The 120,337-nt window shown below is 36.2% G+C and overlaps 1 protein-coding gene across 1 annotated transcript; it reads right to left on the reverse strand.

The window, feature by feature from the left end:
• Positions 1–26,779: 26,779 nt before the first annotated feature.
• Positions 26,780–110,009, reverse strand: LOC148946026 (uncharacterized). Its single transcript, XM_089097793.1, has 6 exons — positions 109,821–110,009; positions 98,077–98,326; positions 91,759–91,905; positions 90,155–90,323; positions 36,731–37,541; positions 26,780–26,982 (listed from the first exon to the last, which is right to left on the reverse strand). The coding sequence occupies exons 1-6, from the start codon at positions 109,893–109,895 to the stop codon at positions 26,869–26,871; spliced, it is 1,566 nt and encodes a 521-aa protein (XP_088953919.1). The 5' UTR covers positions 109,896–110,009; the 3' UTR covers positions 26,780–26,868.
• Between the last annotated feature and the right edge of the window lie 10,328 nt (positions 110,010–120,337).

A 120,337-nucleotide genomic window follows, 5' to 3' on the forward strand; every position in this document is an offset into this window, starting at 1 on the left:
TATCAATGATCAACTTTGCACATTTTGAATCTGTTCCATAAAATAGTTCACCATGATCTCTCTTGATATTATAGCTATTGTCTTCTCTTAGTTTATAATCAATAAAATGATCATTATTCCATTTTGAGTCATACACAACTTTTACTGGCGTGTCATCGACAGGCTCAATATGCTTTTTGTCTTTGGTATTATTTTGTTCATTGACTGTTTGATCAATGGCAGTAACGTTTGCTGGTACTTTGTTTTTCATCGATTCATCTTTCTATTCTATAGTATTATTTTCTGCCATTGCCCTTTTTATTTTTCTGGCAATTTCACTGGCTAAATCACATTATTTTTACACATGTAACAGTTTCGGCGAGCAGAAAAGATAAAGTTTATGATATATGTAGAATAGTTGGCCTTTCTTTTTTTGATCTTCCGTTGAATGCTAATACCCAAAAGCTGACGATAGGATGTATCAGTAGGTAATCTGTTACCTGCAACAGTAGCAAGGAGTTGTCCTCTATCATCAACGATTATTTTTATGTTGGCATTCTCTTCGAGTGCAATCATCTCTGGAGATCTCAATGTTGCATATCCACCAACGTAAGCGATGAATTTTTTCGGTACTCCAAATAAATTTCCTTCCTTACTGTCATGACAATGCATGCAAACATTTCCAATAGTGCTACCACTTGTACTTGTTTCATAGTTTAAATACTTCTCCTTGTCGGCATTCAATACTACAATAATATTGTCATGTAAATACACTTTATTAAAATGCTCCATCATCACTTTTTTTTAAGATATGACTTTTTTTAAGATATGTGTTTATAGTTCCACTGCATAAAAAATACTGATTTAATTCATGCAATAAACAAGATAGTGTCAATAACCCGCTAAATAGTATCAATGGGAAAGTCGCATCATGTATCTTATCAAGCATAGAGTACAATTGGTCGGGCAGTAAGCATATTTTATGTCATTTTAGGTTACGTAAAAACAAAGTTTACTAATTTCGAAGTAAAAAAAAAAATGAGTCCAATGAAAAAAAAGTGCTACTACAAACATTATTTTTCTAATAGTAAAGGTCATGACTAACATGTCTATACCATTCTCACTTTTGAGTTTGGAAAATATTAAATGTGATTTTTTTTTGTTTTAAGTATGTTTCATCTCATTCGAAGACATGTAAAAAAAAAGTTAAAAAAATATATCATGTTAAAAAAAATAATAAAAAAAAAGTTAAAAAAAAATTCAAAAAAATGGGGGGGGGGGGCCAAAAAGTTGAATGGGAGAGGGCGCCCTTCGAGTTTGGGGATAGAGGACCTTGGGGGGGTTGAGATCTCTGGTGGTTAGGGTCGTTGGTGCTTATGATCCTTGATAGTTCGTAATCACATGCACCTTACTACTTGATTTGCAAGGATTTCAAAGGTTTGTTCTGAATTTCATTATTTAAATTCTTTTCTTGCCATCTACATCTCTCTTAGTATCAACTTTTTAGTATACTATAACATTAAACTCTATATAAAATTGACAATACTGTTCAAACACCACTTGTGTATTATACAGAACACATAGAAGAAGTAAATCTAGTTCAAGTCATAAGACCATTTTATCATCGTTAACCATTTCCATAGATTGATATTGTTCCAAATTTATAATAAATAAGCTATGAGTTAACATGCTCTTCGAGGTTACCTTAACTGCTAAACGGTTTAACCCTTTTTTTCTCCACCTTCATATGATCCAATTCGCAAATGTTATCTAGCTCTGTTTTTCCCTATTATTCAAATAAGATCGTTCGTACAGTCCAATTCGCGAATCCCTTATCCCTTTTTGCAAATTTCAATCAAACAATTCTGATTGTAGCATCCGATTTTTTAATTAGCAACGACGCATTAATAACAAACTACTCTCGAGTTAAGGCAATTGTCGAAAAAATCAGAAAAACCAGTCTGTTAGCACATACTTCAAAGAAATGGAACAAGTATGAGAGGATATTCACTCTCTTTGAAAAGGTGTAGAGCATTAAGCAAATAGTATGGGAATTCCTATACGTCCCGTAGAAATGGAAGGCCATGTGAGAGGATACTCACTCTCTTTGAAAAGGTGTATAGCTTATAGCAAATAGCATGGGGATTCCTATTGCTTCTAGCAAAATGGTACTTAGTACTCTACTTCTTTTGATTTTATGTAACACCCTTTTCAACATTCCCTAGAAGTTTCAACATAATAGCCTTAGCGGTTCATGAGATATTGCATCTACGCCCTTTGGACAACATGAATACACACAATGTTTTTGACTTAGTTCAACACCTCAGCAACATTCTCTGTAAGTTTTAACTAAGGCCCTAAGTCGTTCCTGAGATATTGCAGATACGACACTTTGAAAACCAGGATGACTCTAGTGTCCTTGGATTTAGTTAACCATCCACCTCAAAAATCCCTGAAAGTTTCAATATGCATTCGAAAAACAAATACACTAAGCGGTCTCTTTTTCTCTAAGTATTGCTGTGCAAAAGTCAAATTATGATTTAAAGAGTAAGTTTTGAGGGGTGGCAGCCCTCCTCAAATTTAGCGTGACCCCGAGTATGCTATGAAAAACGAATATAAGTGAAATGAACCGCAATAAGACATTAGCGTAAAGAGCGGGGGTTTAAGAGGGAGAAGCCCGCCTCACATACGAAATAATTTCTGCTCGTTTAAAAATTAATGTCACTCTTTTAATTTCATTTGAGATAACTTGTTTTATCCAATATTAACACAAATCAAGCATGTAATAAGCTTATCTTAAATTACCTCAAAATAAAAATAAGATTCGAAAAACAGGGACAACTAATACTTTTTATTAAATATATACGGCAGGTTAGTATATACGAGATTTTCGCTGTCGCTTGTCTTCTAACCACAGATTAACGCAAACTTCTTTCCAGCTTTTCCCCAGTAATTACTTTGGCTGTAATTACGTTGTTGAATAATTCGATGTTCCTTGCACATACCCTCTGAAATATCTAAATTACTGCGGACATCGAAATGTTCTCTTTCCCTCCCTCCTTCATAATAGCTGCTGCGCACTCATACATCAATGTATATAATTTTATTGTCAAATGAAGCTTTAATATATATACCAGAAACATTTTCCTGCAAAAAGGAGGGAGCTATAGCCCCGTAGCACCCTTATTAAGTCTCAGTCTAAAGGAAGGGAGATGAAAGATTAATTTCTTCTGCCCCCCCCCCCCCAAAGCCCAATTTCTATATTTCTCTTTAGGTTCACGAAGAGTTGGACAATTTCGGCATTAAAATGCACTTTCTAAGGAATCCCCCTCCTCCACCTGCTCAATGACCCACCGCCCCTCCTTCGTGAAAGCTGAGGCGCAATTATGCATCACTGGGCGTAACTCTACAAAAAATGAAGTGAATCAACTTAGTTAAATAAAGCATTAAAATAAATGTTTATATTACCCGTTTATCTTGCATTGACTACATGACTTTTCATGAAGAATGTGACACCGTACGGTATTACTTCCTCTATAACATGGGAGCTCAATATATAAATTTTTGACATTTTTAAATGAATTGACTATCTCAGAATTTTCAATCAATAGCAAGTTGCTCCTCTTTGGGCAAAATCTTAGTTTAGGCCACAAAATGGCAGAAAACACCACTTTCCGTGGCACAATGTTTTTGGCCACTTGACAAGGACACTAGAACTTTTAATTTCTAATTGAAATAGGCCCCTCCCAATCTTCTAGGGCCATTTGTTTGATAAGATCAACCCTGAAAAGAAAAGCACCCGTGACCATTACTTCTGAAAAAAGAAAGCAAAATTCCATGTTTTAGTAGAAAGGAGTTTGAAAGGTCTACAGTAGGGTTTTTTGATATGCTGAATTTGACAGTGCAATTTTTGTCGAGATTGCTGGAAATCTCGAGAATTTTCGCCCCTTTTTGTGAAATAAGGCAAATTTTCTCAGGGTTGTATCTTTTGATGGGTAACTTTAAACTTAATGAATTTTATATATTTGAAATCAATATAGAAATTTGATGTATTAATTCTTTTGATTCATCAATTGTTATCAAAACTCCTTTTTTAGAGGTTTGGTTACTCTAAGTCAGAGTCGTTCCGTACTTCTATTTCGCTACCACGAACCGTTTGATGACGATTTTTCAGTAGCAGTAATTAGTTTTGATTAGAAAATTAGGTTTTAATGATTGTATTTTAAGCTGAAAAAATTAAAAAAAAGGCCATAAGCATATGATGATCAATATTAGACTTCACGGCTGAAGGGTCATGAAACGAGCATCAGCAGCGTCAGTTTGTACCATGAAGTCTAGTGTCATCAACTTTACCTTTACCTACCTACTCAGTTTTATTGAAGAAAAAACATCAGAAAAAACTGCCCATGTGAACAAAGTCATGAAAAACGTATCGAGTGAAATAAATTAAAACAATATTTTTGGAGTCCCTTCTTTTAATATACCTTGACGCATCAAATATGCAAGACCAAGACAATAGCCATGGATTTGTAAATGTTCTTAGGCAATTTTATCCTTTTATTCCTTAGAAAAATGGGAGGTGGGGTGCATTATAAAATATTCAGAGCAATACAATAGCCTTAATTTCATGCATTATTGAAGTCAAACATACACGGATACAAAGTATAGTATAAAAACATGATTCAAATTAGCAGTTTTACTAAGGATTTCTGAAAGGCTCCAGAAACACTCACATGGAAGTCAAGTCTATATTTGCATTGACAATCACGTTGGTTCACTATTTTGATTGTTCTGTTATAAAAAAGGTATGTTTTTAACAATTATTAATTTTTTTAACTTTTTCCAAACAAAACGTTTTTCAAAGAATAGCAAAGAGCATATTAAAACCGATAACAGGCAGAAATATAGTCTTACAACAAGTCAAACTTAACAGGAATTAAAAAGGATAGTTCTGTTTATTTGTCTTATTGTTCTATTTTATTTGTATATTTGTCTTTTTATTCTATTTTATTTGTATATTTGTAAACCATCTAACCATCTTTATTTGATTGCACAATATATTTTTGTGGATGTGCGAGAAAACGATCAGAATTAATAATTTTATCATAAATAGGACTTAGAAAAGGATCTCCAGTGTCTCTATTGAGAGCTACCTTTCGGTGAATGTGCGTTTTTATCTCAACTGCCTCCCTGAAAACTTGCATGAGACCTTTAACGGGGGCAATAATGGAGGTGTTGTCAAATAAAATGAAATGGTGTGGATTTTCGTACACATTTTGAGCCAAGGTGGAATAAAAAATCTCAGGCCTTTAGCGTAGCCCCACGGCCTTGTCGATTGAGGACCTATGTTCCGATAACCTATCCCCTAATTGTTGTTGGGTTCTTCCAACATAAAAACAGCCACAAGAACAGGGAATTCTATAAACACAACTACCCAGAATGGGGCTGATTTTATCTTTGCTGCAGTTAAAAAAGCTCTGTATCGTATTTGAATTTTTAAAGATGACAATAAGGTTATGTTTTTTAAGGATTCTTCTCAGTTTGTCACTCAATTTTGGAATATAGAGTAGAACAGTGAACAGTTCCTTATCATCCACCAAGGGGACGATATATGTTGGGGTTTGTGGAGTTGATGCATTCTTTTCTGCCTTTTTTCGTCTTTTGTCGATAATGGTTTCAAGTAATTTTTTGGGGTACTTGCTTAGACTTAGTTCCTCCCACGCCGTCTGGCGCATAAGGCGACAACGATGCCTCTCCACGACGACCTCTGAAGAGTTTGATACCACAGATCTTTCAATGATGTACTCGTCAAAGTAACCTCTTTCTCTAGGGATCGGCCAAGGGTCGTTCTCTGTCGTCCACGTCTTCTAATGCCAGGGGGGACCCAACACCAAATCTCATAGGGGAGCCTGCCATCGCTCCTACGGACCATATGACCCCAATATCACCATCTAATACTTATGATGTTTTTTTAACTATAAGCGGTTGTTCCGTCCTTTCACGTATGGTCGCGTTCGTAATTCTTTCGGACCAGTGGATCCCCAGGATGCGCCGAAGACAGTTATTTTCGAAACATTGTATATGTTTCTCAAGCTGTTTCGTCAGTGCCCATGTCTCGCATCAATATGTTAGTACAGAGAGGACATTGCTATTTAGGAGTCGGAGCTTGAGCTTCAGAGAGTACGCAGCGTTTTTCCAAACTATTCTTAATTTGGTAAAAGCATTGCCTACACAGGTAATGAGTGTAGTAATTTCACGCTCGAGACTTCCGTCAGATTTGATGAGGCTTCCAAGATACTTAAATTCTGTAACCTCATCCAGCTCATCTGAACCAACATTCAGTTGCCAGGCCGGGGTTGTATTTACGTTGTTACGTGTAACCTTCGTCTTGTGAGTGCTAATTGACAATTCAACTCGCCCAGCTTTGTTCGAGAGCTCGGTGATGTTTTGTTGCAAGTCTTCTCTTAAATGAGAGAGGAGCGCAATGTCATCAGGAAAATCACCTTCAAAGACAGTACGCCTCTCATTCAACTGTATCCCTCGAACAAATGACAGGACCGAAGTACATAGTCAATGAGTATCGTGAAGAGCACAAGAGAGAGGATACAAACTTGCCGTACACCAGAATGGACCTGGAACCATTCCATCAGGTCTCCACCGTCGGTTCGCACTGCAGCTAGCTGGTCATTGTATAAAGCAACAATAATACTAATAATCTTGTCTGGGAGTTCATAATATCGTAGTATTCTCAATATTGATTCCCTATGTATTGAATCGAACGCCTTTAAGAAATCAATAAACCCTATTAATATTTCAGTTTGTCACTCGTTCGATTCTTCAGTTGGAATTCTTAGTCTGAATATCAGATCAGCACAAGATCTACCTGACCGAAAACCGTGTTGCTCTTCTCTCATAATCTCGTCAATTCTCGACTGAATACGATTCAGGAGTATTTGACAGAGAACCTTACTTCTTATGGACTGTAGGGAGGCATCTCGCCAATTGTTGCAATCCGCAGTTCGACCTTTCTTAAAAAGTTTTATAATGACTCCTTTCTTCCCATCAGTCGGGACACTCTCGGTTTCCCAAATCTGATTCCAAATCTGATTGGGACTTCGTCAAGGCCGAAGTGTCATATTTTAATAACTCAGGTTGTACGCCATCAATTCCAGCAGCTTTGCCGTTTTTCAGGTTGCGTAGTACGGTTTTCACTTCCTGTAGGCTAATGGGTTCAATGTTGATTCCAAGATCGAAGAGTGGAACACCGGGCGGGGGCTCCATTGGGTTTGACAGGAGGTTGAAAGTTTAGTACTCCTTTGAAGTATTCTCTCCATCTGTTAACAATATCTTCTTTCCTCATAAGTAGTTCGCCAGTCTTACTTTCAAGAGGGCATGACGGCTTTCGGAAGTCACTAGTGATCTCTTTAGTTATTGGATAGTTCTACTGTCGCCTTTACTGGCAGCCGCCTCAGCTTCGGCTGCTTTTGTCTCCAAAAGCAACGTCTGTAATTTCTTGTCGACAGCTTTACAGCTTTGTGGATTTGTTTGTATTGGGCCTTAAGTTGGTCTTTGTAGTGAGGCGTGACGTAGCTATCACAGCTGTCTAGCTGGATCTTTATTTCTTTTCTCTCTTGCATGAGTTTCCACGAGCCATCGCTTGTCCACTGTTCACTCTTCTGTTTCACGTGACCAACCGACTCCTCAGCGGTTCCCCTTACACACTCCACAATTGAATTTCACCTCCCATCCACTGGGACACCGCTTTCATCGCATGTCAGGTTTGCAAAGTTGTTAGAAAGGGCAATACAATATACTTTCCTCACTTGTCTATCCTGGAGCTTCTGAATATCAAGCACTTTCATAGTCTCTTTGCGCTTAGTAATAGCCTTTAATTTTAGTTTCAAACTAACGATCACTAGTTGGTGGTCTGAGTATGGCTCGGCCCCCCGAAAAGTACGAACATCTTCCAGACAACGGCTGTGACGTTTTCTAATAAGAGCGTGGTCAATTTGGCTCCGTGTAGTCCCATCAGGTTAAGTCCATGTATATTTGCAAACATCACAACGAGGGAACCATGATCCTCCAACAATTATGCCATGGCTAGCGCAAAAGTCTATTAATCGCACTGCTTGCCAATCACTTCAGGGGCATAGCTGCGGTCATTACCAAATTTAGCATTGAAATCACCACACAAAACAAGAATATCCTGTTCAGGTACTAAGTTGACTAGATCATTTAATTCAGAATCAAACGCATTATTCAAAGAATCATGAGCCTTATTCGTCGGGGCATAAGCAGACATAATTGTCATTTTTGACTGAGAACTAATAAAACGAGCGTCTAGCATCATATGATTTTTTGGCATAAATTCGAGCATCAATTTCTTAGCTGCTTTGCTCACAGCTAAGGCAACTCGCATGGAACCCATCAACTTGCATGGAACCAGAGCCTATTAGTCTAGCTTCTGATAGAGCTGCTATCTCGACAATATAGGACTGAAGGGTTTTAATTATACCCTCAATGCAGCCAGGCTGGTTATCTGGATTGAACGTCCTGACGTTCCAAAACTACTACTACTACAACTACTGACAACTCACCGCAACACCAGGCCACCTGAGGCAAAAACAGCTATGCACGCTCCTCCTCCATCCCAATCAATTCAAAGCCTCCCTTTATACACCCTCCCACGAAGTTCCATTTCCTTTAAATCTTTCTTTATGACGTCCTCCCACCCCAGACAAGGACGACCTACCTTCCGTTTAGTCCTAGATGGTTGGCCGAAAAGAACAATCTCCGGCAATCTGTCATCATTCATCCGCACAACATGCCCTAGCCACCTCTACCTTTCTTTCATTATAGCCCTAGAGAACGGTATTGAACCACATTTTCCGTACGGCCTATTGTTTGAAATACGGTCAGTCAGTCGGGTACCCAGAACAATCCTTAAGCAATTTCTCTGGAAAACGTCTAGAAATCTTCATCCGCTTTTCGGAGTGCCCATGCTTCAGAGCCATATTTGACCACTCTCATGAATGTAGCTTCTAATATTCTAATCTTGGTTTGCAGACTTATCTTCCTATTCTTCCAAACTTTTTTAACTGTGGAAAGACACCTTGAGCCTTGGCTATTCTACTTTTAACATCTTCACTGCTCCCACCATCTTTACTAATAACACTAACAAGGTAAGTGAAGCTACCCACCTGATAAATCTTTTCATCACCCAACGTCACCTTTTCATCTTCACTTATTCCTAGCCTTAGTGACTTAGTCTACTTAACATTAATTTTCAAACCTATTCTAGCACACTAACCTCACAAAACCTCTAGAAGTTCATTCATTTTTATTGTACTTTTATCTAGGATGCTTAAATCATCAGCATAATCTAAGTCCAGGAGACTTTTTCCTCCCCATTTGATTTCGTGGTCTCCCATTGCCTTTTCTGTGTTCCTTAAGACAAAGTTCATCAAAATAATAAAGGGGGATAGAACACAACCCTGCTTAACTCCTGATAATAGGCAGCGCAGTCGCGCTGCCTAAGTAAAGAACGATGTTAGGGACAATGTATTATTTATTTTATTTTTATTTTCTTTAGACTAGGGCACTTCGTATCGAAGGAGTTGTCGTAGAAACTTCGAAAAAGGCTCTCTTGATTGGAAATTGGAGTGGCTTGTGCCCTTTTAAATAGTCGAAAGGGATCGGAAGGCAACTAATACCCCTTCCACGCCCACCACTTCACCGAACACATCCAATCAAAATTTTGAGATAGCCTTTTTGTTCCGCGTAGTTGATTTCCAGATAGAAAATATGTTTTTGAGGAGGACACTCTCCCACAATTCTCAGGGCAAGGGTTGTAAGTTATGCTTTGGAGGCATATAGGATTTTTATAGATAGTGTTATCGCAGAAACTTCAAAAAGAGTTCATTCGATTGGAAATTCAAAGGGCAAGTGCCCTATTTAATAGTCGAAACTGATTGGAGGGCAACTAACCCCCCTCTGACGCTCACATTTTCCCTAAATACATCCAGTCAAAATCCTGACACAACCATTTTTTTCAACTTAGTGGAAAGCTCTAGAAATTAGATCCTTGAAGGGGAAAACCACCCCCCCACATACTCCTCAGGGCTAAGGTTGTAAGTTATGCCCTGGGGAGCTATAAGATTATTATAGAAAGCGATGCCGTAGAAACTTCAAAAAGTGCTCATTCGATTAGATATTGAAAGAGCTAATGCCCTTTTTAATAGCCGAAAGTTATTGAACGGCAAGTAACCCCCCTTCCACGCCCACCATTCACCGAATACATCTAATCAAAATTTTGAGATAGCCATTTTGTTCAAGGTAGTTGAAAGTTTTGTAAATTATATCTTCGAGCAGGAAACTTTCCCCACAGTCTTCAGGGCAAGGGTTATAAATTATGCCCTGGAGGCATATAAGGTTTATATTCAAAACTATGTCGTAGAAACGTCAAAAAGGGCTCATTTGATTGGAAATTCAAAGGGCTAGTTCTCGTTTTTATAGTCGAAAGTGATTAGAGGGCAACTAACCCCCCTCTCACGCCCACCTTTTCCCCAAACACATCCACTCAAAACTTTTAGATAACCCTTTTGTTCACCGCAGTTGAAAGCTTTGGACATTAGGTATTTAAGGGTGACAACCCCCCCCCCACAGCCCTCAGGGCAAGGGTTGTAAGTTATACCCTGGGGTTATATAAGGTTTGTATAGAAAGCGTTGTCGTAGAAACTTCAAAAAGGGCTTATTCGATTGGAAATTGAAATGGCTAGTGCCCTTTTAAATAGTCGAAAGTAATTGGAGGGCAACTAACTCCCCTCTTGCCCCCCAGAGCCCCCAGGGTAGAGGTTGTAAGTTATGCACTGGGGGCATATAAGGTTTTTATAGATAGCATTGTCGTTGAAACTTCAAAAGGGGCTCATTTAATTGCAAATTGAGAGGGCTAGTGCCCTTTTTAAGTCAAAAGTTATTGTAGGGTAACTAGCCCCCCTCTCACGCTCATCATTTCCACAAACACTTCCCATCAGCATTTTCAGATAGCCATTTTGTTCAACGTAGTTGAAAGTTCTGGAAATTAGGTCTTTGAGGATGACACTCCCCCCCCCAGAGCCCTCAGAGCTAAGGTTGTAAGTTATGCCCTAGGGGCATAACTTACTTATTGAAAACTTTTTTATTGAAAACTTTTATTGAGAACTTTGTCATAGAAACTTGAAAACGGGCTCATAGATTGAGAATTCAAAGGCCCAGTGCCCTTTTAAATTGTTGAAAGTGATTGGAGGAAAGCTATCCTCCCTCTCACGGCCACCATTTCCCCAAACATATCGAATCAAAATTTCGAGATAGCTATTTTTTTCAACGTGTTGAAAGTTTTGGAAATTAGGTCTTTGAAGATTACAACCTCCCACAGCCCTCAGGGTAAGGATTGTAAGTTATGCCTTGGGTGCATATAAGGTTCTTATAAAAAGTGTTGTTGTAAAAACTGCAAAAGGGCTCATTCGGTTGGATATTGATAGGGGTAGCACCGTTTTTGATAGTCGAAAATTATTGAAGTGCAACTAAACCCCCTCTCACATCCACCATTCCATGAAACACATGGAATCAAAATTTTAAGATCACCATTTTGTTTAACATAGTTTCGATTTCCGGACAATGGATCTCTGAGGTTGAGACCCCCCCCCCCCACAACCCTCAGGGCAAGGGTTGTAAGTTATTTCCTGGGGGCATATAAGGTTTTTATTATTGGGAATTGAGAGGGCTAGTGCCCTTATTAATAGTCAAAAGTGATCGGAAGGCGAATGCCCCCCCTCCACACCCATCATTTCCCCAAACACTTCCGATCAATATTTTGATTTAGCAATTTTTTTGAACGTAGCTGAAGGGTCCGGAAATTATGTTTTTGAGCATGACAACCCCCCGCAGACCTCAGGGCTAAGGTTGTAAGTTATGTCCTGGGGGTATATAATGTCATATAGAAAGTGTCGTCATAAAAACTCAGAGTGTTTGTTCGGATCTTATCCAGTGAACTCTAAAAGGTTAGATTCTTGTTGTTGTTTTTTTGTTTTTTTTAGCACTGAGGACGACTTGGCGGAGGTCCTTGTCGAAATATTTGCTGGTTTTTCGTCTTCATATTTTAACACTTGCTTACAAAATCCTCGTTTTGTCACCCTTTTTTGGTTTTATTTATCATTTATTATTTCCTTTCCTCTCTTAGCTTCATACGTCATGTATAGCCAGTGTGGTCTTAGAAAGTCTTTACGTCAAAAGTAATCAGAAGGAAAATCCCCCCCCCACGCCCATCATTTTCCCAGACATTTCCAATCAACATTTTGATATGGCCATTTTGTTGAACGTAGTTGAAAGGTCTGGAACTTATGTCTTTGTGGATGACAACCCTCCCCCCATAGCCCTCAGGACAAGGGTAAAGTTATGCCCTTGGGTTATTTAAGGTTTTTATAGAAATTTTTGTCGTAGAAGCTTCAAAAAGGGCTAATTCGATTGGAAATTGAGAGGACTAGTGCCTTTTTTATTAGTCGAAAGTAATCAGTGGGCAAATTTCTCCCTCAACGTCTATCATTTCCCCAAAAACTTTCAATCAAAATTTCGATCCAGCCACTTTGTTAAGCCTATCAGAAATGTCTGGAAATTATGTCTTTGGGGATAAAAAATCCCCCCAACCCTCAGGGCAAGGGTTGTAAGTTTTGTCCTGGGGACATACAGGGTTTTTATAGAAAGTGTGGTGAAATAAACTTCAAAAGGGGGCTCATTGGATTGGTAATCAGACGTTCTAGGCCCTTTTTAAGAGTCAAAGTGATCAGAGGGCAGCTACCCCCCCCCCCTAAACACACGTCATATTGTCCCGAAATGCGTCTAATAGAAATTTTGAGATAGCCAGTCTATTCAAAATAGTCTAAATATCATATAACAAGGCTTTTGGGGTTGAAACAAACCCCAGAGACTAGGGGCAAGGGTTGTAAGTTATGCCCGGGGGGTATTAAAGGTTTTTAAATAAGGGATGGTTGTTTAACTTCAGAAGAGGCTCAGTCTTTTTCCCTGAAAAAGACTATGTCAATATAAAACGAACAGAAATTAATCAAAAAACTTTTGAACAAAACAAGTTTTTCAAACAAACGTAAAGAACCCTATTAAACCAAAAATGAACAGAAAAAGAATCATACGATCCACCATACTTGCAAATATCACACATCAGTATTAATAAATAATTGGAACCCAAAGACAAAAGAAATTAAAGGAATATACACTTAAAACGATCAGAAATTAATACGGGCAGGGTTCTAAACCATATGCTTTCTAAAAGCCAGAATATAATTTGTACTCTACTGAAAAAAAATCTTTTAAATGATAGATAGATAGATAGATAGATCATTTATTTCAAAAGCCCAAGAGCCATATACACACAAAAATTTATGAAAAATAAAGAAATCACAACAGAACAAATTACGAAACACAGATTAACATGATACATAGCGGACAATACCTTCTGGCAATTTATCAAGAAAATAAGTTTAATTCCATATAATTAATAATAATTAATTGTAAAAACTTTTCCTTCTTTTCAATCCCTTCTCTACGTACGCACCAATACGAAATATTGTGGTTGGATTACTACTTTGTAAAATTTTAGGAAGCAGCAAAACAATCCCATGTAAGTAGTTTTCCCTTAAATCAGAGAGCACCGGGCACTTTCGGAGAAAATGGTCCAAATCTTCGTCCCCATCCCTACAAAGAGGACACACATACCGACCATCAGGATGTACTATCCCCCTGTCGAACACCTTTTACCTCCTCTGGATTGGAAGGCAATTCGCCCTAAGCTGAATCCATCGACATAAAATCATAGCCGGTAAATTGAATTTAAAATAAACTTCCTCTCCAAAACTGGGTTTAGCCTGATTATAATGTTTTAATGTGGCAGAATCTAAAACCAGCCCTTGCCAATACTGAATTTCTTGACCCTCTAAGATAAATCGTACCTGGCTTACTAAATTTGTTGGTAGATCACGGTAGCCAAGACCGTCATTCCATAAGTAAGGCATTCCCACTCTTTCTAGTAATGACCTAATTTGGGATGGCCACGACGTTTTCGACCCATAACTCAACAACTGATAATAAGAAGCTCTTGCTAGTCCATCTTCATTACACCTAATGAGCTTCAACCAAAATCTAAGCATCAAAATAGACCTACGTAGTTTTAACGAAAACAGGCCCATATCACCTTTCAGAATCTGTGAATGAGTTGTCTGATGTAATCCAAACAGTCTTTTATAATACTGGAGCTGGAGGGACTCCAACTTCTGTGCCGCTTCTCCACCCCAAATATCTGCTCCATATTCTATTACTGGTAAAATTTTTGTATTAAATATTCTTTTATGCATTTTTAGGTTTTTGATTCCCATTATCGTCGGATTTCTAAAACTTGCAGACATGGCCACTTTGCCTCTATTAATTATTTCATCAACATGACTCTTGAAACTTCCATTTTCCGATAAAACAAATCCTAAATATCTATTCTTTTACTTACTTTCAGTTCCTTATTATTAAATTTAAATCTATAATTATCTTCGCCACTTGTTTTCCTTTTTTAAAAAATAACAACTTCACTCTTTTCAACATTCAGCCTTAATTTTTTCATCTGCAAATATTCTTCTATAAGACTCAGAAGCGTCAGCAGATCTTGCGTTGTACTAGCCATCAAAGCAATATCATCTGCAAATAATAGTAGTGATAATTCATGGGTCCCTAGACTAAAGTTCGAAGCCTGTCTATTCTCTAGTAAATCAGCAAAATCATTTATAAAAATATTAAACAATTTAGGAGAAACAGTGCCGCCCCGTTGTGCTTCCAGCTTAGTATTGAAAAGCCTAAAAATCATGTTATCAAATATCATGATTCCACTCACACAAATTTACATACTCACTATCAACCTCACAAACAAATGAGGGAGGCCAATTCTAAACAGGGCATCCTTCAATAGCTCTCTGTCGACACTATCGAACGCCTTTTGGAGGTCCAGAAATCCCACATAAAGACAAGTTTTTCCCTTTCCATATTTATCAATTAATGCCTTTAAAATAAATATTTCATTTACCGTCCCGTAATCTGTCCTAAGATCTTCAAGATTTTTACTTACTATGTTATTATTCTGATACTGTTTATAAAGCCATGTATCTAATATTTTGTCTGTTGCGTTACTTAAAACAAGGACCCGTGCTATTAAATGGTAACTCATGCGCAATTTGGTATTTCCTCTCTTAAAAAGTAGAATAAACACTTGCCTTTTTCACATAATTCGCTATTGTCCTGAGTTTAACACCTTCTTACAAAGAAAAACAATGTTTTCACTTTTATACCTTTAAGAAACCAAAATTAATTAAGATTTTAAGGAATAAATATCAGCATTATGTATATTAAACTGACAATGAACATTTGTTTCAGTAAATTCATTTGAATGTGTTTCAGTAAAGTACAAATTATATTCTGGCTTTTAGAAAGCATAGGACTTATAACCCTACTCAAATTAATTTCTGCTCGTTTTGAGTTTGACTTATTTTAATTTCTGTTTGTTTTCGGTTTCATTTATTTATTAATACTGATTTGTGATAGTTGTATGCTTGGTAGATTATTTGATTCTATTTTTTTAATTTTTGGTTTAATGGAGTTCTTTACTTTTTTTTGAAAAACTTATTTTGTGCAAAAAGTTTTTTGATTAATTTAATACAAAACCAGCTGCTAACCTCATTTCCTACCTTAACCGCAGCAGTGATATTCTCGTACATAGCACTAATCACTTTAATGTATTTGTCTGGTATACCATACAAGGATAAAACCTTTGCTAAAGCTCTTCTATCAACAGAATCGAAGGCTTGCTCATAGTTTATAAAACTAAGGACCAAAGGTGTTTAATAAATCAGGCACTTCTCAATTATTAACCTAAGAGTAAAAATTTGGTCGACACATACTGTACCTTTTCTAAAACCGCACTGTTCTTCTCTTAAAACTTTGTCTACAGCATCTCTCAGTCTAAATAGTATCATATTACTAAGTAATTTGCTAAATACATAAACCAGACTAATGCTTCAATAATTATCACACTTCCTTTTATCACCTTTCTTACAAAGTGGGTCAATTAAGGTTTTCCTAAAATCGTTAGGTACTTCCCCTTTTTCAAAAATCATATTCATAATCTTCAGTAACTAATTTCTAACCTAAGAGCCACCATATTTAAGAAACTCATTTACCACCCTATCGGCACCTGGAGCCTCATTATTTTTTAATCCTTTTAGTACTGTCACTTGCTAATTCTTCCTCACAAAAAAATCTTCCTTCCTATCCAAGGTATTACAAACTTTTTAAGTTTTGTGATAAATCAAGCTTCTGATTTGACTATTCCTGCAACTCTACCTCGGTTATGCAAATTCTCAAAATGTTCTGCCCATCTCTCTTTAACTCTTTCCTTATCGATAATTGTGGCACCGTTTTTATCTTTAACTGGGCCAAGTCCGGATTGACTCCTCCCTCTCAATTTATTAACATGCCAGTACAATATTTTACTATCATGCCGTCTAGCTACATCTTCTATATCCTCGACAATTTTATTCATGGCCTCCTCTTCACACCTCCCTAGTTCATACTTTAATGCTTTCTCCGATCTCTTTACATTCCTTTTGTTTTCATATGATCTATCACTCAGATATTTCTTGTACAAGTCCTTTCTACTTTCTTATGGTCCGAAACGCAAGGCGAAAAGATTGCTTCGTTGTTAGAAAACGTGTCCGGAGGCAGTCCGTGGTCGTCTTTTGTGAAGTCAAATCAGATCCGAGCCAATTCGTTGTCGATTCGAAAATCATCGTTTTTGATTTGATCATTTTGAAAAAAACGATCTAGATAGGTCAGATGCTTGAAAAAATTCGTTAAGAGTTTTAACTTCGTAAAAATTATATTTATGTCAGTGATGTCATTTTTAAATACATCGGTATCGCAATGACATTGTCACACTTATGCAAAAAAATTGAAGATTTTTGGTGCACGGAAAAGTTTACATTAAATTTCTTAAAGAGCCAAAAACTGGTAATTGCAAAAATATTTTTACATATTTTGGCGAGGAATTACAACAATTCAATCAAAAACCTTTAAAATGAAAACCAAAAGTTTGAAGCTTAGTAGAAATCGTCGTTAGAAATTGAACTTGATTCAATAATCAAATATCTTTGAAAAGCTCAGTATGAAAAGAGATTAAATTGCGTAAAAAGCAAAAAAGTGGTGATTGCAAAAATATTTGTATATATTTTAACAAAGGGTTACAAAAACTCAACAACCTTAAAAAAGAAAACCAAAAGTTTGAAGCTTAGTAGAATCGTTGTTAGTAATTGCACTTGCTTGAATAATTAAATATCCTTGGATATTCTGGCCTAAAAAAACGGTCAAGATAGGTCAAAACTTCGAGGAAATTCGTTGAGAGCCTCGATTTTGGAAAAGAGATTCATGTGAGTGACGTCATATTTATGAACACATTTGAAAAGCATATATGGCATATTTGACTGAGTAGTGGTTGTATCGTTTTTAGTGTCTAAATTACACAAGAAACCAATGATTGATAGAAAGATCATTTGATTGACGTCATATTTATGAGCACATTTCAAGATAATAAACTATATCATTCCAACCCGCCCCCATACGAGTGAACGTATAGTTTTTATGGTTCTAGGCAAATACGCCTGGAAAATACCCCCCCCCCCCCCGTGGAAAATAAGGCTTTCCAAATTTGAGAATTTTATTTTTTTTTTAATTTCCGTAGGGGGAAGGAATTTTGGTACTTGTGTATTATGCGTCACTCACTCAAGTTTACGCTGTGTAAAACTCGAGAACACACCCGTTTTTTTTATTAGTTTCTTCGTTACTTTAGAAAATAATTTCTGAGACCACACTGGCTAATCATGATAAACAAAAAATCGCGAAGAAAGGAAACGAGGACAATTAACAGCCAGTGAAAAAATTGAAAAATTATGCAAATATTTCGGTCAAGACCTCCGCTTGACCGTCCTCAGTGCAGAATAAAACTGATAAAAATTTAAAAACCAAACCTTAAAATAAAAACACCAAACTAAAATTGGACGACCCTTTCCTAGTAACGGTGAAAGGGTAACTGAATAAAAAACACAAGTCTAAATGGCATTTCAGAATTTCATTTTGCGTAAAGCACTTTTAAAGGCTGATCACTTTCCAGTTTGATTGTTATCGGAGACTCTATTCGATTGCACAATATAACTTTGTGGATGTATGTAAAAACGATCAGAATTAATAATTTTGTCATAAATGGGACTTAGAAAAATTTCTCCAGTGTCTCTATTGAGAGCTACCTTTTGGTGAATGTGCTTTTTTATTTCAACTGCCTCCCTGAAAACTTGCGTGAGACCTTTAACGGGGGCAACGATAGAGGCCTCGTCAAACAAAATGAAATGATGTGGATTCTCGTACACATGTTGCGCCAAGGCGGAATCAAAAGCCTCAGGCCTTTGGCGTAACGTCATTGCCTTGTCGATTGAAGGACTTGTGCTCAAATAACCTCTCCACCAATTGATGTTGGGTTCTACCAACATAAAAACAGCCACAAGAACAAGGAATTCTATAAACACCACTGCCCAGAATGGGGCTGGTTTTATCTTTGCCGTTGTTAAAAAAGTTCTGTGTAATATTTGAATTTTTAAAGGCGACGCTAAGTTTATGTTTTTTAAGGATTCTTTTCAATTTGTCACTCAATTTTGGAATGTAGGGTAGAACAGTGAAAAGTTTATTATCATCTACCAACGGGACGGTATCTGTTGGGGCTTGTGGACCTGATGCACTCCCCTCTGCCTTTTTTCGTCTTCTGTCTATAATGGTCTCAAGTAATTTTATAGGGTAACCATTGCAAAATAAAATGTCCTTAATATAGTTCAATTCTGAGTCTATGTGAGGCTCTGAGCATATTCTTATTACTCGGTCAACCAAAGAAATAACAACTCCTCTTTTTATGCAGGGAGAGTGGTTGGAGGAAAAATGCAAATACCTATCGTTATGCGTAGGTTTTCTATAAATAGAAAATTCAAGGCCAGGAGACTTATTGAAAATTAAAACATCTAGGAAAGGAAGTTTGTGGTTATGTTCTAGTTCTAAAGTGACCTGAAGGTTAGAGTCCAAAGAGTTTAGATGAGTTAAAAAGGAGTTAAGTGACTCTCTTCCATGCTCCCACAGAGAAATAACATCATCGACAAACCTACCCCAGAAACGGTGTTTCATCGGAAAATTTTCCAGAGCAGAGATTTCTATGAATTCCATATAAAAAGTTGCCAAAAATGGTGAAAGACTTGTACCCATGGGTAAACCCCTAATTTGGGTGAAAAATTTATTATTATATCGGAAATATGAGGAGGAACTATTGCAAAGACAGACGAGACGCATAATAGTTTCTATATCCAGTGTTTTGTAGTCTATTTGATCAATATTATCTTCTAATTTCCTTTGAAGAGCTAGTTCACATTTTTTAATGTCGCAAGACGTATACATAGAAATGGCATCGAAACTGACCAAAATTGTATCTTTTTTAATTTCAATGTCTTTTAATGTTTCAACAAGGTGAACTGAGTTTCTTATGTATGAAGTTTGTGTATGCATAAGGGGGCGAAAAAGGGTTGACAACCATTTCCCCAATCTGGCAGTCGGAGAGCTATAAGAAGCCACAATTGGGCGTAGAGGGACTCCATTTTTGTGGATTTTTGGGAGCCCGTAAAATTTAGAAGCTGAACAACTTTTAGGGTTAAATCATTTATACATTTGTGGAGTAATAAGTCTTTCAGTTTACTAAGTTTCTAGCTCCTTGCGTACTAAGTGGTTGAACTTATTGGTGGCGTCTGAATCTAAGGGCTTGTAATTATGGGCGTCGGATAAAATATCTGTAACTTTTGTATTATATGAAGTTTTATCAAGGATAACTATTTTATTTCCTTTATCAGCCCTGGTGATAATGATGTGTGGGTCTTTTTTTAATTTTTTGAGAGTTTGTGTTTCCTGATTTTTTAACCTTTCACCGTTACTAGGAAAGGGTCGTCCAATTTTAGTTTGGTGTTTTTATTTTAAGGTTTGGTTTTTAAATTTTTATCAGTTTTATTCTGCACTGAGGACGGTCAAGCGGAGGTCTTGACCGAAATATTTGCATAATTTTTCAATTTTTTAACTTGCTGTTAATTTTCCTCGTTTCCTTTCTTCGCGATTTTTTGTTTATGTTACTTTAGAAATAAATTTGCGCTATATATTTGCACATTAGGGGGGGGGAGGGGGTAAGCATAGCGGATCTGCATGCAAAATTTGTTTTTGGTACAATTATGCTGCATATTAGATAGATAGACAAATAAGTGTATTTTAAAGCAAAATATACGGTCATAAACGCAGTAAAATAACATAAATGAAAGGCACGCATGACATCGACTTCCATTAGCGATCAAACAGTTCGTGGTAACGAACTGTAAGTAATGAGTGACCTGGTTCAATAGTAACCAAAACTCTAAAAAACGGATTTTGGATTCCAGTAGATACATCAAAAGGATAGGATCTTTATGCTGATTTCAGATATATAAGTTTCATGAAGTTTCGTCTTACCTATCAAAAGTTACGAGCCTGAAAAAGTTTGCCTTATTTCCGAAATAAAGGGAAAACACCCTCTAAAAGTGATAGAATCTTAATGAAAATCAAACCACAAAATCAAGCGCAACAGAAACCCCTACTGTAGATGTTTCAAGCTCCTATCTGCCATATTTTTTAGCTTAATTTTGATGATTGTTCGCTTACATTTTTTTCTTCTTAATTTTTTTTTAATTTGGCACCCGCTACTGCCAAAAAATGCAGAAGTTCACATGGAAGTCTTTTCAACACAAATGGATTTGTGTTTTAAAACACCAGAGGTTTTTAAGACACTTCTGGTGTGTAAATTCCTCTTTTTCCCGTTCCTTACCACTTTTCAACGAAACTAAAAAAAAAACGCAAATAAAATTTTCAAATTTAGAAACCTTATTTTCCACAGAGGGAGGGGGGGAGGGTATTTTCCGCGGGGGTTACTTTCCGTGGGAGGGGTATTTTTCGTGGGGGGGGGTATTTTCCGGGGGTTAAACACCCCACCCCACCATTCACTGTATTCATGTATGTTATTTTACTGTGTTCATGGTCGATAAAGTCCTTACGGCTTGTCGGATCACTAATAGACGGTGGTAATTTAGAGATAACAATAGTAGAGTGACTATCGGCTGGTTTCAAGGGACCGGCTCCAGACTGTGGTAGTGGCGGGAAATGGTTGGAATATGTCTCGAACTGGTTGGAAATTTTCTTTAACTGGACATGCAGCTCATTCACTCTCGAAAAAAAAGAGCAGAATAAGCTGTGGCTGGTATCGATGGCACTTCATTGGGGCTTAGAATAACAAATACTGGGATGTCGAAATCGTCTGTATTGCTATTCTTAATAAACTCCAAATTATCACCTAGAGGGCTCTGTGACGATTTTGATCCAGTTTGCTATTGAAATAAAGCTTCTGGATATAGCTTGAACACACAACCCCTATCTTCCCCTTCAGAATATCATCAACGTCAAAAACTCCGCACCAAACTTCTTGATCCTCTCATCATCAATTCCTTTCTCAACGTTTTGCTGAACAAAACTCAGCACCGTACAATAATGCAAATTTTCTTCATCCCCTCCGGACATGACAAACAGCTATAGCGCGCTCACAATACGTCTTGTTCGTTCAAATGCTAGATGAATACTGAACTAATTAGGGGGAAATCACAGGTAAAAAAAAATAATTGCTGTACTCAACGGAGTATGGCGGTTAGAATAGGGCCTTCCCGATCCAAAAGAATGGTCAACGTTTTGGAAATAAAGTAAAAGCACCAGTAACCATTTTAATTCACTCAATATTTTTCTGGTGGTTTCCTTGCGAAAGAAGTAAGGGAAGCGTTGAAGGCTGTCTACCTTGTCCCCGCAATTTAAGAGGCAAGCCCAGCGGGTACCATGGCTCTTGCTAACAATTCTCCACCCCTCTTCTGCTTACTTTTCTTTCTCCACTTCAATCGCAGCGTAATTGCCTCTAAATATTGGATGTCCTATTTATCTATAGTCGCACAGCTTGATGGCCATTCTCCAGTATTATCACTGAAATAATTCGAGTCCAAACCACTTTTACAAAATATAAATAAATGTCAAGAAACTAGGTCAGTAGATTATAACATTTTTAATCCGTATAAAAATGTTTTTAAAGAATGGTCACGCAATTAACACCGGTCATTGAATTAATTTAAGATCCTACCGTGTTTCAAGTCATAAAATCCAGAAAAAGGTGTTATCACTTTCAAGACTAAATCGATACTATAAAATGCTAAAACTGCTTATGTAAACTGCAAAAATATTTATAATGTGTCTGAGCAATAATTTTAATGTTTTAATTCAAACTAGTGAAATTCATAACAATTAAATTATTTTTTTTTTTTTGATAAAAACAACTCGATACGTGAATAAACTTTAGGCCTACAGGGAGGACCGTAACCAGCTATTTAATGCCTTTAGGAAGACCCAGAAAACGAAAATTTGTATTTATTGTAAATGATTATTCTTTGGAATCATCTGAACTATCAAACGTGAAGAAACTGAAAGCACAGCCAGAACAAATTAAATCCACAATATATATACATATATATATATATATATATATATATATATATATATATATATATATATATATATATATATATATATATATATATATATATATATATATTCTGACTTAGAATGGTGAGTCAGAATTCTGGGGTACTTTTATTCATTTCTTGATTGTTCTTAACCTTTTCAGACAGTACTGGTGGACGAGAAGATTAAAAAGGAATTCCCTCCATTTATAGAAGCACTGGATTTTGTAGCCATTTCCAATGGCTTAGATAAAGTCAGTTTTAATACATGGCAGTCGTGGAAATCTGAAGTCCTTGTAATTGATTGCATACCTTTAGTTAAACTTCTTCGAAAATATGAAGTTTCAAAAGAACGGAAAATTACAATAATTTGTGCTGTAGAAAACATTTGTAAGTTTGGACATCGAGAAAAGCATATTGTGAGTAGCTTGAAGAGTCTGAGTATGATTAATTCTTTTTTGATGACTGCAAAATCACAAAGACGAGTCTCCATCATTCTGATGGATATACATACGAGTTTGGAGAATAAGATGAAATATCTGAAAGGAAAAGACTTTCCAACTACAGTCACCCAAAGCTTACCTTTTATTGAATTTAAAATGGATGCTAGTGGTGATCAGATCATCGATGGAAGTCTATGGGAAATAAAGGCGTTACTTGAAGAAAAGCTTAAGATACAACTAAAAATAGAACATATACTGAATAAAACAGGATACAATGATGAAGATGGAGCTTACAATTACGGCCTTGACACACTAACTTCAGGAGAAGCTGAGCTGGATCTTACAGTTCAAGGACTAACTGAACAAAAGATCCGAGATTTTGACTATGTTTTGGGGATCGGCGGTTTCGATGCAGGTGAAGTTTCGTTTTTGACAAGATATCCAAGGGAAGGCGATACAGTAAAACTCTTTGCGGTTCTGCATCCATTTTCAACCTCAGCCTGGGTGCTCATTGTTGCTATGACAGGCATAATGGTTCTATTAACTTGGTGTTTGATAACATTAGGCAGAAGACTTTACGAAACAACACCAAGTGATCTAAAAAGAAATGATTATTCACTATTAAAGGTTGGAATGTCAATGTTAGGCATTGTATTAAGTCGCTCTGGACTACCGGTACCAACGACTTCTGCAGTACGAGTTGCAGTGGGATTTTGGTGTTTAATTACAGTTACAATTGGAGGTCTGTATACAAGAAGCTTTCAAGCTGCCGCAGTGGCCCCAGTTCCAATAGTAGGCCCGTTAACAACAAAGGATCTTGTAAAAGGAGGATACAAATTTGTCCCAAAAACAGGTCAAATACGTAACTGGATGGAGTCAAGAAATGATGGCTTCGCAAAAATAATTGCTGCAACTGTGAAAACTGAAAATGTTGAACTCGAAAGGACTCTAGACTCTGTACTGGATGAACGATATGCATTTTTTGCTAGCAAACCCTCTCTTAGGACACTAGTGGGTAGAGACAGACAAGAAGAGGGCTACTGTAGGCTTTGGCAAGGAGAAGAACTTATTTATAAAGGCATGGGCGTTTTAATGCTTAGAAAGAACAGTTCCCTGGCAAAACCATTACAAGTAATGGTGGTGAGACTTGCCGAGAGTGGAATTATCCACAAGTTGTTAAAAAACTATACATTCCAGATTTATGCAGACCAATGTAAACAGCCTTATTTACTGTCTAAGGGAAAACATTATAGCCTAAAAGACCTTGTAAGTGCATTTTCACTCTTTGGTTTTTCTATAGCTGTAGCTTCCTTAATTTTTGCATTTGAGATGGTTTCTCCTTACGGTTCTGAAATTTATTGAAGAAAAATTCACAGAAAAAAGGCAAAGACTGCAGATTTTCCTTTGCATGAATTCAAGAACACAAAAATGGACGAAAGAACCCACATAAATGGAAATTCTCATTATACAACAGGCTACGACATCATTTTTTAAGATAATGTGAAAGGGGGATGGAGTGACTCATAACTCGCCGAGAAGACCTTTCGCAAGTTAAAGCCAGTTCACAGGCATATATAGAGTCCCTTGTATCGTCCGGGCTATCGTCTACTGAAAAATGTGCCCACGCTTTGCGATTTGAATATATTTTGTAGGTCACTTATAGAATGTCTCGACCACAAGGTGTCCCAACATAATCTCTACTTCAAAGGGTCAAATAATGACACCAATACTACTAAGTGTTTTTCTAGGGTCGAAATAATGATGTCAAAAATGTAAGGTTTCCTCGTTTTTTTTTTTTTTTTATAATGATAATTAAAACCCCTCGACAAGGTTTCAGTATAGTTCCTGTAAAATTAGGTGCTTAAACTTGAATTGTTTCTTTGTTCGGCATGCATCCACGGGCATACTTATACACAACACAAAAAGGCCAGAACCACTGGTTTAAAAAATCACGGACCTCCTCCTATTAACCAAGAAAAAGACATACGAAGAATTGGCCTGAGCATAAAAGGTAGACTTCAAAACAGTGAAAATTGCAATTGGGTTGCAACCTGTGCACAATGTGCATTTACTTTCAAATGTAATGTCTACGTCAATGTCGATATAATCTCAAAATAAACATTTCATTTACTGTCGACGTACTTCTACACCACCCTGTAAACATAAGTTCAATGTTGGTGTTACCCCCTTCGGACCACCCTCTCAAATATAATGCACTTACGCAAGGTTTTTCTTCAAACAATTGCAGTTTCTAAAAATAAAATAAGATAAGCGACGAAAATTACTGTCGCCTTTCATTTTGAAATACAGGAGATTAAAAGTTACATCATAATTAATTTACAGTAGAAATACAAGCTGTGAAAAGGCTGAGATAGCAGGTACTTCAAAATTAAGCTAAAAGCTTTAGGCTAGTAGGAAAAAAATAGGGTTCGTAGAATTACTGCAAAGAAAAGCTCGGCAATAGCAGCAAAAATGTTCTTTATCAAGGAAAGTTAATTTGTGAGTAAAAATTAAACCATTCACAAGGTTAAAATACTTTGTCAAATAGTATTTGACATGGTCAAATGGAATTTTCCCAAATGTCCACAACCAAAAGACCTATTTCACAACTTTTTTTGAAAATGAGTTATTGTTCGATTCTCTATTGATTCTTTATTGATTTGGTGCATTTGGACAAAAGTAAAATCACCAAATGATGGTGACCGGTCATGGTTGTGACAAAAGATGTTTCAATACTTCTAGCTTACAAACTCTTTGACTACTTTGGGTATATACAACCTTCGGTGTCAACCTAGTAATGAGCGATACAGTCCTTGGAGACCAACATATAATAAATGTACAAAGAAAAACCGATAAATCATGTAAATTATGTCCATTATATTGAAAAAAGTGTCAGAGGTACAGATGTGGGATGCAATGCAGGCTGATGAACATTGGAGATACAGCGAAAGCAGGGTTACCACATGGACATTATCCTTGTCATAATAAGACTTTCGGAGACTTTTGATTTTATTCTTAGATTAAAGTTCAGATTAAAAAAATAAAGAAAATGTTAGAATAAGAAAGGTCAAGAAAGACAATATTTTTTCATCATGTTTTATATTGTTTTTTTATACGACAATTTTTCTTTATAGGACCTAAATCATGATTCTTAAGCAAAGTCGTGTACATATATGTGTTTCATCTTTGGGCATATTTTCACTGTTCAAGACCTCCCCTCCCCTTTTTCAGACAAAATTCTTAATACATTTGCTCTTCGAGACTACTAGACAGATTTGAATCTGTCATAGAGCTACTACATCATATTTTTTTTCTTGTATTTATTAAGAATTCTAGTTTGAATGCGTCATGACCTTTATGCCTGCATACTAAAAAAGGGCTGATTAGGGCACGATTTCTCGTTCCTAAGAGCAAGCAGATCCAAATCTCCTCTCTACTGAAAAAAAAAATTAGACAACGCTAAAGTATACAGATCGACACACTGGGCCAAAAAACATAATCTTTTCTCTGATCAACACCCTTCGATATATATATAAAAAAAAAACATCATTTAACCTCCTTTTCGCTCAAATATTGACTGTGACATCAATGATAATACTGCATGAACTGAAGAGAAATCAATTAATTAATGATAAACTATAATAGATTAATACAAAATTTTGTAACCAAAATATAATGGTAAAATATAAAAAAGAAACCTTTCATAAACTCAGAGACTATCTTTTAGCTCTTGATTTCTTGAACTTGCTTACTCGTCTTTGCGAAGAAATGGCTATTTCTTGTCTTTCCACTTCTTGGCCACTTCTTTCTATCACATGCTCACTTACTGCCTAAAAGCATAAAGAACTATTTAAAAAGTGAATAAAAACATATTTAATACATAAAATAGATCTAAAAAAAGTACCTAAAAATTAGATATCAATGCAAACCGTTTCCTTTTACCTGTAAAACAACTTAAAAATGCTGAATAAACTGAATGTTGATATAATCCCATGTAAACCCTGCTCTTTATTCTGCCCTGTACCCAAAATACAGTAAAATCAATTTTTTTTTCAAAAACTTTTATGAAGAAAACAGTTTTCCAACAGAGAAATTTCTTAGCTTTTCATTGTCTTGTCTAAAACCTCGGAAGACTATGATTTTCTCAACAGTTTGATGCACAAACTTTTAATTTTGTACCGATTTTAATTTCCATTCATTTTTTGCAAGGATTTTATTTTCCATGCTATTTTGTAAGAATAAATTAACAAACACGTCAAATGTTCTCCTTGTTTCATTTATTTTCTTTTATCATCGTGCATCATCATCGTCTTTGGGTTGTAAATTTTTTTAGACAAAAGTCATCAGAATTTACTGAGCTATCAACTATTCGTTGGTTTATCTAAGCGAGGGAAGAAGCACATACCACCTCTCAGAATAATTCAAAAACTTCCCCAAACTGAAAAAAACTTTGAACCTACACCCTATATCAGAGCAGATACTGTCATATCATCTATTCAATTTTATTCAGTTTCCTATTGTTTTGAAAAGCAGGACTTGTCCCCGATATTAGAGCCCAATGGGTACTGACCAGGTACCAAGCACTGTATAAAGATAATTAACAGTAAGTTCACTGCAGACAATTTCTGGCTCTTCATTCTCGGTGCGTACAATCAGCTCCTCCCACATGCTCTTTCATTAGCGGGTTACTAATGTTAGTATGTGTCAGCGGTCCAATTACCCTGGACCACGTATTTTGGCAGAAACTTTCTCAAAATGCCTTTGAAACCAACTCGAGACTTCGAAACCTACTTGTAATTCCTAAAAATATCAAATAATAACATTGCACTACTAATAACCGATTTTCATATAGGTATTGAAATATATTACTCTAAAATTGGTTTCTGTAAAATTTAGTGTTCCAACGTTGAAGCCAAGTTTCGCGTTCAAGAGAAATCTGACTTGTCTACCCGTGAAAAGATCTAATGTCGCTTATGTTTTTACGTTCTCTGGAGCACTTGCACCTCGGTCCGGATTTCTATAATGGGTGAGATAGATCATACTGTCTATTATTTATATACTGTGGTACCAAGGGACCAAGTTTGGTATGACTCATTTCCCACTATGTCTCAAAAAACAAAAGGCAAAAAAATGACTTAGCTTTTTATACAAACAAGATGAATAGTGAATAAAATATTTGCTTACCACATTACCGCCGAACACTTTTGATCTCAAATTCTCCAGCTCTGATGGAAAACCCCCCATCACCTCTGTACTACAGTAACTGATAATTGACTGAACAAGTGATCAAATTTGAAGTTTATATCCACTGTTATCACCTATCTATTTCTTACTAAAGCGGTTCTAATACTACTTATTTTAATTCGTGGAAATTTCCTAAACTCATTTTTTTTTTCTTATCAACGCTAGCCTTAAAATATTGAGTATTTCTTTTTGAGTATATGAATATCCTGAACATTTGTTTTAAGCGTTGACAAAATCTCGTAGAAACCAACCATATCTTATCCCCGGTTACATTGGAACAACAGAGTTCTCAGCCTTTCTTTGCTTCTCAATCATCCCTAAAATACTGAACACTAAGCGATTTCTGGCAGATGATTAATTTACGCGGTAAAAACATAGCAAAAATTTACTAGGCCTCAAACACACTCACATATAACGAGGCACTGATATACTTTATCCCGTTCTCATGTATCAGAATGAACATTGTGAAAATTCACATACAATTCACAAATAAATTCACATAATTTTGATTTTTGTTATTATTATTTTTTTTTTTTTGCTTATTATGAATTTAGGTTAGTTAATGTCATAAAGTTCTCATGACACAAAATTGAGGGGAAAGCTCATTACTATCCCATATTGTTTTGTCAAGTTTAACTATATTGTACACAGACCTATCAAAGAATGTTTACGCTTGATGTACCAAGGACATTAAAATGAAAACATTGCTTCCCCCTGGCTCCATCTTCAGTCTATTCATACCTGAAAACTGGGATTTTTTACAATTTTATTTTGGTTTTTATATGCCTATAACTATTATTTTTGCTATGTAAATATTGTCCATTGTTGCCACAAATGAATCCGGAAAGAGGCTTACAGAAACTTCTTTTGTTTACAAACATGCCCTATAAACGTTTGTAACAACCAATTTATCTGCAGCTAATCAGCGAGTAATACAACATCAATAGGATGAAACACCCATTCTGTTTGGTCGGGTTGTTGAGCAAACATAGGCTAATGGGAATATATAAAAATTAAGTACTGAAAGTGAAATTTTTAAAACCGAAGAAATTAAAGATTCGATTTATAAGGCAATAGTTAAGTAAAGGGATAAATATAACAGAATAGAATACCCTAAACTGCTTTTATGAAAAGATAATTTTTGTAGGTAAGTCGTCTAACTAATTATTCAAATCTTGAGTGATTCTGATAATATCCTTAATATACATAGCTTAGATTCCTGGCTGTGTTTGTCTTTTGCTATAGCAATCATGAAAGTTACACTTCCAAAGCAACATGATGATATATTCTTTTCGATTATTTTCTGTTGATTTTTCACACACGTTCCTTATTTTTAAACCTGGCGCTCACGAGTGCGAAAAACTGAGTTAAAAATTTAAGATCTTTTTCATTAAAAACTGAATTCTCAGTTTACCGTAATTTTTTAAGAAGTATATGGCTGTGGAAGTTTCCACTTAACCAATTTGAAGAATTAGATTTCATTTTTGGTGTCCTTAGTACTTTCATCTTTCGTCAGACAGGCTATCCGGGCCATCCCTGATAGCTAACATGTTCATACTGGTTGAGTCCTCACAGCGTTCCTAAGATCTTTATACCCCTCACACACTCTTTTGAAGGAAATTCAATCCTTAGCATAAAATTGTGTCATGAATCAATGCACTTTACTAAGAATTTCATCAAAATTTACTCAAACCTGATTTTGTTTACATAACCGCGCGCAATGTATATTCGATTTTTAGACCTTTTGGTTGATTCAGAACATTCAGAATAAGCATGGGCACTGTTTCTGTTTTCTGTTTATGTTTTTATAATAGCTATTTCGTCCTGTTTCTGTTTTTTTTCTACCTGTTTTTCATCTGTTTCCGATTTTATTTAAGTGATACGAAAATGAGATATTTGAGAATTTTGAACTTACATAATGGTGTTTTAATTCATAATTTGAAAATTTGAAGAGGCGTGGTTACGCCTCACACAATTTTTAGAAATGGAGCATAAGTAAAATGATGGAACTCGGTGTGTCAAACATATCAAATACTGCTGCTAGATTGTTTCAGCTAGGCAGAATTAGGGACTATGAGTCAGATGAGAGTAGGTATTAGTGCGCTAAGCTTAAATACTAATGACTTTGAGCTGACTGCGTAATTTTATGCTGAAAAATATTTTGTTTTCGAGATGTCTCAAATAACTAGTATGCATTTCCGGGAAGTTCGAGGAGATGCTGTATAAACACATAAGTGCATTTTTGGAACGACAAAATGGAAGAAAATAACCATAAAGAAAAAAAAATTATGGCGATATTTTTGTGCACAGACAATTTTTTGCCCCATCATTAGAAAAACTACTTCTGTTGCGGAAAAAATGCTGCAATAGTACTAGGTTTTCTCAAAAGTGTTACCGCCAGAGAAAAGCACTACCTACGGCAAGTGGCAATCCTGACGAGAAGTTAATGAGAGACTTAAAGGTTAATGTTTTCATTTTGGAAACCCATTCATTTTATGGACCCAAACCAAGAGATCTTTCTCGAGCTGCCAAAAACCACTCTAAAGCCTTTTAGCGTACTACTACTAGTGTATCGAGCGAACATACATTTTTGATTGCAGATTTTTCGTGCGGAGGCAGTATGCCCATACAATGTCCAAACAAGGGGAAAGCACAATTTTTGAGTGATAAGCTTTTGGGCTTAAACAACTGATGTTATAACTAACTTTATAATAATAAGCCAAAACCTATCATTTAGTTTTTTTTTCATTAACGTTTAAGTGTTCAAAAAACAGTTGTTTAAACAGCCGTGTTTTGAACAAAAACAGCTGTTTTCTGTTTTTTTGTTGACCTGTTCTGTTTCTTTTCTGTTTCTTTCAAGCCCTGTTTTTGTCTGTTTCTTCAGCAAAATAGAACAGTGCCCATGCTTAATTCAGACTCTATTTTTCCCTTTGGACTTTACCTAAAGAGCAAAGACCACAGCATACCCTATTTTCACTATGTTTTCAGAAATCAACCTTTCTAAAAAAAAACAATTTTTTTTTTAGAGAGAGAGAGAGAGAGAGAAAGGCGGCTATTCCCCAAATGGCATTCCTGTGTTATGGGCAAATGATGAAATAATAATAAAAATTTATAGCTAGGCTTCTTATAAAAAAGAATGGACAAAATAAGAAACATATTAATGACATTCTTCTGAATTTGCTATTAATTACAACATTGCATATAAGGAGCATTCATAATCTGAATCTTAAAACTTGACTTTGAATCAAGAATACCATACTTTATAACTCAGTATCTTGTTATCAGAATTTAGTCATTCAAACATTGCTAATTCAAATCTCGATTGTTCCTTCAGACTTGCCACACAAAGGCAAGTGCAATAAGATGGATGATGGAGAGAATAAAGACCCCCCCCCCCCAGAAAAAGAAAATGGAGGTATAATCCCCCATAGCACCATCTTTGTTGCCACCTGTGTATCTGTTCCTTCTGAATAAGTGAAGTGACATAGTTGCCAAATACACATAGTTGCCAGATTTAGACGGTGTATTTTGTTACAATAACAGATCACATTGATTCAGCCGTTTTTCACGCATTTTCGGCGATATAATTCGGGCTACATTTTTCGGAGATAGCCTGTGAAGAAGTGAGCAACAACGAACATTCAAGAGGTCGCACAGTACTAGAGGGATTTTTTATCCTTAAACTGCTGGGACAAGGTGATTCGTGTGTTGCACTTCCCACGGGTCTTATCTACCGCTAAATCATTAAAGCTTGTAACGCCGGTGTTGCCAAATTGAACTGAAGGTTTGCTGATAAAATCTTTGCCAAAATAAATAACATAAATATGGTAGAACTCTGCCCACGTTGCAAGAAAAATGTAACAAGAGCTCAAGGAGGAATTCAGTACCGAGACTCAAGGAGGAATTCAGTGCCTAAAATGGCTCCACTTTGGTTGCGCCGCAGGCCTTGCGTATAATAAGGAAGCTGCTGACAAACTCCGAGGACAATGGGAATGCTATAGTTGCATATCTTCTAGCAACGACCAATATAAAGCAACTCCTCCATCAAAAGCATAAAATACTAGAGGAACTCCGAGAGAAGAATCCACCCAAAGCCAAGGTCCCTCGGTAAGCCAGCCTACGAAGTCCAAAGAGATTTCTTTGAGCACTAGTTTCCCAGATAACAACACAGAATGCAGTTACTGTCACAAAGATGTCGACATTGCCACCTCTTTCCTCTGCTTTTTCTGCGACGAGTGGGAGCATGCCTCTTGTCGAGGTATAAATGCCGATCTCGTGCTGGTCATGAAGAGAGAAGACAACGAGCGTCTCCTGTTTAAAGACGAATGCCTCTCCTGTTGCAAGCGAAAAGTAGCACTTCTACAGCTTCAAGTGCGACAGCTAACAGAAGCTCAACCTCACAGACCTCATGAGGCAACACCTTCAAATCATAGTGAGAAACCCTCACCTCACGACATCCAGCCGACAATAAATGCGATTATTCAAGTAGAAGTAGAAAAGGAACTAAGAGAACAGAAAAAGATGAATTTTGTAGTCATGGGGCTACCTGAATCTACTGCTGTCAATGACACTACACAGGTTGTCAAATTGACTCAAGAAAACGAGCTCGGGGCAAATATCACTGAAGGGGAGATACTAGAAACTGCCCGGATTGGAAGACCAAAAGAAGATGGTAGTCCACGCACTTTGTTAGTTAAGCTAAAAAATCCACAAGAGCTTAAGATGAAAAGGCAAACAATCCTGAGGACAGCTCCAAATCTAAGAAAATTATCAAATGAAGAATATCGTACCAAAGTATATATAGACCCAGATCTCACGCCCATGCAGAGACAAATGCTCGCCGTGAACTGACAACAGAAGAGGAATGCCTGCACCCAGTGCGATCGTCAAATGGAGATCAAATGGAGGAATTGGAGGCGAGGTAAAGACTCCAACAAAGAGCAACGGCAAATATGGAGTAGAAGAAACAAAGCCCAACAAATGCCACCATCCTTCAAGCCTAACAAAAAAGCTACTAAAGTAAAAACACAAATATACTATATTTAAATGCTGATTCACTACCAAACAAATTATCAGAATTAAAACTAGAAATTGCAGCAAAGAACCCAGACATAGTAGCAGTAGTCGAAGCTAAGCCTAAACACTGTCGATATCTCCCAACTTTACCAGAGTTGGCCATCAACGGCTACAAAAGCCACACCTTGAACATAGACCAAGAAGAAGGTCGGGGAATTATTTGCTATGTCTTAGACAATTTATCAGCCCAGAAAGTATCATCAACAACAAATGACAGGAAATTATTTGGCTTCAGATATCAAACACAAACCAAGCAACTCTAAATTTGGCTATAGTATACAAAAGTCCAAATAGCACAACCGTGAATGACCAAGTACTCTTTAAAGATATTCACGCTATATGTCAAAGATTAACAGAACCAACTCTCATCATTGGAGATTTCAATTACCCTTACATAGATTGGGACCTTCCACACCTCCTAGAGCATAGCGGGTCACCCTCACAGAGGAAATTTCTGAAGGTAGTGAACGATAGTTACCTAGAACAGCTTATTAAAAAACCAACAAGAATCCGAGGAAGCGACAAGCCAACACTACTGGACCTAGTCCTATGCAGTAATACAGAACTAATAAAAGAACTTACTATAGGTCCTCCCGTTGGAAAATCGGACCACGCTACGGTGATTACAATACCATGCGAACGGAGCTAGAAGTTTTTAACTGGACTGAAATACTAAACAACACATATCTAGTAGATAGCATGTACATAAAGTTTGCATCCGTAATCACAGAACACACAAAGAATTATGTACCAATAGTCAATATATTTAAACGACCGCCTCTAAAACGAGAGATCCTTGACCTAATAAAAACCAAGCGGCAAGCCTGGGAGACGCTCAAGCAGACTGATAACGAAAGTAATCGTAGAAATTATAGATAAATCGCCAACAAAGTGAGGAAAGTCACTAGACAAGAAGCAAGCGAAAAGGAGAGGAAAGTAGCCAAAAACTCAAAGATCAACCCCAAGGCGTTTTGGAACTTCGTGAATTCAAAACGTAAAGAACAGCCGGTTATTCCCGATCTTAGAAACCCAGCAACAAATTTAACAATCAGTGACCCAATAGCTAAAGCCAACCTACTAAATCAGCAGTTTTCCACAGTTTTCGCAACAGAGAGCGACAAAGATGAAAGTCAAGAGGAATGTCAGCATGCTAGTCACAGGCAAATTTGAAGAAATAGAACTGACAATACAAATGGTCTACAAAAAAACAAAAAATCTAAAAACCTTACAAATCAGAAGGTCCAGATGACCTACATCCTAGAGTACCATACTCAAAGAGCTGACACAAGAAATTGCAGCGCCATTGCACTACATTTTTGTCAAGTAGCTACAAACAGGGAACCTGCCTGATAAATGGAAGCAAGCAACAGTGATACCCCTCTTTAAAAAAGGATGCAAATCAGATCCAAGTAGCTACAGACCTATCAGTTTAACCTGCATCATATGCAAAATACTAGAATCTTTACTCCGCGATAATATTTTACAGTACCTACTCGAAAGAAGCCTCATTTCACCCGCATAGTTTGAATTTCTCAAGAAAAGATCAGCAGAAAGCCAGCTACTTGTCGCTACAAACGCCTGGAGAAAAAATATGGATAGTGCGATGCAGGTAGATATTTTATGCTTAGATCTCAGAAAAGCCTTTGATAAAGTCTTACAAAGTCAACTTCTTCAAAAACTACAGTCTATCGGTGTTGGTGATACTATTCTAAAGTGGGTTCTCAACTTCCTGAAAGGAAGATCTCCGCGAGTGAGACTGGAGGGATATCTTAGCAGCAATGAGACAAAAGTCACAAGTGGAGTAGTTCAAGGTAGTATTCTGGGGCCTTTAGTATTCAATATGTACATAAATGATCTCCCAAATAACATTGATTCAGAGATACTGCTTTGTGTAAATGACAGGAAAATCTTTCGCGCAATAACAAGCTTTGAAGATACAGAAATACTCCAGCACCACTTAAACAAAATAGCACAATGGATAATAAAATGGAGCATGGAAGTGAATACAGAAAAAAAGTTGTCATGTTCGGCTAGGCCCAAAACATATTTCTCGGCACTACTGCTTTGAAGGACAACAGATACCTATACAAGAAGAAGCGCGAGACTTGGGAGATACAATAGACAGTGACAGTATTTTCACCAAGCACTACCATTCAATCACCTCTAAGTCATCACAAGTCTTGGTAATTATTCGAAGAAATTTCTCTCTTACTGACTCAACACTGTTTTCTACACTCTTCAAATCGTTAGTGAGACCAATGATCGAATACAGCCATACAACAACCACACAATTTTTCCAAAAAGAGAGCAATGCAATAGAAAAAATCCATAGGAAGTCTACTGAATTTGTTCCATCGCTTAAAGCCTTTTCATGCCAAGAGCGTTTGAAAAATATTATCGCTCCCAAGTCTCTCACACTGATTTTTGAGAAGAGATCTTATTGAAGTATATGAAATATGCAACAGATACTACGACAACATCCCTCCAGAAGAGATAATAACATTCAAGAATAATAACCTGAGAGGTCACGAGTTTAAGCTAACCGAAGAACATTTCAGAAGAGATGTTGGTAGATGGGCATTCAGCAACCGCATTGTCTCCGAGTGGAACACACTACCATCAGACACTGTCAACTCAGATTCAGGCAATGCATTTAAGAAAAAGATTGACAATCATTATAGTGAAAGAGCATTTGATTATTTAAATTTTTGTAGGTAGAGGCGCAAGCCTGTTTTCGCAATATATTATTATTAAAAGGCTCGGATGCAGATTTTTAGCCAGGAATGATTCATGAACGGGGTGCCTCGCTTTGCTTGGTGGCAACGACACTGAGCTCTCAAAAATGAATGAGCCAACGATTCGATGACAAGTAGTTGGGCCTTTGGCACTCGTTCACAAATGGATGGGCCAACGATACGATAACAAGAAGTCGGACCTTTGGAACTCTAAATGAGCTGTCACTTCGCTTGGGCACGGACTCCCACCTCCGGTTCACTAAAATTGGACTATTGCTTTGCTTACAAAGTCGATGCCGTCTAGCATGAACCTAAAAGGAATGTGAACCCAGGTCTCCGAATCGAACCCAGCCATGTTATTTGAGCCTAAAAGGAAGAACATGCAGTGAGAGTGTTAAAGTCATTCCAAGTCGAGTGTTCTTTTCTTATTTTCAATGAAGAATCTATAATTTTTAATAGTCTATCACCATGCTGAAAATTCCGACATTAGTTCTTCAAGCAAATCGAGGAATAAACTACTTACCATTCCAGTGGTATTTTCATTGCTAAGGACTTGCTCAGCTAAATCTTCTATTTCCATTCTCGCTTCAAGATCGATATCTTCACCTTTTTCCAGCGAAGGTTCTAATTCTACTGTTCTATCCTGCTCCCTTGCTTTCAATGAGGTATGCGGCCTGTCTTCAAACAGCTTATAGATGTCACTAGGAGATGAGATCACATTGCTTAGAACCGGTTTTTCGAAAGGTACAACACTTGGAGTGAAAGATCCTACCTGAGTCTGAATTGAAACGTCACTTGTTGATATCAACTTCACTTCATTTAACTCAGAGCTCCATCTTACACTTTTCTTTGCTGGTCGTCTATGTTCAACACCACCCTCTTTCAAATTCTCTTCTTTCAGCACATGAGAATTTTCAGATGTTGAAGCTTGAAAGGTTGCTGATTTTAATATTTTACCCTTCTCAAACTGGGGTGCGCTATTCATTAGTTCACGAGATAAATTTAAATCAGCTGAAGTTGATACTTTTTCTTGGTCAGTGTCTCCTATTAAAGGTTTTTCAACCAAATGAGGGACTCCATGATCAATATGGCACTCCACCTCAGTCAATTCTTCTTTTTCTAAGTCTTCGATTTTCTTGTCTTCACTTATCTTAACATGCTTTGACAGTCCATCGAGTAGATTATCAGGTTCAAGCTGCTCGATCCCAGGCCTTTGACCGGTCTCAATAGTTGACGAATTTGGAAGTTCTATAGCATCAGTTTTCCCATCTCTCGGATAGTACAGCAAACCAGGCTCTTCATCTTCATCAGTGGCAGAATCACTCGATTCATCTCTAAAAAGAACGAATTTTTAGAAAAAAAATACTACATGAAAACAAATCGTTGGCTAATACAATTTTCAAAGCTAAGTAGTGGATCGGGAAATGAACTTAAATTATTATATTATAGGCATCGTATTTGACAGTAAATTCCGGCAAATATTTTTTTTAAAGAGAGCCAAAAGGCATCGTACTTGACAGTAAAATGTGGCAAATATTTTCCTTAAAAAGAGAGGCAAAAGGCATCGTACTTGACAGTAAATTGTGGCAAATATTTTCCTTAAAAAGAGAGGCAAAAGGCATCGTACTTGACAGTAAATTGTGGCAAATATTTTCCTTACAAAGAGAGGCAAAAGGCATCGTACTTGACAGTAAATTGTGGCCAATATTTTCCATAAAGAGAGGCAAAAGGCATCGTACTTGACAGTAAATTGTACTAATAGTACTTGACAGTAAACTGAGGCAAATGTTTTCCTTAATAAGGGAGGCAAAAGGCACCGTTACTTGACAGTAAATTGTGGAAAATATTTTCATTAAAAAAGCAGGCAAAAGGCATCGTTACTTGACAGTAAATTGTGGAAAATATTTTCCTTAAAAAAGGAGGCAAAAGGCATCGTACTTGACAGTAAATTGCGGAAAATGTTTTCCTTAAAAAAGGAGGCAAAAGGCATTGTACTTGACAGTAAATTGAGGCAAATATTTTCCTTAATAAGGGAGGCAAAAGGTATCACACTTGACTTTAAATTCCGGCAAATATTTTCCTTAAAAAGAGAGGCAAAAGGCATCGGTACTTGACAGTAAATTGTGGAAAATATTTTTCTTAAAAAAGGAGGCAAAAGGCATCGTTATGTGACAGTAAATTGTGGAAAATATTTTCTTTAAAAAAAGAGGCAAAAGGCATCGTACTTGACAGTAAACTGAGGCAAATGTTTTCCTTAATAAGGGAGGCAAAAGGCATCATTACTTGACAGTAAATTGTGGAAAATATTTTCCTTAAAAAAAGAGGCAAAAGGCATCGTACTTGACAGTAAATTGTGGAAAACGTTTTCCTTAAAAAAGGAGGCAAAAGGCATCGTACTTGACAGTAAATTGTGGCAAATCTTTTCTTTATAAAGGGAGACAAAAGGCATCACACTTGAAAGTAAATTCCGTCGAATATTTTCCTTAAAAGGAGAGGCAAAAGGCATCGGTACTTGACAGTAAATTGTGGAAAATACTTTCCTTAAAAAAGGAGGCAAAAGGCATCGTTATGTGACAGTAAATTGTGGAAAATATTTTCCTTAAAAAAGGAGGCAAAAGTCATCGTACTTGACAGTAAATTGTGGAAAATGTTTTCCTTAAAAAAGGAGGCAAAAGGCATCGTACTTGAAAGTAAATTCCGGCAAATATTTTCCTTAAAAAACGAGGTAAAAGGCATCGGTACTTGACAGTAAATTGTGGAAAATATTTTCCTTAAAAAAGGAGGCAAAAGTCATCGTACTTGACAGTAAATTGTGGAAAATGTTTTCCTTAAAAAAGGAGGCAAAAGGCATCGTACTTGAAAGTAAATTCCGGCAAATATTTTCCTTAAAAAACGAGGTAAAAGGCATCGGTACTTGACAGTAAATTGTGGAAAATGTTTTCCTTAAAAAAGGAAGCAAAAGTCATCGTACTTGACAGTAAATTGTTGAAAATATTTTCATTAAAAAAGGAGGCAAAAGTCATCGTACTTGACAGTAAATTGTGGAAAATGTTTTCCTTAAAAAAGGAGGCAAAAGGCATCGTACTTGAAAGTAAATTCCGGCAAATATTTTCCTTAAAAAACGAGGTAAAAGGCATCGGTACTTGACAGTAAATTGTGAAAAATGTTTTCCTTAAAAAAGGAAGCAAAAGGCATCGTACTTGACAGTAAATTGTGGCAAATCTTTTCTTTATAAATGGAGACAAAAGGCATCACACTTGACAGTAAATTCCGGCATACAGTTTCCTTAAAAAGAGAGGCAAAAGGCATCAGTACTTGACAGTAAATTGTGGCAAATATTTTCCTTAAAAAGAGAGACAAAAGCCATCGTACTTGACAGTAAATTGTGAGAATGTTTTCCTTAAACAAGGAGGCAAAAGGCATCGTATTTGACAGTAAATTGTGGAAAATGTTTTCCTTAAAAAAGGAGGCAAAAGGCATCGTACTTGAAAGTAAATTCCGGCAAATATTTTCCTTAAAAAAGGAGGCAAAAGTCATCGTACTTGACAGTAAATTGTGGAAAATATTTTCCTTAAAAAAGGAGGCAAAAGTCATCGTACTTGACAGTAAATTGTGGAAAATGTTTTCCTTAAAAAAGGAGGCAAAAGGCATCGTACTTGAAAGTAAATTCCTGCAAATATTTTCCTTAAAAAACGAGGTAAAATGCATCGGTACTTGACAGTAAATTGTGTAAAATGTTTTCCTTAAAAAAGGAAGCAAAAGGCATCGTACTTGACAGTAAATTGTTGCAAATGTTTTCTTTATAAAGGGAGACAAAAGGCATCACACTTGACAGTAAATTCCGGCACATAGTGTCCTTAAAAAGAGAGGCAAAAGGCATCAGTACTTGACAGTAAATTGTGGAAAATATTTTCCTTAAAAAGAGAGACAAAAGCCATCGTACTTGACAGTAAATTGTGAGAATGTTTTCCTTAAACAAGGAGGCAAAAGGCATCGTATTTGACAGTAAATTGTGGAAAATGTTTTCCTTAAAAAAGGAGGCAAAAGGCATCGTACTTGACAGTAAATCCCGGCAAATATTTTCCTTAAAAAAAGAGGCAAAAGGCATCGGTACTTGACAGTAAATTGTGGAAAATACTTTCCTTAAAAAAGGAGGCAAAAGGCATCGTTATGTGACAGTAAATTGTGGAAAATATTTTCCTTAAAAAAGGAGGCAAAAGTCATCGTACTTGACAGTAAATTGTGGAAAATGTTTTCCTTAAAAAAGGAGGCAAAAGGCATCGTACTTGAAAGTAAATTCCGGCAAATATTTTCCTTAAAAAAAGACGTAAAAGGCATCGTTACTTGACAGTAAATTGTGGAAAATATTTTCATTAAAAAAGGAGTCAAAAGTCATCGTACTTGACAGTAAATTGTGGAAAATGTTTTCCTTAAAAAAGGAGGCAAAAGGCATCGTACTTGAAAGTAAATTCCGGCAAATATTTTCCTTAAAAAACGAGGTAAAAGGCATCGGTACTTGACAGTAAATTGTGAAAAATTTTTTCCTTAAAAAAGGAAGCAAAAGTCATCGTACTTGACAGTAAATTGTGGAAAATATTTTCCTTAAAAAAGGAGGCAAAAGTCATCGTACTTGACAGTAAATTGTGGAAAATGTTTTCCTTAAAAAAGGAGGCAAAAGGCATCGTACTTGAAAGTAAATTCAGGCAAATATTTTCCTTAAAAAACGATGTAAAAGGCATCGGTACTTGACAGTAAATTGTGAAAAAAGTTTTCCTTAAAAATGGAAGCAAAAGGCATCGTACTTGACAGTAAATTGTGGCAAATCTTTTCTTTATAAAGGGAGACAAAAGGCATCACACTTGACAGTAAATTCCGGCATACAGTTTCCTTAAAAAGAGAGGCAAAAGGCATCAGTACTTGACAGTAAATTGTGGCAAATATTTTCCTTAAAAAGAGAGACAAAAGCCATCGTACTTGACAGTAAATTGTGAGAATGTTTTCCTTAAACAAGGAGGCAAAAGGCATCGTATTTGACAGTAAATTGTGGAAAATGTTTTCCTTAAAAAAGGAGGCAAAAGGCATCGTACTTGAAAGTAAATTCCGGCAAATATTTTCCTTAAAAAAGGAGGAAAAAGTCATCGTACTTGACAGTAAATTGTGGAAAATATTTTCCTTAAAAAAGGAGGCAAAAGTCAGCGTACTTGACAGTAAATTGTGGAAAATGTTTTCCTTAAAAAAGGAGGCAAAAGGCATCGTACTTGAAAGTAAATTCAGGCAAATATTTTCCTTAAAAAACGATGTAAAAGGCATCGGTACTTGACAGTAAATTGTGAAAAATGTTTTCCTTAAAAAAGGAAGCAAAAGGCATCGTACTTGACAGTAAATTGTGGCAAATATTTTCCTTATAAAGGGAGACAAAAGGCATCACACTTGACAGTAAATTCAGGCATATAGTTTCCTTAAAAAGAGAGGCAAAAGGCATCAGTACTTGACAGTAAATTGTGGCAAATATTTTCCTTAAAAAGAGAGACAAAAGCCATCGTACTTGACAGTAAATTGTGAGAATGTTTTCCTTAAACAAGGAGGCAAAAGGCATCGTATTTGACAGTAAATTGTGGAAAATGTTTTCCTTAAAAAAGGAGGCAAAAGGCATCGTACTTGACAGTAAATCCCGGCAAATATTTTCCTTAAAAAACGAGGCAAAAGGCATCGGTACTTGACAGTAAATTGTGGAAAATATTTTCCTTAAAAAAGGTGGTAAAAGTCATCGTACTTGACAGTAAATTGTGGAAAATATTTTCCTTAAAAAAGGAGGCAAAAGGCATCGTACTTGACAGTAAATTGTGGCAAATCTTTTCTTTATAAAGGGAGACAAAAGGCATCACACTTGACAGTAAATTCCGGCATATAGTTTCCTTACAAAGAGAGGCAAAAGGCATCAGTACTTGACAGTAAATTGTGGCAAATATTTTCCTTAAAAAGAGGCAAAAGGCATCGGTACTTGCCAGTAAATTGTGGAAAATATTTTCCTTAAAAAAGGAGGCAAAAGGCATCGTATTTGACAGTAAACTGAGGCAAATGTTTTCCTTAATAAGGGAGGCAAAAGGCATCGTTACTTGACAGTAAATTGGGGAAAATATTTTCCTTATAAAAGGAGGCAAAAGGCATCGTACTTGACAGTAAATTGTGGCAAATCTTTTCTTTATAAAGGGAGACAAAAGGCATCACACTTGAAAGTAAATACCGGCAAATATTTTCCTTAAAAAGAGAGGCAAAAGGCATCGGTACTTGATAGTAAATTGTGGAAAATATGTTCCTTAAAAAAGGAGGCAAAAGGCATCGTACTTGACAGTAAATTGTGGCAAATCTTTTCTTTATAAAGGGAGACAAAAGGCATCACACTGGACAGTAAATTCCGGCAAATATTTTCCTTAAAAAGAGAGGCAAAAGGCATCGGTACTTGACAGTAAATTGTGGCAAATATTTTCCTTAAAAAGAGAGGCAAAAGTCATCGTACTTGACACTAAATTGTGGAAAATATTTTCCTTAAAAAAGGAGGCAAAAGGCATCGTACTTGACAGTAAATTGTGGGAAATGTTTTCCTTAAAAAAGGAGGCAAAAGGCATCGTACTTGACAGTAAATTGTGGCAAATCTTTTCTTTATAAAGGGAGACAAAAGGCATCACACTTGACAGTAAATTCCGGCAAATGTTTTCCTTTATAAGGGAGGCAAAAGGCATCGTTACTTGACAGTAAATTCTGGCAAATATTTTCCTTAAAAAGAGAGGCAAAAGGCATCGGTACTTGACAGTAAATTGTGGAAAATATGTTCCTTAAAAAAGGAGGCAAAAGGCATCGTTACTTGACAGTAAATTGTGGAAAATATTTTCCTTAAAAAAGGCGGCAAAAGGCATCGTACTTGACAGTAAATTGTGGAAAATGTTTTCCTTAAAAAAGAAGGCAAAAGGCATCGGTACTTGACAGTAAATTTTACTTTAATATTTTCCTTAAGTTTTCCTTTATAATGGAGGCAAAAGGCATCGTTACTTGACAGTAAATTGTGGAAAATATTTTCCTTAAAAAAGGAGGCAAAAGGCATCGTACTTGACAGTAAATTGTGGAAAATATTTTCTTTATAAAGTGAGACAAAAGGCATCACACTTGAAAGTAAATTCTGGCAAATATTTTCCTTAAAAAGAGAGGCAAAAGGCATAGGTACATGACAGTAAATTGTGGAAAATATTTTCCTTAAAATAGGCGGCAAAAGGCATCGTACTTGACAGTAAATTGTGGAAAATGTTTTCCTTAAAAAAGAAGGCAAAAGGCATCGGTACTTGACAGTAAATTGTGGAAATATTTTCTTTAGAAAAGGAGGCAAAAGGAATCGTACTTGACAGTAAATTGTGGCAAATCTTTTCTTTATAAAGGGAGACAAAAGGCATCACACTTGACAGTAAATTCCGGCAAATATTTTCCTTAAAAAGAGAGGCAAAAGGCATCGGTACTTGACAGTAAATTGTGGCAAATATTTTCCTTGAAAAGAGAGGCAAAATCCATCGTACTGGACAGTAAATTGTGCAAAATGTTTTCCTTAAAAAAGGAGGCAAAAGGCATCGTACTTGACAGTAAATTGTGGCAAATCTTTTCTTTATAAAGGGAGACAAAAGACATCACACTTGACAGTAAATTCCGGAAAATATTTTCCTTAAAAAGAGAGGCATAACGCATCGGTACTTGCCAGTAAATTGTGGAAAATATTTTCCTTAAAAAAGGAGGCAAAAGGAGTCGTTACTTGACAGTAAATTGAGGAAAATATTTTCCCTAAAAAAGGAGGCAAAAGGCATCGTACTTGACAGTAAATTGAGGCAAATGTTTTACTTAATAAGGGAGGCAAAACGCATCGTTACTTGACAGTAAATTGTGGCAAAGATTTTCCTTAAAAAGAGAGGCAAAAGACGTCGTTACTTGACAGTAAATTGAGGAAAATATTTTCCTTAAAAAAGGAGGCAAAAGGCATCGGTACTTGACAGTAAATTGAGGCAAATGTTTTCCTTAATAAGGGAGGCAAAAGGTATCACACTTGACTGTAAATTCCTGCAAATATTTTACTTAAAAAGAGAGGCAAAAGGCATCGGTACTTGACAGTAAATTGTGGAAAATTTTTTCCTTTTAAAAGGAGACAAAAGGCATCGTACTTGACAGTAAACTGAGGCAAATATTTTCCTTAATAAGGGAGGCAAAAGGCATCGTTACTTGACAGTAAATTGTGGAAAATATTTTCCTTAAAAAAGTAGGCAAAAGGCATCGTACTTGACAGTAAATTGTGCAAAATGTTTTCCTTAAAAAAGGAGGCAAAAGGAATCGTACTTGACAGTAAATTGTGGCAAATCTTTTCTTTATAAAGGGAGACAAAAGGCATCACACTTGACAGTAAACTCCGGCAAATATTTTCCTTAAAAACAGAGGCAAAAGGCATCGGTACTTGACACTAAATTGTGGAAAATATTTTCCTTAAAAAAGGAGGCAAAAGGCATCGTACTTGACAGTAAATTGTGGGAAATGTTTTCCTTAAAAAAGGAGGCAAAAGGCATCGTACTTGACAGTAAATTGTGGCATATCTTTTCTATATAAAGTGAGACAAAAGTCATCACACTTGACAGTAAATTCCGGCAAATGTTTTCCTTTATAAGGGAGGCAAAAGGCATCGTTACTTGACAGTAAATTGTGGAAAATATTTTCCTTAAAAAAGGAGGCAAAAGGCATCGTACTTGACAGTAAATTCTGGCAAATATTTTCCTTAAAAAGAGAGGCAAAAGGCATCGGTACTTGAGAGTAAATTGTGGAAAATATTTTCCTTAAAAAAGGAGGCAAAAGGCATCGTTACTTGACAGTAAATTGTTGAAAATATTTTCCTTAAAAAAGGAGGCAAAAGGCATCGTACTTGACAGTAAATTGTGGAAAATATTTTCTTTATAAAGGGAGACAAAAGGCATCACACTTGAAAGTAAATTCTGGCAAATATTTTCATTAAAAAGAGAGGCAAAAGGCATCGGTACTTGACAGTAAATTGTGGAAAATATTTTCCTTAAAATAGGCGGCAAAAGGCATCGTACTTGACAGTAAATTGTGGAAAATGTTTTCCTTAAAAAAGAAGGCAAAAGGCATCGGTACTTGACAGTAAATTGTGGAAATATTTTCTTTAGAAAAGGAGGCAAAAGGAATCGTACTTGACAGTAAATTGTGGCAAATCTTTTCTTTATAAAGGGAGACAAAAGGCATCACACTTGACAGTAAATTCCGGCAAATATTTTCCTTAAAAAGAGAGGCAAAAGGCATCGGTACTTGACAGTAAATTGTGGCAAATATTTTCCTTGAAAAGAGGGGCAAAATCCATCGTACTGGACAGTAAATTGTGCAAAATGTTTTCCTTAAAAAAGGAGGCGAAAGGCATCGTACTTGACAGTAAATTGTGGCAAATCTTTTCTTTATAAAGGGAGACAAAAGACATCACACTTGACAGTAAATTCCGGAAAATATTTTCCTTAAAAAGAGAGGCATAACGCATCGGTACTTGCCAGTAAATTGTGGAAAATATTTTCCTTAAAAAAGGAGGCAAAAGGAGTCGTTACTTGACAGTAAATTGAGGAAAATATTTTACCTAAAAAAGGAGGCAAAAGGCATCGTACATGACAGTAAAATGAGGCAAATATTTTCCTTAATAAGGGAGGCAAAACGCATCGTTACTTGACAGTAAATTGTGGCAAAGATTTTCCTTAAAAAGAGAGGCAAAAGAAGTCGTTACTTGACAGTAAATTGAGGAAAATATTTTCCTTAAAAAAGGAGGCAAAAGGCATCGTACTTGACAGTAAATTGAGGCAAATGTTTTCCTTAATAAGGGAGGCAAAAGGAATCACACTTGACTGTAAATTCCGGCAAATATTTTACTTAAAAAGAGAGGCAAAAGGCATCGGTACTTGACAGTAAATTGTGGAAAATTTTTTCCTTTTAAAAGGAGACAAAAGGCATCGTACTTGACAGTAAACTGAGGCAAATATTTTCCTTAATAAGGGAGGCAAAAGGCATCGTTACTTGACAGTAAATTGTGGAAAATATTTTCCTTAAAAAAGAAGGCAAAAGGCATCGTACTTGACAGTAAATTGTGCAAAATGTTTTCCTTAAAAAAGGAGGCAAAAGTAATCGTACTTGACAGTAAATTGTGGCAAATCTTTTCTTTATAAAGGGAGACAAAAGGCATCACACTTGACAGAAAATTCCGGCAAGTATATTCCTTAAAAACAGAGGCAAAAGGCATCGGTACTTGACAGTAAATTGTGGAAAATATTTTCCTTAAAAAAGTAGGCAAAAGGCATCGTACTTGACAGTAAATTGTGGGAAATATTTTCCTTAAAAAAGGAGGCAAAAGGCATCGTACTTGACAGTAAATTGTGGCATATCTTTTCTATATAAAGGGAGACAAAAGGCATCACACTTGACAGTAAATTCCGGCAAATGTTTTCCTTTATAAGGGAGGCAAAAGGCATCGTTACTTGACAGTAAATTGTGGAAAATATTTTCCTTAAAAAAGGAGGCAAAAGGCATCGTACTTGACAGTAAATTCCGGCAAATATTTTCCTTAAAAAGAGAGGCAAAAGGCATCGGTACTTGACAGTAAATTGTGGAAAATATGTTCCTTAAAAAAGGAGGCAAAAGGCATCGTTAATTTACAGTAAATTGTTGAAAATATTTTCCTTAAAAAAGGAGGCAAAAGGCATCGTACTTGACAGTAAATTGTGGAAAATGTTTTCCTTAAAAAAGAAGGCAAAAGGCATCGGTACTTGACAGTAAATTTTCCTTTATTATTTTCATTAAGTTTTCCTTTATAAGGGAGGCAAAAGGCATCGTTACTTGACAGTAAATTGTGGAAAATATTTTCCTTAAAAAAGGAGGCAAAAGGCATCGTACTTGACAGTAAATTGTGGAAAATATTTTCTTTATAAAGGGAGACAAAAGGCATCACACTTGAAAGTAAATTCCGGCAAATATTTTCCTTAAAAAGAGAGGCAAAAGGCATCGGTACTTGACAGTAAATTGTGGAAAATATGTTCCTGAAAAAAGGAGGCAAAAGGCATCGTTACTTGACAGTAAATTTTGGAAAATATTTTCCTTAAAAAAGGCGGCAAAAGGCATCGTACTTGACAGTAAATTGTGGAAAATGTTTTCCTTAAAAAAGAAGGCAAAAGGCATCGGTACTTGACAGTAAATTGTGGAAATATTTTCTTTAGAAAAGGAGGCAAAAGGAATCGTACTTGACAGTAAATTGTGGCAAATCTTTTCTTTATAAAGGGAGACAAAAGGCATCACACTTGACAGTAAATTCCGGCAAATATTTTCCTTAAAAAGAGAGGCAAAAGGCATCGGTACTTGACAGTAAATTGTGGCAAATATTTTCCTTGAAAAGAGGGGCAAAAGCCATCGTACTGGACAGTAAATTGTGCAAAATGTTTTCCTTAAAAAAGGAGGCGAAAGGCATCGTACTTGACAGTAAATTGTGGCAAATCTTTTCTTTATAAAGGGAGACAAAAGACATCACACTTTATAAAGGGAGGCAAAAGGCATCGTTACTTGACAGTAAATTGTGGAAAATATTTTCCTTAAAAAAGGAGGCAAAAGGCATCGTACTTGACAGTAAATTGTGCAAAATGTTTTCCTTAAAAAAGAAGGCAAAAGGCATCGTACTTGACAGTAAATTGTGCAAAATGTTTTCCTTAAAAAAGGAGGCAAAAGGAATCGTACTTGACAGTAAATTGTGGCAAATCTTTTCTTTATAAAGGGAGACAAAAGGCATCACACTTGACAGTAAATTCCGGCAAATGTTTTCCTTAAAAACAGAGGCAAAAGGCATCGGTACTTGACACTAAATTGTGGAAAATATTTTCCTTAAAAAAGGAGGCAAAAGGCATCGTACTTGACAGTAAATTGTGGGAAATGTTTTCCTAAAAAAAGGAGGCAAAAGGCATCGTACTTGACAGTAAATTGTGGCAAATCTTTTCTATATAAAGGGAGACAAAAGGCATCACACTTGACAGTAAATTCCGGCAAATGTTTTCCTTTATAAGGGAGGCAAAAGGCATCGTTACTTGACAGTAAATTGTGGAAAATATTTTCCTTAAAAAAGGAGGCAAAAGGCATCGTACTTGACAGTAAATTTTGGCAAATATTTTCCTTAAAAAGAGAGGCAAAAGGCATCGGTACTTGACAGTAAATTGTGGAAAATATGTTCCTTAAAAAAGGAGGCAAAAGGCATCGTTACTTGACAGTAAATTGTTGAAAATATTTTCTTTAAAAAAGGCGGCAAAAGGCATCGTACTTGACAGTAAATTGTGGAAAAAGTTTTCCTTAAAAAAGAAGGCAAAAGGAATCGGTACTTGACAGTAAATTTTCCTTTATTATTTTCCTTAATTTTTCCTTTATAAGTGAGGCAAAAGGCATCGTTACTTGACAGTAAATTGTGGAAAATATTTTCCTTAAAAAAGGAGGCAAAAGGCATCGTACTTGACAGTAAATTGTGGAAAATATTTTCTTTATAAAGGGAGACAAAAGGCATCACACTTGAAAGTAAATTCTGGCAAATATTTTCCTTAAAAAGAGAGGCAAAAGGCATCGGTACTTGACAGTAAATTGTGGAAAATATGTTCCTGAAAAAAGGAGGCAAAAGGCATCGTTACTTGACAGTAAATTGTGGAAAATATTTTCCTTAAAAAAGGCGGCAAAAGGCATCGTACTTGACAGTAAATTCTGGAAAATGTTTTCGTTAAAAAAGAAGGCAAAAGGCATCGGTACTTGACAGTAAATTGTGGAAATATTTTCTTTAGAAAAGGAGGCAAAAGGAATCGTACTTGACAGTAAATTGTGGCAAATCTTTTCTTTATAAAGGGAGACAAAAGTCATCCCACTTGACAGTAAATTCCGGCAAATATTTTCCTTAAAAAGAGAGGCAAAAGGCATCGGTACTTGACAGTAAATTGTGGCAAATATTTTCCTTGAAAAGAGGGGCAAAATCCATCGTACTGGACAGTAAATTGTGCAAAATGTTTTCCTTAAAAAAGGAGGCGAAAGGCATCGTACTTGACAGTAAATTGTGGCAAATCTTTTCTTTATAAAGGGAGACAAAAGACATCACACTTGACAGTAAATTCCGGAAAATATTTTCCTTAAAAAGAGAGGCATAACGCATCGGTACTTGCCAGTAAATTGTGGAAAATATTTTCCTTAAAAAAGGAGGCAAAAGGAGTCGTTACTTGACAGTAAATTGAGGAAAATATTTTCCCTAAAAAAGGAGGCAAAAGGCATCGTACTTGACAGTAAATTGAGGCAAATGTTTTCCTTAATAAGTGAGGCAAAACGCATCGTTACTTGAAAGTAAATTGTGGCAAAGATTTTCCTGAATAAGTGAGGCAAAAGACGTCGTTACTTGACAGTAAATTGAGGAAAATATTTTCCTTAAAAAAGGAGGCAAAAGGCATCGTACTTGACAGTAAATTGAGGCAAATTTTTTCCTTAATAAGGGAGGCAAAAGGTATCACACTTGACTGTAAATTCCGGCAAATATTTTCCTTAAAAAGAGAGGCAAAAGGCATCGGTACTTGACAGTAAATTGTGGAAAATTTTTTCCTTTTAAAAGGAGACAAAAGGCATCGTACTTGACAGTAAACTGAGGCAAATGTTTTCCTTAATAAGGGAGGCAAAAGGCATCGTTACTTGACAGTAAATTGTGGAAAATATTTTCCTTAAAAAAGGAGGCAAAAGGCATCGTACTTGACAGTAAATTGTGGCAAATATTTTCCTTAAAAAGAGAGGCAAAAGGCATCGGTACTTGACAGTAAATTGTGGAAAATATGTTCCTTAAAAAAGGAGGCAAAAGGCATCGTTACTTGACAGTAAATTGTGGAAAATATTTTCCTTAAAAAAGGAGGCAAAAGGCATCGTACTTGACAGTAAATTGTGCAAAATGTTTTCCTTAAAAAAGAAGGCAAAAGGCATCGTACTTGACAGTAAATTGTGCAAAATGTTTTCCTTAAAAAAGGAGGCAAAAGGAATCGTACTTGACAGCAAATTGTGGCAAATCTTTTCTTTATAAAGGGAGACAAAAGGCATCACACTTGACAGTAAATTCCGGCAAATATTTTCCTTAAAAACAGAGGCAAAAGGCATCGGTACTTGACAGTAAATTGTGGAAAATATTTTCCTTGAAAAGAAAGGCAAAAGCCATCGTACTGGACAGTAAATTGTGGAAAATGTTTTCCTTAAAAAAGGAAGCAAAAGGCATCGTACTTGACAGTAAATTGTGGCAAATCTTTTTTTTATAAAGGGAGACAAAAGGCATCACACTGGACAGTAAATTCCGAAAAATATTTTCCTTAAAAAGAGAGGCAAAAGGCATCGGTACTTGACAGAAAATTGTGGAAAATGTTTTCCTTTAAAAAGGAGGCAAAAGGCATCGTACTTGACAGTAAACTGAGGCAAATGTTTTCCTTAATAAGGGAGGCAAAAGGAATAGTTACTTGACAGTAAATTGTGGCAAATATTTTTCTTAAAAAGTGAGGCAAAACGCATCGTTACTTGACAGTAAATTGTGGACAATATTTTCCTTACAAAAGGAGGCAAAAGGCATCGTACTTGACAGTAAATTGAGGCAAATGTCTTCCTTAATAAGGGAGGCAAAAGGAATCGTACTTGACAGTAAATTGTGGCAAATATTTTTCATTACAAAGAAAGGCAAAAGGCATAAAAAAGGAGGGAAAAGGCGTCGTACTTGACAGTAAATTGTGGCAAATCTTTTCCTTAAAGAGGGAGACAAAAGGCATCACACTTGACAGTGAATTCCGGCAAATATTTTCCAAAAAACGAGAGGCAAAAGGTATCGTTACTTGAGAGTAAATTGTGGAAAATGTTTTCCTTAAAAAAGGAGGAAAAAGGCGTCGTACTTGACAGTAAATTGAGGCAAATTTGTTACTTAATAATGGAGGCAAAAGGCATCGTACTCGACAGTAAATTGTGGCAAACTTTTTCCTTAAATAGGGTGACAAAAGGCATCACACTTGACAGTGAATTCCGGCAAATATTTTCCAAATAACGAGAGGCAAAAGGTATCGTTACTTGACAGTAAATTGTGGAAAATGTTTTCCTTAAAAAAGGAGAAAAAAGGCGTCGTACTTGACAGTAAATTGAGGCAAATTTGTTCCTTAATAAGGGAGGCAAAAGGCATCGTACTCGACAGTAAATTGTGGCAAATCTTTTCCTTAAATAGGGAGACAAAAGGCATCACACTTGACAGTGAATTCAGGCAAATATTTTCCAAAAAACGAGAGGCAAAAGGTATCGTTACTTGACAGTAAATTGTGGAAAATGTTTTCCTTAAAAAAGGAGGAAAAAGGCGTCGTACTTGACAGTAAATTGAGGCAAATTTGTTCCTTAATAAGGGAGGCAAAAGGCATCGTACTTGACAGTAAATTGTGGCAAATCTATTCCTTAAATAGGGAGACAAAAGGCATCACACTTGACAGTGAATTCCTGCAAATATTTTCCAAAAAACGAGAGGCAAAAGGTATCGTTACTTGACAGTAAATTGTGGAAAATGTTTTCTTTAAAAAAGGATGCAAAAGGCATCGTACTGGGCAGTAAATTGAGCTAAGGTTTTCCTGAATAAGGGAGGCAAAAGGCATCGTTACTTGACAGTAAATTGTGGCAAATCTTTTCCTTAAATAGGGAGACAAAAGGCATCACACTTGACAGTGAATTCCGGCAAATATTTTCCAAAAAACGAGAGGCAAAAGGTATCGTTACTTGACAGTAAATTCCGGAAAATATTTTCCTTAAAAAGAGAGGCATAACGCATCGGTACTTGCCAGTAAATTGTGGAAAATATTTTCCTTAAAAAAGGAGGCAAAAGGAGTCGTTACTTGACAGTAAATTGAGGAAAATATTTTACATAAAAAAGGAGTCAAAAGGCATCGTACTTGACAGTAAATTGAGGCAAATTTTTTCCTTAATAAGGGAGGCAAAACGCATCGTTACTTGACAGTAAATTGTGGCAAAGATTTTCCTTAAAAAGAGAGGCAAAAGACGTCGTTACTTGACAGTAAATTGAGGAAAATATTTTCCTTAAAAAAGGAGGCAAAAGGCATCGTACTTGACAGTAAATTGAGGCAAATGTTTTCCTTAATAAGGGAGGCAAAAGGTATCACACTTGACTGTAAATTCCGGCAAATATTTTCCTTAAAAAGAGAGGCAAAAGGCATCGGTACTTGACAGTAAATTGTGGAAAATGTTTTCCTTTTAAAAGGAGACAAAAGGCATCGTACTTGACAGTAAACTGAGGCAAATGTTTTCCTTAATAAGGGAGGCAAAAGGCATCGTTACTTGACAGTAAATTGTGGAAAATATTTTCCTTAAAAAAGGAGGCAAAAGGCATCGTACTTGACAGTAAATTGTGGCAAATATTTTCCTTAAAAAGAGAGGCAAAAGGCATCGGTACTTGACAGTAAATTGTGGAAAATATGTTCCTTAAAAAAGGAGGCAAAAGGCATCGTTACTTGACAGTAAATTGTGGAAAATATTTTCCTTAAAAAAGGAGGCAAAAGGCATCGTACTTGACAGTAAATTGTGCAAAATGTTTTCCTTAAAAAAGAAGGCAAAAGGCATCGTACTTGACAGTAAATTGTGCAAAATGTTTTCCTTAAAAAAGGAGGCAAAAGGAATCGTACTTGACAGTAAATTGTGGCAAATCTTTTCTTTATAAAGGGAGACAAAAGGCATCACACTTGACAGTAAATTCCGGCAAATATTTTCCTTAAAAACAGAGGCAAAAGGCATCGGTACTTGACAGTAAATTGTGGCAAATATTTTCCTTGAAAAGAAAGGCAAAAGCCATCGTACTGGACAGTAAATTGTGGAAAATGTTTTCCTTAAAAAAGGAAGCAAAAGGCATCGTACTTGACAGTAAATTGTGGCAAATCTTTTTTTTATAAAGGGAGACAAAAGGCATCACACTGGACAGTAAATTCCGAAAAATATTTTCCTTAAAAAGAGAGGCAAAAGGCATCGGTACTTGACAGAAAATTGTGGAAAATGTTTTCCTTTAAAAAGGAGGCAAAAGGCATCGTACTTGACAGTAAACTGAGGCAAATGTTTTCCTTAATAAGGGAGGCAAAAGGCATAGTTACTTGACAGTAAATTGTGGGAAATATTTTTCTTAAAAAGAGAGGCAAAACGCATCGTTACTTGACAGTAAATTGTGGACAATATTTTCCTTACAAAAGGAGGCAAAAGGCATCGTACTTGACAGTAAATTGAGGCAAATGTCTTCCTTAATAAGGGAGGCAAAAGGAATCGTACTTGACAGTAAATTGTGGCAAATATTTTTCCTTACAAAGAAAGGCAAAAGGCATAAAAAAGGAGGGAAAAGGCGTCGTACTTGACAGTAAATTGAGGCAAATCTGTTCCTTAAAGAGGGAGTCAAAAGGCATCACACTAGACAGTGAATTCCGGCAAATATTTTCCAAATAACGAGACGCAAAAGGTATGGATACTTGATAGTAAATTGTGGAAAATGTTTTCCTTAATAAAGGAGGAAAAAGGCTTCGTACTTGACAGTAAATTGAGGCAAATTTGTTACTTAATAAGGGAGGCAAAAGGCATCGTACTAGACAGTAAATTGTGGCAAACTTTTTCCTTAAATAGGGTGACAAAAGGCATCACACTTGACAGTGAATTCCGGCAAATATTTTCCAAATAACGAGAGGCAAAAGGTATCGTTACTTGACAGTAAATTGTGGAAAATTTGTTCCTTAATAAGGGAGGCAAAAGGCATCGTACTTGACAGTAAATTGAGGCAAATATTTTCCTTAAATAGTGAGACAAAAGGCATCACACTTGACAGTGAATTCCGGCAAATATTATTCAAATAACGAGAGGCAAAAGGTATTGTTACTTGATAGTAAATTGTGGAAAATGTTTTCCTTAAAATAGGAGGAAAAAGGCGTCGTACTTGACAGTAAATTGAGGCAAATTTGTTCCTTAATAAGGGAGGCAAAAGGCATCGTACTTGACAGTAAATTGTGGCAAATCTATTCCTTAAATAGGGAGACAAAAGGCATCCCACTTGACAGTGAATTCCTGCAAATATTTTCCAAAAAACGAGAGGCAAAAGGTATCGTTACTTGACAGTAAATTGTGGAAAATGTTTTCCTTAAAAAAGGAGGAAAAAGGCGTCGTACTTGACAGTAAATTGAGGCAAATTTGTTCCTTAATAAGGGAGGCAAAAGGCATCGTACTTGACAGTAAATTGTGGCAAATCTATTCCTTAAATAGGGAGACAAAAGGCATCCCACTTGACAGTGAATTCCTGCAAATATTTTCCAAAAAACGAGAGGCAAAAGGTATCGTTACTTGACAGTAAATTGTGGAAAATGTTTTCTTTAAAAAAGGATGCAAAAGGCGTCGTACTTGTCAGTAAATTGAGCTAAGGTTTTCCTTAATAAGGGAGGCAAAAGGCATCGTTACTTGACAGTAAATTGTGGCAAATCTTTTCCTTAAATAGGGAGACAAAAGGCATCACACTTGACAGTGAATTCCGGCAAATATTATTCAAAAAACGAGAGGCAAAAGGTATGGTTACTTGAGAGTAAATTGTGGAAAATGTTTTCCTTAATAAAGGAGGAAAAAGGCGTCGTACTTGACAGTAAATTGAGGCAAATTTGTTCCTTAATAAGGGAGGCAAAAGGCATCGTACTTGACAATAAATTGTGGCAAATCTTTTCCTTAAATAGGGAGACAAAAGGCATCACACTTGACAGTGAATTCCGGCAAATATTTTCCAAAAAACGAGAGGCAAAAGGTATCGTTACTTGACAATAAATTGTGGAAAATGTTTTCTTTAAAAAAGGATGCAAAAGGCATCGTACTTGGCAGTAAATTGAGCAAACGTTTTCCTTAATAAGGGAGGCAAAAGGCGTCGTACTTGACAGTAAATTGAGGCAAATTTGTTCCTTAATAAGGGAGGCAAAAGGCATCGTACTTGGCAGTAAATTGTGGCAAATCTGTTCCTTAAATAGGGAGACAAAAGGCATCACACTTGAGAGTGAATTCCGGCAAATATTTTCCAAAAAACGAGAGGCAAAAGGTATCGTTACTTGATAGTAAATTGTGGAAAATGTTTTCCTTAATAAGGGAGGCAAAAGGCGTCGTACTTGACAGTAAATTGAGGCAAATTTGTTCCTTAAATAGGGTGACAAAAGGCATCACACTTGACAGTGAATTCCGGCAAATATTTTCCAAAAAACGAGAGGCAAAAGGTATCGTTACTTGATAGTAAATTGTGGAAAATGTTTTCCTTAATAAGGGAGGCAAAAGGCATCGTACTTGACAGTAAATTGTGGCAAACTTTTTCCTTAAATAGGGGGACAAAAGGCATCACACTTGACAGTGAATTCCGGCAAATATTATCCAAAAAACGAGAGGCAAAAGGTATCGTTACTTGACAGTAAATTGTGGAAAATGTTTTCCTTAAAAAAGGAGGAAAAAGGTGTCGTACTTGACAGTAAATTGAGGTAAATTTGTTCCTTAATAAGGGAGGCAAAAGGCATCGTACTTGACAGTAAATTGTGGCAAATCTTTTCCTTAAATAGGGAGACAAAAGGCATCACACTTGACAGTGAATTCCGGCAAATATTATTCAAAAAACGAGAGGCAAAAGGTATCGTTACTTGACAGTAAATTGTGGAAAATGTTTTCCTTAAAAAAGGAGGAAAAAGGCGTCGTACTTGACAGTAAATTGAGGCAAATTTGTTCCTTAATAAGGGAGGCAAAAGGCATCGTACTTGACAGTAAATTGTGGCAAATCTTTTCCTTAAATAGGGAGACAAAAGGCATCACACTTGACAGTGAATTCCGGCAAATATTTTCCAAAAAACGAGAGGCAAAAGGTATCGTTACTTGACAATAAATTGTGGCAAAGACTTTCCTTAAAAAGAGAGTCAAAAGACATCGTTACTTGACAGTAAATTGAGGAAAATATTTTCCTTAAAAAAGGAGGCAAAAGGCATCGTACTTGACAGTAAACTGAGGCAAATGTTTTCCTTAATAAGGGAGGCAAAAGGCATCGTACTTGACAGTAAATTGAGGCAAAGATTTTCCTTAAAAAAGGAGGCAAAAGGTATCGTACTTGACAGTAAACTGAGGCAAATGTTTACCGTAATAAGGGAGACAAAAGGCATCACACTTGACAGGGAATTCCGGCAAATATTTTCCAAAAAACGAGAGGCAAAAGGTATCATTACTTGACAGTAAATTGTGGAAAATGTTTTCTTTAAAAAAGGATGCAAAAGGCATCGTACTTGGCAGTAAATTGAGCAAACGTTTTCCTTAATAAGGGAGGCAAAAGGCATCGTTATTTGACAGTAAATTGTGGCAAATACTTTCCTTAAAAAGAGAGGCAAAAGACATCGTTACTTGACAGTAAATTGAGGAAAATATTTTCCTTAAAAAAGGAGGCAAAAGGCATCGTACTTGACAGTAAACTGAGGCAAATGTTTTCCTTAATAAGGGAGGCAAAAGGCATCGTACTTGACAGTAAATTGAGGCAAATGTTTCCCTTAATAAGGGAGACAAAAGGCATCACACTTGACAGTGAATTCCGGCAAATATTTTCCAAAAAACGAGAGGCAAAAGGTATCGTTACTTGACAGTAAATTGTGGAAAATATTTTCCTTTAAAAAGGAGGAAAAAGGCGTCGTACTTGACAGTAAACTGAGGCAAATGTTTTCCTTAATAAGGGAGGCAAAAGGCATCGTACTTGACAGTAAATTGAGGCAAATTTATTTCTTAATAAGGGAGGCAAAAGGCATCGTTAATTGACAGTAAATTGTGGCAAATATTTTCCTTAAAAAGAGAGGCAAAACGCATCGTTACTTAACAGTAAATTGTGGAAAATATTTTCCTTACAAAAGGAGGCAAAAGGCATCGTACTTGACAGTAAATTGAGGCAAATGTCTTCCTTAATAAGGGAGGCAAAAGGAATCGTACTTGACAGTAAATTGTGGCAAATATATTTCCTTGCAAAGAAAGGCAAAAGGCATCGTTACTTGACAGTAAATTGAGGCAAATTTGTTGCTTGATAAGGGAGGCAAAAGGCATCGTACTTGACTGTAAATTGTGACAAATCTTTTCCTTAAATAGGGAGACAAAAGGCATCATACTTGACAGTGAATTCCGGCAAATATTTTCCAAAAAACGAGAGGCAAAAGGTATCGTTACTTGACAATAAATTGTGGAAAATGTTTTCTTTAAAAAAGGATGCAAAAGGCATCGTACTTGGCAGTAAATTGAGCAAACGTTTTCCTTAATAAGGGAGGCAAAAGGCATCGTACTTGACAGTAAATTCTGGCAAATATTTTCCTTAAAAAGAGAGGCAAAAGGCATCGTTAGTTGACATTAAATTGTGGAAAATATTTTCCTTACAAAAGGAGGCAAAAGGCATCGTACTTGACAGTAAATTGAGGCAAATGTCTTCCTTAATAAGGGAGGCAAAAGGAATCGTACTTGACAGTAAATTGTGGCAAATATATTTCCTTGCAAAGAAAGGCAAAAGGCATCGTTACTTGACAGCAAATTGTGGAAAATATTTTCCTTAAAAAAGGAAGAAAAAGGCGTCGTACTTGACAGTAAATTGAGGGAAATTTGTTCCTGAATAAGGGAGGCAAAAGGCATCGTACTTGACAGTAAATTGTGGCAAATCTTTTCCTTAAATAGGGAGACAAAAGGCATCACACTTGACAGTGAATTCCGGCAAATATTTTCCAAAAAACGAGAGGCAAAAGGTATCGTTACTTGACAATAAATTGTGGAAAATGTTTTCTTTAAAAAAGGATGCAAAAGGCATCGTACTTGGCAGTAAATTGAGCAAACGTTTTCCTTAATAAGGGAGGCAAAAGGCATCGTACTTGACAGTAAATTCTGGCAAATATTTTCCTAAAAAAGAGAGGCAAAAGGCATCGTTAGTTGACAGTAAATTGTGGAAAATATTTTCCTTAAAAAGGAGGCAAAAGGCATCGTACTTGACAGTAAATTGAGCAAATGTTTTCCTTAATAAGGGAGGCAAAAGGCATCGTACTTGACGGTAAATTGTGGCAAAAATATTTTCCTTAAAAAGAGAGGCAAAAGGCATCGTTACTTGACAGTAAATTATTGAAATTTTTGCTTAAAAAAGGATGCAAAAGGCATCGTACTTGACAGTAAATTCAGGCAAATGTTTTCCTTAAAAAGGGCGACAAAAGGCATCACACTTGACAGTAAATTCCGGCAAGTATATTCCTTAAAAATTCATTCAGTAGTCATTCAGTTGCTAACAGCCGAACATCTAAAATAGATTAAATATATAACGGAAACTAAGGATTATAAGGTGACGGAATATATACTATATTGACAAAGTTATTGGAATTCGTTCAAACCTGGGATTTCAAATGTGTAGACTTCAAGCTGTTAACATATTGATTGCGACTATGCGTTTGATTGATTAACCCTTTGCTTGGGGTGCCTAGTGTTTATGACGAGTAGATTTACAATATTCTGAGTGGTGCTTCGAATTTTTTTTTCTATTTGAAATTTGGATTATTTGGAGCATTTTTTATGAAGAGGGTTGTTAGCCGTGCCCAAATTAACGTTGGCTTAGCAAACTACGCGAGACGGACCCACGTGAATAAATAGTTGGTCCTTAATGAGGTAAGTAGATACTTAATTTTTTTGTTTGGAAATAATCATAGGACGTAAAAGAAAGCAACCTCGTAATATTGGACATGATACAGAAAATACTCGGAGGGGAGAAGGTGAATATGATCTTAACGTTACTGCTAGTAGCACTGATTCTACAAATAAATTCACGATTTCAGCAGTTGCGGAGTCTCAATACTGTTATCAGTTTGATAACAGAAAATGGAAAAAAGCTATATTCTTTAGAAAATAGGATTAAGGGATTTGAAGACAAAGTGGCAAAATTGGAGATATAACATGCAGGATTTGCAAGGCAGCTGACTGAAAATGACGAGCGAGTGGGGCAGCTTGAGAAAGTCAAAAAATCTCTAAAGAATCAAGTAAAAATAATTGCCGATGACTTTACAGCTCAGAGTAAAGAATCAAATAACTTCAGTATGAGATTGGCCAGGCTGGAGTTTGATAAACTGAAAAAGAATATTATTGTATGGAATATCTCTTGTGAATCTGAACAAAATGCGAAGAATATCTTCAAAAGTATTCATACAGCAGGACTCGAAATGGCTCCAGTCCCATCATTCAAGGTAACCCAAGTGAGTGAGCAACAGAAATATATTCGTGTTGAAGTATCTGATTAAAATCGAAAATTGATATTTTGAAAAATGCCAAGAAATTAAAAGGTAAAGCAGCGTCGTCGTTCCGTGATATTTACCTCAGTGATGATGTCCCAGCTGATGTTCGCAAAGCAAGAAATGATTTGTTGATTAAAAGGGTGAAACTACGCAAATTAGGAAAAGACGCTTGGATCTCGAAAACTTTTCCGTCTGTGTTACTTTTCAATCGCCCCAATGGTACATGTGCTAAATATTCACTGGAGGATTTGATCCCTCAACTTGATTATTCACCAAATAATTATCCACGTCTTAACCAACATAGCTGCAACTAGTGAAGCATAGAAGGAAAAATAGTTTTTTGAATTCGTGTGCCCATTGGTTAAGAAGCAGCTGGTGATTAAATAGTGATAGAAATAGATTTTGACGGGAAATGGAAGGAGTTCATAGCTTATGTTTAATATTGTTCATGGTTGGTTGTTTATAGCGTAACAAAATGTAAATATATGATAAGGCACCCAATGTGCAAGGTGTACCGCTTTGAGTCATTGTTGTTGTGTTTTTTTTTAATATTTCTTTATTCTTTTTCTGCTGTTGTTATTTTTTTATATCACTATTATTATTGGTGTTATTATTGTTATTGCGCAGCATGTAATAAATTTATATTTAGAATGTATTGAATTAGGTCCCCTGTGGAGTCGTACTCAAATTTGTCTATTTGACTTTGATGTTGGATGAAAGATTGGAGTCTCCTCCAGGACAGATTAATGTATTGGGGTTGGAAAATAATAAGGTAAATTTTGAAAGTAGGTATAATGAAATTTTTGATGGAAGTAGTGGGCCTGATGGTTATTATAGGTTGGAGTTTGAAGATTCTAAATATTTATTCGTAAACCAAATGCAGATGGAATGCAGTAATGTTTCGGATAGATTTAATGTGTTCCATTTGAATTGCCAAGGATTGAATTCAAGTTTAGATTTTATAAATTAAATTTCCTGTTTGTCTATTTTTCAGGTAATTGGACTGACTGAAGCTTGTTTAAATGACCATAATTAGGAACTTTTACATATATTAGGATATAATCTTTATACGAAAAATCGTCAACTTCGCCGACACGGGGGACCGGCAGCGTATATACGTTCTGACATACGGGCAAGTGTCCGAGAGGATATTTCAATATATAAAGAAATGGGTTTTGAGTCTTTTATTTTGCAGTTAGAACTGTTTGGACGTTGTGGTTATATTCTGATTGTGTATAGGCCTCCGTCAGGATCTCTTATTGAGTTTTATGAATTACTTGAAGAACAATTGGAAAAGATCCCACATCGGAAGTCCTATTTTTATAATGGGAGATTTTAACATTGATCTATTGGATAATGGATCAAATACAGACCGATTTTTAAACTTGATGATTTCATTTGGTAATATTCCTGCTATTAATATTAGTACTCGTGTTACGAAGACGTCATCGAAATGTCTGGATAACATATTTTCAAATTATATGTCTGGTAGTCCAAGTGTTCTCATAAGTGATACTTCTGACCATTTTGGTGTATTTGCAAGTTACTCTGTATGCGTTGATAATGAAAAGTCTACAAAGAAGAGCAGTCTCAAGCTAAGGATGCTACTCGATAAAGATGCACTTCTGAAATGTAGAAATGAGCTCGCCAATAAGGATCGAAATACACAGTTTTCAGTCTTTGCGGATATTGACTCTAAGTTTAGAGTCTTTTACCAAATAATTAAGCAATCCCTGGAAAAATGCTCTAAGAATATTACGACAAATGGAAGAAAAACTTCAAAGAAGCCTTGGATTGCTCCGAGTTTATTGAGATCGATAAATAAGAAGAATAATTTGTATGAGAAAAAGGTACGTCATCCCTGCGATATAAATGAGCAAATTTACATGAGTTATCGTAATGCCCTAACTCCTGCGCAGAGCTAGACAAGATTATTATAAAACAGTATTTGAAAAAGCATCTGGAAGTCTGTCGAAAACATGGAATGACACAAGAAGGACTTTAGGCCGATCATTTGGAGGACTCCCTCGGGAAATATTCCGTAAAGATGAAAGTAATCTTACAAATCCAGAGAAAATTTGGGAAAAATTTGCTAACCATTTTTCGACAGTTGGATGGAGAGTGAAAGAGTCGATTATAAGCAAACCAGGCGACCAGGCTTTTCAAAATTACCTTCATAAGGAGATGGATATTTCTTTAAATCTACTCCCAGTTCAGGAATACCTGCGAAAACGATCCATAACTTCGACCCTGTCAAAGCCGGTTGGAAGCGACCTCGCGGCCGACCGAAAAAACGATGGTCTGACAGCCTGTCCGAGTTCCTGGCGATGGCAAATATCAGGTTGAGCGATGTGCAAACGCTTGCCATGGACCGAAGTGGATGGAGGAGGCAGACGTCACTCTCTACGCCGAGCAGCGCCCGGCAGGAGACATAAGTAAGTAAGTAAGTAAGTTCAGGAATCTGAAGTTCGAAAAATTGTTTATGATATCTGGCTTCTGGCTCTGATATTGTTTCAATTAGAGTAATGAAAAAATTTTGAGAAGTGATTGCTCAAACTTTAGTTTCATTAATTAATCAGTGTCTAAAAGAGGGAGTGTTTCCGAGTTGTTTTAAATCAGCGAAAGTGATACCAATACACAAAGGAGGGAATACTGGTGATGTTGAAAATTAAAGACCAATTTCGATTTTACCCATTATATCTAGGATACCAGAAAAATGTTTTTCGGTCAGAATTTATCAGTACTTGGAAGACCAGAGAATATTTACTCCTACACATTTTGGATTCCGTCAAGATCGCACTACTGAGCAAGTAAACATATATTTGACTAGCACTATTAATATGGCGCTAGACAATGGATATAAAGTGGCAACTGTATTCTTAGATACTGTAAAGGCTTTTGATACGGTCAGTCATGATATTCTGTTAATGAAGTGTGAAATTCATGGGATTAGGGGTCCAACTCTTTTGTTTTTACGTTCTTTTTTGTCTTGTAGAAAAAAATATGTTCAAATTGGTAATATGGGTTCTGATGAAAATTGTATTGAGTGTGGAGTTCCATAGGGTTCAGTACTCAGGCCCTTATTATTTTTATTTTTGTGAATGATCTTCCACAGTCTGTAAGTAAACTGGAAACAAGAATAAGTGAGACCGTCAAAAAGGAGAACACGGCTACAGTGCCTATGCTTGCTGATGACACGTCTTTGGTGGTGATCACAAAGTCAGAGAGATTGCCACCAGAGAGCGCACGAGAATCACTAAATGATGTTTCAAGATGGCTGACAGTGAATCACGTAAAGGTGAACCCCTCTAAGAGTAATTTTCTTATATTTTCAAGGACATAGAATTATTATCCATGGATACAGCATATAGCATATGAAGATGGTATGATTGCCCGTCAAAAGGCAGTAAAGTATCTTGGCATTAATATAGATGAGACTCTCACTTTCCGATCCCATATTGAAACTTTATCCCGGATTCTATCGCGTAATTTAGGGATACTTAGGCTTCTCTATTTTTCGTTAATCCATCCCTATATTTTGTATTGTTCTTCTGTATACATGGGTACATTTTCTTCAATTGTTAATCCTGTGCGAATTGTCCAAAACATGTCTATTAAAGTATTATCAGGAAAATCAGAAAGAGAATCAGTTCGAGAAGCCTAGAGGGATTTTAGGATATTGCCAGCGGCGGGTCTTCATCATTTTTATATATTAATGTTGGCTTTAACGGTTGGGTTTACAGCCGATAGAATATACATAACCAAAATACTAGGGGTAAAAATGATTATTATACTCCACTTATAGTATCTGCCAGGTCCATGTTTTCTTTTTTTATAAAGGGTATAAATTTATGGAATAATTTGGATAGGGATATGAAGAAACTAGAAAATTTTTAAAGCAAAATTGAAAAAAAAAATTATTAAGTAAGTATGAATTCTAGTTTTGTTTGTTTTGGAGGTGACTTGATTCGACTTAATTTAAATTAAGTTGTAATTGCTTGTTGGTTTGTGAGTGCGACCCCACAACATGAATATGGTATGTAGCTGCTGTCCCTGTAGTATTATTATTATTCTTTATTTATTTTATTTTCTTTTCTCTCTTTTTTTCTTTCTTTCTTATTATAGTGAATTTAAATGACGTTATATGTATGTATTTTTTTTACCTCTTTCACCCCACGTCAGCCGTTTGGTTTTGGGTGAATCATATTGTTTTTTGTATTTAAAGTTTTTGTTAAAGTTAATTAAATATGTCACTATATCACTAAAAAGAGAGGCAAAAGGCATCGTACTTGACAGTAAATTGTGGCAAATATTTTCCTTAAAAAGGAGGCAAAAGGCATCATTACTTGACAGCAAATTGTGGCAAATATTTTCCTTAAAAAGAGGGGCAAAAGGCATCGTTACTTGACAGTAAATTGTGGAAAATGTTTTCATAATAAGGGACGAAAAAAGCATCGTACTTGACAGTAAATTGTGGCAGACAAAAGGTTTCGTTACTTCACAGTAAATTGTGGAAAATGTTTTCCTTAATAAGGGAGGAAAATAGCATCGTACTTGACAGTAAATTGTGGTAAACCTTTTCCTTAAAAAGGGAGACAAAAGGCATCAAATTTGACAGTTAATTCTGGCAAATATTTTTCTTAAAAAGAGAGGCAAAAGGCCTCGTTACTTGACAGTAAATTGTGGAAAATATTTTCCTTAAAAAGGAGGCAAAAGGCATCGTTACTTGACAGTAAATTGTGGAAAACATTTTCATTAAAAAGGAGGCAAAAGGCATCGTTACTTGACAGTAGATTGTGGAAAATATTTTCCTTAAAAAGGAGGCAAAAGGCATCGTTACTTGACAGTAAAATATGGAAAGTGTTTTCCTTAATAAGGAAGGCAAAAGCATCGTTCTTGCCAGTAAGTTGTGGCAAACCTTTTCCTTAAAAAGGGAGACAAAAGCCATGACATTTGACAGTTAATTCCGGCAAAAATTTTCCTTAAAAAGGAGGCAAAAGGCATCGTTACTTGACAGTAAATTGTGGAAAATATATTCCTTAAAAAGGAGGCAAAAGGCATCGTTACTTGACAGTAAATTGTGGAAAACCTTTTCATTAAAAAGGAGGCAAAAGGCATCGTTACTTGACAGTAAATTGTGGAAAATATTTTCCATAAAAAGGAGGCAAAAGGCATCGTTACTTGACAGTAAATTGTGGAAAACATTTTCATTAAAAAGGAGGCAAAAGGCATCGTTACTTGACAGTAAATTGTGGAAAATATTTTCCTTAAAAAGGAGTCAAAAAGCATCATTACTTGACAGTAAATTGTGGAAAACATTTTCATTAAAAAGGAGGCAAAAGGCATCGTTACTTGACAGTAAATTGTGGAAAATATTTTCCTTAAAAAGGAGGCAAAAGGCATCGTTACTTGACAGTAAATTATGGAAAGTGTTTTCCTTAATAAGGAAGGCAAAAGCATCGTACTTGACAGTAAGTTGTGGCAAACCTTTTCCTTAAAAAGGGAGACAAAAGGCATCACATTTGACAGTTAATTCCGGCAAAAATTTTCCTTAAAAAGGAGGCAAAAGGCATCGTTACTTGACAGTAAATTGTGGAAAATATATTCCTTAAAACGGAGGCAAAAGGCATCGTTACTTGACAGTAAATTGTGGAAAACATTTTCATTAAAAAGGAGGCAAAAGGCATCGTTACTTGACAGTAAATTGTGGAAAATATATTCCTTTAAAAGGAGGCAAAAGGCATCGTTACTTGACAGTAAATTATGGAAAGTGTTTTCCTTAATAAGGGAGGCAAAAGCATCGTACTTGACAGTAAATTGTGGCAAACCTTTTCCTTAAAAAGGGAGACAAAAGGCATCAAATTTGACAGTTAATTCCGGCAAAAATTTTCCTTCAAAAGAGAGGCAAAAAGCCTCGTTACTTGACAGTAAATTGTGGCAAACCTTTTCCTTAAAAGGGAGACAAAAGGCATCGTTACTTGACAGTAAATTGTGGAAAATGTTTTCCTTAATAAGGGAGGAAAAAAGCATCGTACTTGACAGTAAATTGTGGCAAACCTTTTCCTTAAAAAGGGAGACAAAAGGCATCAAATTTGACAATTAATTCCGGCAAATATTTTCCTAAAAAAGAGAGGCAAAAGGCATCGTTACTTGACAGTAAATTGTGGAAAATATTTTCCTTAAAAAGGAGGCAAAAGGCATCGTTACTTGACAGTAAATTGTGGAAAATACATTCCTTAATAAGGGAGGCATAAGGCATCACATTTGACAGTTAATTCCGGCAAATATTTTCCTTAAAAAGAGAGGCAAAAGGCATCGTTACTTGACAGTAAATTGTGGAAAATATATTCCTTAAAAAGCAGGCAAAAGGCATCGTTACTTGACAGTAAATTGTGGAAAATATTTTCCTTAAAAAGGAGGCAAAAGGCATCGTTACTTGACAGTAAATTGTGGAAAATGTTTTACTTAATAAGGGAGGTAAAAAGCATCGTACTTGACAGTAAATTGTGGCAAACCTTTTTTCCTTAAAAAGGGAGACAAAAGGCATCACATTTGACAGTTAATTCCGGCAAATGTTTCCCTTAAAAAAAGGAAAATACTTCCGTTACATGACAGTAAATTGTGGGAAATATTTTCCTTAAAAAGGAGGCAAAAGGCATCGTTACTTGACAGTAAATTCTGGAAAAAATTTTCCTTAATAAGGGAGACAAAAAGCATCGTACTTGAAAGACAATTCCGGCAAATATTTTCCTTAAAAAGAGAGGCAAAAGGCATTGTACTCGACAATAATTGTGGCGAATCGTTTCCTTAAAAAGGGAGGCAAAAGGCGTCGTACTTGACAGTAAATTGTGGCAAGTGTTTTCCTTAGAAAGGAAGGCAAAAGGCATCGTACTTGACAGCAAATTGTGGCAAATGTTTTCCTTAAAAAGGGAAAGCAAAAGGCATCGTACTTGAGAGTAAATTGTGGCAAATATTTCTTTTAGAAAAGGAGGCAAAAGGCATCGTACTTGACAGCAAATATTCACAGGCAGCGCCCTAGCGCTGCCTAAGTAAAGAACGATGTGGGCACGCTGTGCTTTTTTTTTCTCCATACCCGGGCACTTTGTATCGAAGGAGATGTCGTAGAAACTTCAAAAGGGGCTCATTCGATTGGAAATTGGAGTGGCTAGTGCCCTTTTTAATAGTCGAAAGTGATTCAGGGCAACACATCCAATCAAAATTTTGAGATAGCCATTTTGTTTAGCGTAGTTGATTTCCAGATGGAAAATATGATTTTCAGGAGGACACTCCCCCACAGCCCTCGGGGAAAGGGTTTTCAGTTATGCCCTGGGGGCATATAAGGTTTTTATATAAGGCGTCGTCGTAGAAACTTAAAAAAAGGCTCATTCGATTGGAAATTCAAAGGGCTAGTGCCCTTTTTAATAGTCGAAAGTGATTGGAGGGCAAAAAGCCCCCGCCCACGCCCATTATTCCCCCAGACACATCCAATCAAAATTTTTAGATAGCCATTTTGTTTAGCGTAGTAGATTTCCATATAGAAAATATGTTTTTTAGGACGACACTCCCCCAGAACCCTCAGGGCAAGGGTTTAAAGTTATGCCCTGGGGGAATATAAGGTTTTTATAGAAAACGTTGTCGTAGAAACTTCAAAAAAGACTCATTCGATTGGAAATTCAAAGGACTAGTGCCTTTTTTAATAGTCAAAAGTGATTGAAGGGCAACTAGCCCCCCCCCCCCGCACCCATCAATATGACGTAGATAATTTCGGAGACCACACTGCCTTTCCATGACGATAAATAAAAGTTCAAATAGGGATAAAATCCTTTTAATAGACAGTGATGATGATAAAAGTCATAGAAATTCACAAAAAATACCAGATATTTCGGTCACATATACAGTGACCGTCATCGGTAGTAAAACTCATCAGTAGTAGTTTTACTACTGAAATTCACAAAAAATACCAGATATTTCGGTCACATATACAGTGACCGTCATCAGTAGTAAAACTCATGTAGTAAAACAGTTTTACTACTGATGACGGTCACTGTATATGTGACCGAAATATCTGGTATTTTTTGTGAATTTCTATCACTGTTATCATCATCACTGTCTATTAAAAGGATTTTATCCCGATTTGAACTTTTATTTAGCACCCATCATTCTCCCAAACACATCCAATCAAAACTACTAGATAGCCATTTTGCTCAGCGTAGTTGATTTCCAGATAGAAAATATGTTTTTGAGGAGTACACTCCCCCACAACCCTCAGGGCAAGGGTTTTAAGTTATGGCCTGGGGGCATATAAGGTTTTTATAGAAGGCGTGGTCGTAGAAACTTCAAAAAAGGCTCATTAGATTAGAAATTCAAAGGGCTAGTGCCCTTTTTAATAGTCGAAAGTGATTGGAGGGCAACTAGCCTTCCTCCCACGCCCATCATTTCCCCAAACACATCCAATCAAAATTTTGAGATAACCATTTTGTTCAGCGTAGTTGATTTCCAGATAGAAAATATAGTTGATTTCCAGAAAGGACTAGTGCCTTTTTTAATAGTCGAAAGTGATTGGAGGGCAACTAGCCCCCCCCCCCCCCAAACCCGTCAATATGACGTAGATAATTTCGGAGACCACACTGCCTTTCCTTGACGATAAATAAAAGTTCAAATAGGGATAAAATCCTTTTAATGGACAGTGATGATGATAACAGTGATAGAAATTCACAAAAAATACCAGATATTTCGGTCACATATACAGTGACCGTCATCAGTAGTAAAACTCATCAGTAGTAAAGTTTTACTACTGATGACGGTCACTGTATATGTGACCAAAATATCTGGTATTTTTTGTGAATTTCTATCACTGTTATCATCATCACTGTCTATTAAAAGGATTTTATCCCTATTTAAACTTTTATTTAGCACCCATCATTCTCCCAAACACATCCAATCAAAACTACTAGATAGCCATTTTGCTCAGCGTAGTTGATTTCCAGATAGAAAATATGTTTTTGAGGAGTACACTCCCCCACAACCCTCAAGGTAAGGCTTTAAAGTTATGCCCTGGGGGCATATAAGGTTTTTTACAGAAGGCGTTGTCGTAGAAACTTCAAAAAAGGCTCATTCGATTGGAAATTCGAAGGGCTAGTGCCCTTTTTTATAGTCGAAAGTAATTGGAGGGCAACTAGCCCCAGCCCCCACGCCCATCATTCCCCACAACCCTCAGGGCAAGGGTTAAAGTTATGCCCTGGGGGCATATAATGTTTTTATAGAAGACGTTGTCGTATATACTTCAAAAAAGGCTCATTCGATTGGAAATTCAAAGGGCTAGTGCCCTTTTTAAGAGTCGAAAGTGATTGGAGGGCAACTAGACTTCCTCCCACGCCCATCATTTCCACAAACACATCCAATCAAAATTTTGAGATAACCATTTTGTTCAGCGTAGTTGATTTCCAGATACAAATATGTTTTTGAGGAGGACACTCCCCCAAAGCCCTCAGGGCAAGAGGTTTAAGTTATGCCCTGAGGGCATTTAAGGTTTTTATAGAAGGCGTTGTCGTAGAAACTCCAAAACAGGCTCATTCGACTAAAAATTCAAAGGGCTACTTTCCTTTTTCATAGTCGAAAGTGATTGGATGGCAACTAACCCCCCCCCCACACGCCCATCATTTCTCCAAATACATCCAATAAAAATTTTGAGATAGTTTATTTTTTTCAGCGTAGTTGATTTCCAGATAGAAAATATGTTTTTGAGGAGAACACTCTCCCACAACCCTCAGGGCAAGGGTTTTAAGTTATGCCCTTGGGGCATATAAGGTTTTTATAGAAGGCGTCGTAAAAACTTCAAAAGGGGCTCATTTGACTGGAAATTCAAAGGGCTAGTGCCCTTTTTAATAGTCGGAAGCGATTGGAGGGCAACTAGCCCCCCCCCCCCACGCCTATCATTCCCATAAACACGTCCAATCAAAATTTTTAGATAGCCATTTTGTTCAGCGTGGTTGATTTCCAGATAAAAAAAAATTTTGAGGAGGAAACTCCCCTACAACCCTCAGGGCAAGGGTTTTAAGTTATGCCCTGGGGGCATATAAGGTTTTTATAGAAGGCGTTGTCATAGAAACTTCAAAAAAGGCTCGGTCGATTGGAAATTCAAAGGGCTAGTGCCCTTTTTAATAGTCGAACGTGATTGGAAGGCAACAAGCCCCCCCCCACGCCCATCATTCCCCCAAACACACCCAATCAAAGTTATGAGATAGCCATTTTGCCAGCGTAGTTGATTTCCATATAGAAAATATATTTTTGAGGAGGATACTCCCCCATAGCCCTCAGGGCAAGGGTTTTAAGTTATGCCCTGGGGGCATATAAGGTTTTTATAGAAGGCGTTGTCGTAGAAACTTAAAAAAAAGCTCATTCAATTGGATATTCAAAGGGATAGTGCCCTTTTTGAAGCCGAAAGTGATTGGAGGGCAAATAACCCCCCCCATGCCCATCATTTCCCCAAAGACACCCAATACAAATTTTTAGATAGCCATTTTGTTCAGCGTAGTTGATTTCCAGATAGAAAATATGTTTTTGAGGAGGAAAATCTCCCACAACCCTCAGGGCAAGGGTTATAAGTTATGCCCGGGGGCATATAAGGTTTTTATTGAAACCTTTGTCGTAGAAACTTGAAAAAGGGCTCATTCGATGTGAAATTCAAAGGGCTAGTGCCCTTTTTAATAGTAGAAAGTGATTAGTGATATTTTTGTTGTTGTTGTTGTTTAGACCAGGGCACTTCGTATCGAAGGAGTTGTCGTGGGTACTTCGAAAAGGGCTCATTTGATTGAAATAAGAAAGGGCTGATGCCCTTTTTAATCGTCAAAAGTGATTGGAGGGCAGCTAAGGTCCCCTTGCACTCCCACCCTCTCACGCCCACCTTCCCATTTGCCCATTATGTTTAAAAACTAAATGTTGCCTTAAGATTAAATCAAAATGCACCGTGTTAATGCAAATTCCCGATAATACATCTCAGCAGTATCTCAAGAACGACTAAGTGTATTATGTTCAAACTTTTGGGGCTATTTCTGCTCTTAAAATTGAACCAAATCAAAATAACGTAAGTGTATCCAAGTTTTCCATTTCAGGTCAACTAGAGGAGGTATGAAACGGAATTAAACAGTACTATTTGTGTCCTGATTTATAAAAGGGTGTATGTTGATAAAAATCGCTAAAAAATTTTCTCCAGCATACAAATAGCAGGCCAAACTATAAAGCCTTAAAAACGAAAAGATTTAAAGTATTATTTTCTTTTTTCCTCGAAAGACTATGTCAATATAAAACGAACAAAATATAATTAAAAAAACTTTTCCACAAAATAAGTTTTTCAAAGAAAAGTAAAGGATTCCATTAAACAAAAAATGAGCAAAAATAAAATAAAATAATCTACCAAGCGTGAAACTACCTAAAATCAGCATCGATAAATAGATGAAACCCAAAACGAACAGAAATTACAATAAATAACCAAGTCAAACTCAAAACAAGCAGAAATTAACATAAGTAGGGCTCAAAACCCCTATGCCTTCCCAAGGCCAGAACATAATTTGCACTTTACTGAAAAAATACAAATGAATGTGCATTGTCAGTTAAATATACATATACTGATATTTAATAATCAAAATTTTAATATTATTTGATTTATTAACGTTATAAAAGTAAAAACATTTATATTTGTTTCAGTAAAGTGCAAATTTTGTTGTGGCCATGGGAAGACATAGGGGTTTTGCGCCCAACTTATGTTAATTTCTGCTCGTTTTGAGTTTGCCTCGGTTATTTATTGTAATTTCTGTTCGTTTTGAGTTTCATTTATTTATCGATGCTGATTTGTGGTAGTTTCATGCTTGGTAGATTATTTGATAATCTACCAATAATCCGGCAAATATTTTCCAAAAAACGAGAGGCAAAAGGTATCGTTACTTGACAGTAAATTGTGGAAAATGTTTTCTTTAAAAAAGGATGCAAAAGGCATCGTACTTGACAGTAAATTGAGGCAAATGTTTTCCTTAATATGGGAGGCAAATGGCATCGTACTTGAGAGTAAATTCCGGCAAATATTTTCCTTAAAAAGAGAGGCAAAAGGCATTGTACTTGACAGTAATTGTGGCGAATCTTTTCCTTAAAAAGGGAGGCAAAACGCATCGTACTTGACAGTAAATTGTGGCAAGTGTTTTCCTTAGAAAGGAAGGTAAAAGGCATCATACTTGACGGTAAATTGTGGCAAATTTTTTTCTTAGAAAGGGAGGCAAAAGGCATCGTACTTGACAGTAAATTCCGGCAAATATTTTCCTTAAAAAGGGAAGGCAAAAGACATGGTACTTGACAGTAAATTGTGGCAAGTGTTTTCCTTAGAAAGGACGGCAAAAGGCATCGTACTTAACAGTAAATTCTGGCAAATATTTTCCTTAAAAAGGGAAGGCAAAAGACATCGTACTTGACAGTAAATTGTGGCAAGCGTTTTCCTTAGAAAGGACGGCAAAAGGCATCGTACTTGACTGTAAATTGTGGCAAACGTTTTCCTTAAAAAGGGAAGGCAAAAGGCATCGTACTAGACAGTAATTGTGGCGAATCTTTTCCTTAAAAAGGGAGGCAAAAGGTATCGTACTTGACTGTAAATTGTGGCAAGTGTTTTCCTTAGAAAGGAAGGGAAAAGGCATCATACTTGACAGTAAATTGTGGCAAACGTTTTCCTTAAAAAGGGAAGGCAAAAGGCATCGTACTTGACAGTAAATTGTGGCAAATGTTTTTCTTAGAAAGGGAGGCAAAAGGCATCGTACTTGACAGTAAATTCCGGCAAATATTTTCCTTAAAAAGGGAAGGCAAAAGACATCGTACTTGACTGTAAATTGTGGCAAGTGTTTTCCTTAGAAAGGACGGCAAAAGGCATCGTACTTGACAGTAAATTGTGGCAAAAGTTTTCCTTAAAAAGGGAAGGCAAAAGGCATCGTACTAGACAGTAAATTGTGGCAAATGTTTTGCTTGGAAAGGGAGGCAAAAGACATCGTACTTGACAGTAAATTCCGGCAAATATTTTCCTTAAAAAGGGAAGGCAAAAGGCATCGTACTTGACAGTAAATTGTGGAAAATGTTTTCTTAGAAAGGGAGGCAAAAGGTGTCGTACTTGACAGTAAACTTTGGCAAATGTTTTCCTTAAAAAGAAAGGCAAAAGGCATCGCACTTGACAGTAAATTGTGGTAAGTGTTTTCCTTAGAAAGGAAGGCAAAAGGCATTGTACTTGACAGTAAATTGTGGCAAATGTATTCCTTAAAAAGAGAGGCAACAGGCATCGTACTTGATAGTAAACTTTGGCAAATGTTTTTCTTAAAAAGAAAGGCAAAAAGCATCGTACTTGACAGTGAATTGCGGCAAATGTTTTCCTTAAAAAGGGAGGCAAAAAACATCGAACTTGACAGTAAATTGTGGCAATTGTCTATGATATTTCATAGGTTACTTTTAACACTGAATGAATGAATTTTTTTTCTGGAAAATCTAGATTCCATAGATTGTTCCACCTTTTCCTTTTTTTTAATTGTTTGGTCCAAAGCAAAAGAATTGTTAAGTTCGAATGCTCTAAGTTTAGAAGAGAGTATGTGTGTAGGAGCAAAACGTTTCAAATTTCAATAAACAATACTTTTTTTTACTTTTTCGATTTTCCAAGGAGCGAAAAAGAAAGTGAATGAGTAAAATTCTTTCCAATACCAGGATAATAAACTTCCATACCCCAAATCAGCAGAAATATAATTAACATTACTTTTTTTCTACAAATTAAAGTATGAGTCTGATGATGTTTGATGAAAAGATGCTTTTACCGAATTTCATACTTAAAGTCACCACAAAAAATATTTCCACTAAACATACAGTATTTAATTTTGTATTGGAGACTAAGTAAAATAAAGTAAAATGGAATCCAAAAATTTAACATAAAAGACATTAAACATTGATACATAGCGAGTTAAAAAAGAAACATTTTTTTGTCTTTAAAGGCTCTTTTCTTCAAAATTGCCAGTGTTTTTCTATTCTGTTCTTACTGGTTAGACTCGGTAAGTTCCACTAGCTTTATTCTGTCTCTTTAGCTACCTATACATACATTTGAACTTGGCTTTCTCAATAAACATTTCCCTTCAATATTTTTTTCCTTTTTAAGAAAAAGGAAAAGCATCTCTTATTGATTCTATTTTTTAGGTTCGGATTAAAAGAAAAACAAACCGAATATTGAAAAAAAAGGGGCCAACAGCTAACAGATTCCAATGAATAAATCCATCGCTTTAACTTTCTACGAAACTGAGCAGAAGCACCTGCTGCGAAGTGTTTTTTCTTTATATTCTTTGAAGTACCAAGGACAGTGAAAATTGAATATTGTCTTTTGAATTGGAAGAGTGAAAACTTACACAACCATATACACTTCAAAAAATTAGGAGAAATCGCGAATCTGATATCTAATAAAAAAGACATCGATGTACATTTAACAGAATTTACAGTACAGTACATTCAGTACACATTACAGTATATGCAGATTTATAGTACGATGTACAGGTAATAGATTTTTGGTAGTAGTGGGCGTCAAATAAAAAAAAAAAGAAACTTGAGGGGAAAATGAGCCAAAAATACACGGCACAAACGAGTTAAGAAGGTAGAAATTGCTTTGGAAGGTAGAGCTGTCTTTGAAACCAACAGATTGTTAATATTTGAATTTTTGCGAACGAAAGGCGTTGTCAAATTCAACTAATTAGATTTAGTTATCTGTTTCCACAGTTCAACGTGCCAATACTGACGAAAGGGCTTTACTGCCTTGAAAACTTCATAATCTGTAAATAACCAAAAGAAAAATATTATAAAATCTCTTTTCCCAGATCTGAATAGACCTAAGATGGATTTAGAAGGAAATAAAATTTTCTATTTTGATGTCCTTGGTACTTTGAGGCTGAAACTATGAAATACGTAAAATTTTTAAAGGTTTGCATCCTAAGCATTAGCCCTATGCCGAGGTATTTGTTTGTAAGACTCAAAGCTTGTGTTTTGGGTAGCGATTTGCCATTCTTTTATACAATCCCGTATCCACAATTGTTGCAATTAAATACAAAAAATGCTTGTACTTAGAGCACCTAATAAAAGCAATAGAGATACGCAAATCCGCAAAGAAAGTTGAACGTAGAAATTGGAAAGAAAGAAATTTTCGCAATATCGATTGAAAAAATTTTCACTGATGATTAATTCGTCTGAACTTTCTAAAAGAGTAAAATTTGAAATTATGAAAATAATTTATCTGTATAAAAAAGATTTGCCAAGGAATCATAGCTCAATCACCAAACCTTCATAGGATACAATGCATACCACAAATTAAACATTTCTGTTTTATAGCATAAGAAACAGAGAAAACGTCAAAATAAAATGCGGTAAATATATTGGTCCCGCAACCTCTCTCAACACTGAGGTCGTTGTCTCTGCTATCCGAGACACGAATATATTGATGCTACAGAACTTGCACATCCGTCAACTTATGATGCTGGTCAAGGACTGGGATGAAGTACCATGAGCCTGATAATTTGCACAAGAAAATTAAAGGCTTAAAAAGTAAAAATCCATTGAGATTGAGAGCCGTACTATTAAGAATAGAATTCCTCATTAGGGGGAGGCACTAACCAAGCAAAAATACCAACTTTGGGTAATTAAGATTTAGCTCATAAGCTAATGAATTTGATAAATAATTAGTTTGTCAGTAGGGATAGTCAAGTCAGTACAAGGTTCACAATAAAAAGAACATAATTCTGTTTTTTCTTATTCTTTTTTATAAGATATATATTTTAGTTATGAACAACCGACATGTAACTCTGTTGATGTTATTTTTATCGGACGTTTTGTTCACAGGGTCCAGACCGATACTGGTCATACAAAATGAATAAACTGTGTTTGATTTTTTGATGTTTTTACGGAAATTTTTCCCTGCCGATTCGTTCAGCTGAACAGGATAGCAGGATGAACTCTCCAGAGCTTTATTAAGCAGGAGGTAAATATCACTGAGAAATTGCACTAAAAAAACAATAAATATATATCACAAGATTCAATATTTTAAATAAAACTGAGATTTAAAATCAACCAGCAGAAACATACGGAATCCAACACTTTCAACAAAGCCAAGGAATATTCAATTTCAATCACTAGGAAAAATGGATGTAGTCATAGAGAAAAGATGTAGTCTATACGATCTTCAACATAACCTGAACTTCGGAAAATTGAATATTTAACAATCACGAAAACCTAACCACCAAATTTGGCATACATCATTCAAAGTATAACGCATAATAAAAAACCAAAACCAATTTAATTTTTAATAATTATGAGCTGTTTTACATTCTTTTTGCAAAATTGACCTTAGAAAACAGATGACTCTCGTCTATGGTATTAGAGCAGTGTATGATTGTCAAAATAACTATTTTTTATGTCAACTACCAACAAGTTACTTACACAATTCCAATACATATGTAAAATCGATCAAAGAAAAATACTACATTCTTTACTTTTTACGGTAATTTGCTTTTCCTGATTTTTCTTGCCATGAACAAGGGTCAGCATTGCCACCATTTGAAAGACACTCTCCGTTTGCGTTAGCTAACTAGATTAAATATTTTTACTTGACACTCAATTCTGGTAATTTTGGTAGTCTTAAAGGTACAAATGATTACCAAAATAAATTTAGAGTGCATGTGTACGGTTTTTCAAACGTTCGGAAACTTTTTGTTGGTTTAATTAACCCGAACTTATCCTAACTAGAGCTCTGTTTAAAGAGTAAGAATTGGGTTGCCTACAGTAATTCAAAAGGCATTACGTTACAAGACGATCATGAGCGGAAAAAATGCGTTTCTACTTTTTCAATTAGTCAAACCAACAGTTTTGCGTAATTTAAGATAAAAGTTTTCTCCTTTTTTTCAGGTATCCAAGATATGATAGAAACAATTTTCACATTAAGAAACAAGATTTTTAACCTATTTCTGCAAGTGAATAAAGAGGACATAGTCCATTTTGGAAAACATTTCAAAGGATATTAAACCAAACTAGATACAGGGAAACAAATTAGATTAACCCATCTAGCCTATTAAGTTCAGAGGAAAGACTCTAAAATCTTGGTTTAAAAATCTCACATGGCTCGTCATGAATTTTCACAAATCAGAGTAATTGAAAAATACTCAAGCACTAGTTTCGTAAAGCGTTTATTAGTGCTTTGTCAATTCTTAGTATATTCTAAAAATGATATAAACAATTATAATAATATTATTTATATAAATACTTAATTATAATATATTTAATTAATCTATATAACTGTAAATTGAGTCTATATAATAAATGATAAAACAAAGAATCGCGAAGAAAGGAAGAAAACGAGGACAATTGACAGCCAGTGAAAAAATTGAAAAATTATGCAAATATTTCGGTCAAGACCTCCGCTTGACCGTCCTCAGTGCAGAATAAAACTGATAAAATTATCAAAACCAAACCTTAAAATAAAAACACCAAGCTAAAATTGGACGACCCTTTCTTAGTAACGGTGAAAGGGTAACTGAATAAGAACCACAAGTCTAAATGGAATTTCAGAATTTCATTTTGCGTAAAGCACTCTTAAAGGCTAATCGCCCTCAAGGTTGACTGTTATCGGATACTCTAATCGATTGCATAATAAAACTTTGTGGATGTATGTAAAAACGATCAGAATTATAATTTTGTCATAAACGGGACATAAATGGGACTGGGAAAAATTTCTCCAGTGTCCCTATTTAGAGCAACCTTTAGGTGAATGTGCTTTTTTATTTCAACTGCCTCCCTGGAAATCCACAAAGATGGAGTTCCTCTACGCCCAATTGTGGCTTCTTACAGTTCCCTGACTGTTATATTGGGGAAATGGTTGTCGACACATTTTTACTCCCTTATACAAACGCGAACTTCATTCATAAGATATTTAGTTTACCTTTTGGAAAAATTAAAAGAATTTGAAATAAAAAAAGATACAATTTTGGCCAGTTTCGATGCCATTTCTATGTATACGTCTTGCAATATTAAAAAATGTGAACTAGCTCTTCAAAGGAAACTAGAAGATAATATTGATCAAATAGACTACAAAAAACTGGATATAGAAACTATTATGGGTCTCTTTTGTCTTTGCAATAGTTCCTCCTCATATTTCCGATTTAATAATAAATTTTTCACCCAAATAAGGGGTTTACCCATGGGTACAAGTCTTTCACCATTTTTGGCAACTTTTTATAAGGAACTCATTGAAATCTCTGCTCTGGAAAATTTTCCTATGAAACACCGGTTCTGAGGTCGGTTTGTGGATGATGTCATTTCTGTGTGGGAGCATGGAGGGGAGTCACTTAACTCCTTCTTAACTCATCTAAAAACTTTGAACTCTAACCTTCAGTTCACTTTAGAAGTAGAACATAACCACAAACTTCCTTTTCTAGATGTTTTAATTTTCAATAAGTCTCCTGGCCTTGAATTTTCTATTTATAGAAAGCCGGCGCATAACGATAGGTATTTGCATTTTTCCTCCAACCACTCTCCCTGCAAAAAAAGAGGAGTTGTTATTTCTTTGGTTGACCGAGTAATAAGAATATGCTCAGAGCCTCACATAGACTCAGAATTGAACTATATTAAGGACATTATAGAATTCCTTGTTCTTGTGGCTGTTTTTATGTTGGTAGAACCCAATAGCAATTGGGGGAGAGGTTATCTGAACATAAGTCCTCAATCGACAAGGCCATGAGGTTACGCCAAAGGCCTGAGGTTTTTGATTCCGCCTTGGCGCAACATGTGTACGAGAGTCCACACCATTTCATTTTTTTTTACGGAGCCTCCATTGTTGCCACCGTTAAAGGTCTCACGCAGGTTTTCAGGGAGGCAGTTGAAATAAAAAAGCACATTCACCAAAATATAGCTCTCAATAGGGACACTGGAGAAATTTTTCTAAGTCCTATTTATGACAAAATTATTAATTCTGATCGTTTTTACATACATCCACAAAGTTATATTGTGCAATCGAATAGAGTCTCCGATAATAGTCAAACTGGAAAGCGACTAGCCTTTAAGAGTGCTTTACGCAAAATGAAATTCTGAAATGCCATTTAGACTTGTGTTTTTTATTCAGTTACCCTTTCACCGTTACTAAGAAAGGGTCGTCCAATTTTAGTTTAGTGTTTTTATTTTAAGGTTTGGTTTATATATATTTTTATCAGTTTTATTCTGCACTGAGGACGGTCAAGCGGAGGTCTTGACCGAAATATTTGCATAATTTTTTCACTGGCTGTTAATTGTCCTCGTTTTCTTCCTTTCTTCGCGATTTTTTGTTTTATCATGATTAGCCAGTGTGGTCTCAAAAATTATTTATATAATAAATATATATATAATCATGTAATAATATTCCTCTTATATCCCTGGTCATGGAGCCTTTCGAGGGGGAATAAGAGTGTTGTCATTCCAAAATGTACTTATTGGTGATTAAAACTCTGAACTCTGATATAAAAATAATTCTAAGTATTTTCAAATATAATTTCAAATACATTCTGCTTGGACTACATTTCACTAATACGTGAAATTTGTGAATCACTAATGTGCTTGCAAATATTGCCAGTTTCTCATTTTTTTCATCATAAAATGCCTTTAAATTTTTACTGATAGCCCTATTTCAATTCCACCTTTGAGTCTGGGACAGAAGTAGTGATTTTCACCCCATTTTTTTCAAGGAATAAGTTGACTAAAAATGTAAATCTCGGAATTCATAAATTGGAGTTAGGGAAGTATAGATATTGAACAAGCCTGGCATCAAGTCTCTCCTAAAGTCTGAATTCTGAACATTCTTAATTTTCTACTGGACTCCAAGTGGATTGGACATTTATAAGGTTTGCCAGCTACGCCTAATTGATCCCCCTCCCTATGACACCCTATGACCTATGACATAATTAAATTGTGCTTTTCATGAAAATAACACCCTATTGCATATTTCAATGACACAAACAACGATAATGCCATCTGCAGTAATTTGAACAACTTTTGAATATGAGCTTTACAGTATTCTACAATATTCTTTGATGGTCTTTACTGTGTCTGAAGAGAATAAGAAGAAGAAGATAAAAATGTGAAACATTGGTTATGATAAATTCTCAATACAGAAACCATTTAGCAGTAAAAAAAGAAGCTTTAACAATGAATCAGATGTTAAAGAGAAATCAATGATGTGAGTAAGGGATTCACTTCACATGTTTAAGGAATATTTTTTTACATTACATTAGAACTGATAGCATCAAACTTGTTCTAAAATCTGTATTCCGAACAATCTCAATTTCTGTTGGGCCCCAAGTGGATCTTACATGAACAAGGTTTGGTAGCTATGTCAGATTGATCCCCCTCCCCCTCGTTTATATCTACGAGATGATTATACATGATAATTAAATTACACTTTTGCTTAAATTAACCACGTATGAAGCATTTGCACTAAACAAGAGATGGTAATGTCATCTACAGTAATTTGAATAAGTTTCGAATATGGGATTTACATGAGCCTACCGCAATTTTGTATGATCTTTATAGTTCCTGAGAAGAATAAGAAGTGGCGTCTTATGATCATTTTGCAAATAAAGATCATTCAAACCGATATGATTACCAACATGAGCAAATTTACATCAAGAAATAACCCGCTCTACAACCTAGCCCACGTTCAATCAGCCTAATACAACTGATTTATGTAATTTTTTGGCGTTCAATGTGCAATAGAAATTATTAAATCGTGTTCAAAAGTGCTAATTGAAACCTACTGCAATTAATTATTTGCTTAGTTTTTAGGCTACAATTCGTCCTTTTGATGTTCAAACGACGTCTAATAGAGCATACTAATTACTCTTATTCAATAAGTTATTGCAACAAGCTTCCATATACATAATTGCTAATCTAACAATACTACTACTACTACTAACAACTCAATGCAGCATCAATGCTGTCGCCAACACAGCTACGTACGCCCCTCCTACATTCCAATCTATTCAAAGCCTCCCTCTTTACACCTCATAAAAAATTCCTATTTGCATTACATGACAATTGCTTATCCTCAATTGTCATTAGAAAATGGCGAAGTTTGAAATACCTCAAATGAATACAAATGAGAATCTGTTCTTGACGCCTACTTTGAAAATTTAGCCACTATTTGACAGATTAGCAAAAACAGGGGTACGCCGCGACGAGGTGCGCGAAAAAAGTGACTTTAATTACTTGAGGACACCAAAAAAGTAACAAAAAGTAACTACTCAGAAGCCGTCAGAGCATAGGCAGATGGATTACAAGGATCCCAATTACTACCGTAAGATTATCACTGGCCTATGAGAGCCCGAGAAGTTACGGACAGAAAGGCTAAAATCCTTATTTTTTTCTTTAACTGATTTTATTTACTAATACAAAACGATACCTTCGACAAATGTACGACTTCGATTATGGTACTAGGAACGAAAACTGAACTTCGGTAAAGAAAAAACTTCAGTTATTGAAAAACAAGCATCCGCCACAACTAGGTATAAGCAATCACTGGATATTATGTCATCACTTCTTTGACTTATTTGAAAGGCGATCAATTAGTTCGGATTTACTCTTCAAAACAAGTACTTCAACTGATTCAGCATCATCTGCACTTTCCCTTTCTTCGGAGCGAGCTTTTAATGCTGCTTCCAGCATACTTTAAGCCAGACCAATTTTCAGGAAGTCCTTCTCTTCCACAGCTTTCTTCAACGGTTCCCCTGCCTCTCTCAGAAGAGTATCGCCAATTTCCTTCTTCTGCTTAACCATCTCTTTTTTTCGTACAATGTCTGACTCTAGGTCCGCTATTTTCTGCTTCTTCCGCGCCATCTCCTGGCTTTCTTGTTCAGCATCTTTCTTCTCAGCTTCAAGCTTCTCTTGTGATTAGCACACGCTCTGGTCTGTTCTCACAGTCGCGGAGCGCATCCGCAACAAAAGCCTTAGCATTCAGTGTCCACTCTTCTGTACACGCTTGAAGGTTAGTCATCAGCAGAGCTGACCGAGAAAATCCTCTCTCTACGTCTGCATTTCCATGACAGAGCGACAGAGCTGCCCGGACGATCCAATTTAAGGCCTGATAGTTGGTTTCACCAGACGGTGTCTTCAGTTCCAGGATCTTTTGCCAATAGCTGTCGATTCGAATACTCTACGTGGGTGGTGGCACGGGATCTGACTGTAATAACAACCATTCTCCCTGGACTTGCTCGATGTCCATCTCAAATGGAAGTTCTCTCGCGATGGGGAGGATATCACAGCAACTCGCTCTTCGGCAATCTGGACTGGGAGGGCTTAGGCAGGCAAGGCTTTGGAAAAACTCGTTGTTCGCAGGGCATTTTGTCAGCAAGTACTGTAGAGCAGCTTTGATATGCTTCCTGATTCTCAGGAAAAGAATTTTCCGTCTTTCAGAATAACTTTCGAAGAATCCAGGGCAGCCAGAACCCTTTCATTACACAAGGGTTGCTGTAGGTAAACATCTGCAGTACTATCTAAGCCTTCATAACCACCGAGGATCCGGAGATTGACATCATCAGCCAGCACAACCTGCCCCAAAAGAACTGTAAACAACCGTCTCAGCTCAAATGTACCACATGAATTAACGGCTCCTGTCATTGAAATACACCAGTAAAAGCGGTGAAAGTTGCTGCAGAGCTTACAATGAACTCAATTTCGACTTTCATTGTTTGCTTTTTTAGCCAACTTACAATTTTCAAATATTTTGCATTTGACATCAGGTACTTCAGACTATTTTTCTTTGGCACGAATTGTAATGCAGGCCATTGTTCGATCAAGTGGCTTGCTGCTTCCCTTATGGTGAGCCATCTCGTGGGGACGTGCTTCACAAACTTATGCTGAGGAACTTTAACTTTCCGTTAGCACTGGATGAAATCACCAGAACTAGCTGGCCTTCCGCTGACAAAATGGTAAACAGCGAATATCATATCAGAGCACTCCTCCCCGAGTTCTTGTAGCCCTTTCAGGAATGCATTATGCACTGCATGAATGTTGCAGGTTCCGATATTCAATAGGCCTTTTGAATACCCTTTTCTCTTTTCTGAGTCTACGATTGACCACACTTTCTTATTGACAGCTGGGCCATCACTTGCACGCATTAGCAATCTCTCAAGTGAAAGTCCTTAATCTTCAATACTCTGCAAGATTTTCTTACTCAGATTTTCACTGGTTGCATGTCCCATTTAATATGTCCGAAGATGCCGAGTAACCACTTGTTTCCACTCTTTCGACCAGTATCGAACTCTTATTTGGAGCTCCTTTACCCCACCGTTGTTCGTTGTTTCATCATATTCCAGCACAAAGTCAGATTTCTGGATGTCTTCGACTAGAATTTCTCGAAAGTACGGATAGATAGCCTCCGTCAACAGGTATTTTTTTAGCATTTAACGAGAAGTCTTCTCGTACAGCATCGGGGAACGTTGTTCGGAACACCTCGGCAATATGATCACACGAAGCTGCAGCAAAAGAACTAGCAATAGTCTTTAAAACCCAAACTATCTCCGCGCTTGACGCTACATCTCGCTCAGAGAGCATTTCCAGATTCTTTTGTGGTACACTATCGCCACTCTGTGAGTTTGGGTGGTTTCCGGTTGGAGCTGATGCAGCGAGTCTCAACTGACGCTGGTTTAACATGACAGAGGCATTATTTTTGTGATCTTGGGCGGCTGCATGTTGAAGAAAGACCTGGAACCCTTTCTGGCAGCTGAATGTCTTTTTACAAACTTTACAATAGAACGAGCTGTCATTGTCACTCCCTTTTGTGCACCACTCTTTCACTTTATGCCCAGCGCTGTCTTCCCTACTGAGCTACCTCTCCAAAATTTGGTCTTGCCCATTATTTACAGCGACCTGAAATAAGAATGGGTTTTAGGACGGAATTCAAAAACACATAAAGCTAATACAAACACAAACTGACAAAACCAATGAAAACACAAATTTAATATTATAGTTTGACGTCCTCAGAACTGTGGGCATGCATGCCTTTTTGCAGGAAATGGTCTAAAATCAAAGAAACTGGCTAACACTGAAAACATACAGAAGGAATATCGGCCTAACTGTCCATTTGCTAAGCACCCAGGCAAGAATTGATAATAAGTGAAAGAACGGCCTGAAAAGAGCCATAGGCAGTTATGGTACATTAGAACTAATTCAATCAATCCTCTTATTTGCAAGAGCCTAGATTTTAACATAAACACACTAACCACTTTTATCACAGCCATGGACATAGTGCGTCTTGAAATACAGTCCAAACTATAAAAAGAATTACCTTTTTTATGAATTAATTAAAAAAAACTTTTCCACAAAATAAGTTTTTCAAAGAAAAGTAAAGAACTCCATTAAACAAAAAATGAGCAAAAATCAAATAATCTACCATGCGTGAAACTACCACAAATCAGCATCGATAAATAAATGAAACCCAAAACGAACAGAAATTACAATAAATAACCGAGTCAAACTCAAACGAGCAGAAATTAACATAAGTTGGGTGCAAAACCCCTATGCCTTCCCAAGGCCAGAACAAAATTTGCACTTTACGGAAAAAATATAAATGTTTTTACTATTATAACTTAAATAACCAAATAATATTAACATTTTGATCACTAAATATCAGTATATGTATATTAAACTGACAATGCACATTCATTTGTATTTTTTCAGTAAAGTGAAAATTTTGTTCTGGCCATTGGAAGGCCTTTGGAGGGGTTTTGCGCCCAACTTCAGTTAATTTCTGCTCGTTTTGAGTTTGACTCGGTTATTTATTGTAATTTCTGGGTTGCATTTATTTATCGATGCTGATTTGTGGTAATTTCACGCATGGTAGATTATTTGATTTTATTTTTGCTCATTTTTTGTTTAATGGAGTTGTTTAATTTTCTTTGAAAAAATCATTTTGTGGAAAAAATTTTTAAATTAATTTCTATTCGTTTCATATTGACATAGTCTTTTCAATGAAAAAGAAAATAATACTTTAAATCTTTTCGTTTTTTAAGACTTTATAGTTTGGCCTGCTATTTGTATGCTTGAGAAAAATTTTCAGCAATTTTTAACAACATACACCCTTTCAAAAATCAGGACACAAATAGTATTGCTTAATTTAGTTTCATACCTCCTCTAGTTGACCTGAAATGGAAAACTTGATACAATTCGCAAAAAAATCTGTTTACTTTCTTTGATAGCTTGGATAAACTTACGCTATTTTGATTTGGTTAAATTTAAGAGCAGAAGTATCCCCGAAAGTTTGAACATAATACCCTCAGTCCTTCTTGGTATACTGCTGAGATGTCTTATTGGGAATTAGCATTATCACAGTGTATTTTGATCACAGTTCATATAATTATCCAGTAAGCTTATCGCAGATCATTTCTGGTCTTCGTTCTCGGTGCAAACAAAAAGCTCCTCCCACTTCTTCGTGCAGTTATTAATAGCGGGTTTCCACTTGTTTCCGATTGTTTCGCGTAAAGTGCATTATTCGTAATAGCGGGTTTCCACTTGTTTCCGATTGTTTCGCGTCTGGCTTGTCTACCCGTGAAAAGATCTGACGCCGCTTATGTTTCTAAGTTCTCTGGAGCACTCGCACCCCGGTCCGGGTTTTTATAATGGGTGAGATAGGGAATGATCATACTGGATAATTATATGAACTGTGATTTTGATTTAATCTTAAGGCAACACTTACTTTTTAAACATAATGGGCAAATGGGAGGGTGGGCGTGGGAGGGTGGGAGTGGAAGCAAGGGGAATCTCCGGAATTTTTATGGGGGGGGGGGCAAGAGAGGTCAACATTTGGATAATCAACGGGCATGGGATGTATGATATTTTTATCCTCCTCATTATTGGGGGGGGGGGGCAAGTGCCCCCCTTGCCACCCCCAAACGACGCCCCAGAGTGGAAGGGGGATTAGTTGCCCTCCAATTACTTTCGACTATTAAAAAGGACATCAGCCCTTTCTATTTTCAATCGAATGAGCCCTTTTCGAAGTTCCCACGACAACTCCTTCGATGCGCAGTGCCCTGGTCTAAAGAACAACAACAACGAAAAATAATACGTTATACCCACATCGATCTTTACTATAAAAATGTCAAGTCTTCCAATCACTTTCGACTATTAAAAAGGGCACTAGGCCTTTTGATTTCCAATCGAATGGGCCCTTTTGGAAACGACAACACTTTCTATAAAGACCTTATATACCCCCAGGGCATAAATTACAACCCTTACCCTAAAGTCTGTTAGGGTGGTTGTCATCCTCTAAGACCGAATTTCCAGAACTTTCAAATACGTTAAAAAAATGGCTATCCCAAAATTTTAATTGGATGTGTTTGGGTAACTGGTGGGCGTGAGAGGGGCGATAGTCGCTCTCCAATCACTTTCAACTATTAAAAATGGCCCTAGCACTTTCAATTTCCAATAAAGTGAGCCCTTTTGAAGTTTCTACGACAAAACTTTCAATAAAGATCTTATATGCCCCCAGGGCATAGCTTACAACCCTTGCCCTGAGTGCTGGGGGGGGTGTCATTCTCAAAGACCTAATTTCCAGAACTTTCTACTACGTTGAAAAAAAGGCTATCAGAAAATTTTGAATAGGTGGGTTTGGGGGACTGGTGGGGGTCAGAGGGGGGTTAGTTGCCCTCCCATCCCTTTCGACTATTACAAAGGGCACTAGCCCTCTCAGTGTCAAGTTGAATGAGCCCCTTTTGAAGTTTTACCAATACTATCTATAAAAACCTTATATGCCCCCAGGGCAGAACTTACAATCTTTGCCCTTTGGGCTCTGGGGGCTTGTCATCCTTAAATACATAATTTCCAGAACTTTCAACTACGTTGAACAAAATGGCTATCTCTAAACATTGATTCAATGTTTTGTGGAAATGGTCGGTGTAAGAAGGGAGTTAATTACTCTCCACTCACTTTCGACCATTGAAAAGGGCAATTTCAATTTCCATTCAAATGAGCCCTTTTTGAAATTTCTACAACAACTCTCTATATAAACTTTATACACCCCCAGGGCATAACTTACAACCCTTGCACTGAGGACTCTGAGGGGGTTATCATCCTAAAAGACCTAATTTCAAGAACTTTCAACTACGTTGAACAAAATAGATATCTCAAAATTTTGATTGGATGTGTTTGTGAAAATGGTGGGCGTGAGAGGATCATTACTCGCTTTCGAATCACTTTCAACTATTAAAAAAGGCACTATCCCTGTCAAGTCCCAGTTGAATAAACCCTTCTGAATTTTTTACGCTTTCGATAAAAACCTTATACACCCCCAGGGCATAACTTACAACCCTTGCCCTGAGGGCTGTGGGGTGTTGTCATCCTTAAAGATCTAATTTTCAAAACTTTCAACTACGCTGAATAAAATGGCTATCTGAATTTCCAATCGAATGAGCTTTTTTTGAAGTTTCTACGACAACGCCTTCAATAAAAACCTTATATGCCCCCAGGGAATAACTTAAAACCATTGCCCTGAGAGCTGTGGGGGAGTGTCCTCCTCAAAAACATATTTTCTATCTGGAAATCAACTACGCTGAAAAAAATGGCTATCTCAATATTTTGTTTGGATGTGTTTGGGGGAATGATGGGCGTGGGGGGAGAGGGGCTAGTTGCCCTCCAATCACTTTCGACCATTAAAAAGGGCACTATCCCATTGATTTCCAATCGAATGAGCCTTTTTTGAAGTTTATACGACAACGCCTTCTATAAAAGCCTTATATTTTCAATCAACTACGCTGAACAAAATGGCTATCTCAAAATTTTGATTGGATGTGTTTGGGGGAATAATGGGCGTGGGTGGGGGGCTAGTTGCCCTCAAATCACTTTCGACTGTTAAAAAGGGCACTAGCCCTTTGAATTTCCTATCGAATGAGCCTTTTTTGAACTTTCTACGACAACGCCTTCTATAAAAACCTTATATACCCCCAGGGCATAACTTAAAACCCTTGCCCTGAGGATTGTGAGGGAGTGTCCTCCTCAAAAACATATTTTCTATCGGGAAATCAACTACGCTGAACAAAATAGCTATCTCAAAATTTAAAATGGAGGTGTTTGGGGGAATGATGGGCGTGGGGGGGGGGGCTAGTTGCCCTCCAATCACTTTCGACTATTAAAAGGGGCACTAGCCCATTGAATTTCTAATAGAATGAGCCTTTTTTGAAGTTTCTACGACAACGCCTTCTATAAAAGCCTTATATGCCCCCAGGGCATAACTTAAAACCCTTGCCCAGAGGGTTGTGAGGGAGTGTCCTCCTCAAAAACATATTTTCAATCAGGAAATCAACTACGCTGAACAAGATGGCTATCTCAAAATTTTGAGTGGATGTGTTTGGGGGAATAATGGGAGTGGGGGGGGGGGGGCTAGGTGCCCTCCAATCACTTTTGGCTATTAAAAAAGGTACTAGTCTTTTGAATTTCCAATTAAATGAGTCTTTTTTGGAGTTTTTACGACAACGCCTTCTATAAGAACCTTTTATACCCCCAGGGCATAACTGAAAACCCTTGCCCTGAGGGTTTTGGGGGAGTGTCGTCCTCAAAAAAACATTTTCTATCTGGAAATCAACTACGTTGAACAAAATGGCTATCTCGAAATTTTGATTGGATGTGTTTGGGGGAATGATGGACATGGGGGGGGGCTAGTTGCCCTCCAATCACTTTTGACTATTAAAATGGGCACTAGCCCTTTGATTTCCAATCGAATGAGCCTTTTTTGACCTTTCTACGACAACACCGTCTATAAAAGCCTTTTATTCCCCCAGGGCATAACTTAAAACCCTTGTCCTGAGGGTTGTGAGGGAGTGTCCTCCTCAAAAACTTATTTTCTATCAGGAAATCAACTACGCTGAACAAAATGGCTATCTCAAAATTTTGAGTCGATGTGTTTTTTGGGAAAGATGGGCGTGGGGGGGGGGGGGAGGGGCTAGTTTCCCTCCAATCAATTTTGACTATTAAAAATGGCACAAGCCCATTGAATTTCTAATAGAATGAGCCTTTTTTTAAGTTTCTACGACAACGCCTTCTATAAAAGCCTTATATGCCCCCAGGGCATAACTTAAAACCCTTGTCCTGAGGGTTGTGGGGGAGTGTCCTCCTCAAAAACATATTTTCAATCTAAAAATCAACTACGCTGAACAAGATGGCTATCTCAAAATTTTGAGTGGATGTGTTTGGGGGAATGATGGGAGTGGGGAGAGGGGGGGGGGGCTAGTTGCCCTCCAATCACTTTCGACTATTAAAAAGGGAACTTGCCATTTGAATTTCCAATCGAATGAGCATGTTTTGAAGTATCTACGACAACGCCTTATACAAAAACCTTATATGCCAACAGGGCATAACTTAAAACCTTTGCCCCGAGGTTTGTGGGGGAGTTTCCTCCTCAAAACATATTTTCTATTTGGAAATCAACTACGCTGAACAAAATAGCTATCTCAAAATTTTGATTGGATGTGATTGGGGTATGATGGGCATGGGGGGGGGGGGGCTAGTTGCCCTCCAATTACTTTCGACTATTAAAAACGGCACTAGAACTCTCGATTTCCAATCAAATGAGTCCCTTTTAAAGTTTCTATGACGACCCCATCCATATGAAGTGCCCTGCTCTAAAGGAAAAAAAAATGATACATTGTGCCAACATCGTTCTTATATGCCCCCAGGGCATAACTTAGAACCCTTGCCCCGAGGGTTGTGGGGGAGTATCCTCCTCAAAAAGATGTTTTATATCCGGAAATCAACTACGCCGAACAAAATGGCTATATCAAAATATTGATTGGATGTGTTTGGTGGAATGGGAGTGGGAGGGGGGCTAGTTGCCCTCCAATCCCTTTAGACTATTAAAAAGGGCACTAGTCCTTCCAATTTCCAATCGAATGAGCCCTTTTCAAAGTTTCTACGACAACTCCGTCGATACAAAGTGCCCGGGTATGGAGAAGAAGAAGAAAAAAGAAAAATAAATAATACATTGTGCCCACATCGTTCTTTACTTAGACAGCGCTATCGCGCTGCCTATGATTATGCCACAGTGGACAGTCAACTATAACATACTGTTTCACCAAACAAAATTAGGTCTGAAACATCGAAAAAAGTGACTTTAGTGACAAAATGACAGAAATAGTGACAACAAGCGGCAGGTCCCAAAAAAAGTGACAACAGTGATTGGGGCCGATCCCTGCAAAAACAAGTAGAATGGCTAGATAGTAGCAGATTTTTAATGTCAGCAGGATAAAAGGAAATAGCTATTTACTGACAGTGACAATGGAAAAAAGGAAATCACTAGATAGTCCCATATTTTTAAAGCCAATGGGATAAAGAGAAATCGATAATCTTATTAGTTCAAATTATCTGTGATTACCAGTTCTTTCTTGTACTAGATATTACTGTTTATCAGTACTAGGACTGAAAATTTGAATCATTGTACACAAGTTTACTCATAACTTTCTACTGAGCTAACAGGGGCACGCCAGAAGCGAAACAGCAGCACTTACATAACTAGCAAATCTTCACCGTCGTCTTCGGAATACTCTTCATCAGTTTCATTCTCTTCTTCTTCAAGTCGTTCCAGCTCCTCCAGTCTAGCCATATATATAATATGGTCTAAAGGCTCTTCCTTAGGTCTAGCTCCCTTAGCTTCTTTTATTCGCTTTCTTCTTTCTTCTATGGGATGAAAAATAACATTGACTAGGATCAGATAAAACTCAAAAGATAATAGAAACCAGATGTTTTCACAACCTTAACGAAGCGAAGACAAGATGTGTTTCCCAGTTTAAACAGGATGTTGTAATGGAAATATGTTTCCGAAGCAACTTAATAGGAAATTTAAGTAGAGCCACTTAATATAAACTTAATTTAAGCATAAGCAACTTAATTTAATTAACAACTCAATTTAATTTAAGAGCAACTTAATTTAAGTATAGCAGCTTAATAGTAGAGTTAAATAATTTACTAATGCTCCTAGTTTTTGTACAATCTGCCCCACATGTATTAGTGAACATCTAGTTAATTAGAAATTCGTGTTTTATCCAAGATCTGTTGGTATGATGTCCTACTTCTCCTTGTTCGGTAGTGTCCATAATATCAGCTTAAATTAGTGCAAGGAAAAACATTACTGAGATTAAAATCTGTAAGATTACCTTTGCTGCAAGCTTTCTAAGCATTTAAATTATTATTCATTATAACTTGTATTATTCATTATAACTATTATAACTTGAAGCAAATTACTTTCAGTTCTATATTATAAATATAGTTTGTATGTAATATTATAAATAATCAAAAACAAAATCAACAGATTCTCTAGACATGAACCACTTCCATTCACTTTTGTTATCAGTCTACGTTGTTTCCTTTACGAAAAGGCATGGACAGGAATTGTACCAAGAAAAGAGTTCTAGGCCTTGTACGTTTGCTGAATCTTGATTCATCATAGCATATAACATAGAATTCAGAAAAATCTGTTTTAAATTTGGGGAGGAAAAGTCACTTATCTGGAATTTTACCAAAAAATCCTCCACTCATCCTTGAGAGTTTTGTCCTGCTAACTGAACTAGGCTACTTTTAATAATAGCGTTAAGTTTTAGCTCTAGTTTAGTACTTTACCTCCTCAGAAAAAATACTATCAAATTCTGAAAACTACTTTAAAAAATCTAAAACACATAGTCATATCATTCCTAAAGTTCTTGACTTTATTACTTTATGTTCTTTACATTTTATGTTACTTTATATTCTTCTTTTGAGAAGCAGTCATTCTTTTGAGTCTTCCATTTTTTTTTTTTTTTTATCGGATGATTCATCTCACTGCTTGATCTAATCTGTGATTCAACTTTTTAAGAGGGAGGTGTGTCCATTTAAGTACCAGGGGGGGAGGAGGTCTCTTGTTTCCAAATCAGTAAAAATTAAATATTCAAAGGATAAATAAAACAGTTAAAGATAATGCTATTTTTTAATAGCTTTAAGTTGCATGTTTTTTTCTCTATCTTTCTTCTTTCCGGGAGAAAAGTTTAAGTTTCCCCTCTTATCCGCAACAATCCTAGAAGTAGCCCAAGCCTTTCTTGGGCAGTTCCATCTCTTAGGCGTCTTACACCATTACTTTTACCTTTTGACCTTTGATATTCCTCCTCTGTTACATGCTCTTCGAAGGTAAATACTTCTGTTTTCTCTCGGTACAATTCCTTGGTTTTTTCTTGCCAATCACGACGTCGCTGGACTTCTTTTTTTAGTTTCTCGATTTCCTCTTCATACCCTACAAATTAAACACTTACAATAATAAACAACACAAGACTAATTTAAGAAGAGTAACAGACTACCCTACCATCTATCTTCGATATATGTCAAAAAATTGGCAAAGAAACGCTAATACAAAACTAATAAACTACAGACATTTAAGCACTCTGCTTTTAAGACACTATCAATTGAGATACAAGCCATGGGGTAAGGTTTGAACTATTATCAGTAAAATACAATCAACAACTAGAAGCCAATGGCTTCTATATAGCAACTAGAGCACTATCATCCATTTCATAACTGGTCCCGTAACAGGAACTATATGACATTCCTGGACTGGACAGGAAGTATATTTACGAAACATATAAAACATAAGAATGAATAAAATTAATAAACACTACTAATACTTTCACTATTGAATTAATGTAAACTTTTACACATTTAGATTTAGATAATTTCGGAGACCACACTGCCTTTCCATGACGATAAATAAAAGTTCAAATAGGGATAAAATCCTTTTAATAGACAGTGTTTTTTGTAACAGTGATAGAAATTCACAAAAATACCAGATATTTCGGTCACATATACAGTGACCGTCATCAGTAGTAAAACTAAAATAAAACAATTTAAAACAAAATTTTATATACTAAATCAAATAACACTACATATTATTTGAATCTCTAATTCTTTTCAAAGCAAAGGCGGAAGCTATTCTCTTTGACCTTCTTGGATTCGGTTCATTAGCGTTCAATGATATAACATTTGGACAAAGGTCAACTACATTGGGTGAATTGAACTTTACTCTGTCAGAATTTAATAAATTATCATACATAGAGTTCAGCCCATATTCACCTGTATCTCGATTCAAAGCAATATTCTTGAATGACATTTTCTTTAATTCAAGAGTTTCACGAAAAATTTGCTGTAAACCCCGATCCCTTGAAATCAAAGAGACATTCTTGAACGAAATAAAATGGTCTGGAAAATTAAAAATATGTTCTGAACGGGCACTTCAGCCCTTTCAGAACACATTTTTAATTTTACAGACCATTTTATTTCGTTCGAGAATGTCTCTTTGATTTCAAGGGATCGGGGTTTAAAGCAAATTATTCGTGAAACTCTTAAAATAAAGAAAATCTCATTCAAGAACATTGCTTTGAATCGGGATAAAGGCGAATATGGGGTGAACTCTATCTATGATAATTTATTAAAATCTGACAGAGTAAAGTTCAATTCACCCAATGTAGTTGACCTTTGTCCAAATGCTATATCATTGAACGCTAATGAACCGAATCCAAGAAGGTCAAAGAAACTAGCTTCCACCTTTGCTTTGAAAAGAATTAGAGATTCAAATAATATGTAGTGTTATTTGATTTAGTATATAAACTTTTGTTTTAAATTGTTTTATTTTAGTTTTACTACTGATGACGGTCACTGTATATGTGACCGAAATATCTGGTATTTTTGTGAATTTCTATCACTGTTACAAAAATCACTGTCTATTAAAAGGATTTTATCCATATTTGAACTTTTATTTATCGTCATGGAAAGGCAGTGTGGTCTCCGAAATTATATACGTCATATTTATGGGGATGATTTGAACAAAATTGTGTATAAATATATAAACACTCAGAAAAAACATGCACATGTTATCAACCAACAGGATTTTCTTCTACGATGTAAGAAGATGAGAATTGTGCCACCTTCACTAAAACTCAATTTACATTTGGGCACTTTCAGGGAAGAAAAGTTTTTAACGAAGCTTACATTTCAAGACTTTAAATCACCTTATGAAGGATAAAAGTCAAAAAAGAGCTTTGATAGTGAGAGATAAACTTTCTATGGAAAATTTCATTTCAAAAAAGGTTAGTGTAAGGGACTTCTGTTTTATTCAACAAACAGGAAAAAATAATTTTAATCATGATTTCCGACTTTCCAGAGAAAGATTGGTAAAAAAGTTTTCGAAATTATCAACAAATAACGCGGTAATACCTTCCTCAATTCTTGGACCCATTGAAGTAAATTTTTTATTAAGAACTTTAACGATACAAGAACAATCAGTGCTTGAAAAGGGTCCGAATTTTGTTTTAAACCGAATAAAATCCCCGTGGAAGACATTATCTCTTCAATAGAAACATCTTTGCATAAAAAAAAAACGCAAATCTAATAAAAGATGTTTGCTTAGTAAGAGGTTCTATTGTAAAAACCCTGTCTACTCATGTGTTGAAACCAGCATTTTCTAGTAGAACCATCAAAGATTTTAAAAGTCTTAAAAGCTTGAAAAAGGATGATTCAATTACCATTACAAAAGCAGATAAGAGTAAGGCTTTAGTTGTGATCAATACTGAGGACTACGAATCAAAATTAAGAAGTTTACTAAATGATGAAATAACATACAAGAAGCTATCGTATAATCCAACAGACTAGTTTACAAATAAATTTAAGAAAGAATCGAAGTGCTTAAAGGATGAAGGAAAAATTACACCTCAACTCTATTACAAATGCCTGCCACGCAGTTCCTTGTGCCCTAAATTATATGGACTTCCCAAGATTCATGAGCCTAACCTACCATTACGACCAGTTGTGTAAAATACAAGGTCGCCAACAAGTGTTTTGAGCAAATGGTTAGTGTCAATCTATAAACCACTTGTCTAGACAAATTTTGTATATTAAGAATTCTTCGAATTTAGTTGAAAAACTGAAAAAGTAGAAATTTCTTCGAGTTTTTTGCTTTTAAGCTTCGACATTGTATCAATATACACAAATACTGATGTAGAAGCAGCCGAAACTCTTCTAGAAGGAAAGTTCTTAAGAAATTTGGATTTGATTAGTGGCAAAAAAGATTTGGAAGTTTCTGTAATTATGTATTTAGTAAGGCTGTGCAATAAGTTCTCTTATTTTTTTTCAATTCAGAGGGGAGTATTTCGAAAAAATAAATGGTTTACCTATGGGGGCCTCTTTATACCCTTTATTAGCTAAGATTTTTGAGGAGAATATTGAAACAATTGCGTTAGATTCATATTTTTTAAAATATATATTCTTGGGCCGGTCCATGGATGACATTAATTAAGGGTGTGATGGTGGGTAGGAGGAATTAAAATGATTTTTGGAACATATTAATTGTTTGGGGGAGGATTTAAAGTTTACTGTTGAATTGGAAGAGAATAGGAAACTTCCTTTCCTTGATGTTCTTCTTTTGAAAAATCAAAATAGTCTGGATTTTAAAATTTAGAGAAAACCGACAAATAACAATAGATTTTTGTCTTACAGCTCCGGTCACGCTCGCCAAGTAAAAATTGGTTTGATCTTTTCTTTAACTGATCGGATCTTTAGTATTTGCTCTCCAAAATTTGTTGAGGAGGAGTTTTCTGTTCTAAGGAAAATACTAATAAGCAACATGTATCCAGAACGGTTAATTAACCAGACTTTTTCAAAAAGAAGAAAAAGGTTTCTAGAGATTTCTAAGGAAGTCTTTGAGACAACTCAGGAGAAGGATGTTTTTTGATCCTTACCATATGTACCCGGGTTAAGTGAAAAACTTAAAAGAATTTTACAAAGCAATGGTCTAAGGGTAGCTTTAAAGAGTAATAATACTTTGGGTAGTTTTCTAAATTCTGGGAAGGATCTACCTTCATTGGGGCAACAAAGTGGGGTTTATCAGATCCCATGTACTTGTGGAAGCTCATATGTGGGACGTACTAACCAGAGTTTGGAAATGAGATTATTACAACACAAAGATTCTATTTCTTCCGCTTTAAAGCAAGATTCTAAATCTGAAGATTTCACTTCAGCCGTTTCGGGACATATTTTTAACTTTCCAGACCCTTTTATTTCGTTCAAGAATCTCCCTTTGATTTCAAGGGATCGGGGTTTAAAGTAAATTTTTCGTGAAACTCTTAAAATAAAAAAAATCTTATTCAAGAATATTTCTTTGAATCGGAATACAGGTGAATTAGGGCTGAACTCTATCTGTGATAATTTATTAAAGTCTGACAAGAGTAAAGTTCAATTCAGCCAATGTAGTTGACCTTTGTCCAAATGTTATATCATTGAACGCTAATGAACCGAATCCAAGAAGGTCAAAGAGAATAGCTTCCGCCTTTGCTTTGAAAAGAATTAGAGATCCAAACAATATGTAGTGTTATTTGATTTAGTATATAAACTTTTGTTTTAAATTGTTTTATTTTAGTTTTACTACTGATGACGGTCACTGTATATGTGACCGAAATATCTGGTATTTTTGTGAATTTCTATCACTGTTACAAAAAACACTGTCTATTAAAAGGATTTTATCCCTATTTGAACTTTTATTTATCGACATTTAGATTTATTTTTTCCTTGGATAGAGGAAATATCTTGGGCTAGTCAAGATTTTGGATGAGTTTCAACTCTCTGAAATGTGACCTCTCCTATTCCAAACCATGTAGATAATTTCGGAGACCACACTGCCTTTCCCTGACGATAAATAAAAGTTCAAATAGGGATAAAATCCTTTTAATAGACAGTGTTATTTATAACAGTGATATAAATTCACAATATTACCATAGATTTAGGTCACATATACAGTGACCGTTATCAGTAGTAAAACAGTAGTTTTACTACTGATGACGGTCACTGTATATGTGACCGAAATATCTGGTAATTTTGTGAATTTCTATCACTGTTATAAAAAACACTGTCTATTAAAAGGATTTTATCCCTATTTGAACTTTTATTTATCCAAACCATGGTACCCGATTATCCCAACCGCAGTTATATTCGGTGTCACTTTTAGCTCAGATTGCTCCTTCCTCAAGCTTGGACACTCACTAACCACAGGTCCGTTTTGCTGCCACCTGCTTGCACAAAACACCTCACTATCCAAAGCGAGAATAAAATTGAACCGTTGAGATGGCTTACCAATCGTTTTATGAACTCTTGTGTTCCTTTTTTGTTACTAAATTGAATCTTTCTTTATTTATTGACCAGATGTTGAAAAAAATAGCGTAATTTAGTGGCAACCAACGCCAAAATTATGAAAGTTGTTCTTATTAAATGAATCTTGAATTTGCTGACAAGTGCACTTTGAGTGAAAAATTAGCTAGCTTAAAAATAAAAATAACCTTAGATAAAGTATTCTTGACATAATCAAGGATGAAAGAGTAATTCAGTAAAAATGTTAGATACCAAATTAGTTTTGTTTATTTTATTATTCGAATAGTACGACTTTTCAAGGAAAGTTACATCAAAACTGCTTATGGCTGAGACGGAAATCCAACGTAAAATATGATAGCATGAGTGCTGGAAGTGACTTTCAAAATGAGTAAATAAAAATAAATGCTTCTTTCATCTGAATGCCCTAAATCTTCACGTAGTAAAACAAGACAGAGATAGCTTTAATTACCCATTTTAGCACACTGACTTGATACATAGAGTTAGAGGATATAAAATCCTCTAAGAAAATATTGCTCTAATAGCTATAGGTCTTTTCAGTCAAGATTCCGATATTCAGAAGCAAACTTAGTACACTTAGGAGTAAGTGAAAATACCCTGACTCCAACCCAAAGCTTACATTGCCATAGCCTTCAGATTCATACGTCATTAACTAATAATCCAAATGCAACCGCCACTTCAACATAACCATTGCTTAATACAATTTTAGCAACTGAAAAAAAGTTCAAATTAACTTTACTGACACCAATAATTAGCTAGTGCTAATTTGAGCCAATCAGAGTCCAGGCCTCCTCACCTTACATCGTTTGAGTCAAGACTGAAAAAACAAAAGAGTTATTCATTGAAGCCTCCTGAATTGATGAAAAATTGGAACGTTCCCTTATTGCAATATTTGTTGACAGCCGTCATTTCGCTGATGACGGCTGTTGAATATACAGCCGAAGTATTCGAACAGATTATGCAAAACACAGTTATTCCCTGTCTACACAAATTCCTCATTATTTTCTCTTTTTTGTATGATTGAAAGGCGGTGTCGTCCTATTGCAATATTGTGAAAAATATAACACTATAATCAGCTAGCGCTAATTTGAGCAAATAAGATTTTTTGCAGGATTCTCTGATTGGCTAAAAAATTCTCAGAAAATACAAATTGGCTTAGATTACCATTAGCCAAATCTCAGTATTACTAAATCCAATTGTAAATGGTCCTTTATGATTTTGGCTATACAGTCCAAAAAATAATTCTACTCAGACTTACTCTTTAGTCGTCTATCTGCAATTGCACAAGCCTGTTTAGCAGATCGATTAAGGAAGTAGCCATCACCAATAAACACAAAAACTTCATTGGTCTTCACAATCTGCCCAGGCACAAACGCAACACTGCACAAAGGAACCATTACATCATGTTTCAGGACATCTGGTAATGTTGACAATCTTGAACGAAGAGCAACCAAGTCCTCCTTATGTCGGGTAATAGTATCTAAAGACTCCTCACATTCATGCACCCACTGGAAAAATAATACTGAAGCACATCATGGCAGTAAAGCAAGAAATAGAAACAAGAAAGTAAAATAGGACACACAAACATATTTAAACGTACTTCTATTCAATGTCTCTTCACCCTATGGACCTGCAATAAATTGCCCATGAGGAAGGAGATGAGAGGCAAATTTTTGAAGAAAGATCGGTCAAAGTCTCAAGAATAGATGTTTTTCCATACAAGTGTCATATTCTCCCGAGTACTGAACAAAATAATAATATTTTAGGGGGATAAAGGGGGATCCAAACCCAAAGGGAGAACAAATATCTGATCTATCCCACAAATTCAGCTTTTAAAATTCGCGTGGCTCTTAATTGTAGAGCATGCACACAGATATGACTGCCAGAAGATTGACGCTTCAAACGAATTGATGCTTCAACGAAAAGAAAATTTTCAAAGGATAACGAGATGCAATGAAACACATTAAGTTCTGATGTTTAGCCGATACGGATTAATTATGTGCTACAGCTAAGAAGGTCAGAGATAGCAATTTTGATTGTAGCAATAGTAGGAAAACAAAATTTCGGGAAGCAACTTGTTCAAATAGGGAAGGCCCTTTTTGTCAAAATTGTAACAAGACTTTGTCCAACAGCAGACAAATTATTTGGCAAGATGGGGCCAAGCTTATCATTGCTTTGCTTTCCAATAACTAATTATTTTTTTTTTTGGGGGGGGGAGGGGGTATGGAGGCAATGGGTTTTGACCAAAGTGTATGTGTATGCACCACCATAAAATCAACACTAAACTAATTTTATAATTGATTGAAAATTTTTAGGTAATGACTTAAATATAGCCGGAAAGAGAGTTGCAGATGATAGATAAGGAACGATAATAGTCCTTGAAAAATATCTTGGAAAGATTATTCAGGTTTCTTGCTAAAAGTCTGATCAGGTATTTTATTTCTTTTTAGGCTATACTTTCAAATTATAATATTGTCCTCTGTCAGCCTAAAAGTTTGATGCTATTAGTTCCTGAATGACTAGAATCCAATTACGATGAATGCTGATCCAATTCGGGGAGAAACACTTGGAGTCTATGGCTGCCCATTAAAGACAATCCAGATGAATGTTTTTCAGTTACTAAGTCATGGATGACAGCTTATGGATTTCAGTCTTGGATGACAGCTCATCTCTTCTATAACTTGTTTAAAGATGTTTACGTGCCTCTGGTGAAAGGAAAATCAAGTCTTATTCTTGACGGCCATGGGCCCTATACATCATTGGCTCTTATGGAGCTCACTTCAGAAAAGAACATTATTATCCTCAATTTGCCAGCCCATGTATTGAATGATCTGCAGCCACTTGACAGGGTTGTTCTCAAAGGGCTGAAATCATCCAATGAGCAGAAGCTCGTAAACTGGAAACAAGAACACCTTGTTGAAGTCTTACCAAAACAAGGACTCTGGGAGAGTAACCTTACACTTTCATGGATTGAAAAATCATTTCAAACGACATGAATTTATGATTCCGCTATTCCAGCACGTGTCAATTGCAACGTTAAGAAGGTGAAGTTTCATTGAGCCTAGTTAAAAAAAAATATGTTGACAAAAAATTTAAGAATAAGACTACAGTGAATACTACGACTGATCAGATTACTATTTCAGTGTAGGTTAGTCCAAAAAGATTCAAACGCATGAGAAATCAGTTGAAGAACTTCTCTTGGACTCAGCACACCGCAATTCTCTTGATGTCTCAGCATCCGGGGCATCTGGCAGGCAGAAAATTGCTTGAGAAGCTAAAGTAATAGCATCTGAAGAGGATTTGAGACTGCTTGAACAAAGATAGAAAGAGAAAAAAAGAAGGAATTCTTGAGAACAAAACAGGAAAAGTAAAAATGAAGACAATCAAGCCATGGGCGCCCATAAGCTGAATTCCAGGGGGGGGGGGGGCAAACTTCGTCTAATTGCTATTTTTAATGCTATATAATAGAAATCTCAGAACAAAAATATAAAAATAAGGGAGCATCATTCAGCCAGGGGGGGGGCGCCCCCCCCCCCATAGGGGCGCCCATGTATCAAGCCCAAGTAAAAAAAAAAAAAAATGTCTTTGCAATGAAGACTCTGACGTCTCGTCTGGCTCCTCATCTGACTCTGTGCTAATTATCTGACCAAACGGAAATCTGTTATACTGTTGACAGTGAGAATGAAGAAGATCAGGGAAAGAAGCTAAACCTATATCTAAATGAGTACTATGATCTTACATACAATACCAAACATGACACAACCCGTTTCAAACGGTCAGATGTAAAATGGATGACACAATTTTATGTAACCTAGCGCCAGGACACATGGGGAACCCCCAATTTCAACCGAGCACGGCAGACACTTTATCTGAGGTCGTGTAATGACAACGCAACCATCACTGTCACATAATACCTTTTTGGCATTTTAGTTTTCGACCGAAACATTCAAAGCATTTTTTCTTTTTTTTAACTTAATAGTGGTGCACACTTTATGTAAGGTCAGCGCACAACTTACGCAATGACGGTGCACGTAAGGATGGGTTGGGTGAACTTGAGTCAACGGATTGAGGCAAAATTTTTAACAAGAAATATCTGACACATGTTTTAGGAATGATTGTTAGGGGGTGTGGGGGCAGTCAAATAATGGTAATGTGGCCTGAATTACATGGAGTAACGTATTCTACAGTTTAAAAGTTAAGATGGGGGTGTTAAATATTTTTACCACAGAGGGTGGGGGGATTGAAAATCTAACTTGCATACAAAGAAAGGCTGTATTTTCGTTAGGGGTTCTCGGAAATACCTCAACAATGCCTAAAATTTTGCATCTAATACCAACCTTGCCCTGTGGAAATGATTGCTAAGAGGGGGGGGGGAAGCTATAGAACTCCAATTTCAGAGTCCTGTTTTAAAGGTTATTTTAACAAGATTTGTAATTTATAATCGACTTTACTCTAGTTCCATACATTTTTAAGCGGAGTCCAAATGTTAAAATATGTTAAATAATTGTTGAAAATCCACAGCCTCCTTTTTACCTGCATCTCTGTTATTCCAAATTTAGCCAAAAACTGCTAATATAGGTTTGCACTAGATTTTTAATAGTTTGCAAGAAACATATTAAGCCTTGAATTTTCCCCCGCATCATTTTTTGCTCCAGTCTATACCCAGTCCGTGTTTGATTACTAATATGTCCAAAATCTTTAAATCAAGAAAGTATTTTTCATTTCTCGCATCGCCCCCCCCCCCATGTTCAGTGCAGGTTAAAAATTTAAACAAAACAAGTATATTTCCAAATGTAAATTTCCAAAAATAAATATCATCTTAAACCATCTCGCTTAAAAGTAATTATCACAACTGCTACTAAGACTAACAGCTAACTGAAGCACAAGCCGGCTGAAGCCAGCACAGCTGCGCCGCTACCCCCTTCCCTCCACCTCGCCCACTACCTTTCCACGTCTTTACTTTTTACCCCTCCCGTGAAATTCGAATTCACTTCAAATCCTTAATATGGCTTCTTACCCTAGATTCAAGGATGACCTGCGTTTTGTTTGTCCCAGAATAGATGGCCAAAAAGTCCAACTTTGGGCAATCTGTCATCATTCACTCATAGAACGTAGCCTAGCTATTTCAACCTTTCCTTCATCATAGCCTGAGAAAGTGGGATCAAAACACTTTATTTTTTGATGTAGCATCAGTCAAACGAGTACCTAAAACTATCCTTGGACAATTCCTCTGGAAAAAATTAACAAGTCATCCTAATCTTTTAAAGGGCCCATATTTCAAAGGCATAATTGACCACTCTAATTGTTGTGGCTTCCAATATTCTAATCTCAGTTCGCAAATCTATTCTAACAGTTTAAAACTTTTTTAATTGTGAAAAACACCCTTAAAGCTTTTCTAATTGTGAAAAACACCCTTCAATATGACTATTCTACTTTCACAACTTTGCTGCATGCACCATCTTTACTAACAGTAGTACTAAGACAAGCAAATCCGTCCGACTGAAAAATTTTCTCTTTACATAATATCACCTATTTGCCCTCATTTATTCTTTGTCCATATGACTTAGTTTCCTTAAAACTACTTCTCAATCATTACTTCTCTTCTTAATTTTCTTAAAATTACTTCTCAAGCAAGAGTTCAAGCCTGAACTCTCAAAACTACCAAAAATGTATTAATTTTACAAACATTTTTTACCTGGAACACCAGTCATCTGCATAATCCAATTCTAGTGCAGTTTTATCTTCCCATTTGCTTCCATGTTTTCCCATAGCCGTTACTGTGTTCCTTGGGACAAACTCGACCAGCCCAAAAAAAGGGGATAGGACACAACACTACTTAATTCCTGATTCTAAACTAAACCAACAACTAACTTAACTTCCTACCTTACCAACGGTAATATTACTCTCTTATCATTCAGACACTTTTCAGTTCCTAATGTAAGAGTGCAAATTTGGTCGACGCATTTTCTCCCCTTCCTAAACCCATACAATCCTTCTTAAGAGAAGGATTGTATTCAGCAACAATTCTCTTACTTTCTTCGTCTAATAAGTATCACCCTGTCATGTAATTTACTTCCTACAGAAACAACTAATGTCTCTGTAATTACCATATTCATTAGTTTATCTCTAACTTTGCAACCAGCAAATTTCAAAAAACTTCTTAATTATGCTATTAGCATCTCATGCCTTATTGTTTTTCAACACTTTTAGTACAGCCTCTAACAAATCCTTGCAAAATAATCTCCCTTTGTTTCCAGATTGTTTATCATTTTTTTTTTCATTTTCTTCAGTATCATTTCCTAAAACTTTGTGATGGTTTATCGCATTCTCAAAATGTAACAATAATTAAATTAAAAAAAACAAGTTTTTCTAACTGAAAGTAAGGAGCAACATTAAAACTCAAAACGAGCAGAAATTATTCCGTATATGAAAGAGGTTGTCCACTTCTCAACCCCCAACTGTTTACAGTAGAGATTTTATAGTTTCAAAAAATAGAGCTGTGTGCAAGAGTCTAATTTAAACGTAGAGTCCAGGGTATTGAGGAGGGGACAGCCCCTTTCATATACGGAATAATTTCTATTCGTTTTAAGTTTTACTGTCGCTCCTTACTTTCAGTTGAAAAAAAACTTGTTTTTTTATTTAATTTCTGAACGTTTTTGAATTAATACAGGTTTTTATTTTGGCTCACTGTACATGAATAATTAAAACGAAATTTAAAAATGATCAAAAACCAAATCAAATAATATTCAAAGCATGAAACTACCACAAATCAGCATCAATAAATAAATGAAACCCAAAACAAACAGAAATTACAATAAATAACCAAGTCAAACTCAAAACAAGCAGAAATTCACGTGAGTAGGGCTCAAAACCCCTATGCCTTCCCAAGGCCAGAACATAATTTGCACTTTACTGAAAAAAATACAAATGAATGTGCATTGTCAGTTTAATACACATATACTGATACTTAGTAATCAAAATGTTAATATTATTTGATTTATTAAAGTTATAAAAGCAAAAACATTTATATTTTTTTCAGTAAACTGCAAATTATGTTCTGGGCTTGGGAAGGCATAGGAGTTTTGAGCCCTACTCATGTTAATTTCTGCTTGTTTTGAGTTTGACTCAGTAATTTATTGTAATTTCTGTTTGTTTTGGGTTTCATTTATTTATCAATGTTGATTTGTGGTAGTTTCACACTTGGTAGATTATTTGATTTTATTTTTGCTCATTTTTGGTTTAATGGAGTTCTTTACTTTTCTTTGAAAAACTTATTTTGTGGAAAAAGTTTTTTTTTAATTAATATCATTAAACAGTATGTAGACAACAATGGTAGAAAACACAATGACATTACTAAAAAGAAACATGCTCCATATTATAAAGCAAGAATTTCATTATTTTTGTTTAAGTTTTGAATAATCTATATCCTAGGCCTATATTTGGGAACATCAGGGGGTGAAAGGGAGCACTGTATGGGTAGTAAATCCATGTCTTCATTTCAAGCAAGTTTCCCAGTGCTTATTTAACTGTTCTGGCAGTTCCTGTCTATACTGTTTGTTTGTTTTTAGGCTCAAAAGGCAAATAGCCTAAAGTGAATATGGAATGACATTCTTCTTGGTAAAGATAAATATAGTGAATGAAAAGCTGCTTTCATCCAACCAACTTTGTCTAAAAAGCCACAATGAAGACAGTACTTAGGTATTAGGCTAGGCTTATATTGAAAAAAAAACATAAAATAAGGAACCTGATGCAGGGGTGGATCCAGGATTTTTTTAGGGGGGGGGGGTGCAAAATAGGTTGATCCAAAAAATGTGCATTAGGAGCAAGTTTAATTAACATAGTCTTGTATTAATTAAGTAAACTACACTACTTTATACTATGTTAGGGGGGGGCGGGTCATGTGCCCCCCTCCCCCTGGATCTACTACTGACCTGATGATACTACTTTATTTCTTTTTTACTTTTTATTTACAAGCATGTTTCCTTTAGAAGATCTGCTTAACAGAACTTTTACCTAGACTTTTACCAGGAACTAGGATCTAATTGTCAAGGTAGCCTAGCAGCCACTAGGCAATGACAAGTGGCTCTGCGCCGAGTGCCTCTTGATGTCAGACATGGAATATGACATTTTTACCAAAATGAATCTTAGACTTGGAAGTGTTTGGGTGTGCCCCATGTGTAAGGCTGGTAGTGCCAAACAAAGTGTTCAAGATCTTCTAAAAACCGCATTGAATGAGCACTGAGACGAAATGCAGGATATGTTTGGCTCACTCAAACAGGACATGAGCGCGTCTTTGGACTCTGTTAAAGCAGAAATTCAAAATCTTGACGAGAGTGTCAAGACAAAAGTGGCCATATCTGAAGCCGCAGACATAGCAGGTCATGTTGTTGCTGAGAAATTAGAAACCGATGTTCATACAATTGTCAGGCAGGAACAAGACAGATACAACAGCCGCCTGAACCTTATTGCGTATGGCGTACCACCTCAAGCAGACGATAAACAATTCATACGAAAATTCCTAAAAAATGAATTCAAGGTCGATGTGGACAGCATTATGAACATTCGACGCTTACCAAAAGCTCAAAACTCCACAGATTCTAGAACCCCTGCCGCTGCAAGGCCTGATCCCATATTGTTTTCTATTAGTTCAAGTAAGCAGAAGGCAGAAATCCTTAAGCTATCTCACACCATAAAAGGCAACATAGCCTTTTATGCAGATACCTCCAAAGAGGACCGCCAGAAAAGAAAGGAACTAGTGGATGAGATAAAAAGACATGCTGCTGCAGGCGAGCTTAATCTAGGAATTGGAAATAGGGTCATTGTTTTAAAAAACAGGACACCTTTGGGATTACCGGTCCCTGTGCAATCACAACAGATGAAGCACTAAACTTTGAACAGCCTCAAATAAACAGTGTAAATAGGGAGCAAAAGAGCATTGGAAGTTCCACGGACTCAACAAGTTATAAAAGCGCAGAATGACTAGAATCGACCAATGACGTTTTTCTAAGTGCCAATTCGGACAGTGAAAGCGAAATCATTTCTAAAAATGAAATTCCTGGTATTCACAACAGTGCTACAAAGATAAACAAATCCAAAAAATTATTTTGTGTGCTTTAAACACATTTTGATACTCTTTTCCCCAAAACTTGCTGAACTGAAAGCTTTTTGTTTTGATCTTAATGTGGACATTATTTGTGTTTGTGAAATTTGCCCAAAAAACTCAGTGTACAAGCTGGAGGAATCTCACATTCAAATCCCCGGATTCAACTTGAGTAGCAATTTGGATAACACTGAATGTTGAAGAGGAGTAGCAATATACTGCAGAACTGGACTGAAAGCTAAAACTGTGAGTTACCCTCTTATTATTTCCACTAAGCTAGTAGTTGGGTTGAAAATGTTTGTTTGAAACTCCATGTAGGATCTGAATCATTTATGATAGGTGTAATTTACCAAAGTCCATCAGCCCCTGATCAATTTATTTCACTTCTATCCATATCTGACCTGGTGTCTAAAATGAGTTCCAATGAGTACTCAACTGTCTTTTTGTTTGGAGATTTGAATATGCCTGATGTTAATTTGGCTGAAGGAATAGTATACCCCCCTGAAAGTAGCCCATCCTGTGTCACAGCAAATTCCCTTTCTGTCAACCTACTGATACAGATTGTTGACCAACCAACACAATTCAGGCACCAACAACAACCCCCCTTACTTGACTTGGTTATCACAAATGATCCTGAACGAGTTCTCTCTATTTCTTACCATCCTGCTCTCAGAAGCAGTGACCTTGTCTGTATCTTGACTGAGATACAGATAAACAATAAGAAGGAGAATATGATAAATAAATCCTTTACAGACTATGAGAAGATAAGGCAGGACCTATCCAGGATTACATGGGAGGATATAGTCAATAGTGGGGACATTGAGAAAAGCTGGGAAACATTTAAGGTAACAGTCTTAGATGCTGAAAAGAAAAATACCCAAGAATATTGGTGTCTACCACCTAAAACACTCCCATACCTGCCAAAAGAAGTAAAAATAGCAATGAAGAAAAAAAAAAGAGCTTGGGCCAAGTAAGTAAAATGTAAAAGTGATAACCACCATGACAGGTTTAAGAAATGTAGAAACAGACTAAGAAATTTGACTTAGAAGGTTATGAGGGACCACAAAGATGCAATTGCAGCTAACTCAAAACAGAACCCAAAGATGTTTTGGCAACATGTCTCTACAGCTAACCTGTCTAGACAAGATATCCCAGATTTAATGAGAGAGGATGGTAAATAAGCTTCAGGTACAAAAGAAAAAGCATAACTCCTGAATTCCAATTTTAGTACCAATTTCTCTGCCCTACCCAACATACCACCTCCTCTACCAGAAAAACTGATCCCAGAACCAATGGTCATGCCAAATATTTGTATAGAGGCTAAAAAAGAGGCTAATAATATAGACCCTCTATAATATAAATAATATAGAGGCTAAGAAGAGGCTAAAATAACTTGAGGCTAACAAAGCTGCTGGACCCGATAACCTACGCTCAAGACTGCTAAAAGAGACTGCTAAATACTTTGCCGAACCTATTGCTATAATGCTTAAGATGTCTCTCACGTCCAAAATACTTCCAAATGATTGGAAACAATCCAAAATCAAGCCAAAACTCAAGAAAGGGAAAAAGTATCTTGCTTGTAATTATCAGCCTATAAGTCTCACATCAGTTGTATGTAGAGTACTTGATGGCATCATAAACAATGCACTGGTCCCACCTTGAGAAAAACCAATTGCCTATCAAAAGCCAATATGGTTTTCGAAAAGGCCATTCAATTGATACTAATCTAATTGAGTCATATGATTTTGTGACTAGACTCTTGGATACTGGTCAGCTTATGGATATCATATTGCTCGACCAAGCTAAAGCCTTTGACTAAGTTAAACACAAAATACTAATTTTGAAATTAAAGGCTAATGGAGTACATGAAGATACAGTAGTTTGGATAGAAGCCGTTCCAACTGGCTGGGTTCAGAGGGTGTTGGTGTACAACTGCAATGACAATGCTGTCTATTCTGAACTGCTACGAGTAACCTATGGAGTATCAAAGGGCACCATCCTGGGGACCACATTATTCAGCATGTACATCAATGACTGTACTACAGACATGAATAATCCTTTGATACTATATGCTGATGACTGCAAGCTCCTAGGACTGGCCCAGAACAACCTAAATCTATCAACTATGCAAGAAGATCTGGACAGACTATCTAGATGGTCATTGGATTGGTGTCTACAGTTCAATGCCTTAAAATGTAAAGTTCTACATCTTGGATGCAATAATCCAAAACTTGCATATCATATAGGAGACACCCAGCTTGAGGCAGTCAGTGAGGAGAAGGACCTGGGGGTTATTGTTGACAGTGAGCTGAAGTTTCACTGCCACAAACAAGCTCAATTTGCAAAAGCAAACCAAGCCCTTGGCCTCATAAAGCAAACATTTACCACTAGGAAGTCAGGAGTGATTACAAAACTGTACAAAGCCATGGTCTGTCCTCACCTGGAATTTGGCATGATCTTAGCCTCTTTGTACTATAAGATGGATGTGAAAGTACTTGAGAGTGTCCAAAGAAGAGCAACTAAGCTTATCTTTGCATTCCAAGACAAATCTTACAAGGAACATCTCACCTTACTCAAACTCCCTACCTTAGTATACCATACTGTAGGAAAAGAGGAGATGTAATAGCAACTTGTAAGTTGCTAGAAAATGACCTATTAAGTCATGTCTTTTCCCCATCCTTCTCAACTACCACAAGAGGACACACCAAGAAGCTGCAGGCCCCCTGTTTCATCAAGCAAGAGCGCCAACAGTTCTTCTCAGTCCATTCCATCCCACTCTGGAACAGCCTATCAGAAGCCAACATCCAATCTAAAACTCTAGATGCCTTCAAGAAAGGAGTTGATCAAGACTGGGCCAATGCTGAATGGAGGCTGAACTGGTATGTCAAATCATAACCTTGAAACACCAACAGCAAGATTTCTACAGGAGGCTCAACACCACCTCATCTTGCTGGACATGTGATTTAAGGTAATGTTTAGAAGCAGTGCTGGATGGAGAATTGATTGATAGGCCAGCTACTCTTTGTTATTATAGTACTCAAACAGAATTGGAGCCTTGGTGCAAAGTTGCACTATTTTTGTATTTGATACAGGCCTAAACAAAATTAATCAGCTCAAACCCCTGTATCTAGGTGTTCAGCTTGAGCATTGGGTTTGGAGGGGGGATATAAATAATGTTCAGACAAAATTATCCAGTGTATCAGCAGATGCAGACACATTAGCTAAATTTAACTAAGAACATAAGCTAAATTTCAAGGTGTCAACACTGCATGCCAAAACTTTGAGGGCCCCCCTTAGCTGTGCCCCTGTCTGTACCTCATTGAAAATGAGGCACAGGTAGAAGGGAATAAAAACTTGAGAGCCATGGCTAAATAGAGTAAAGCCAAGGCAGATTGTCTCTGTGAGGGGTAAAGCTGGCATAACTTTTTTCAAAATTGTATAAAAATGACTCATTTCACTTGTTGATGGATAGGCTAGTTTACCATCCATTCTAGGGCAAGACTAAGGTAGACAGGCATGGAGTAGGCTAGGCTAAGGATAAAGTAGACTAGCCTAACTTAATTCACACTTTTGAGCAAAATAAGGTAAATGCTGGATCTGTTCTGCTCCATGTCAATGATGTTAATGTGGAATGTCACTGTGAACTGGGCCCAGTGACATAGGTATAGGCAGCATATTGTCCAGGGGGGGGGGGGCAGTTGATAGTGGGATGGAGGGCCTTTTATCATCTGCTTTTCCAACCATCTGCTTTTCCAGCCATATCTAATGCAAATTTGAAGACCTAGGGGGGCAGCCGCCCCCTCCCTACGCCCATGCCCAGTGATTTTGCATTAATTGCTAGCTTACAGGCTAGAATAACTCCCATTTCAATAAAATTTGCTATATTTCAATCCCAGACATACCCTGTCTTGCTCTGTAGCGAATCTTGTCTGCTTTCCTTCTGAATTCAACTCCATAGGCCTATAGCTTGAGTCCATTGCTGTGGCCCTAAAAGCAGCATTAGCCAAAGTTGAAAGTCCTACGCCAGTAAAATTCAGCCTTGCGTAAATTTAAAATAGGCTACGCCTGGTTTTCTCGGATTTTCTTATAAATATCGCTTTTCAAAAGATTGTTTTGGTATCTTCTGAAAAGTAGGTTAAATATCTGGCACTCATATCCAAAAAAATAGAGCCAATTTTTTGTAAAATTTAGTGATCAGATTTCAGCTTAAAATCCGAGTTACACTAAATCTTTAGTATAGAATAAACAGCTAGAACCACCGATAATCCAGCCTCTATTTTCTTTTAATCTTTATGCTCACGGCACTTCACAACAGTCATGAGGCGAATAATTAATATGTTTCACAGAGAATGCATAAGGATTAAACGGTTTATATTGTCAAATAAACTCAAGTTTTATTTGACAGAAAATTCCAAGTTAGATATGCACCTTAAAGGCCATTGCGGGTTAAAAAATTTAGTCTTAAATAGAATGAATAACGACCATAGGAATCTCTGAACGAAAATCACAGCAATCACGCAACGAAATTGGCCGTTGCTACAGATTTTGAGTCAGCCATAGAAGGTTTAGGTTTCCAAAAAGTAATTTACTCTTTTGCGTGACAAAAACAAACAGTTAAACATTGACCACAGAATGCAAACTTCCTTTCTTATTTGATTGTCAATGTCCACACTCAGTTTTATAATTTTGTAGATTCCATGCTGTATGAATACTTTCAGGCCCCAACCCTCAGGGGTAGTAACTTGTTTTTATTTCTCTATAAACTCTTGGTCGCATTCATTCATCAGAAAAAGATAAATTTAGCAGAAGCACGTCCATTAAATATTAGAAAAAACAGGTTAAACTTTACAAAGCTTATGAGTCTAAAATATTAAAAACTTAACAATACTAGCACATTCAAGATTTCAACAAAGGCTACTACAGAAAAAAAACGGAAAGGGGGATTTTATTTTTGCTAATTGGTCATTTATCGTTCTGTTTGTTCCTATCACCCAGCTTCATATTCCCTTAAACAGTTCAAACGCCAGGCTATATTTAAGGACTGTTTCCGACTTTGGGGCCGCTCGGTTTGGCCTTGGCAAGCTCTTCAAGATAGTGACACCAAGGCAAATTCAAATACTGGTTTCGTTTAGTCTGACAACATAAAATTTCTGCCACTAAATGCAGAAGTGGGTGGAAATCAAGTGAACTTACAATGAAGCACAACACCCAAGTAGCGGAAACCAATTGAACCACATTTATCTTTATTCCTGTAAATTCAGATCCAGAAAAATTGTATTTCGGTCATTCGTAGTGCTAAGCTTCAGACAACAGCGTAGTTTTTTCACTCTTGGAAAAAGAATTAATTAAAAGAGAAAAGATGGTAAGCCCTGAAAATTAGTGACATCGTTTAATACGGCAAATCACCCTAACGCTTTCCATAGAGGAAAACAGTTGACTGGTTACACTGCTCCATATATTTGGCTGCGACGCCTTGTCGAGAATTCGTTGAGTAGCTAGACGTCAAAAGTTCAGTTTTCCTTAAAGCTCACAAACATGTGCAATTCTAAGATCTCACTGATCGTCTTGGGATTTGACAAATATAGACAGACATCCAAAACAATTCTGAATTTGTTTCAACTACTCTTTATCGTTAGTGTCAGCATACCAATGAATAGAATGCCGCGGGCGGCCAAGGATAAATAAATGCGGGTAATACTTCGACGGTGTTGCTTGTGTACCAGCCTGCCTCCCCCCTCCTTACAACCTATGCACTGTCTGTAGTAAACTCTGCTGAGCTTGCTTTTGGAGCTGTAATTTCTTAAGAAATAGTTTGATCATGGCAAATAGATATCTTCGGCTGTCCATTGCTGAAATTCAGTTCTTTTTACAAGAGAATCTCTTAACAGATACTATTTTCCTGATCAACTGTATTCATTTAAAAATAGCAAACAACTGCATTTAGAATCGTTTTGTCACTCAAATCTGTTATTATCTTTAACTCTTGCATACATGCGGTGCTCCTTCTAAGTACTCGTAGTCTGTCCAGACCTAATGTCATAGCACCTAGAGATCTATATCAAAAGTTAAAACTAAAGTTTAAATTTCCCGACTTGTCTACACAGAAAAATAGGCCTGCCGTATTGATTCCTGTATATAAAAGCTCTAGGCAGGGAGCTATGAGCTTACCTTTTTTGAATAGAAATAGTGTTGTTTACCGTAGCAGGTTGTGTCACAGATTCTCGGTATGATTAGCTACATCCTGAGCGAGCATGATGACAGGTACAAATTTGTGGATAACTTACCTCTCATGCTTGCTTATCTATTTGAAGGCAATAATCCTGTAGCGCTGTTTGCTAGTGACATTGTCGATGAGCTAAATTTCCAGTGTAGGAATCCAACTAACCATTAATACTATCAAGTCAAAAATTCTCCAGTGGAAACCTCTAAAAAGAGACTTTGCCCCCCCCCCCTCCCCTGAAGTTCCATTTCCTGTTGTGTCTGAAGTGAAAATAATGGGAGTCACTTTCTCCAAAGACTGTTCTTTTGCCGCAGATGTCGAAAGTGCAATTAGGAAGGGTAACATTTCCATTCAAACACTGTTTAAAATGCGTCGTTTCGGTTGTGATGTCAAAAGTTTCCTCCGCGCCTACCTTTGCTATATGTGGCCAGTCTTAGAGTATGCATGTCCTCTGTGGGGCCTTTCCGTATTACATACTGATCGCCTAATGCACGATCTAGAGTCAGTGCAGAAAAGGGCAGTTAGGATTATTCTGGGATGTTGTGATATTTCCTGCCAAGAAACACTCAATTAACTTGAAATCCAGTGCCTTGAGCAAAGACTGAGCAATCTCATCATTAGATTAAAAAAGAACATTGCTGTCAAACGTTGTAACATTACAAGTTCCAATTTACATGTTCTTTAAATCCCTGAAATTATTTTGGTCTCAGGAAAAACAATGATCCCGGATACCAGTGCAAGACGGGGATCACATATATTCTCAAGTCTACACCGAAATGCTTAAGCCGGCTTAGAACCGGACAGCAAGAAGTCCCTGGGACCTCCATGAATGGAGGCTTTGTGCAATCCTGGGCCAATCTTAGTCACAACATGGTTGTGACAACAGCACTTGGCGATGTTCTTCTATCAACAAGAATCGAAATCCTACACAGACAATCTCATGCCTATTACCTCCGACTCATCATATACTCATGCCTACAAATATCATGCTACTACGGGGAGGCAGCCCATAGTAGATAAATTAGCTAGGAAGGGTGTTTTCAGCCCGAAGACACCCGTCAAAACATACCAAGCCCAGAAGAATTGTCCATTGATCAGAATCCCGCGAGAATGCTGTGTCGTTTACTCTATCATTTAACACTCTATCAATTTAGAATTTTACTATATATGTGGTTTTGGCATTAACAAGAGTGGATTTTGGCAGGGCTTCTTGGTTAAGTGTTAATTATTTAAAAAATCTTATTAAAAAAATTATTTTAAAAATGATAATTACAAACCTGATACTTGTGATATAATCATCCAAATTTCCGAAACTACATTACACGTTTCGCAAACTGTGGAAATGTCACACCGTATCAAAATCAGAGTCACGAAAGAATTTGTATTATTGCAGGGCCCAAAGTTGGGCTCTTGAACTAATTCTCTTGCAACTCCCCCTTCCTAACTTAATACATAGAGACCATGTTTTATCTTCTCAAAACATGATTATTCATGGTTTATTTAAAGATTGGTCCAAAATGGTTAGATGTTAACAATCGAAATTCTTCAAGATCGCTAGCTAAATGACTTAATAAAAAAAAAACTAAGTATATATTTGATCATCAGTGTTTGATTTCCATCATTGCTGGTAGTTACAGATTTATGATTATGAAGTTATAAGCTTGATAGTAATATGGCAATATATTTGCAAATTGTGGAAATGTCATACCTTATTAAAATCAGAGTCAAAAAGTGATTTGTATTATTTTAGAGCCCAAAGTCGGTTCTTGAGCCGATTCTCTTCCATCTCCTCCCTTCGCCAACTTTGCTTATACCGACCATGTTTGCAGTTTCGTCAACTTTTGATTTTTTAGGGACTGTTAATAATTAATAGTTCTCAGGATCGCAATGCAGAATAACTGCACTAAATAACAGTTAACTAAATATATCTTTTAAAAATGGAACTGAATTTTCAACTATTTTGGTATTCAAGAGGTTATGAGTTTATTGATTACAAATCTGTAGATAACGTTGCCATACAGGCTTTTCACTTACAGGTCAAAAGTGCCTATGCATTGTTATTGATGTATGTATTTCTCTTATGAATAGGCCCAATTATTGTTATTACTAAGAAACAGCAGTCCAGAATCAAAACACGTTAAATGGAATTCTAAAACGGCACTTAATATAGACATAAGTTTTTATTTAAGGATTCTTGAGTTTGCCCATTGTAGACAAATTGTACCAATCTATGTCAGTAATAAGAAATCATTGAGATCACATTGTGAATATCTTAACCAGTAAACAAGTAAACATTTCTCAAATTATGCTTGACTTCTATTCTTTTTTCATTCGTACCCATTTATATTGTTTTAGTATGGTTTAATGGGCTTTTGGGGCATTCTCCTGATGCGAGAGTAAATTTCGATTATGGACACTGATAATTGTGAAGTTCCATCATCAAGGTTAAAAGAATTTGACCAACATTTTACCTTACTTCACTCAGTTGTAAAGCCAATATGTTTAGGGATACTGCACGTAATTATAGCAACCTTAATGTTCCAATAAACAAGCATTAAAGCTTTATGCCTGATGAGAGAAAATTTAAATAATGTCTTGGAAGTGCCAGGACTGATTAGAGGACTGCACGGGGTGTAATTTAAACAAGTCCAACGGCTTCATATATAGATATTGGACAATTGTAGGCCTATATGACATTTTTTTAGATGATATTTCAGTTGGAAAATAACATGTCGAAAATTATCAACTTTTCGTCACAGATCCGGATCGACGAAAACAAGGTTTCTTAGGGATTTTAAAATAGATTGCATACCAGCCATCACATAGCTAAACTGGTTGCCAATAAATACTGATATACCATTCGGATCAATTAAAATTTTTCTTAAATACTACTCTGTGCTTTTCAATAGTAGTTATTTGTCGTAGTCCGTCTTATAACCAGACAGAGTTGAAAAATTATTTTCAAAATATATCAGATAAACTAGCTAGTCTTATTCTCCTCGTACAGCGATTGGTAATGTTAGCATTGATTTAATGAAACTATTATCCACAGATCAAATTAGAATAGCGTTTTTAAAGTATTTAAAATTCTCACTATCTCACGGATTAAATCCTGTACGTTTTCTGTTAACTAGGACAGCCGGCGCTTCAATTTTACTGAATGATGATTTTTAAACTTATAACACAATCGACGACTCATTTCACCATAGCAAAACTAACGACTTCGCATACAATTGAAAACATCAAACAGGCATAAAGAGTCTCCACAATAATTTTTTTTTAAAAAATCAAAAGAATGGCTTGGTGGCGTTGACTGGAAACACGTTATAAATAAGAAGGTTTCAAAACAGGCATTAGTGAAGTTTCATTGCATTATGAATGGAACGTCTGGTGTATTTTGGTCCAAAGATTAAATGAAGCTCTTTCAAAATCCTTTTTGAGATCCTTTTAAGATAAAGTAATTTACATAAAATTGAAATAGCGTTTTACTCATAAATATCGCGTTCCAGGAAAAAAAAAACTTGTTTTTCAGTGTTTTTTTTTCTTTAACTCACTGATTCCGGCTTATTGCTAGAAACTAGTGAGTCTTACCTCCGCGATTTTATATGGCAAATGTAAACCTTAGACCAGATTGATGAATGCGGTATTACATTTTACAATGTTGCGTACAGTTCTTGCCTGGGGCCAAAAAAGATGGTTTTCGCTAGTGATTGGGTCATAGCCTAGAGCGTGAGACTTGAAGTTGATTTTTATATTCTATATCAGGGAGGAATATCTGATTTCATTCACCTAAGCCTTCCTTCCACTAAGCAATTTTTCTGCTTTCGACTGGAAAGCTCCATTCTAGCATGCAGACACAAGCTTCAAGTCAAGGTTAGACTAAAAAAAAGCACTTAAGACGTGGAATGGTTACCTGGCCCAATCGCCAAGAAATTAGAGCTTTCCCTTCACTCCTTTCTAAATAATGGTATTAGAAAATTGACCCAGGGTAGGAAAATGTACTTTCAAACCAAACAGATAGATTATTTTTTCAACGCTGATCAATAGTTCTTGATGAGCTGATCAAAGTACATGAGACCCGTTCCTCCTATAAAAATTCATTCATGCGATGCACCGTTTATAACTTTTGATGGGTGATAGCTTTAGTAATGTGGTACCAATTAGGAAAAATTCCTCTTTTGCTAGTTGATGTACCTATTATCTTCTTTTGAAGCATTTGGGGACAGGAAAAATTCGGCTTCATGTCTGCTACGGAGAGGGAAGTGCAAATAAAAGTAGATTGATAGAGCACGTTTATCTTCTTCGCTAAGGGATTAGGATCACCACTTTAAAAATTTGCCTTGATCGTCTTTTCAATGAGGGGTTGACATTTTCTCTAGTTGATGCACCAATAATTACGATGCACCAAGGCTTACGATGCGTTTGACGGTACTAAAAACTTGGTTTCATGTCCCGTTACGGAGAGGACAGTCCAAGGACCGTTCCAGGTCATTTTTTTTTTTACATAAGCAACATAGAAGACAACCTCGCAAGCCTATGCATTACTTTTCCGACGATACCACGACACACTCAGCCTTCCCAAAACATAAAGACCCAACACAAGCCTCCCTTTCACTGCAGATGGATCTTTTTAAAATGAAAAAGTGGTCTAAGGCATGGATGATCAGCTTCAATGTATCAAAAACAAAGGAGCTTCTTATTACCCAATCAAAGATGTCACTTGAACACCACAGCTTGATTTTCAAAAATGAAACTATAAAAAGAGTCGACGAGCATCGTCTATTGGGGATTCACTTCTCCACCGGTCTCTCTTGGAATAACCACCTTGACTGGGTGACAATCTCCTGTGCAGGAAAGCAGGGAGTTACTCTTCGCTGCAAAAACCTTCTTACAGCTCGATTATCCCACTCTACAAGTCCCGCATCAGATCCACAGTTGAATATGGCTTCCCGCTATATGCTGGTGCTCCGAAAACAGTGTTAGTACCACTTCAGAAGATCCAGAATAGGGCAAGTATTGCGGGCTGCGCCTCCACACATGAATCGCTTCAGCCTCTAAATGAAAAGTTTGATGTTGTGTCAAAAGCTGTTTTCTACAAGCACATAAATTCGCCTCCTTCAGACGAGCTCTCTCACATTGTACCCCCCCTAGTCCAGCCGTCAAGGCAGACACGAAGGCACACAGCTCGGTCCAATTATCTGAAGAAAGACACGCCAAGAACCAAATACTTGAGTAACAGCTTCATCCAGCGTTGCGCTTCTATCTGGAACGATCTTCCTGGGGATATTATTCCTGCAAATCCCTCCGCTGACTCCTTCAAAAGAATGTTGAACAGACATGTAAAAACTCGAGGTTTCGGAATGAGGTAAAGGTATAACGGCTTATCAGATACCTTTAAGTACTTGGCACCGTGGCGCATTAGAGCACAGTCCTCTTCTTGGTTAAGGGGACGATACTTCTGCAAATTAAGTTTACCTTTTATTTGTAAATAATTTCTAGGACCACACTGGCTAATCATGATAAACAAAAAATCGCGATGAAAGGAAACGAGGACAATTAACAGCCAGTGAAAAAATTGAAAAAATTATGCAAATATTTCGGTCAAGACCTCCGCTTGACCGTCCTCAGTGCAGAATAAAACTGATAAAAATATAAAAACCAAACCTTAAAATAAAAACACCAAACTAAAATTGGACGACCCTTTCCTAGTAACGGTGAAAGGGTAACTGAATAAAAAACACAAGTCTAAATGGCATTTCAGACTTTCATTTTGCGTAATTCTGAAATGCCATTTAGACTTGTGATTTTTATTCAGTTACCCTTTCACCGTTACTAGGAAAGGGTCGTCCAATTTTAGTTTGGTGTTTTTATTTTAAGGTTTGGTTTTTATATTTTTATCAGTTTTATTCTGCACTGAGGACGGTCAAGCGGAAGTCTTGACCGAAATATTTGCATAATTTTTTCAATTTTTTCACTGGCTGTTAATTGTCCTCGTTTCCTTTCTTCGCGATTTTTTGTTTACCTTTTATTTGATCAAAATAATTGGGAAAACCAAAGTTTATAGAATTAGCAGTATGATCATTCCCTATCTCACCCATTATAAAAACCCGGACCGAGGTGCAAGTGCTCCGAAGAACTTAAAAACATAAGCGGCATTAGATCTTTTCACGGGTAGACAAGTCAGATTTCTCTTGAACACGAAACTTGGCTTCAACGTTGGAACACTAATTTTGAAGAAACTACTTTTAAATTAATTTACTCCAATACATACATGAAAATCGTTAATTAGTAGTGCAATCTTATTATTAGATGTTTTTAGGAATTAAAAGTAGGTTTTGAAGTCTAAAGTTGGTTTCAAAGGCATTTTGAGAAAGTTTCTGCCAAAATACAGGTTCCAGGGTAATTGGACCTCTGATTGCGGATCAAATAAGAGGAGCTGTTTGTACACGCTGATATATATATCTATATATATATATATATATATATATATATATATATATATATATATATATATATATATATATATTTATCGGCGCGTAAAATTAGTTCAGATGTTTATAGGAATTACAAGTAGGTTTCGAAGTCTCGAGTTGGTTTCAAAGGCATTTTGAGAAAGTTTCTGCCAAAATACGTGCTCCAGGGTAATTGGACCGCTGATGGCAGATCAAATGAGAGGATTTGTTTGTACGCGCCGATATATATATATATATATATATATATATATATATATATATATATATGTTTATATATGTTTATATATGTTTATATATATATATATATATATATATATATATATATATATATATATATATATATATGTTTATATATGTTTATATATATATATATATATATATATATATATATATATATATATATATATATATATATATATATATATATATATATATATGTTTATATATGTTTATATATATATATATATATATATATATATATATATATATATGTATATATAAATATATGTATATATACATAAATATATATATATGTATGTATGTATATATATATATATATATATATATATATATATATATATATATATATATATATATATACATATATATATATATAAAATTAATTCAGATGTTTATAGGAATTACAAGTAGGTTTCGAAGTCTCGAGTTGGTTTTAAAGGCATTTTGAGAAAGTTTCTGCCAAAATACGTGTTCCTGGGTAATTGGACCGCTAACGGCAGATCAAATGAGAGGAGCAAACTGGAAAAATATTCTATAATAGGAGCTTTTCTAGCGTAAAGCCCCGTACAATTTAAAATTCCCTAAGAATTTTACGAAAAACACTTCTTAACAGACGTTTGGTATTTTCTTGGATAGGGCTATTGTAGCAACTTTTACCACAGCAACCAATAATTAGAACCCAAATCCTAAAATTGGTCTCAATCAGGAACCCTTATCGCTATCTAAATTCACAAAGTGCAAAGATTTTCAAACAGAGGTGTTTATTGTTTAAATTTCAGGAAAGGTCTGTCCATTTCATACGAAAACATTGATTGAAAACAAAAGCAGTCTTATCTAGAAAATAAATATCGTAGAAAATAAACATCACGACGTGAAAAAAAAATGATCAACTATCCAGTGGTGGATCCAGAGGGGGGGGGCGAGGGGTGCCCCCCCTAAAGTATTCTAAAGTAGCTCAATTTAAAATTTTACTGCAATTGTGCATTATTTAATCTTGCTCATCATTCATTTTTACCGGTTAAACATTATTTGCGCCCCCCCCCCCCCTAAAAAATCCTGGATGTACCCCCGAAAACATCACATTTATTTTACCAGTTATTAGAAGAAATAATTCTTTATTTTCACAAATTTCATCAACCCCAGCCCCCTTTTTCATAAAATCCTACATAGGCCAATCAGTTGAGTCCACTGTTTATAAATAATAGATTAAGTCATAATTTGTATATACATTAAGTCATACCTGTTAGATGGCACACTTGCAAACCACTTGGCTGGCTCACCAAGTTTTTTTCTGCTTTCACAATTATGAATGATACAATTTCAAACCATTTCTCATTGATTGACGCATACAGACTAACCCGCTAATCCATGAATAAGTGGGAGGAGCTTTTTGTTCGCACCGAGAATGAAGACCAGAAATTATCTGCGATAAACTTACTGGATAATTCTATAAACTGTGGGGAAAACAGAGTTCAAAGACAAGTGA

The sequence above is a fragment of the Artemia sp. Qi Xiang Cuo genome, chromosome 12 (assembly GCF_049724085.1).
Source record: "Artemia sp. Qi Xiang Cuo chromosome 12, ASM4972408v1, whole genome shotgun sequence".
Classification (NCBI taxonomy): Eukaryota; Metazoa; Arthropoda; class Branchiopoda; order Anostraca; family Artemiidae; genus Artemia; species Artemia sp. Qi Xiang Cuo.

What these genes read in the sequence shown, in the direction of transcription:
- LOC148946026 (XM_089097793.1), bottom strand. Translation starts at nt 109,895, where the DNA reads ATGGACTCAAGCTATAGGCCTATGGAGTTGAATTCAGAAGGAAAGCAG. An exon ending in TCGCTACAGAGCAAGACAGG is followed by an intron (nt 98,327 to 109,820) that starts GTATGTCTGGGA and finishes TTATTTTTCCAG; the next exon opens with TGGGTGCATGAATGTGAGGA. An exon ending in TGCAGATAGACGACTAAAGA is followed by an intron (nt 91,906 to 98,076) that starts GTAAGTCTGAGT and finishes TTTAATTTGTAG; the next exon opens with GGTATGAAGAGGAAATCGAG.